Genomic DNA, 144179 nt, shown 5'->3' on the forward strand with positions numbered 1-144179 from the left:
GAATCCCGTCTCTCCATTTTCCCGCAAACTTTTTAAAAATGGAGGCAAGTAATTTTTAAATATTTTCAAAATTAAGGTCAAGTGAGACCTTTGCAAAAAGCGTTCCTCTCTCTTTCTTTCTTTTCTCATTCTCTCTTCTTTTCTATCTTTTATTCCCCTTCAAAAATGGAATAGAGGTTAGGAAGGGAAAGAGGGAAAACAAGAAGAAAAAGTTTGCAATTATCAGACCAGATCGGGTCTGGAGAGTTGGATTGGGATCCAACTCTGCTTCTGAGCTCTAAACCTCTGGATGCTCTGCATCACTTCTTGAGAGGGGGTGATATCCCCTCTATATTCTCCTCTATAAGAGTAGAGTTCTACTAGGTGTAGAACTCTATACTCTTATCCATCTAGTTTTTTCTTAAAACTTATTTTAATTATTTTAATTATTTTAATTAATGTTCTTAAGGAATATTCAAGGGGGATGCCCCTTCTAGAAATTCGTCATGGATAGAGTTATATCCCACATAGAACTCTACCTCATCCTTATACTTATTTAAAAGTTGGTTAAATTTTAAACTTTAAATTCAAGTTAGTTTTAAAATTGCCCTGGATGGATTTCCAATCAAGATTGGATCCAAGATCTAAATCTATATCCAAATCTAATTTGATCCCAACGTAGACTAGATCCTAGTCAATATGGATTCTAGACTAGGTCCAGATCCATAATAACTTATATCAAATAGATTCGATCCAACTTACAAAAAAAATAAAAAATAGAGACCAATCATTTTTGAAAAATATATTTTTTGAGCTAACCATATTTCGATTTCGAGAAAACAAAAGTCCTACGAGATCTACGGTCAGAGGCGGATCTAACAGTGGTAATACCTAAATTTCGATGTTGAGCTTCGTTTGAATTTAACCTAAAATTTTAAGGTTAAAAATTTAAAATTTCTCAAATTATAATTAGCTCAAATAACTCTTGTCAGTAGGCTTTGGGCCACGCCGAGACCTAGCTGACATCACCTCCTATTTACATAATTTCTCATGATTTTATCAATTAAATACAAATATATAGTTTAAAATTAAATTTTCCAGGCTTAAAAAAATCATGGAAAAAATACAAGATATTTTCACCCCTTCCTTTTTTTTGTCTTCTTTGTTCTTTTTCTTCTTCTTCATTTTTCTTTGTATTTTTTAATTTCTATTATTTGATGTTTTTTCATTGATTAGGTTTTTTATTTTCATTAATTAGTGCTTTGAATAAAAAATCTTAAATTAGGGATTTTTGTAGTTAATTTGATTAGAATTTTTCATTGATTTTCTTTGATTAAAGCTTTGAAACAAATTTCTTAAATTAGGGATTTTTGTAGTGAAATTGATTAGTGTTTTTCCTTTGATTTTCATTTATTAGTGCTTTGAATCATCTTAAATTAAAGTTTTTGTAGTTAATTTGATTTTCTTTGGTTTGAAATTTGAATTAAAAATTAAAATTAGAGCTTTTTATAGTTAATTTGATTTGAGTTTTTTTTGAATTGATTAGAGTTTTTTCTTTGATTTTTTACAAATAGGGATTAAAATCATTTTTTTAAATTAAAGCCTTTTATAGTTAATTTGATTAGGATTTTTTTTTGTATTTGATTAGAAATATTTTTTTCTTTGGTTAGTGTTTGAATTAGGGATTTTTATTTAATTTGGTGTTTTTTATTATAGTTTAGATTTTTTAGTTGATTCAATATATTTTTTATTGTATTTTAAGGTTTTATAATTTGATTAGGGCTTTTCTTGTATTTGAATAAGAATATTTTATTTTCTTTGGTTAGGTCTTGAAATAGGAATTTTATATTTAATTGTATATTTTTTTATAGTTTAATGTTTTTTTTATTTATTTATGATATATTTTATTGCATTTTAAGACTTTATAATTTGATTAGGGTTTTTCATGTATTTGATTTAGGATTTTTTTTCTTTTTTTAGGGTTTGAATTAGACTTTTTTTTATTTAATTTTATGATTTTTTTATAGTCTAGGGTTTTTAGGTTTATTTATGATTTATTTTATTGCATTTTAAGGTTTTATGATTTAATAAGATTTGATAATTTGACTTTTTATAGTTAATTTCCTTTTAGGGTTTGATATTTTTACGATAAGCTTTGTGACATAACATTGATTAAATCATATATATAAAAAATATCGATTCTTATTTTTTCTCGAATGACTCAAATTCTAAGTTTTTTTAGTTTTGAGATCCAATCAACAAAAATTAAGTTACCCTACCCATTATCCATGTATTGTCATCACAAAGGGTAAAACAAACGTTGGATACAAGGAGCACAATCTATTATACAGTTTACAAAATAGACATAGCGTATGCACTATCCATTTTGTTCGTGCATTCCGTCCAATACTAGACAAGTCATCAAACAAACCCCTGAAGATCAATACATATTGGCCTTGGGTCTAGGCTAAGCCTGATCTCTCAAGAATTGGATTAGCTTGGGGAAGCACTAGGCACTACGCAGGCCAGACTTGGTTTCTGTAGATTTAGGGCATAAGCCCAAGTATTTTTGTTGTATTAAAATTTTTTAACTGACTGGACCTTACCTGTGTTCAAACTTGTTCTACGTTGAGCCAGATCTGGGTTCATTCCTTTCAGGGATGGGCCCAAGCCTTGACCCATCCCAGGGCTAGCACTGAGAAGCCCATTGGAGTACCTGTCTTGGTGTCCACACCTATTAATGTCCATCTGTAGAGTCCAGCGGCCAAACGGTGTTTGGTTGTACCCAGTTATCTGGAAAAAGTGGGACAGATATTCCACATTCACTACCAAGAGCAAAGGAATATCCCAACTTATCCCACCCCATTTCTGGGTAGGTGGTATATCCAGGACAACCGAGAACAACTGAGCGAACCGTTCGAACCGAACGGTCAAAGTTGGTGCGGTTTGTTAGGTGTGTAAGAGCGACGGTGAGTGACTCTGATCTCATTTACTGCGGAGGACGTGGGCGTCTTTTGCTCTCTCTCTCTCTCTCTCTTCCTTCTTTCTGGATGGATGGTGCGGTTCAGTGGTGCTTCTGATGACAACTCATGGTGTTTGCGGCGCTTTTCGAGAGGCCCGTGAACGTGTAGCACAGAGGATTTATCGATTGATCCCCTGCCTCGCCGATTCAGGTATCTCTTTCTTTATCTCTCGCTCCATGGTTCATCTGAATCAAATTCTTGGTGGGTTTCGGGTTTCAGATCGGAGAGCATCATGGGGGCTGAAGGCGGCATTGGTTATCATGCACTTGGTTTTTGTGGGGGTTCTGTTTTTGTTGGACAGAGATCTCATCGATACAACTCGACGCAATCCATGGTATTCTCCTAACGCTTCATGCTCTCTATATTTATTTCAGTTACCATCGTTAATCTGTTCTACTTTATTTAGTTTGGAGATATCGCGATATTGGCTAATGGCGCCGCAATTTCCCCTGCTTATCCCGCTTATCTAAATCAGTGGGTGTATCTAAATCAGTTCTTTTCCTACCACTATGTTTTCTAAAGTCTAAAATGCCCTACAAATGCCGGACATATAGGTTTAAGCCATGTTGATCGTGCTTTTCAGATGACCTATGAGATTGATCAAGCATATTGTAAAAGAAGCACATAGGTGGGCATGCTTCAACTGTGTCTCTGGGGCACGGTGGAATGTTTCTTTCATGAACACAAGGTGCAGGATACCAGTCCGGTTTGTGAAAAGCTAAGTGTTTCACGTCCTCCTACGTGATTGGGTGAAGTATATACCCATGAAAGCAGTTGGGTTGTGAAGATCGTGAAAATCATCCATAGTTGCTACTGAAGAGGTGGCCTAGGGGCTTGCATGCTTGCTTTCCCAAATTTATAAAAGTCTTGATATTATATAAAATGATTTTTGCTCTTTCCAAACTCATGGAAAGTTGGAATCAGGATGGGGAAAATTCATACTAGGAATTAAGAGAAGTTTCTATTGGTGGGAGCATGGAACTTGGAGAGCCATAGCCAAAAAATGTCGGGATTGTTTGTCTAATCAAATTGGAATACTAGTGTTGGAAATGTTAATGGATGACTAAAAAGGGTTTGAAAGCTCTAGAGAAAAGTTCCCCTCAGTTTTAGTCCGCACTCTGAAATTTGATATGTGATGTTGAGAATATCTTAAGTGCAACGACCCTAAACTGACCCTTGAAAATTTTGCGGATTTTTTTAACGAATAAATAATTTTAAAACATTCCAAAAAGATATCTCAAGGACCCGAGGCACATTACAGATTTAATATATACAACCCCACGTACATCCCACACATAAAATAAATCAAATCATGAATTTAAATTGAATTGAATTTAATTAAAAAGTCTCCATTTAGAATTCAATAAGTTTTCTCAAAACAATAAACTCCCAATTCTGTCAGAATTCGAGCCACCATATCATAACCCTCGGTCCCTCCGACAATCTGATCCCTTTATCATTGTGCTTCAATACTTGAAAAAGGTTTTTAAAAATAGGGTAAGAACTAAAATTCTTGTATGAGACCCTTTTGAAATTCGACAGTAAGGAAAATAACATAAATCAAATTAAACATAAGTTTAAGAGGGCTCAAACAAACATTACATATTCAGAACAAACTTTCAATATAAGCAGTTCAATTCAAACAACCAATAATCTCGTGTTAAATTAAACATTTAAGGGTGCATGAATCAATGCAACATGCATGAATAACTTTTTAAGTTCAATTATCAGTATTGCTTTTGCATGCATGTCCTTGCTTGTCCCTGCTTAATGCACACAATTAAATTTTCACTTATATAAAACTTGCGGATACTAAAAATGGGCCAAATTCTCGAGGTTAAAGGCGGTCTTCAGTAGTATCTTAACACACAATTTGTGTTTTATTAATTTGGTCCCACACATGTTCCTTGACCGACGTCAGAAATTAACACCATTAATCAAAACATTAGGAATCAACACGTAATGCTGGGACGAAAAGGAAATCAACATCTGTTGATGTCACTTTCTCGGTATACCAATAACTGTTGTTAAGTTTAGCAACTCTACCCCCAAGCAAAGTGGTGGGAGTTTCCTACAACCATGGCTTAGAACATGAATCACAGATCGAGTTCTTAGAGAAAATAATGCACACAACGTTTAGTATCTTTATGGTCCTTCCTGAACACCATCCAAGGTTCTCACATTTTCAAAGAGCCATCATAGAAGAACAATTATTATACCGTTTGATCTCTTTTACCATTCTTAATTAATTAAGAGTTGTTTACATGAAAACAATTATGCAAATCATCATGCATTAACTAATTTGGGCCATTGACTTGTCAATTTCAACAATGTAATTAATTCAAAAGCAATATAAAATAATTTTGCAATGCATTTAAAACTTGTTATTTCATGAGCAACATATGCACCTGGCCTAACCACTATACAATTTAATAAAATTTAAGTGACATTGCAAATTTCTGTGAACAACAATCACACGTAGACATACAAATTTGTGTTTAAGGTACAACATCATTACATGGTCATAAATGAATGGATATTGTAATACAAATCTTGTTTTTTTGAGGTCAGCCGAAGATCCAAACTTTCATAATCGACCCAAATCAGTTTCTATTACTTTCAGGTTTAATTAGATATCAAAACAATTCATCTTTAACAGTTTCTGATAAAAAAAATCAGATTTTATCATGTTCAATGGAAATTCAGACTGTAGGGACTTCAAGAAAATCAGATTTGTAATTTGATTTCCAAATCACTGTGATAGTTAACCAAACATGTCAAGTTTTAGAATGGATGTCCAACCCGATCCCTGCCAACCGAAACAGGGTTCACTGATTTCTAACAGAAATCAGATTGTAGGAAACAATCAGTTTTTTATAAATTAAATTTTGGCATAGGTTTGATAAAATATCAGATTTTGTTAATTCTGACATGGTTCCAGGTTTATCGAACATAAAAGCAATTTATGTTCCCAAATCGAGATCCCTGATTGTGTACCAAATGAACAGGATTTTTAAGTCAAGGTAAAAACTCAAACTTACAAAACAGAAATTCAGATTTACAGATTTAAATAGAGACCCATATTTGAAAGTTCAGGATTCAGCCTCATGGAATAGATCTAAATGCTTAAATGTGTAATCACAACTTATAAATCATATTTATAAATCTAGATTCGCAAAATCAGAAGTCAGATTTGAACACTTGCATAAATCAGAATCGAGCTTTTGTTGAAATCCGATTCAACACATGCAGAAAGAAAATCAGATTCGTAAGCATGAGATCAGATTCGAAACAAACACTTATACCTATTGTCCAAGAATCTGAAATAAGCAATCAATTAACTCACACTTATGAAACATTTATCATACCACGAATATGAGTATGATATAACCTTACATAATATTAAAATATCATCCAAGAAAAAGTCAGATCCTATCATGATACTACACACTAAAATCTGTACAAGAATCATGTATGAAAAGTAACCGTCAATGCACAGGAAACAAAACCAGAGTATGCGAAACTCTGAGCATGCGAAAAATCTGAATATGTGTGACCCTGGGCATGGAAAGACAACCTGTTCAAGATTATTAACAAAGTCAAATTGACTCATATTGATCAACACTAAGAATGCAGGAAACTTTTTTCTAGATTTGACGCTATGGTCTGAATCATGCTTAAGTTAGCTTGTAAAAAAGTCACAGCACAAGAAATCTGTACAGAGGTATACGACCTAACTAAAATCATACTCAAACCCATTTTAGATCACTGATCAAACCCCAAACAGTTGTAGATTCAGAAACCAGTTTTTTAATAGGTTCAAGAACCCATCATGCATTCAAATCAATGGAAGTCCCAGGTTAATAATGACTCAAATAAATCAATCCCATCACAAACAATTGCAGCAACCTAATTAGCATTAAAACTTTTATAGATTTGACTGTTCAGGCCCTTCTAAATCCTAATCAAGATCGGTATTTGGAATAGTCAAGGAAACAAAATTTGGAAAATCGAAAATCTGTGTATGGAAACACAGATTTGATCTCTCTTAAAACCATATGTGACCCGATTCATGCTCACTCCCTTGTCAATTGGAATAAGAGAAGAACCTTTACCTTTGCTGCAGATTCGCAAAAAGAAGAAGAAAAGAAGGAAGAAGGAGGTGTTGAAGACGATGAAGAGAACGAGGCTGCTGCCCTCTCACCGCTGCTCTCTCTCTCTCTCTCTATATATATATATCTTGGTACAACTCCCTGTACAACCCTCTCTCTCTCAAAACTGTGATTGAGAGAGAGGCTCACACCTGGTTTTATAAACTGAAAAGGGCTCGTCTTCTAAAGTGGACGTCCTTTTTAGAAAGATTTCTATTCCTTTAATGAAATCCTATCTAAACAAAACTCTAATAATATATATATATAATATCTCTCTATATATTGTCTATTAATATTATTATAATTTACTTGTAAAAGCCTATTTATCCACACACCAATGGAACGTGGATCTTGACCCAAAGGGTCCAAGATCCAAATCGGGATCCATTTAATGTCAGCCACTAATATATATATATATATATATATTATATATTGTATTACGAAAATATATTTATTTAATAAAAATTATATTTATTAAATTTATAATTAGGCAAAAAGTTGCGAGATATTACATTAAGTGTCTTAGTCCATGCATTGGAAGTCTGTTTTTTCATATTGATTCCCACTTAACATTGTTAACAATCATCAAACAAGAGTTGTGTTGACAAAGATTAATGATGCAATATGTACTTTAGGTTCAAATAGTTATCATTTTCTTTCTTTAGAATGCACAATTTATTTAATTAGTTAGGTTGATTACACTTCTAATAGTTCTGTGAGCCAGTTTTTGAATTTGGTTTTGTACAGACATCAATAGAATTTGTAGGAGGAATTAACTTGTATTGTAAAGGAGAAAAACGATAAAAGAGCCTGAAACAAGACTTCACATGCCATTTTTCTTGCCCATGGTGCTGCCTTTTGTGGCTCCCATGTGCATATATCCAGTTGATGCAATGCCATCATTGGAATGTTGATTAAAGTCTATGAATCATCTCATGCTCATTTGTAGTTCCTTTTTTTTACCATCTCCTTGGACATATGAGCACATAACCAGGTGGACTTGAAGATAAGGTCCATGGCGAACTATTTCTAAATGCAGATTGAACTTTGTTGTTATGAGAGTCTAAAATATGCACTCCTGTTGAAAAGAAGGATCACTACACGAGAGTGTTGATTTTTCCATTGGTCTTATTTTCATATCTTTAATAAGTTGTTATTTTATAAGAATCCTAATGTGTGATCATGAATATTCCAGGTGCATATAATGGCTAGAAGTCTGTGAAAGACAGTCCTCAGACATATGAGAAGATGGCTAATTACATAACTCTTGTGTAGCATATGTGATGCAACTGTTTAGACAACTCAGGCATAATATTGCAGAAGAAAGAATACTAGGCTTCCAGCATTGTGTCAAATGATTTTGTATTCTTGATGCTTGAGTTACATTTGTGATTTGTTGAAGTATCGGTAGCTTCTCTTGTCAAGGGAACATCAATAATTTCATGGGTGTTGCCTGTACTTTCAAGATTTTATAGTTATACAAAATGTAAAACTCTTCTTTGTATACAAGATGCAATCATGCATATGATTTTCTTCATCCATGCTGCTCTCACTCTTTGCGATAAATTTCAGGTATACGGCAATATACCTGTTGCTGTTTGTTGCAACCTTGGTTCAATATTTCTATACATCTTGCTCATCTCCAGGGTAATCATGACCTCCTTACAAAAGATGTATAATTTTATGGTCCATTTAAATTTAATCTAAAGAAATATTTGTTGGTTTATGAAAAACCGGAAAATGTAATTTTAGTAACTGCTGTTGGTGTTAGTTATGTGCTTGATGCAATGAGGGCCATGGATGAGATCCAAACAAAAGCATCAACAAATTTGAAGTAAGGACCCGTGCTTTCTTGCCTTTTTTTTATGTTCATAACCCATTGTCTTGTATTGAATAGTTGTTGGCATGCTAGCTCTTGGGAAATGGGTTTATCTCTGCACATGTTTTTGATAAAGTAGAGCAGCTTATTACTTATAATTCTGTTTTGATCATTAAGCAAAGACAGTCTGCTTCAAGCAAAACTGGAAGCTACAGTTATTCTGTTGATAGTCATCAATCGAGTTGGAACTATTCTGAAGCTAATGCCACAGCCTGGGTGAAGATGGTCATGGATATGTATCCATCTGGTTCATCAAGCAGGTAATATTCAGTGTAATATGTTGCCTAGTTCCTTTTCTTTTGAAAGTCAATATTGCACCTTTCTGTAAGCAAATCAAAGCTTCTTTTGTATTAGCTTGCGAATTATCGGTATTTGGTGACCTATCTAAGTTGTTCAAATTGTTTGTGACAGAAACTGGACTTGTTCATATTGCAACCTTCTGCAGGTAATGTTACATACCCACTTTGTTACTTTGTATCTTACCATGTTATAGTGTAGAGTCTACATGTTGGTTCTAAAGTTATATATAAATATAATCTCATGGGATGGAGACTTTGCACTTCCCTACATTTCTGTCAGTTACTATGTAAGCTGATTAACCAGAACAGTGATAGCTATTACCTTTTTTTTAGATCACTATACCTTCAGTCATTGCCTCTAACTACTTTGGTGGTGGTAACAAGTATTTTTAATAGTTGCTCTATCAATGCCTAGGAGATATGTAAGAAATTTGGAGAAAAGTAGAGTTTTACCAGAAGCATGTAGAAGTCTGCTTGGACAGCATTTTACTGGGCCATGGGTATTCCTGGTGCGTTTACTTCTTGGCTTGCTCGCCAATCTGTTGTATCCCATAAGACTTTATGATGGACTCAGAAGTTTGGAGGATAGTAAAATCCTGGATGATAGATGTGACATGGAACCTGACTGAACCTTAAGGCTTGGGCTAAGTTGGGATATTCTGATGCCATGCTAATCTGTGCATATGCAAGCAAAAAGTCTCTGAGCATAATTAATATGAACCTGTTATTCTAGTGGTTTTGAATCTTTTGATTCCCAAAAGCCTGCTATTCTAGTGGATTTTTTTGTTTGTTTAGAGAACATATTGGTAATAGGTGCACAATGAGTTGGGCCATTTGCAAACAACTTGGACTTGTCTAGTTACTAATTTCGAGTCTGAGCTTATCCAGGTTTTCAGAATCCTTGATTCACAAACTGAGCTTGAGTAGTACAAAATCAGCTTATAAGTTGCTTGTCTGATTTGTGTGCATGTGTGTTTGCATGTGCATGTATGTTCTCTTTCATGGAATTTAAAAATGTCATGATGGTTCCATATGTTAGTTGTCTCACCATAGGCATTTTAGTTATCATATATAGTAATTGACATTTATTAGCTGTACTCTGTAAATGCATGATTCTTTTACTTTTATAAAAGCGCTATAATGCCTATCATGAAAAAAAAATAATGCATGCAACCGCTATGTTCTTTTCAGATTCATTAGGAGTGTAAATTTATGGGGAACTTGTTAATGCCCGCAAAAGACTCTAAGTTAGCAACTCTAAGGTGTACTATGCACATTCATGTATGTACACACACATATACATATATATGGAGATCTACATATTTAGATGCAAAAGTACATACATACATGTGCACACCTATGTCACATGGGTGCGGGTGCGGGGATGCGGCATTTTAAAAAAAACTTGGGTGTGGGGGTGCGGGGGTGTGGAGGGCGAAAATATAAAAAATTATATATATATATATATATATATATATACAATTTTGAAGTTTTAACAATTAACAACAATAACACTAATAAAATAAAAAACAATTATCGTGAGTACATTTTAAAAAACAAAAATTATATATATGCTAAAATTCATCATTATAAGACTGTATTAACCAAGCTTAATCGAGTTTCAAAGCTTCATTAAGCTCTACTGGTCTGAGCCGAGTTTAATAGTTTAATCGAGCACTGCTGGATGCATATATGGTTTTAATTTTTTTGCTATTGAATCAAACAAATATCAGGATTTGATGGATATCTGATTACATGTAAAAGAACCAAATAAGGTATGAACACCGGTCCAAACGGGGCGAGACCCCATTTCCCCCCTGGCCAGGACATATATGCTTGGTTTTCCATCCAACTCTTTTAGTTATTCTCTCCTAATTCCGTAACTGAGCTACTTTTGAATGGTAACCAAGCTGGTCATCCCTGAAGAAAGGCTGTATTGTCCATGATCATTACATCCTGCCCCAAAATCTGGCAGCTCATTGGCTTGAGATATTTTGTATTAATTTTTGTAGTACGTAACCTCCAACCCAATGCATATCTCGGAAGGAAATCAAAATCTGATTTAATATTTATAGGCAGGTACAATGGACTGCAATCTGTACAGGCCAACATGGGCATCATTACCCTTTCGCCTTCCTGAACCCTCTATTTTCACAAAACCATCTGTGCTCTCTTCAATTTTCAGGGTACAGTATGGTTGTTCTCTGAGACCATCCAAATTTTCATGAAAAGTTAAGCTCTCATCAACTACGAGAGGTGTCAGATCTTCAGTAAAAGGTGAGAATGATGAAGAAAGCCATCAGATGTAGTATCAATGCATTGCCTGATTCACTCCCCATCAAAGTTGCGGTGAGGACCAACATCCTGTCCAAGAGATGGAGGTATCTCCCGATCGCAATCCCCTCCGCAGATTTCGATGAAGATCATTTCCCTTCGACCACGAAGCAACTCAAGAGACAGAAGAAGCTCAGCGAGTCGCACTCGCCGCTAGAAGGAACCGATCTCTTTACCGCTGTCAATCGATTCTTGTTGAACCAGACACCTTCGTAGGTTTAGCCTGCGCTTGACCCAGATAAATGATTCCGGGAAGAGACTCCTTGGTAGTTGGCTACGACATGTGGTTGCCATAAAGAAAGTTGAAGAGCTGTGTCTCGAAACTCGCCATGTTGACAAACCAGTTCCTAAGTTTTCTGGCTGTCATGCCCATTTCAGCGGGCCTCTTTTTTTTTCAGGTCCAAAAGTTGGACATAAATGACCTTGGGTGCGTTGACCGCACCCAGGGTTGGGTTGACCGCACGCGCACCCGCATCGCGTCACGTCGACGCGGGTGCGGCACCTGGTTGGCCAAATCCCTGTGACATAGGTGCACACACATATGTACATCTATGTCTGTATATATGTACGCATGTAGGCATAGTTGGAAAACTTTGCGAGTCAATTCGTGACTCGGCCGAGTTAACTCGTATCGGCACCAAGCTGAGTTAAAAAACTAAATTATCTCGGTTTAGACCTATGTCACACATGTACGTGTACGAGTGCGGGTACGACCCAACAAGTTTAAAAAATGGGTACAGGGGCACGACTATATATATGTATGTGTGTGTGTGTGGTGGGGGATGTTTGTTTCATTTAAAAATGTTTCAAAGGAGATGTTTATGTCTTTTCTTTTTTACAGGGGATAAAATGATTTTTTTTTAAAATAGGGGGGTGATTGAAATTGTCTTTATTTTTAAGGGAAGGGGGTACTTTGTAACCCCCATTCCCATTCCCACTGCCTCACATGCGTGCACACACACACACACACACACACTCTCTCTCTCTCTCTCTCGATGTGAAGAAGAAGAACGAGAAGGAGGAGCTGCTGCTGCTGCTCTCTCTTTTACTCGATCTCAATGTGAAGAAGAAGAACGAGAAGCTGTTGCTATTGCTCTCTCTCTCTCTCTCTCGATGCGATGAAGAAGAATTAGGAGGAGGAGGAGGACCCCGTACCCACTGCCCCTCTTTGTCTCTCTTTGTATATGAAGGATAACGCGCAAGAGAAGAAGAAAACGAAGAAGCAAGGAGGAGGTAGGTACCTCTCTCTCTCTCTCTCTTCTTTTGCTTATGCTCTTTTTCTTCCTCTTTCTCCTCCCCTCATTCTTCTCTCGCTAGCTAGGGTGGAGTCTTTCTCCTCCCCTCCTCCTCCTTCTCCGGTTGGCTATGGTGGAGACAGGAAAAAAATAGAAAAAGAAAAGAAAAGAAAAGAAAAGAGAGAGTTGGGTCTCAGTTGGACTCGACCCGCTCTAAGCCCAACACATACCCGTGCCATGCTCGGTATTGAAACCCGTGTCAACACAAGTACGTGGTGGGGCCTTTTACCGGGTCTATGTGACATATGTTTAGATCAAAGTCAACCGAGTCAATCAAAACTTGGCTGAGTCAACGAGTTTTACCATTGACTTGGCCGAGTCAGTTGAGTCGGAGCTAAAACTCAATAAAAAAAAACACTCAAATATGAAAACAAAAAAACATTTGCTTTTAAATGTGCAAAAAGGTAAATTAAAGGTATAGCCTTCAATGCTACTTTTAAAGCCCTTACCAAAAGTAGGACGTGTGTATTTGGGTGAGTGAAAGGCCTATTTATAATACATGCTAGATAAGCCTTCCACCCTTTCCCATCGATATGGGACTATTTTTCTGCCCATACATGATACTACACATGACAAGAGTACTAGCACCAAGAGATGAAACACTAGGCAAGGTTGCTAGGTTCTTCTAAGTAGAAAAAAATAATAAAAATCTTATATTAAAAATAACATAACAACGAAAAGCTCTCTTAACTAGGAAAACAATAGAATAGAACCCACCAACCCAAAAATATTATAAGATATTGAGATGATTAAATGTTTTCTTTATATTTAAGGATATAATAAAATATTTTGCTTATTTTTAAGAAAAAGAATAATATCTACACATGACAAGAGTACTATCACCAATAGACGAAACACTAGGCAAGGTTGCTAGGTTCTTCTAACTAGAAAAAAAATAAAATAAAAAACTTATATTAAAAATAACATAACAGCAAAAAGCTCTCTTAACTAGGAAAAAAATAGAATAGAACCCATCAACCCAAAAATATTATAAGATATTGAGATGATTAAATATTTTCTTTATATTTAAGGATATAATCAAATATTTTGCTTATTTTTAAGAAAAAAAAAAGAATATCTACACATGACAAGAGTACTATCACCAAGAGACGGAGCACTAGGCAAGGTTGCTAGGTTCTTCTAACTAGAAAAAAATAATAAAAAACTTATATTAAAAATAACATAGCAACAAAAAGGTCTCTTAACTAGGAAAAAATAGAATAGAACCCATCAACCCAAAAATATTATAAGATATTGAGATGATTAAATATTTTCTTTATATTTAAGGATATAATCAAATATTTTGCTTATTTTTAAGAAAAAAGAAGAATATCTACACATGACAAGAGTACTATCACCAAGAGATGGAACACTACACAAGGTTGCTAGGTTCTTCTAACTCGAAAAAAATAATAAAAAACTTATATTAAAAATAGCATAACAACGAAAATCTCTCTTAACTAGAAAAAAATAGAATAGAACCCATCAACTCAAAAATATTATAAGATATTGAGATGTTTAAATATTTTCTTTATATTTAAGGCGATAACCAAATATTTGCTTATTTTTAAGAAAAAGAAGAATATCTACAAGTCTTATGAAACACTAAAATATTTGGCTTTATATATATGTGTATATATATAAGTGTGTTAAATATATAATATATTTAATAATGTAATATTTGTATTTATATGAAAAATTCATATTTTAAATGGATATATTCTTTGAAAAAAGTTTTTTTTATATATAAAATATATGTTCATTAATTTTTGATAAATTAAATAAAAAATCTTGACTCACCCGAGTCACTGAGTTAGGTTTGGCCGATCTGATACCGAGTTCTGAGAATGCCAACCATGCATGTAGGTATACATGTACATTTACGCAGTTAGCTGATTAATAAACAGATAGGTTTACAGATGGATGCATGGACCATGGAGGGTCTACGTGACCAAATCCTTCTGGCAAAGCTAATTTTTGGGAAGTGGAAGTCCCGAGACTGTGAGAAATAGGATTTTGTTGCTCTTTGAAGGCAATTGAAAAAAAAAGTCTTCCTGTTCCTGACCAACACAATATTCAACTCCATCGCTAAAAATTTATGGAACCTCTTGATTTGACCATCTTTCATATTGCACAAGCTGCTTCTAATCCTTTGTTTATCAAGTTCATCAGCAAGGGGGGAAGATAACTATTGGCTGGAAAGAAAATAAGGCCGAGTAGTTTTTGTTTTCAAACCTAGCAAATGATAAACGTTGGGCAAGAGAGTCTTGTAAAGTTCTTTTGTCAGCGAATATTTGGAATATAGTCAGTGATGATCCAGAACTGTTCACATCTTTCTTCCCTGCTAATGTTTTTCTGTGAAGCAAACAGACCCTGGTTACTTGTCATTCCTACAATAGTTGGCTGTTTGGCATTATAGTAATCTGGAGATGGAAAACTATGTCTTTGTTGGTGGATGTTTGTAGCAGGGGCTGTAATATCACGTATTTTCATACTTAGCCGTTTTCAGGTTTTTCAAAAATTTCGCTAAATATAGAAGAAAAATCGTTTGAACCTCGATCTTAAATTGATGCTTTTGAGTCTGGGCTTGGCCCAGATCTCATCAGCTAAGTCGAGAGGAGCCAATCGAAACATGAGAATGAGTTTTATTTTCAACTTTTAAATTCAAGCGAAATTCAAGTTATTTTCGGCTGAAATTCGGAATTTGATATTCATGTAATATGTCGTTGGATGCGTCTCGACATGTTGAGCGCAACGGTATGTCACTTTTTCGAATTTGAGTTTTGGTTGGCCCGAAATTTGCATTTTTTCGAAAAAGGAGCAGTTTGTCGGTTTGGATCCGGAGTTCGATCAGATTGGATCCGATGGATTTGATCCAAATTAATATGGATTTGGACTCTATCGAAAACCCATATTAATCTTGATTTGGTCCAGTCCAAAATTTATTTGGATTTTTGAAAATGGATTTGGATGTTAGATCCAGATCCAAATCCATGCCCAACGTTTTTCTAGCTTTAAATGCAATAACAAGCTTTAATTTTGGGTTAACTAAGGTTGAGCCTAAGTTATTTTGGCTATTTTTGGAAACTTCTAAATAATTAGTAATTATTTAATAAATAAATAAATAAATAAATAATTAATTAATTAATTATAATTATTTTCGAATTTTATTTTTTATGGCTGGTTGAGACTTCTTAATAGAGTCCTTACTCATGCCTAAAAAGTACTCATGCCTAAAAAGGCTTGAAAGGTTCTAATAAGGGACTTTTGAAAAATTAGGAAACTTTGAAAAAAAGTCAAAACAAGAGAGTTGATTTTTTTTTACAAAGTTTGGGAGAAAGTCCTAGGGAGGAAACTCTCCTTCTCCAGCCCATTTAGAGAGGGCTGGAGAAGGGGGAGGGTATAACCCCCCATTTTCTTTATAAATAGCCTAAAAAAAAAGAAGGAAAGAGAAAGAGAGAAAAAAAGAGAGAAGGAAAGAAAAGAGAGGGAAGGAGAGGAGGAGGAGAGCTGCTCCAGCCCTCCACTCACGTTTTTCAACATTCACCCCTATTTTTCTTCACTTTTTTATTCAAGGTATGGGTTTTCTCTCTTGAATGAAGTGAGAAATTGATATAGATTGGATTTTCATGCAATAATTTGATGAAAATCTATAGAAAAGGTGTTTAAAACCATGTTTTTGTAAAAACACATAGAGGATGATTCGTGGATCTTCCTCCATGGATGTATTTTAGATTCTTTTCATCCTTTCAAAGAAATAAATTTATGTACATGGTATCTTTTTGCTAAAACAGATTTTTTACTTATGGTAGAGGTGTTTGTTTAGAGCTTCTTGATGAATATCGATTTTCATGGATGTGTTTTGGTTTTATTCGTCTTTTCACAAATAAAATTCTGTACATGCTTAGTTTTACGATAAAACAGAATTTTTATCATGATAAAAATGGTGTATTATGAGTTTGTTTCTTAATGGATTCGATTTTCATGCTTTATCTAATGTGTTAGAGTCATGGAGTGCACGTAGGCTTATGAAAGCATGCATATTTCAATACAAGTTTGCATAAGCATGATAAGGATCAATGCATCTTTGATATCATTTTTTTATATAAATGTATACCCATGGTAATGCTAGTGTGCCATAAAAAAGGTCATGAAAAATTGGCATAAACAAGTTTATGAATTCATGCAAATGCAAATGTACACATGTTCTTGAATGTGAATATGCCTATACATGTTTATTTGTATGTCTACTCGCCTAAGCATAGCTGACCGGAAAACTGCACTTGCTTGTATGGTAAACCTGGAATATGCATATATTTAAAAGTCCTGAAAAAAATTCTGTAGTGCATAACTGCTTTCTTTTCGTACTCTGGGCCGACCTGTCGCAGGCCCTGCTGGACCCGCCAGGCCTGCTGGGCAGCAAACTGTTAAAAAAAAACAGTTGACAAGAGAAAAAAAAAAGAGTATTTAAACTTTTTCAGTGGGCTGGCTGGCAGCCCAGCCGAACCTGTCTCGACTGGGCTGGTACAGGGACTTGGCCAGGTGACTGTGCACTTTAAAAAAAAAAAAGATCTATAAATTTTTATGCTGGGCAGTTGGCCAGATCAGCCCCCAGCCGACTGAGTTCGGCTGGACCAGATGTCTGAAAAAAAATAAAAATAAGACTGCATAAATTAATAGTATGGTGCCAGTGCACTTTCTGAGAATGAACCAATTATGGTTCAAATCGACTTGTAATAGGTACTTGTCTTCTTGGACCGTATACAGACTGAAAGCACTTAACGGCATGCCAGAATAATGCAGTCATAACTGCAGTTTTGAATTCTATGATAACATGTGCATGATACAAAAACAATGGTCATGTGCAATTGCAAGATACCTAAACTTTATAAAACAAATTGGGAGATAAAGCATAAACATGAGCAATTCTGCAACTTGAACTGTGTCTTTAAATTCTGTTTGATGTACCTATGTCCAGATTTGCCTACAATGAATGATTAGGGTTTACGCATGTCAAAAATCTAGCGTTCGCATGCTTATTATGGATTGATTATGCACGGTCAATATTTCTAATGTAATGTTACTTACATGTGCATGTTGTGGGCACGTGAAAATCCTGAAATTTATATTGTTATGGATATGCATATTTGCATGAATGTTCGCATATTGAGCATAAGATGAGTCATGGAAAGAAACATGTATTTTGTATAACCATGTGAACACATGCATGTAAAAGTTTATATTCATGTACATTCTTGTTTAGTATGTAAGAATGTGCATTTGAAAGTATGTGAAAGAAATGCATAAGGGCATGCTCATGATGGTTTTTGCATTATATGCATCAATGGTCAAAAGATGGATCATCGTAGGCCGTGTGGGCCTTGAGCAGGGGATGCTCTATGCTTATTTTTTTTTCTTATGCACCGCAAAAATCCACTTAATGTTTATTGAATTAATTACACTGTTTTTGTAATGAAATATGCGGAAAAGCAAAGAGTGCATTAAGCACTTACAACATCCACTAATGAACAAACAAAAGGGCTAACACCCAAACCCACAAGAGACAACACAACATAAAAATATAAATGTCTCTTATTGAAAAGAGAGAGAGCTCTCAAGAGTGAAAAGTACAAGAGGGGTTCACCCCTATTTATACACAAAAAGGAGATGAGTGGCCTTATGGCCTTAAAAGAAGAGCCACCTAGGGGCTCCCATGGAGTCGTTGGGAGCCCCCAACAGTCACAAATGTGACCGTTGGGGGCCCCATCGACTCCATGGTGGGCCCCCTTTTAGGTGGGCAAAAATATAAAAAATAAAAAGTAAAAAAAGAAAAAAGAATATACAAAAAATAAAGAAAAGAAACAAGTATCCCTATCGGGTACTTGTGAAATGACTAAAATACCCCTATCGTGTATTTTAGATAATATATATATATATATATGTATATAAACATATACATATATATGAATTACATATATTTTAACACCCTCCCTCAAGCTTTACGGGGATATAACCGAAAGCTTGTTAAGGAAAAACAAAAAACGAGGAGCAACAACGGTCTTAGTGAAGAAGTCCGCCAACTGGTACTCAGATATTCATTACGTAAGGTAGTGCTATGGTTCCTCTCAGGTATTCATTACGTACGTAATGGCAGTCCATCTCAATATGCTTAGTACGCTCATGGAAGGTGTGATTGCTTGCAATATAAATTGCACTTTTGTTGTCACAACACATCTTCGAAGGAGTAGAGATGACAATGCCCATATCACTGAGGAGACTTCTTAGCCATACAAGTTCTATGGTTGTAGTGGCCATAGCACGATATTCCGCTTCCGTTGAGGACAAGGATACTTTGTGCTGCTTCTTGCATCTCCAAGAAATCATAGTCACCTAAGAAAACACAAAATCCCGTAGTTGAGACTCAGTCATTGGGATTTCCTCCCTAATCAGCATCAGTATAAGCAATTAAATCAAGTGATGAGGAGGAAGAAAACAAAACTCCCTTAGCTATGGTGTTTTTGATATATCTGACGATCCTTAAGACTGCACTCATGTGCACGGTTGTAGGTGCATGTTGAAACTGACTGACAGAGTGGACAACATGAGCTATGTCTGGCCGAGTAATAGATAAGTAGGTTAGAGACCCAACAAGTTGCCGGTAGGGAGTAGGATCCTCGAGAGGTGTTTCATCTTCCAACCTTAACTTTGCATTGATGACTTCAGGGGTTTCTGTTTTCTTATCATCGGAGATACCAGATTTAGAACAAATGTCAGCAGCCAGTTTCATCTGAGAGAGAATATACCCTCGAGGAGAGTACGCCACTTCAATCCCTAAAAAGTATCTTAAGAAACCAAGATCAGACATGTCAAAATGTTCTTTTAAGACTTTCTTAATATCATAAATTCCTTGTTCATCACTTCCAGTGATGATCATATCATCAACATAAAGTAATAAAATAACTACTGAAGACCCTACACTTTTCACAAACAAAGCAGTGTCAGTATAACATGAACGAAAGTTCAAACTTGTCATTACATTACTAAATCTATCATGCCAAGCCTTTGGGGCTTGTTTTAAACCATATAATGCCTTTTTAAGTTTAAGAATTTTATTTTTACCAATACATACTCCTGGTGGGGGATCCATGTAAACTTCTTCATTTAATTCGCCATTTAGAAATGCATTCTTAACATCTAGTTGATAGATATGCCATTTTTTCACTGACGCATGGCAATAAGAGTCCTAACACTAGTCATTTTAGCAATAGGTGCGAAGGTTTCTTCATAATCTATACCATATTCTTGAGCATATCCTTTAGCTACTAACCGTGCTTTATAACGTTCTAATGAACCATCACTCTTAGTTTTAATTTTGAAGATCCATCTACATCCAATTGATTTCTTTCCAGTGGGTAACGAAGTTATTTCCCAAGTTTTTGCTTTTTCAAGGGCAGTAAGCTCTAAGTTCATGGCTTCAACCCATTGGGGAATGTTTTTGGCCTCATTATAGTGTGAAGGTTCATGAAATGAGTGCAACGCAATTAGACACGCTCTATATCTTGAAGTTAGGGACTCATAGGAAACAAACCTATTAGGAGGATTGGAGATCCGACTGGATCTCCTTAAAGAGGTTTCTTCTATGTTGGATCCTTGAGAGTATTTTTCTAAGGTGCTCATTTGAGTTTGTTGACCACGCCTAACATAGGTTTAGATTGGTCTATCACTTTCATCTATAACATTGTCAAGAAGAATATCCTCTAGGTCATTCAAAGACTCATTAGAGATTTCCTCTTCTTGAGGAGTCTCATCTTCTTGAGATAGAAGATCAAATAAAAAAGCATATTCACTTTTGTCAATATCTTTAGTTTTCACAAAACCATTTTCATTTTCCAAAAAGGTTACATCTTTGGATACATAGAGTTTGTTATTTTTTAAGTCAAAACATCTAAAACCCTTTTGATTTTCTCCATATCCCAAGAAAACACATTCAATAGCTTTAGGAGATAATTTGTCTCGTTTATGTGTAAGGACAAAACATTTACATCCAAAAATTCTTAATCTATTGAAATCGGGTGTTCTTTCAAATAGTTTTTCATATGGAGATGTATTTTGTAAGGATGAAGATATCATTCTATTTATTAAGTAAGTTGAGGTTAAGGCCGCTTCGGCCCAAAAACTCTTTGGAATTTCTTTGGAAATAAAGAGTGTCCTAGTGGTTTCCATGATGTGTCTATGCTTTCTTTCGGCCAAGCCGTTTTGTTGGGGAGTGACAAATTCCATTTACTTTTAAATAATTTTGAAATTCATTTGATAAATATTCTCCACCCGAATCGGATCTAAGAGTAGGGATATTACTTGAGAATTGATTTTTAACTATCATATGAAATTTTTTGAAGAAGTCAAAGACTTCGGATTTTAAATTGAGAAAGTAGATCCATACATACCTAGTGTAGTCATCAATGAAAGTAACGTAATAGGAGTACCCTCCTTTAGACATGACCGGGGAAGGACCCCAAACGTCCGAATGGACTAACTCAAAAGGTCTTTTGGACACAAAAGTTCGGTTTGGAAAATGAGTAGATTTCATTTTGCCAAAAATACAATTCTTACAAACAAAATGTTTCTCATTACAAAATTTCTTTCCAAATGGAAAGAAGTGCATTTTTGAGAAACTTGGATGTCCAAGTCTTTGATGCCAAATTTCAATATTTTTATCTTGGACATGGTTACAAAAAGAGTTAGTGGGGAGTTTCAAGTTGCTCATGTAATAGAGATATCCCCTCCTATGGCCTTGCCCAATCTGCTTCCCGGACCGGAGATCCTGTATAGAGCAATCCTTAGTTGAGAAGGAGATTTCACATCCATGATCACATATTTAAGCAACAGAGAGGAGATTTAAATTAAGTTGAGGTACAACTCTCACGTTTGGCACAAATAAATCTTTTGAAAAGTTTAAAGTTCCAAAACTTTTTACTTGTAAAGATGTACCATTGGCAGTTGAAACATAGGAGTTTTTATAATTATTACATAAATCGGAAAGTTCATTTTCAAGTGGGGTCATATGAAAGGAAGCTCCAGAGTCAAGGATCCAAGAAGACATACCTGGAGGAGAGGAAGAAGCTATGGCGGCACCCGAGGTTGATGGTATCTTGAGTGGAGTTTGTAGTGCTTCCGATAATTGAGCCAGAGAAAAAGATTCCTTCCCTTTGATGGTTTCCTCTTTCTTTTGAGTAGCTTTTTCAACGGAAGCAACCTTATTTTTAGGTGCTTCATTCAACTTAGGGCAATTAGGTCTTATATGACCCGACTCTTGACAATGATGGCAAATGACTTTTCTATAGTTGCCATTATAATTATTTTGCCTTCCAAAATGTGGAGGTTTGTAAGCTTTCATATGGTTGCCGGGTTTTGATACGACCAAGACATCATCTCCTCCTTTAATCATGCCAAGACGAGTTTTTTCTTGGCATATTTCGGCTATGGCATCTTCCAAGGGAAGAGGCTTCGATCTATGTAGGAGGGAAGATCTAACTTGTTCATATTCGGGCCTAAGCCAATGTAAAAATTAGAAAAAGTGCTCTTTTTCCATTTGTTCTCTCCTTAATTCCACATCCACACTAGAAACCTATTTTGGTTCTAGTAAAGATAGTTCATCCCATAGGGGACCAAGAGTGCTAAAGTAATCCCTTACACTCATTTCTCCTTGCTTGATAGTCCGGATTTTTTCTTGAAGAAAGAATTGACGAACAAGGTCTTTTTGAGTAAACATACCTTTCATAAAGAACCATGCTTCATTAGCCATCCGAAACTTGGCAATGTTGGCGCAAATCTTGAGCTCCACATTGTTCATGAACCAAGCAAGAATCTTGGCATGCTTACTTTCCCAATCTTCCACTTTAGATTGGTGATCTTGAATGGCCTTCATGCGGGCATTTCCTTCAAGAGCTTTTTCTTGATCACCATCCATCTTAGTTAGTTGGAGTCATTGAGCTTGAAGGAGAGATCAATCTTTTGTTCTCCTTCCATTTTAATCACTCACAAGAGGATAAATGAAGAGAGATACAACAAGAAAAAAATATAGCTACACAACTAGCTATATTAAGAAGAAGAGCATACACAAGGCTCTGATACCATGTAATGAAATATGCGGAAAAGCAAAGAGTGCATTAAGCACTTACAACATCCACTAATGAACAAACAAAAGGGCTAACACCCAAACCCACAAGAGACAACACAACATAAAAATATAAATGTCTCTTATTGAAAAGAGAGAGAGCTCTCAAGAGTGAAAAATACAAGAGGGGTTCACCCCTATTTATACACAAAAAGGAGAGGAGGAGTGGCCTTATGGCTTTAAAAGAAGAGCCACCTAGGGGCTCCCATGGAGTCGTTGGGAGCCCCCAAGGGTCACAAATGTGACCGTTGGGGGCTCCATCGATTCCATGGTGGGGCCCCTTTTAGGTGGGCAAAAATATAAAAAATAAAAAGTAAAAAAAGAAAAAAGAATATACAAAAAATAAAGAAAAGAAACAAGTACCCCTATCAGGTACTTGTGAAATGACTAAAATACCCCTATCGGGTATTTTAGATAATATATATATATGTATATAAACATATATATATATATATATATATATATATATATATATATATATATATATATATATATATATATATATGAATTACATATATTTTAACAGTTTCTTGTGCCACGGGCTGTGGTCCTGCGATGGGTTTCTGTAACGTCCCAAAATTTCAACTTGTAAATTTTGAAATCATTTAGAGAAAACCTTTCAAAGTTTAGGATTTTGATTTTTCAGGTCGTAAGTAGAAACAATTTTCTTTTAGAGAGAAAAACAAGTTGACAATTATGGGCACGTTAGCTTACAAACCAATCTTACTTACAAAGAATAGCCAAGATGCCAACAGAAAGAGGGTGATCTCGGGCCATGTTGCATCGTGCTATCAGCTGTCTGTAAGGTCCTACTCGTCACTTGCCCATAAAATGAGTCATTTTTATAACAAAATAGTAGGTGCACAAATAGATAATGCAGAATAAATAAAGTAAGACATTACAAGATAAGCAATTTATTCCATTGAAAGCAGTAATAACATTTGTAATTTGCGAAAAATTAAATCTGAGCATTAAAGACATTTAACATACATTAAGAAACAAATTATACATTCACCAACGTTTAACAGTTAAGGGAACAAGTAAATATGCATGATCTAATGCATAGCAGGAGTATGCATGATTTCAATGCACATGTATGAACACATTATTATCTTTAGTCAAGTCTTATTTTTCATATGCATGAACCTATTAAATGCACACAATTTAAGTTTCTCTTTTTAATTACCGTTGCCCGCGGATACACCAAACGAGTAAAATCCCCGAGGTCAAGTTAGGTTCCCAGGGTAACTTAGTATACAAGTTGTATTTTATTACTGGGTTCCAAACTTAGCCCTTGACCGATATCAGTAAACAACACCATCCATCGAAACATTGAAAATCAACATCCAATGTCGGGAACACCATGAAAATCAGCATCCACTGGCGCCACTTTCTTGGTATACCAAAACAACAACTGTGTCTACACACCACCCCCAGACAAAGTGACAGACTCTCCCTATAATCGTGGCCAGGAGAAGAACCTTAATATCATGTTCAGGGAAAACAACAACGCACACGGAGTTTTAGTATCCTCACGGTTCTCAAACCGCTAAGCCCAAGATTTCCTTTCCATAGAAGAAACATCAAGGGAACGTTAATTACACTTTTCTCTTTCTTATCTTATTGTTACTATTAATTCTATAAATTTACAAATCAACATGTAAACATAAGCTCGCAAATCAGCATGCGCAACCCTTTACAGTCTACCACTCGTGGCAATAATAAAACAGTTCAATTAAAACCACAATACCAAATATGACTTTTGCAATGGAAAAACAAGTAAAGCAAGGAGCACACCGACTCAAGGCATCCCACAGTTCATGATGAGCCATCTTGATCATCTATTCATTCATATGCAAAAATCTTAAGAAACATGCTAATGCATTATGTTCATATCACATGCCTTTCGATATACAATCATGAATGCCAATTTAGAGATGTGCATGAAATAATAATATTCATATACATGTATTCATTATTACAATGCATGCTTCCATATAATCATGCCAAATACACACTTCCATTCATGAACCAATTCAATTAAACATGTGAACCAATACATGATTTTATTTATGAATCGTACTACTGAACATGTGAACACTCATGCCACTGATTACATGCAAGACATGATAATTTCAGGTCTTTACATGTATAAGAAACAACTATTCCTTAATACCATGAACATGCATGTCATAAACAACTTAGACATTTGTACAATGTCATATTCTCTTGCATGCATAAAACCAAGTGTAATCCATTTAACATATGCAAACACTCATTTAATGCTCATTGCACACTTCCCTTCATTATGCATACTCATGTCAATTGCACACTTGCATTGCATATGCGTATCCATATTAAGGCGTAATTTCTTTAAGTGTTCATATACTTGCCAATGAATAAGTAAAGGAAATTAATGGCAAAAAACTAACTTCAGAACTAATCTATGCATGCAGAATATGGCAACTTCAGGAAGCATGCAATAAAAACAAGTAAAGAACATAAGTCATATGAGTATCATCTGTCATTATCTCAATTTCCTAAATCTTTATTTAATTTATCCAAAGTCCTCGTGCGACTTTCTCCTACCTCAGAATGTTGCGTCGTTGTGTGCGCCTACGAGTGTAGGTGATGTAGGACTCGGGTTGTGGGGCAGGAGCGGGATCCATCATGCAAACTGCAAAAGTATGAATACTTAAAATGCTAAAGCCATAGTAAGGACCAGAAAGGGCATGGGCTCAGTCCCTGCCGAAGAAGGAGAGTGGGTGGGGCTAGGCCCCCACCGGATAACCAAGTCGTGGTAGGGGCTCAGCCCCTGCCAGCGCAATCGAGCAAATGGCAGGAATTCGGCCCCTGTCGGAAAACCAGGCAGTGGCAGGGGCCCTACCCCTCCCAGAAGAATCATGCAAGTGGAAGGGGGAGCCTCCTCCCCTTCCCGAAGGACTATGCAGAGACAGGGGCCCGCTCCCCTGTTAAAATATGTGTATTATCGACATTTGTAATCTCGTATATATTTATATTCATATATATATATAGATATATATACATATATATATATATGTATATATATATCTATATATATATGAATATAAATATATATACTTTATTTCACCCAAAAGGGTATTTCTGTAAATTCCTGTTTTACGCATATTCCATTTTGGAATAATGCTTGTAATTTTTATTTTTATTTTTCTTTTTTATTTTTTCTTCTTGTTCCCTTTTTATTTTTTGGCTTTTGCGCCACATAGGGAGGCTCCCCAAAGAGTCGTTGGGGAGCCTCCAACGGTCACATATGTGACCGTTGGGGGCTCCCAACGACTCTCTTGGGAGCCCCCTTTGTGGCTCCTTCTTATGCTTATAAATAGGGGCTCTCCCCTTTGTATTTTTGTATTCTTGAGGGAGCTTATGCTCCATTGTAATGGGGTTTTTACCCCTTGTCCATTGTTTCTTCAATGATATGCAACTTATGACTTTATGTCATATTTTTCCCTTTTTATGGGTTTTATGGGTTAGCACATTATGTGCTTGTGTTGTTTCCCTTTAATGGGTATATTTGCACTTCACGTGCATAAGTATGGGTTCATTATTGAACCCAATGTATTCCAACTCACTTTCTAACATGGTATCAAAGCAAGGTTGAGATCGAGTTGCTCTTTGGTGCATCGGGAAGCGTGGTATTCAAGAATTTGTTAAAGAAAAATGGTGAAGTATTCGTTTCTCTCTATTGTCTTTCTTATAGTTATTCGGTATGCATTCTATTTCTTTGAGTATTGTATGAAGAATGTAATATGTTCTTTTCTTTATGTGTGCTTTTTGTCATTATGTCTTTTTTGAGTTACTTGCTACTCCATTGAATCGTTTTCGTATGTTTTTCTTTGAAAAACTTTAAATGATAACTTGTTTGGCGAAAAATTAGATATATGATTGCTCAAAACTTGCTTTAATGGGTCGATAAAAACTTTGAATTTACATTTTAAACCTAACCTTGTTTATGAAAATACCTTTATATGAATGTTTAGTCTTTAAAGAAAGGTATGTTAAGATTAAAATGCTTGTGAAATGTAGTTTTTTGAAAAATGTTTGGCATATATGAAAAATTCCATATTATGTGTCCGTTTTATATGAGCAACATTTAATTAAGAAAGTTTTTTTTATAATACCGGTTGAATTAAGTTTTAAAATGGTCTTATGGAATATGGTGATTTTCTTTCCATCTTTACACTCTTAAGGATGTTTTCAACATTTAGAGAGTTCTCTCTCTTTTCAATAAGAGACATTTATATTTTTATGTTGTGATTGTCTCTTGTGGGTTTTGGTGTTTTCCCTTTTGTTTGTTCATTAGTGAATGTTGTAAGTGCTTAATGCAGTCTTTTGCTTTTCCGCATATTTCATTACAAAAGTTATGGTCTTCACTAATGTTTATTGTGTACTTATTTCATTAGGAGTAGGTAATAATCTATTAAGTCATGTTTTTTGATAAAACTTAAGAGTGTTAAATTTTTCCTCAATAAATGTTTACTTTTTATTTAAGCCATAGTACAATCTTATTTATCATAAGGTTTTGTTAATGAATCTATTTTGTTGGGATTTCTTCCACTTTAATGGAGTTTTCTCCTTCTTTGGGAGTTGTATATGTTTTTTTGTTCCAACTCTCCTTAAGGAGCCTTTCGGTCCTTATAATCTTCTTGTGAGTATATACTCTTTTATGAAGATTTCATGATTGTTTATCATTTTTAAGTTGCAATAGTAGATTTCATAAGTTTTTCGAACTTCACCATCTTTAAGAATGCCTATATTGGCCTAAGTTTGTTATTTTTTCACCAACTTCACCGTTTAATTGCACCTTATGTCTTTCATAGTTAAGGCTTGTTTGTTCCAAATCGGTTCATACACATGATGTTGCTTAATATTTCATGTTATGTTGCATAGTAAGCCTTTTTTTTTTGGTGTACAAGACTTCTTTTGAAGATTAAGCATAATTCGTGTTTATGCAAAATTGTTTTGATGGATTATATTGGACCTTTGATTCAATTTGTTAATCGGTCCTCTTTGTAAAAACTTTTATTTGGAAAATGATTCCTTATGTGCTTATTGCCCTTTTGTGGCATTTATGTTTGTCCATCACATGTTATTTAATGCATCATTTATTTGGCCTTAGTATTGTTATATTAGAGATGTTTGTCGAGGTGAGTTATGGGCACCTCGTGTTGTATCATTTTTAGATTGTCCACCTTCCATATTATAGATGGTTGTTGAGGTGAGTTATGGGCACCTTGGGACTCTAAAATGATTTGTTATTTGATCTCTAATTATGAGTGTGACACTCATTTTTTCTCTTGTGCCATTGATATTATGGATGCTTCTTTGTAAATGTGATGGACATATGGTATTTGAAACCTTAAATGTTTTAAGGTACTTTTAAAATCAAGATGTTTTGGGATTATAGCCCAACCTTTTATTTGTTTATGAATTTTATGAGTGCATTTGCACATTTGTGATTTCGTATGTTGTGCTTGTTGTGCACATGTGTTCTTGTGTTTTTTCACAAGTGTTCTTGGTGTGTATGTTCACACATTTGTTCTAAAGAATATTATTTTATCGGTTGTAGTATCTTGTTGAAGATACGTTTTACTTGCATTTATTCCAAAATGTTATTATGAGTATTCTTTTTTAAAAGGAATATTGTTTCATTCGAGGTTTATTCTCATTACAAGTTTATTGCCTCAAAAGTCTTTTCCTTTTATGCCCATTATCTAAGTGTCATCATATGTAGACAAGAATTTTATTACACCTTCGTGTGTTTTTAGCCCTTTGTTGGCTTTTGCTCTTTTGGTCTAGTAGCTGAACACACTTGTCTTGAGTGTTTTTATATGTAGACAAGGCACGTTGATTCACACCATGGTGTGTGATTTTTAGCCTATGTTGGCATTTGTGTCCTTGTTCTAGTCGCTTTAGATGTATGCCCATGGTTGACTTATTTCACTCATTTCAAGTGCTGTCATATGTAGACAATAGATGTATTATGTTTTAGCCCATGGTTGGCTTATTACTCTTGTTCTAGTAGCTGAACATACTTGGTTTTAAGTGTATTTTTTACGTAGACAAGAGATACCTTTTAGTCCATGTTGACATGTATTCTCTTGTTCTTGTCGTAGATGCACTTATTTCAAGTATTATTATATGTAGACAAGAGGTTCTTTTACGCACCTTTGTGTGTGTCTTTGGCCTTTAATGGCTTTATATTCTTGATCTAGTAGCTTATACACTTGATTTATGAGTTTTGGAGGACTAATGAGGAAGATGTTTGTAATGGATAAACTATTGTTGAAATTTGCAAAATTTCATTCATGACTTGTGTTTTTCAAGCAAATCATATTTTTGATAAGCATATCAAGTTGATTTCTTAGCATTTAATCTATATATTAAGTGCTTATGGTTTTTGCCACCCTTATATGCAAAATGTGTATTAAGTATGTCTTTCATAAGTGATTTTAAAACCTTGTGAACTCTTGGGTTTATTTTGCCTAAAGTATGCTTGGAGACTTTGTTTCTCTTGTTTGGCACTTCATTACATGATTGAAGCATGTTCTTTAATGAGTTCTTTGAGTATTAATTCATTTCATGATAAGTATATGCATATGCTCTTTATGGCCTTTTTGGGCCCTCATTCAATAATGTTTATGTATATCATGCCTCTTCGTAGGCTTATTGTGGTGTCCCTTAGTGGACCATTTTGTTATTCCCCATTATGGGGTTATATTTGTCCAATATTGGACCTTATGAATGCATTATGCATTCTTGCAATTTATTTCTGCATAATTTGCTTCCGCTCACTTTGTTTTAACATGATGTATGATTTTGAAACTTTGGTGTTATTTCTGCATAATTTGCATAACTTCTAACATGTGTCATCCATAATTATGCTAGTTAGAAATGTTTCATTTGAGTAAAAGTGCAAAGATATGTTTTACTTGTTTCTTTGTTGTTTTTCTACAGGATCGCTAAGATGTGGAACGTTAGGTACATCATGGATTCGATCGATGGTGAATTGGATTTGAAGACCTAGCTCAACTGTCATGAAGATAGAGCTTTTTCCTTAAAGATTTTTTGAAGAATTGGACTTTGTTTCAAGACTTCCCTCTGTTTTGAAGAAATGTTTTTCCAAACTTTCGGGTTTTTCCCCGCAAAGTTTGAGGGGGGATGTTAAAATATGTGTATTATCGACATTTGTAATCTCGTATATATTTATATTCATATATATATATAGATATATATACATATATATATATATATGTATATATATATCTATATATATATGAATATAAATATATATACTTTATTTCACCCAAAAGGGTATTTCTGTAAATTTCTGTTTTACGCATATTCCATTTTGGAATAATGCTTGTAATTTTTATTTTTATTTTTCTTTTTTATTTTTTCTTCTTTTTCCCTTTTTATTTTTTGGCTTTTGCGCCACATAGGGAGGCTCCCCAAAGAGTCGTTGGGGAGCCTCCAACGGTCACATATGTGACCGTTGGGGGCTCCCAACGACTCTCTTGGGAGCCCCCTTTGTGGCTCCTTCTTATGCTTATAAATAGGGGCTCTCCCCTTTGTATTTTTGTATTCTTGAGGGAGCTTATGCTCCATTGTAATGGGGTTTTTACCCCTTGTCCATTGTTTCTTCAATGATATGCAACTTATGACTTTATGTCATATTTTTCCCTTTTTATGGGTTTTATGGGTTAGCACATTATGTGCTTGTGTTGTTTCCCTTTAATGGGTATATTTGCACTTCACGTGCATAAGTATGGGTTCATTATTGAACCCAATGTATTCCAACTCACTTTCTAACATCCCCTGCATGCCAAAAAACTAGGAAACAGGGGGCAAATCCCCCTGCTACTAGTAAAAAACACAGAGGCAGGGGGCTCTGGGCCCCTGTCTGTCGACATAAGAGACAGGGGGTGCCAACCCGATCCCCATTCGATGGAAAAAACAAAGGACAGGGGGCACCGACCCCCCTGTCCGATGTCCAAAACAAAGGGACAGGGGCGTCGGCCCCCTGTCAGGCGGAAGGAGCAAGGAACAGGGGGCGCCAGCCCCCCTGTCCGATGATCAAAACAAGGGCAGGGGGCGTCGGCCCCCTGTCGGATGATAGGAAAATAGAAGACAGAAGAAGAAGAAGATAAAGGGAGGAAGAAGAAGATAACGAGAAAGGAGAGGCACGACAGGGATCACCGGTCCCCTACTGATCTCCCGACAAACGCAGAGAGAGAAGGGGAGGACACGACAGGGAGCTGTCGGCCTCCTGCTGACCCTCCAACAACTAGAAGAAGAAGAAGAAGAAGAAGAAGAAGAAGAAGAAGAAGAAGAAGAAGAAGAAGTACCTGGAGAGAGAGGGCGCCGTCATCGATCAACGTCGCAAGTAGGGAGCGATGAACGAGAGAGAGAGGAGGCAACGTCGATGTCGGGCTCCCCTGTGGAGTTGCCAGCGACAGCCATGACAGGTCGTCAGAGAGGGAGAGGAAAACAGGGGAAGAAGGAGATAGAGAGGAGGGCGTACCTGCAGCACCTGCGGTGGTCGAGGTATGCTGAACAGGAGGGGACGATGATCGGGGCTTCCTCTGACGAATCAAAGAGGGAGAGGGAGGCGAGGGCGATCGAGAGGGAGAGAGGGTTGCGGGTGAGGCTTCCCCCTCCCCCCTGTGGGTGATTAAAGGCTCGGGGGGCATGAATCGGGAAACCCCAAAGTAAAAGACCTTTTTTTCTAATTGTGACTTGGTTTTCCTTCTTAAGAATGTGGAAGAAGCTTTGAAAGTGCTTCAATAGAAGGAGGTGATGATCAGTGAAATGGTCTTCAGAAGAATCAAACATGGGATATTGTTATTCTTTCTACTAGAAGAAAATAGTTGGATGCAAATGGGTGTATATGCTAAAATTTAAGCTTGATGGGTGCATAGGGCAATATAAGGCCAAACCAGTGGCAAAGGGGCATACTGAATCCTATCGAATAAACTACCAAGAGACATTTTTTATGCTGGCAAAATTGAATTCCCTTCATATTATCATTTCCCTTCTCGCTCATAGATCTTGATGATTGTACCAACTAGATGTCAAGAATGCCTTTCTGCATTGGGATCTTCAAGAGGAGATATATATGGCACTCTCACATAGATTTGTGCAAAGGACAAGTCAACATATGGTATGTAAACTAAAAAAAAGTATCTTTGGTTTAAAGAAATCACTTTGTACTTGGTTTGAGAGGTTTAGCAAAACCATTATGGAGTTTGGATATCAAGAGTGCATTTGATCATACTCTATTCATAAAGGTGATCTTGTTATTATCCTTAATGTTTATGTAGATGATATCGTGGTGAGCAGTGACGATGAGAAGGAAACCATAAGGTTGAAACTTGAAAATACTATTTGAACACACACACACACACACACACGCACACACACACACATATATATATATATATATATATATATATATATATATCAAGGCCTTGGGATTATTGAGATATTTTCTTGGGATAGAAGTATTGAGATAAAAAAAGGAGACAATGATCTTTCAAATAAAATATGTGATCGACTTATTGAAGGAAAGATGCATGTCAGGAGTGCAATTCAATCGTCACCCCCAGTGTTATTAAAAACGCGCCTCAAGGCGCAAAAAGCGCGCCCCGCCTCAAGGTGAGGGCCTTTGTGCCTTGAGGCGCAAGCTTGAAGCGTAAATGCATAGAGGCGTATGCCTCATAGGCCTTGAGGCGTACGCCTCGAGGCGAGGCGCGCCTCACGGTGAGGCGCGCACGCCTCGTGATTATGGTCAAATGAGGGTCAAAGCCCTCATTTGACCATAATTAAATTCTTTCCCCCGACCCTAACGAGGGTCGGGGGCCCTAATGTCTCGCAGCCCCTCTCTTTCTCGTCTCTCACAATCTCTCCCTCTCTCTCGCAGCCCCTCTCCCTCTCTCTTTTTCTCACAGCCCCTCTCCTTCTCTCTCACAGTCTCTCGCAGTCCCTCTCTAGCGTCTCTCCCTTATCGGCCTCCTCCTCGCCAGAAGCCGCTGCGACGCCGGAAGCTGCTGCGACACCGAAATCAGCTGCGACGCAGGAAGCAGCCATACCCCAGGTAACCCGACCCCCTTCATTATTTTTCCTTCGTGTTTGCCTCCCTCTCTTAAATCTTTGTAGCAGGCAGGGGCACGACCCCTGTCGTGCGACTTATTTCGACAGGCTTGATCCCCTTCGTAGACCTTGAGACCAAGGTTGGGAAGTTGGCTGTACCAATGTTTATAGAGAAGAGCAGTGGGTAAACGAACCAAACTGAAAGCCTTGTTCGGGCTCAGTTCGATTACTGCCTAGCTGAACATGAGCTTGCACAAGCTCGAGTTAGCCAAAACTGAGTTGGCTCGTTAAGCAGAAATATGATTTTTTTTACAAGAAGCCACAACAAAAATGAACCAGTGACCTCATTGTTTTTATCATATCTGCATAACCAGTTCATTTACTCTTATGTTTGTTGGCATATGATAAACCTAATCGTGCTCGTTTCACTAAAATTGCACGAACTGCTTTTTGCTTATTGCTCATCTCACTGAGCTCAAGTATGAATGAGCTTTGTGCGAGCCAACTGAGCCGAGCAGTGAGATGCTCTGTTCGTTTACAATCCCTAACAGTGGGGTGAATGAGATAGCTGGATGGTAAAGCTGCACTAATCTTTTTTTTCCATAGGAAATGTTGGGGAGCAAAAGTTTGGGGACGGTTTCTCTGCGTAAGAATACAAAAAGTAGCTTTTAATATATATTTTGAATTATTTCAATAGAAATGTATAAAAGATGCAGTAAAATATCACAAAATTATTCTTGTGTATTGATTAAAAAGTCAAAAAAATTGGTGTTCTCATGTGCTATGTTTCAAAAATTTTACAAACTCCCATCTCAAACTCTTTCGTTTGTGGGTACACCCTTATTGAGTTGGTGGTTCAGTGGCCACATTTTGAATGACCTTACTTCAGGCCCGTCAGTGGCGCTTTTCTACATGAAAGATATTAGAATTAAATACATTTGCATTAGTTACATTAATGTTACTTTTACATGTTAATCTCATATTTTTTCCGTATTTATTTGAGAATTTTTATTTCGTGTTGGTTGGTGCTTCATCAATAAAGCATTTCTTATTTATTTATAATTTTAGATAATTTTTATAGTTTTTTTAAGTTAAATTTTTTTTTTTGAGGCTTACGCTTTGCGCCTTGAGGCTTACGCCTCGCCTCAGATTTTGGTGGAGCGCCTCGCTACGCCTCAACGCTTTTCACAACACTGGTCACCCCTATAGGAGCAAAATCATAAACTTTGTCATGCTAATGGAGAACTGTATAAAGACAAGGGTAGATATCAAAGGCTTCTGGGAAAATTGATTTGTGTAACCATTACCTAGCTAAACGTTGCATATGCTATACGTATATTAAGCCAATACATGCACACTCTTGGCAACCTACACATGCAAGTGGTGTTTAGAGCGTTGAGGTATTTGTACAGTAATCCTGAGAAAGGGATTCTGTACGCCAACAACAATCATTGTGATGTGAAAAATATACTCTGATGCAGTTTGAGTTGGTTCTCTAGAGGATACGAGATCCACCATTAGGTATTGTGCTTTTGTGGGTGGAAATCTTGTCTCTTGGAGAAGCAAGAAACAAGATGTGGTGTGAAGGTCAAGCATAGAGTTAGAATATAGAATAATTGTTCTTGGTCATGTAAAGGGATATGGACAAGATCAAATCCTAAATGAGATCTGTATTAAGGTGACTACTTTTAAGCATACCCAACAGCCAACTCTCTTGGTAAGGTAAACTATCCACACCTTCCTTAAATATGTTGCTCTTCATGGGCCTACACTCTTTGATATTACCAAAATCATTAAAATTTTTATCTTCAACTAATAAGGAAGACAATAATTTCTAACCATAGAAGCACTCAGCCTATTTAAGAATAAAACTCCCATGACTCGGTCGATTCAGCTAAGACTGAGCTTATCACTATTTAAACTCGACCGAGTTAAGTCCTAACCGAGTCATACTGATTTTTTGACTCAGTTAGGGGTCAATACAAGGCAACTTGGCCGAGTCACGAGTTGACTCGCCGAGTTTGCCAACTATGCCTTTTTTCAATCTTTTCCAGAATAAAATGTCAATCTACACCAATATTCTTTGACCTGTCATGATGTACCAGATTAGTGGCAATATATATATATATATATATATATATATATATATATATTGGGAAATGGAGAGGTGGATCATTAAATACCTAGTCGAAGAAGACATGCATGCAGTCTAAAAAGTAAAGTCAGTAGACAGAATTTATGTGGATCATTAAATACATAATTAATGATAAAATGCTTAGTTGGATGTGAAAGATTGCATGGATTTTTCATTAATTAGAGGAGAAGGCTCCTTCCACACAACGTGAATTTACATGCAACCAAAAAAATAGTCAATCAATTAATCTTGAATTTACGTATTATTAAAAAAATTTATTGGCTAAAATGACAGTGCTCGGTCACTCTCTCTCTCTCTATATATATATACACACACACACACACTCGTATATTAAATTTTTTAAGTTTATATTTATTTTTAAAATTAAATAAAAAACCATGACTCGTCCGAGTCATCGAGTTGTCTCACCTGAGTCAGGTGTCCGATCCGATACTGATTTTTGAGAATGCCAACCATGAAAAAAAGGTTTACAAGATTCCTCTTGTAAGAACTTAAGAAAACTAGCTGACAACCTAACAAAGGTTGTCAACAAAATAAGTCATATGGAACTCCTTGGCAAGTTGAGGGCAATCAATGACTTCACTCCTAACTTGTGGGGGAGTGTCGAATGAATGGCATTTCTGTCACATACACAGTTGACCAGGTTTTAAGGATTTGATTTTTTCTTGTGATTATAAAGTCTAACTTGTAAAGGATAAAATTGTCCTTTTTGTGCTCTTTTAAAGTAAAGTAATAAAATGAAGGGGTTGAGCAAAAGGAGATCCATGATTGTGCTTCTATTCCTATTCTTCTTCCTCTTTTGTCTCTTCTTCTCCTTTCTCTTTTCTTTCTTTTTCTTTCCTCTATAACTTGCTGCAGGTATTCACAATGGTGAACAACGATGTAGAAGAAATAACTTTAGTTCGGCAATAACAACCATCACTATGCCACAAAATGTGGTGTGAAACACAGACAAACTAAACAACATACATTAAGAACATGGCATCAACTGATGGCATTAAATAGAAGAAAGCTAAACACAATGGAAACTACTCATTTCCCCTATCGTAATTGTAAAAAGATCATAAAAGGGCTCAACCATAGGCTCAACTAACATTATCTAGTTGCTGTAAAGTGCCATCTCAGTAGAAGGGCTGGTTGCGTAATCTTTATAGTGTGCATACCTCATCTGTATGTCATCATTTTGATCAAGCTGATTCCAATCTGTGTGGCATCTGTTTTGTGAACCTATTTCATAATTTAATTTCCAAAGCTGCATTTTAGTTTTATCCACATCTGTTCACATTGCTGCTCGTTGCTTCCTTCCGAACCTTAACATATTTTCCCCTATCCTAGAGCCTTCTACCTTTACCAATTTCCCCTTCGAGATGTGTAAGTCTTATATGACAAGATGAATGCACTTCAAGATTTGATGTGTGATTTTTCTTTTTATTTGTTTTGGATGATCCTTAAGCTCCCTGGAATATGTTGCTCTGAATTATGTATATAGATATTTGTTCTCATCCACTTCAGTTCTATCTTCTTGTTGCTTCATTATTACTGACACTCTGCACCATGTAATAGTTCATATCTTACTCAATGTTCCACCAAAATACCTCTGTCGTTAGAGATTTCCCATTTATCCTGTAATATACAACTGATTCTCTGATCCTGCAGCAGTCCTAATGGTGATATCCTTATCAAATCTACCTGTGTAGTAGAGCCTAACACTGAAAGTTGTCTGTAAGGGGCCATGAAGTCTCTTCTTCAACCGTAACCATAACCTCCTGTGAATACCCCATAAAACCATGTAGTCTCTTCTTCATATAATGAAACGAGAGATGTATAAATTTGTGTTATTTTGACAAAGATCGTATGTATTTACATGTAAATTTGGTCTATGTTGGTTGATATATTTACTTGATGCATTGTTCACACAAATATTTTTCTTTAACTTGAATTAATTGAGATTTCATTCTTTCCATATCATGTCTAAGAAACAATATTGATAATTCTAGTTATAGTGTTACTCATGTTTATTCCATTGTTGAATTGCAATAGGGAACTAAAATATTATTATGTAGACTATTCAATGACTAATACATGTCTTGTTTATATACATTCTTTGCAGCCACCACGTGCAAAGCACTGCCATGATTGTCATAGATGCGTTCTTCAGTTTGATCATCATTGTGTTTGGTTGGGGACATGCATAGGACAGTGTAACCATTGCCGGTTTTGGTGAGTAAATTCTTATTGAATGATGCCATATTTGATTGCTCTTTGCCTTTATTACTCACTCTCTTTTGTCTTGCCTCCATTATTAAGAGCCATGTTACTTGCACACTGACATGGGTCTCGATGTAGGACACAAGTACGAAGTGTCATACATGGCAGGTTTTGAAAAACTAACTAACTAACTAACTATATATATATATATATATATATATATAGAGAGAGAGAGAGAGAGAGAGAGAGAGAGAGAGGTCATAAAGTAAAAAATAAAAGAATTATTTCAAAAGAAAAATGAGACATCCTCGGTTCTCTTTTCCATGTATGTGGCACCACACAATTCATCAAAATTGTGAAAAAGGAAAGTTCTTAAATGGGACTGGCCGCTTGACTGTGGTGACAGCGAGAGAGTCCTTTTACCAACTACCTTGACTCTTTCATCAACTGAGAGAGACAGAGAGAGGCTGAGCCGTTTACTGTATAGTAAAGGGGCATGCCAACTCATTTTTGTGGAGTTAGAATCCAATAAAACATATAGGGAGAAAATAGGGTTTAAACAAAATGGACAGAAAGTGTCCAACATTGGACACTTCATGTCTAAGACACTCAAAAGTGCTGGACACAACACCAAGTGTCCATTTTTTTCTTGGACACTTCTATATTGAAAAATGAAGTGCCTACGAGTGTCAGTGTTGGTGTCCAAGTGTTGGACACTGACATGTTGGCCCTCCAGAAGTGTCAAGGTAACATAGGTTAACAGTGTTTCAGTCTTTTAGGGTGCGTTTGACGCCCAGGGGGAAGTTCTGCTGGGGGAACTTCCTTGTCATTTTCAGTAGGGAAATTAAACTTCCTTGCACGTTTTGAGGGAAGTTTCTCCCCAAACATAGGGGAGAAAATATCGCGAGGTACCCCTCACAACCTTTTCTCCCGGTGGAACTTCTCCTGGGTGTCAAAAGCGCCCTTATATATACATTCAGTAATTATTAGCATGCTGATAATCTAACCTGAATCCTTTAGTATAATGGTATAGAAAGTTGACAGCATTCAGATCATGCCTCCCCCCTCGCATTAACTACTATAAACAAATTCTGTGGCATTCTGGGTGACAGTTCACTGAATGTTGGAGCTTCTTGTGGCTAAGCGTTTGAGACTGTTTAGGAGATGAAAGCTAAGAGAGCAATCTTGGCTACACGATGGTGCTTGTGCTGTACAGAATCTTTATGATTTTCAAATAGGATCTCTTGTGGTCAATAGGACAAAGTAGCACAAACGGAGACACAAGTTCAGTAACTATTGTGCTGTTGCTCCTCAGGATGAAAGTAGCACTGCAACATAGTCACATTCAAAAGGGATGGAAATGGGTTATTTATTCACCTTGTGGCTGGAATAGAAAATATTTCAGCTTTTTTAATAGGGATTATGCAGTTGTTCTTCCATGTTATAACAACCATATGTTCTATAATGATTTCAGTTGAAAATGCACCCCTCATATGGTTCTTTTTTCAGCCTTGTAAGAATCGTGGATATATTATTAATACTTGTATAATCATTGACATAAAGAAGATTATATCCTATGATCCTATCTAATAGTCAAGTTGTGACTGTAGAAGCTTGTCCCCCGTTTGGTAGATAAGTAATTTGTCAAGCTGATTGTGAACTTTCAATCTAATAGTTCTAGAGGTCTTGAAGCACATTAGTTTGTTTACATAATTTGTGCCTATTTTGCTGATCTTTTATGTATCTTCTTGGGAAAAGACTGAAACAACCTTGTGTGATTTTGTTATGCTTCTTGAAATATTCAAGTTGCAATGGTTTGTTTAAACTTTAACCTGCTATTTTTGGCTTTCTTCATGAGGATTAGGCTGTATACTTATCCATCTTTTTCTGATTCCTTTAACATCTTATCTTCTGTTTTTTCTTTGTGTGACTTTTGCTTTCAAAGAGAGCAGTGAACTGACTTGGTATTTATTATAATATGGGAATGTAGGTGGTACATTTTTGGGGAGACCATACTATGCATCTGGACTGGTATACTGTATATCACATGTTTGAGGACCAGCCTTGCAGTGGAATGGTACACTATCCTAATCTTTTGTCTTTGAATGAAATAACAACTCATGCACATTGCTAAGTGATGGAAGTTCTGCAATGTGGGGATAGTGAACTATGATAAAGAAGTTTGTCATTATGCAGCCCTTTCATAAATATGGAATTGCTGAATCACTTTCCAACTCTTTCAGGTGGAAGGATGCAATCATGATATTATTGCTGGCTGTGCTATCTATTTGTCTTATATTCCTTCTGCTACTTCTCTTTTTTCATAGGTATCTATCTCTCTCTTTCATTATTAAAGGCTTATGTAGGCACATTTGTTGGATGCTCTTCATTTTTTACTATTCATAGGATGAAAAATTCATGTTTATGGGATTCATCAAAAGTCTATGATTTCTGTTTATCATGAAGGAAAACCCTTTTAGTAGCTATGAAAATCTTGGTGAGAAGTGTAGATATTAAAGGGAGAACATGATAAAGCTAGATTATTTTTTTTATAACTCGGCACATTAATGCACCTAGTTCTATGCTATGTCACACGGACTCGGCTAAGGAGGTGCCGCACCCGAGTCGACACGCCCCGACACGGGTGCGGCTTCGGACTCGGCCCGGACTCGGTCAACGCCGAGTCGGACTCGGTCAACGAGTCCAGGCCGAGTCCGTCCACATTTTGGACTCGGTCAACTTTGACCGAGTCCAAAAATGTCCCTAAAAAACTAATTTTTTATATTTTTTATTTAAAAATATATATATAAAAAAAGGCACAGTGCTGTGACAGTGCTGCAGTCACAGACACAGTCTGTGACTGTGCACTGTGCACAGTGCACAGACACACAGACTGTGCTGTCAGCTGTGGCATTTTAAAAATAAAATAAAATAAAATTATATATATATATATATATATATATATATATATATATATATATATATATATATATATATATATATATATATATATTTTTTTTTTTGCCGAGTCCCCGTGTCCAAAAATTTTAAAATTGTGCCGCACCCGTGTCGCACCCGCACCCATGTGACATAGGTTCTATGGGAGTAATTTCCTTGATTCACCATTTTCTAAGATTCTCTGCAGGATTTTGTTCCCTCTTTTCTGTAGAAATTGGGAAATGGTCAGATTTTTTTTCTTATTGCTGCAGATGTCTTTGGGAAAATTTCAATGAAGAGAAGGCCTATTTCTTGTTTCAGTTTGAGTCCTGCAAGTCTAATTATGGCTCTTAGGGGTCTAGTTAAATTCCAATCAGACATCGTGTTCTTGATGACTTTATCTCGTCTAACTAGGACTTATCCTGTTCTAGTTGGCCTAGTCTTAGATGTGGGTCTGAATCCAGGTCTGTCATGGTGTGGCCAGTTTGTGATCCATCCAGCCTGTCCTTGTATGGTTCTAGGTCTGGGTTCTATGAGGGTGGAGCCATTAGCTCATGTATTCTTTTACCCATGTGTTGTTATCTGGTCCCATTTTATATTATTGTCGCATTCATAAATTCATGATTGTAGTTTGGATATCTTTATTTCCCTTATGTATCTTATTTGTATCAGTGTCACTGATATCAGCAATATTTTGAAAATATCACGATAATATCAGCAAAATCAGGTAAGTCAGCAAAATATCACGATATTTTCAAAATATTGCCTGATATGAAAATATCACAATTTTGTTATGATATTTTTGAAAAAAGTCCTTATTTTATATATTTTAAGCCATTTTTTTGTAGTTTTTTGTTTCTTTTATATTTTAAATACTTTCCAAACTTATTTACTTATATTTTTGCAAGGAAAATTGATACAAAATTTGGATATCTTTATTTATTTCCCTTATGTATCTTATTTGTATCAATGTCACCGATATTGGCAATATTTTGAAAAGATCACGATAATATCGGCAAAATCAGGCAAGCAAGAAAAATATTGTGATATTTTCAAAATATCACCAGAATGAAAATATCACAATTTTATCACGATATTTTTGAAAAAAAATCCTTATTTTATATATTTTAAGCCATTTTTTGTAGTTTTCTGTTTCTTTTGTATTTTAAATACTTTAAAAAATCCAAACTTATTTCCTTATATTTTTGCAAGGAAAATTGATATAAAACATATTATTTTCTTATCTTTTTATTATTTTTATATATTTTTTTAATTTTTAAACTTCTGAGATTTTCCTGAGAAAAACCAGTTTTTGAAAATCTCCGAAAAAACCCTGACCGAGAAATTAACTTGAATGATATAGGTAACTGATTTTTACTGATATTCATCTTATGGATCATTCTTAATGCTATTGAGAATAGCTTCTTTTTGCTTCCATGCTCCTGTTGTTTATATGGTGTTAGAGTTGGAAGAGGTGATTGTTCACTCCCCTGTTGAGAGTTTGGCTTTCAGGGAGAGGTGCAACTCTATCTAAGAGAAAGGTTTCTGTTCGAAAGATATCAATCAAATACATCAGATTTAACCTTATTTTATTGTAGTTACTGTTGCAACCAGTGACTACGTCATCATTGTTGTGGATTTCACTTGGATGCATAGAAGCTACTTTGTGTCCTTTGAACTTGCTTCCCATGTCACATGAATATGGGTGAAGAAATGGAGCAGGATGCGGATACACATGTTAGGACATGGCAGTTCTAAAAAATTATGACACTGGAACACGAAACACACATGCGTATACACACACAAACATTAAAACATGAATATCATCTCAAATGCAAACTCTTGAACAAAAAATCCAAATTACTATAATTAAAAACATCAAATAATACAAATAAGTTGAAATTGAAATGTAATGTAATTGATGACAAATTTTAAAAGAAGATAATGCAAGTGAATGCAAAATTAGTAATCAAGAAATCGAAAAAGTTAATGACACAATGTTGATTGTGTCCATAAAGTGTTCTGGTGTGTCCGAGTGTCATATCGTATTGACACAGGATACACATACTAAGTGAAGCATGTGTGACTTAGGTTATTGATAAAGAGGGTGGCTCATTTGTTTTTTATATATTTTCTTTAAAATTTTGCTAGCTTCAATCTGTTTTTGGTTTTTTGTGAACACGCTTCATGTGCTTTTCAACCAATAATCAGTGACAATTGACCTCTTTAATGAAAGCTCCTTCCTGAGCTTATTAGAGCTAAGTTTGTCAGAGTCTAGTAGATTCTTGATTGCCTGGTAGCCTGTTGATCTAGAGATAATTTCTAGGACCAAAACTTCTACTGACTGATTTGCATATAGTTTACATTGCCTAGACTTTGTCTATGCCATTGTTGGGATATCAGCTTACATCTTAAAAGAAAAAAGAACTTCCGAAAGGTTTTTCTTTGGATTTATTCTTAGGAAGTCTTTGTATTTGTAATGTTTCTATTAGGATCAAGGGACAACCATGTATTATTCATGACTTCTCATCATCTGCAGCAAGATTATTTTGGTGCAACTTTGCAAAAAATTGCCTGGTTTAGGTGATCTCCTTTATGCAAGTTTTGGTTGTTCTTATTGCCACAAAGATAAGATTGCTTCTACTTTAATGTAATCCAGGCTTGATCATGCTCTTCTGTAATTCCCTTGTCATCCCCATCTCTGAACTCTCTTTGATTTGTGTTTAATTTTAGGCCAGTATCTAAATATCAATGCTGAGGGTTTCTCGGGCATGTCAAGTTTACGGGCTGTTTGTTAAGGTCACTGCCAAACCTTACAAATGCACAACTGTTGTTTGAAGTCTGCTGGCATTCTTAGATTTCTCTGGCTTAGGGAAGACTAAACTCTGCATGTAGCCAAGTTTCTGGGTACAACAGTGGTCATGTCTGGATAGTGGGAAGTTCCTGATCCTGGTCTGTGTCCTGCAAATGTATTTTGACTTCAAAAACACTATATTTTGTGGGTCTTATTGGTTGATAAGATAGTCAAACATAGTCACCTTTATCTATTAAGGTATTTTCTCAGTGAGGGTATTTCTTGGAAAGATTTTTAAAAGTTGAAAAATTTCTGGAGTTTTAAAAATACAAAAAATATGAAAATAATAAGAAATATAATAAAATAATAGCTATTCTTGGAAAAAGGACAAGTAAATAACTTTGAAAAGCTTTTAAAATGCAAAAAGAAACCAAAAAAATACAAAAATGGGGCTTAAAATATATGGAATAAGATTTTTAAAAAATATCACTATATTATCGCGATAATATCCCAATATTTTTTTCCTTGCAATATTTTGAAAATATCGTAATATTTTGCTGATATTATTGGCTGTCCTGGATTTGCCGATAATATCATGATATTTTCAAAGTATCGGCGATATTGCTGACACTGAGTCAAAACACTTGTGAAAAATTCTTGATTCTCGGCTATTACCCAATAAACATTCTTTAACTTTAAAAGTGCTATGCATTTGGAATTTCAGTTGATAACATGATCAATGCACGATTTTCATGCAATTGGATGCTATATATATATATATATATATATATATATATATATATATATATATATATATATGGGTTTATATTTCGTACAATTGATCGTACCTACAATCTAGTTTGAATCTCACGATGCGAGTTGTTTTGACACAATCTAACCTCATAGATGTGTTCAGGATGCTCAATTTAGTAGGAATCGACTCTTGGATCATGTTTTTTCTACAAAAAAACATGTTTTCATGAGTCAGGAAAAATTGATGCCTTAATAGCCGTTGATTTTTTTATCGCCGGAAACACCTGTGTACAAGTCAGATTCTAGCGATCCAAAAGCCAGTTCTCACTAAACAAAACATGTAGATCACATCTCTGTGTGAGAAAAAAAACCCAAGCAATATATATATATATATATATATATATATATATATATATATATATATATATATATATATATTGTATGGAGTGGGGAGTAAGTGCCGACCATGAGCGAACGTCGGTTTTCAGGTTATTTTTGCAAATCTGACTCTGAAGATGCATTCGACATAGTCAATTTGCTTTAAAATGACACTTTGGATCGTATTTTTTTCAATGAAAAACATGAATTTTTCAGCTTGAATATTTATATAAATTGTAGGCCATCAAATTTCAAACCTTATAAAAACCTACCCACGTGTTGGAATTGGACGATCCAAGAGCCCATTCCTATAAAATCAAGCATGTAGAACACATGTACAGTCAGATTTGAGAAAAAACATGAAAGAAAACCTTCAGAAACTTGGTAGGCTGGTGGTGGGCACAGATCTGAGTAGGCAGCTGCCCCTACTCTCTCTCTCTCTATATATATATGTATAATGTATATATAATGACATTACACTTTATTGTTTAAGTTTTTGTTCTCGTGTTTTAGAGGGCAGATCACTTATTTTATTATAGCCAACTAGTTCCTTGTTCTTTATTCTTCTTTTGAAAACTATTGCTTTTTGTGAAATTCTGATAAGCTCTTTGATCTTGCAGCTACCTGGTGCTAACCAATCAGACTACCTATGAACTTGTAAGAAGGCGGCGGATTACATACCTGAGGTAGTACCATTTGGTCATATGTTGAATTGACTGATGGAATTAAATGGGACAATAGTTACTTTACAACTATCTCAATGGTCACAGATATTTATTGATACTGCTAGAGAGAGAGAGATGCTTGCACACACACACAACACACATATATGTATGTATCTATGTTATTATTGTTCATGGATTTTGTGGACGTTAACCAGTTCACTACTTCTATGTATGGTGGTGTTAATGGTCATGGCTTTTTGTGGACGTTAACCAGTTTGCTACTTTCATTTTTTTGCCCACTCGTTAAAAATGCCCAGGTAGCTTTATACATTCAGTACCATGGGTAATTGAGCAATTTTGTAGAGAATTGAAGACATGCCCGTTCTTTTCTTTGGTGAAATATGATACTTAGAATTTTCCTTGTAAAATTATAAAATTACCCTTCTGGTGTCAATTTATGGATATAACCATCCATGGTAATTGGGAGAGGCTGATTGAGTATAGGTTGAGGAAGGTTGCCATGATATCGGAGAATCAATTTGGTTTTATGCCTGGAAGATCAACTATGAAAGCTATACATCTTCTTAGACAACTTATTGAGAGATATAGAGAGGGGAACAACGATTTGCTTATGGTTTTTATTGATTTGGAGAAGGCATACGATAGAGTACCTAGGGATGTTCTCTAGTGGACAATGATGAAGAAAGGTATCTCTCTCAAGTACATTAGTATAATTAAAGATATGTACGAAGGAGTAGTAACCAATGTCCGCACTTGTGGAGGGGTGACAAATAATTTTCCTATAACGGTTGGGTTACATCAAGGATCTGCATTAAGCCCTTTCTTTTTTGCTATAGCGATAGATGAACTTACGAGATCAATTCAAGAAAATGTGCTTTGGTGTATGTTGTTTGTTGATGATATTGTTTTGATTGATGAGTCTAGAGCTGGGGTTAATGCTAAGTTAGAATTATGGAGACAGACTTTGGAAGCAAGAGGTTTTACGTTGAGTAAGAGTAAGACAGAATATATGGAATGTCGGTTTAGTAAGCAATGAAGTAGTGATGAGAATGTAGTGACTCTTGGTGAGCAACAAATAGCGGTGGATGACTGTTTCAACTATTTGGGATCTATCATTCAAAAGAATGGAGAAATTGATGGAAATGTAAATCATAGGATTAAGGTTGGGTGGATGAAATGGAAAAGTGCAACTGGAGTGTTGTGCGATCGTAGAATGCCATTGCGGTTGAAGAGAAAGTTTTATAGGACGACAATTAGACCCACTTTACTATATGGTACGGAATGTTGGGCTGCCAAGAGACATCATTTTCAAAAAATGAGTGTAACTGAGATGCGTATGCTTCGATGGATGTGTGAAAATACACTAAAAGATAAGATTCGGAATGAGGAAATACGTAAGAAGGTAGGCGTTGCATCCATTGAAAATAAGATGAGTGAGAATCGTTTACGATGGTTTGGGCATATTCGGCGAAGGCCTAATGATGCTCCGGTTAGAAGGATGGAGAAATGGGAAAATCTATTAGCTAAAAGAGGTCAGGGTAGGCCTAAGAAGACTTGGATGGAGATGATAAGAAAGGATATGAATGCTTTGAACCTCACCGAGGACATGACATTGGATAAAAATGATTGGAGGAGAAGGATTCATGTGGAGGACCCAAAATGATTTTCTTTTTGGTTCATATCGCCGACCCCAATTGTTTGGGATGAAGGCGTTGTTGTTTGTTGGCAATTGCAGGTGTTTTTGCTTAAATCTTAATCTGTAGGTGTATTTGTCATTGTTTATTTACTAAAACCATCACGGTGGCTGGGTATGTTGTCAATATGATGCCTTGCCAATGAGCTTTTGTAATACATGGAGTTTCGAGCATGGTCACACTTTTCAGGCCTCATTTTCTAGCAAGAAATTGTGCCTCGTGTCAATGGGTAAAAAATTGGATGACAATGTTGTTTGTGCCAACTGATGTAACCGGTATCTGTCGCATCATAAAAAGGGTGCTATTATAAGATCTTAACCAATTTCAAACACCTCTTTGTGTGTGTGTGCTTGCATGTGTGCAAGTCCATGTCTCTGTCTACATGAGCACATGTTGATTTTAATCAGTGACCAAGTTAAGTTTGGTGGCAATAAGAAGTCACAGCATATTTTAGATTAGACAACCGTTAACTGGAGTATATACTCATGAGAGAGAGAGTGGGTTGATCTAAAAAGTCCTTATGTGGTTGGATTGAGACAACTCACATTGTTGACCTGGATGGTTTTCTGAATGTGCTTGAAAGATACATGGAGACTGCACGATGGAAAAGTAGATTGTTGATTCGAATAACTTACCATTGTTTGAAATGGCAGGGGCATACCAGACCGAGTTTATCCTTTTAGTAAGGGCATCTGCAGAAACCTGTTCAACTTCTGCTGCTCATGTAACGAAGGCTATACCCTGGAAGCAGTGCCCACACCTGAAGAAGTTGAAGCTCAAGCGAGGCCATATACATGCTGGGATGTCACAACTTGCCGCTGCTGCTGCTGATCCTATGTGGTTGTATCATAATCCTATCGCGAAAGGAACACAGTAGCATGCCTACTTGCATTGAAAAACCAGCTAAAGCTTTGCGGATTGTACTATTTTCTTTTTTTGTATGGTGGTAACCATTTTTATTTTTTTTTCCACTATTGGAAGACTTGAGTGTAGACTGTTTGGAGAATTTAGGCTCCTGAAAAATTGTTTCTTTGCTAATCTTCTGGTCCATGACAGGAAAATGTTCTCATTCTTTTTCTTTAATTTCATGCATAAAATCTACATAAAGTTCCCTTCCATCTTGCTAGTGTTTTTTTGTTCATTACACAGGAAAATTGACGTCTGGTTGGGAGGCCTGATGTGCTGAATGTTCTGCCAAGCTATGGTCACCCCACGTGGTGACGTAAAATCCTGTGATTGGCCCCCGAAACTAATAAAAAAGAACGGCCCCGGACAGATGGGCCCTACAAAAAATTCCAATGCCATTCACTTGCTGGATGAGCCACATTAATAGCAGAAAAATAGACCGCTGAAATTCGTTCAAAACATGAAGTTTTTTATGGGTTTCGCATGTCCGTTCATTTTGATGATGGCCGGCATTCAACATACCTTCAACCTGATCCCCGCTCTTCCACCTGGCCCCAGGAGCCTGAGTTATGGCATATGCACAGGAGGTGCCCACACAAAATAGTCTTTTCTTTTCACCTGGCTAGTTTTATTTTTTTACATGGATGACGGGAAACCACCATCGGGATCAGAGACCTAGTCGTGATGGCTGAGCCTGCCATAGGTGTAAACCCATGGTGCACCCTTTGCTCCTAGGAAATTGTTCGGCTTCGATTGAGCAAGGGTTTATCCCTTGCCCTCATTAATGCAAGAGGCTTGACACTTATGGGAATAGAATCCTGACCAACCCTTTAGTGGCCGAGGCCCCTTCCACTGCACCAAACCCTTGTAACTTTTCATCTTGCTAGTTGCAATTTAAAAATGAAACTGTCAAATCAATGTGCTCATGATGATGATGAGGATCAACATCATCATAGCAACCCTTCTTACATACTTTAACATGTACATTGGGTCGGCTTCGCAAGCGTATATAACAAACGGATTGGGTGGCAAAGGATTTCATGTTATTTGAGCAGTGACCCTCCTTGGTCAAATTGTCAAGAGTTGGGTCATTTAGTCCAACTTATACAACCCAATATTGTGTAGATGGTCCCCAAATCCATTGATTAAATAGAAAATGATTGCATTTTACATTAAAATGACATGTTTCTCAAAATTCCCTATAGTTTTTGAAATTTGCCCTATGTCCAACTTCGCAAATGTTTGACTTCTTTAGGACCATTTTACCCTTCACACAAGCAAACTTCTTGAAGTTCGTGCGATATATTAGTACACTCTTTGGGTACTGCAAATTCTCATTAAAAGGTAAATTCACACATTTTTTTGTATACCTTACGAGATCCACACAACCAAATATGTGAACTTTCTATAATTGAAATCTAGAAACTTAACAAATATATCACTAAATTTGCATATGTATTATGAAGTTCACATAACTAAATCTGTGAATTTCTTACAACTGAAATTTGTAAATATTCTACTAAATTTGCATATATTATACGAAGTTCGCATAACCATATTTATGAACTTCCTGTAATTGAAACCTATCAAAACTTTGCATATATAGTATGAAGTTCATATAACCAAATATGTTAACTTCCTGTAATTGAAATATGTCAAAACTTCACAAATATTTTACTAAATTCACATATATAGCATGAAGTTTGCATAACTGAATTTGCAAACTTCATGTAATTAAAATATGTCATAACTTCACAAATATTTCTCTAAATTCGTATGCATATAACAAAGTTCATATAACTGAAACTTGTCGTAACTTCACAAATATTTCACTAAATTTGTATTTATAAAATGAAGCTCACATAACTAAATTTGCAAACTTTTTGCAATTAAAAACTGTCGAAACTTCATAAATATTTTATTAAATTCGCATATACAGTACAAAGTTTGCATATAATCATGCATATCTTTTTTATAACTAATCCACAAGGAGATCCGCAAATATGGGGTGATCTGCTCAAATTTTTGTTGTGTGAATTTTCTTATATTTGCGTGCTTGCTGAATCATATATATATACATTTTGTTTCTTTTTCACATTTGTTTATAGAAAGGACCTTAACCCTTTTTTCTCTAGAATCCTCAACATTTTTTTTCTTCTCTTGCAGTGATTCCTGTGATTTTTTTTTTGTATTCCAATGAGGTTGCGGTACCATTCACATTGACTTCTCAAGGTCAAAAGGTGGGTCCTATACAAACAATATATAATTTTATTTTTTTCTAAACTTTTTTCTTTGTTTATAGATATGAGCATTTAATGGCTCCATGCAATTTGTGTTTGGTTGTTGTTGTGAATGTTTTTATATGTTTTTTGTGTTTTATTTAATATTTGTCACTGGATTTATCGTTTAGGTTTTTTTTTCATATATATATATATTTCTTTGTGTTGTGGTTGATTTATGTTTGTTTGTCCAATGCTTTATGTCTTCTATATGCATCTTAGGCCTTTCACGATATGACACCTAAAGAAAAACATTGTAGCAAGAAAGAAAAAAAGGTTGATGACAACCAATCACGTGGGCGGAGTCTGGCTGTAGAGCTGCTCGAGCATGATTTCTATATGGATACTTTATTGACCATCGATGAAAGTGTAAGGTTTGCATGTTTGTTTGTTACATTTGTATGTAGACTCATTTGAATTTAATATCAACGTATTATATATGACGATCGTGTAGCATCAATACAGATTCATAAAAAGAATTATTCATAAGCATAATCAGGACATAGTAGCATAAAATAAACAAATAATGACTATTTACCTTACCTTCTATTTTTTGGTGAGTCTCCAAAGTGATAGTCCTTCTGTTTTTTTACCTAATCAGAGAAACTAATTGCTTAACATTGGTCACAACAAATAGTCAAATGTCCCAATATGAAATAAGGGCCTCATACTTTCTTGAAAAACCAAAACGTGCCATATCTTTTTCAGGAATGTGACAAAGTATCCATTGAACATTATTACATACTTACATTTATATTTATATATAAATAAATACTTATATCTTGAACTTTATATATATTACATATCTTAACTTCTCTCAACTAGGACAATGAACACTGGGTTTTGTGGAAGATAGTTATGAAAGAAAAGGAGTCAAGGCTCTATAATTTTATGGGATACATATATAATAAATATACAGACATAAAAAATCTAGTACAAAGTCAAATACTATCTTTATTTTTCTCTTATATTAGGTATGATTAATGTTGGGTTAGGTTAATTTTTTTGAAGAGTACTTTAACTATGACACTTACTTATATTGGATGGCTTGTTCCATGGATGATATTATGAAATAAGAGAACGATTAATTACTTTGTACATATGCCTAAACTCAATACATATTTGTACATGTTGACTTTTTATATGATTGTTATAATAGAGATTGTGGTATATTTGTCTTAATGTACATGCTATACTTGGGCAAAATATGAGCCTCGATTTTATGCAATTATATATTTAAATTTATTGTTTTGAAATGTTCTTACGATGTAAGCTAATTAGTTGTTTGATAATAACTACTTTTTAAGGTTGATGCAACAAATTTCAGGAAGAGTATAGTCAATTACTACATAAATTGAGAAAGAAGAATGAAAAAGAGGCAGCTGAAAAGAATGCATCATAGGAGGCAACAAAGAAAAATGATCCAAAGGCCAAACAAAAAGATCCAGAGGAGTTGGCACTAGAGGACCTTGATGAGTAAGCAAACATAAAGAAAATGTGGGATTTCCTAAGTCATTGTTAACAACATTATAATCAGATGTTTTGTAAATTACTTTGATTACAAAGATGCACATTTACTATTTATCGTTACCTTTATGTCAAATTTACTTTGATTACAAAGTTATTTTTGTTTATTTTAAATAAATTGAATGAATATATACATATGAGCATGCTTATTTTTTAATTAATGGAATGAATATATGCATGAGCAAGTTCATTTTTGAATGAATGAATGAATGATTTCATGAGCATGTTTATTTTTTAATGAATAAAATGAATATATATATATATATATATATATGAACATGCTTATTTTTTAATGAATAGAATGAATGTGATGTATAAACAAGTTTATGAGCAGGTTTATTTTTTAATGAATGAATGAAATAGATTATTGTATGATTAAGTTTATTTTTGAATGAATGAAGTAAATATATGTATGAGCATATTTGTTTTTTAATGAATGAAATGAATGATTATATGAGAAGGTTCATTTTTTAATGAATGAAGTGAATTATAATATATGTATGACAAGGTTCAATTGGACTACATTTGTACATCAAAATTTGTTGACCTCAGGTCATTTGCAACTGAGAACAACCTTTAATTGGACAACATTCACATATCAGAGTGTTGACATTAACAAATACAATACAATATTGACAAATACAGTATGAACTTCATGAATATAACCTGTGAAACCTCTTTAAGCATATTCTCCTTGAGGAGGTCCGTAAATGTGTGCCGACATTCACAAATATAAGTTGTGAATGTCCTCATCATCACACACTCTAATGAGACGTCCGCAAACATAATACAACCATCATAAATATAGTACGAACTTTGTGAATATAACCAACAAACCTCCTTTAAGTAAATACTCCTTGAGGAGATATGTAAATACATGTTGATATCCATAAATACAATACAAACTTCATGAATATAACATGCAAACCCGCTTTAAGTAAATATTCCTCGAGGAAGTCTGCAAATATATGCTTACATTCTCAATTACCTAGTGTGAACATTACTGAGTTTCACATGCTAATGATAACTATGCAAATACAATACAACCTTCACAAATAAAGTATGAACTTTGCAAATATAACATGTGAATCTCTTTTAAGTAAATACACCTTGAGGAGGTCTGCAAATGTCTGTAGACATTTGCAAATGTCAGTGGTGAATGTCCTTGACTTTTGCACTCTAATAAGACCACTGCAAAGACAGTATGAACTTCACAAATAGAACATGGGGTCCTCCTTTAAGTAAATATTCCTTAAAAAGATCCATAAATATGTGCTGACATCTGCAAATACTGTACAAACTTCACAAATATAACTTGTGAACCTCCTTTAAGTAAATTCTCCTTGAGGAGATCCGCAAATATGTAATGACATTTGCAAATACAATATGAACTTCACAAATATAACCTGTAAATATCCTCTAAGTACAACATGAACTTGGTGAATATAACATTAGAATCTCCTTTAAGTATTTACCTGTTAATATATTTGTGAATATCGACACTTTGATGTGTGAATATCATCCAATTGAAGGTTGTCCTCACTTGTGAATTACTTGAGGTTTGCACATTCTGATGTGCAAATGTCCTCCAATTGAACCTTGTCATACATATATTATAATTCATTTCATTAATTCAAAAATGAATTTGCTCATACATATATTCATTTAAAAATAAACCTTTAATTATAATTATATATATATATTCTATTTATTAAAAATTAAACTTGCTCATGCATATATTCATTACATTCATTAAAAATGAATCTACTCATACAATTATCCATTCATTTATTCATTAGAAATGAACATTCTCAAACATATATTTATTTCATTCATTAAAAAATGAACTTTTCATACAATCATTCACTTATTAAAAATGAACTGCTTATACATATATTCATTAACATGCTCTTATGATCATTCATTTCATTCATTCAAAAAATGAACTTGCTTATACATTCATTCATTAATAAATGATTATACATATATATCCATTCAATTAATTAAAAATGAATATGCTTATACATATATTCATTTAAAAATAAATATGTTACAAAGATTCATAATATATATTCATATTACAAAAAATCATAGTATATATATATATATGTTACAAATAGTATATACAATCAAAAGAATATATCTATACAAATTACACAATATAAACAAATAGGAGCACCATGTTGTGGAGGCTGCAATTACTACCCACGTGCTCTTAGCTCCTCAAGCTCCTTATCCTTGCTAGAGATAATGTGGTTATTGCTAGATAGCAACACTGTTTTAGTTTGTGAAAGCGCTTATAGACCCAAAATAATGAGGTCTTTGCTAGACAAATCCCTATCTTTGGATTTAAGAAAATCCTGCATCCTATGGATTTCAGTGCTTGCAAGAGCTAAGTATGAACTCTATCGACTTGAAGTATTTCGTTGCTTCTATCTCATAACTGTTCAGGACAATAAATTTGTAATGAAACTAAATTTATAAATATAGTTAATATATGTATATGTACATTATTGTAACATCCAAAAATTTTAAACCCTTAGAAAATACGTGAAAAAACAAACTTTTCTTTTCTTATTAAAATCATCACCGAAAACCTTTTTTACTTGGGTTTAAAACCTCAGGTGAGTTACATTCCACTCAATAATGATTATATAGAATTAAGAATGCAGATAACATGACATATTTAAAATGCTTTCACTCTAAAGAATGGAGTATTACAAAATCAACAATAATATCATATATTCTAATTTAGTGTCCAAGAAAAGAAAATGATTAGCTCTCGACGGTGCCACAACATTTTGCATATGCTCCGCAACTATATCATATTCTTTACCTGGAATCATCTACCCGTGAAAAAGCTCAAACTTGTGAAAGCCTAGTAGGTAACCATATCAATTCCAGGTAAAATCATAATATTTAACATTTACAACACGGTGTTCACAAATGTAGAAGTCATAACTGTAATGGCCCGAACGAATTCAAACCCAAAATACCATATTTTTTTTGTAAGGTTGAATCTATTCTTTTCTTTTCTTTATTTTTTTTCCTTTCTTTTTGAAATGTAATAATGCAATTATCTCATCAACGGACTCATTCCAACCGTACCAAGTACTAGACAGCATGCCTGAGCACAAGCGTGAGCGTGTCTTAGCCTCATAGTACAAGATCTAGTACAGAACCATCCATTAACAAATCCGATTGGACCATTACATAAAAACATTATTAATATACCAAGTTTTTCATCATTAGTTTCACCTTAATCGAATAAAGCTTTAGGGAGTTAGCCTGCGCATGCACCAATGTTTAATAGCTCCGTAGAACAAGGTTCGAAGTTAAGGCATCCAAATGACAAAATCTTTATGTTATTATTAGGTGAGTAAACACAGTGAAAAAATATTGATTTTTGAAATTAATTTTATAAATTGGTTTCTTGGTTAAGTCTTCAAACATATTACATTAAGAGAACTGCTATCATCGCATATCCGAACAGACATTGACTAACCACAAAGTAATTGAAATTTAGAATTTAAATTAATAATCAAATGTCCAATTAAATAGTCCCTGTCATGCTCAGCCAGTCAGCTGGGCAAGGGTCAGGTCTGGAAACACCTGACCAGTGTTGATAGACTTTACCAGGCCTAGTCGATTGGCTGGGCATGTGTGTCCTTAAATAAATATATATATATATATATATATATATATATATACATATTCTGTTGTCATTCTTTTTCAAAAAAAAAATTAAAACAAATTTTTTTTAGGGTCCTAGACAACCCACTGTCGATTGGACTATTGGCTGGTTAGCCCCAATCGACTGCGTCGGTTGAGCTGGGGACTGACCCAACCAACTGCGTCAGTTGAGCTGGGGACTGACCTAACTGACTGGGTCAGTTGGGTGGGTTTGGTTGTGTGCCAGACCCAACCGACTGGGTCACATGTCTTCAATTTTTGTTTTCAATTTCTGATTGTTCAATGTGCTTAATGGAAACCGAAATATAAAGTGTATGTTACCACATGAATGTATGAATTTGCTTATGATATTAGCTATAGCTGTATTCATACAAAAGAATGAAATATTGCATGCTTGCACTTAGTATGTCATACTTAATCAAAGTGTTAATGCATAATTGTTTTCATGTGTATGTGCATACATGAAATCGATATGTTTTTGCATGTAATGATTGCATGGGTGTTCACATGTTTAATTAAAATGATTCTTGAATGAAAGCATGCATTTGACATGAATATGTGAACTGAATGAAAGCATGCACTTGGCATGATTGTGTGAACTCATGCACATGCATATGAATATTATTGTTTCATGCATATCTCTAAATTGGCATATATGAATATGCATTGAGAAACATTTGAAAGAAATGAATAGCGGCATGTTATTCATGATTTTTGCATGAGAATGCATTGATGATAAAAATGGATCATCATAGGCTATACGAGCCTTGAGCATATGTTGCTTTTGTTTGAGATGTTATGTATTGCAAAAATCAAAATTTGATATTATTGTTCTAATTGCACTGTTCTATGTTGTTACGAGCTGTGGTCCCGTGAAGAGCTCTACATGTTGAATTGTGAACCTGTGTTATTAATTTTGCATGTTGAATTATAAATTAAAGAAAATGAATTAATAACAAGATAAAAAAAATTAAAGAGTAGTGTAATCTGCGCTTCCTCGATGTCTCTTCTATAGTATGAGAATCTTGGACATTACGGTTTTGGAAAAACTGTGAGAATACTAAGACTTTGTATGCATTGTTGTGCCCCTGATCCCGATATGGAGGTTCTTCTTCTAGCCATGATTTTAGAGAAATTCTGTCACTTTGTCTAAGGGTGGTGTGTAAACACAACTATTATTTTGGTATACCAAGAAAGTGGCGTTAGTGAATGTGGATTTCTCTGGTGTTCTGACATTGGATGTGTATTTTCAATGTTCGAATGGATAGTGTGGATTACTGATATCGTTCGAGGGCTAAGTGCGGAACCTAGTAATTAAAATCTAACTTGTGTGTTATGCTACAACTGGAAACCTAACTTGACCTCAGAAATTTGTTTACCCATTTTGAGTATCTGTGGGCAACTGTAATAAAAAAAAACTTAAATTGTGTGCATTTAATAGGGACATGAATATAAAAAAAGAACTCTGATAAAAAATAATAATTTATTCATGCATATGCATTGAAATCATGCATATTTTTGCTATGCATTAGATCATGCATATTTACTTGTTCCCTTAGTTGTGAGACTAGTGAATGCATAATATTTGTTCTCTATTGTATGTTAAATGTCTTTATTGCTTAATTTATAGTCCCTGTTGTTTATTATTGGTTCTCTCATGCTTAATAATTATTCTCTACTGCATCAATGGTTAATTGAATTATGATAATTGTATCTCTCTAAAATATTGTATGAATCTTATCTATGTTCTTTTACTTATTTGTTTCATTAAAGGGACTTGTACACAAAATCTTTTGGTTCTTACATTCTTACTTTTGTGTTTTTTACAGCCTCAATGACTCAGTGAGGCGACTTGCTTTCGAGAGGAGTTATGAGGAGACCACACGACTGCTTGGCAGATTCCTTTGGACTGTGTGTCTCTTCTTTCTGCTTTATTTATATTTTATTTGCTTATGTCTCAGACTCTATGCACTTTAATAAACAAAGTTTGTGTTTAGTTTGGATGATGGGTATAAGATCCCTTTTGATGGTGGTTGTGGTTAAATTGTAAAAGCCCCGGGTTTCTGCGAATATTTTCGCACTTGTTAAAAAAATTATTTTGCTACTTTTTCATGGGTATGAGTTGGGGTCGCTACAATAACAAATTTAGATTATACATTTCAGATAATCGATAAATATTCAGGAATCAATGGAAAGAAACATGATTCAAGAACTTTAATACAATAAACATAAGTTCAGATATCAAATCATACTTTATCAACATGTATACATAGCAATTAGTGTGAGCAAGAAGGTTTTTGTTTCGATATTTAACCCCTAGTGTGGGGTACTCATAGGGGTAATTTTGAGTAGCAGCTGAGACCATACATGGGTTTAGTATGCTATGTATTTTAATACCCCGCACAACTAACTAATTATGTAACTCCACAGGGGACGGTATAGTGATCAAAAGAAAAATTCACCTGAGGCCAAAACTAAGGATGCACCCCAACCTTCTGCAAAAATCCTTAGAAACTACCAACTTAGGATATAATTACAATAGATCTTGTCCCCTACCTCCAATGACTAGGGACATCAAGTTATTGCCACTTAGAGATCCTATTTCATTAACAACAATGTTAATTAGAGTTGTACCACCTACCCTCTTAAAGGTGAGCATAGACCTAAATGGGAGACATGAAGTTTTCTTCCTTAGCAAGTGATTTATTATTATATATGCGTCTTGTGGAAATTCTAGGGCATCGATAGCCCGCATACCCCTTCTGGGTAGCCAATATTTTATGATATAATTATATGTTCCCTCTATTCAATATTGCTCTAGCTCTTTTGGCACTAATGAGCACATCACCTGTGAAGGCAGATCCCTTTGCTCGTACGATCACTTCACCTAAAAAGGTGGATACCTTTAAGTACGTGTATATGCATGCATTATTTTATCTTGCATTATTGCGCTGGTGCTTTTGGCCTTTACGAGCACTTCGCCTGAGCAGGTAGATCCTAATTATCATATTCATCATGCATACAACCAAAATATCATAAGGTTCATGCTTTTCAACGTAGATAACATGCCATACACTACACAATATTTAAATTGAATTACAGAGGTTCCTCGAACCTTGGCTCCATTTTGAGTTGTATTTTCTTTTACATGCTCATCAATAATGACCTTTATGTAATCACGTATATGCATCGTATGTAGGGTTTTACGAACCCTAGCAATATAATGAAAGTATTCATTTATTGCATGTAAATTATGATTTTCATTTAAATGATTGCATGCGAGCATAAAATAGTACATGTGAAGCTTGATCTTACGTAAACTATTACATGCGAGCATAAAATGATACATGTGAAGCTTGATCTTACATAAACTATTGCATGCGAGCACAAAATGATACATGCAAAACTTGATCTTACTTAAACTATTGCATGTAAATGCAAAATAATACATGTGAAGCTTGATCTTACGTAAACTATTGCATGCGAGCACAGAATAATACATGTGAAGCTTGATCTTACGTAAACTATTGCATGCAAGCATGAACAATACATGCAAACCATAATTTTATGTAAAGTAATGCATGTGAGCATGAAACAATACATGTGAAGCATAATTTTATGCAAGCTAATGCATGAAAACACATATGAAGTACAAATCATTGCATGCGAACACAAAATAGTACATGCGAACATATTTTCTCATAATATCACATATGCAGTTATATTTTATTCAAAGATAACTATTTCTTTATAAAATTTTCTTGTAAAATATTTGTAAAATATTTGTAAAACTTCTATTTCCTTGTAAACTATTTATTTCTCTCATAATACATTTATTTTATTATAAAATATTCATTTCTCTCATAAAATATTTATTTTATTGAAATTTTTTCATTTTCCTCATAAAATATTTATCCATTTTCTTCATAAAATATTTGTAAAAGATTTATTTTTTTATACAATATTCATACCAGTGCATTAATAAAATAATCGAGCATAAAGTCAAACATTATAATTTTATAAGTATTTGGTAGGAAGAGACCCTACCTCAAGATATATATTGAATTAAAGAGACAAAAAATTGCTCCAAACAATACGCAAGTGCGATGTGTCTAATGATGACCCAAATATGGCAATGACTTGAGCACTTCGGGTGAGGCAAAACTTGGTGAAGGGCTAGACCAAGTAGAGTGAAGGTGATCTTAGACGAACCTAGTTGAGGGACTCAACAAAACCAGACCGAGGTGACCTGGGCTTGGAGATGCGAGTAAGATGGGTCAAGAGGGTGCAATAGGCGCATAACCGACTAGCTAGAGGGCCAAGCTGAAGTGGAGATAGAGTTGGGTTAGGTAAGCATGGTGTGGTGGGAAGCAACTCAGTGAATCAAACCAAGTGGAGCTTGGGTTTAGCAAGTTCGGGTGGAGGGTTAGCTAAAAAACAGAACAGAACTGGGTATAGAGGGAGGGTGGTTGGGGTTAGCACCACCACCTGATGGTGGTGGCTAGGGCAAGGAAGAGGAAGGGGCTGTAGAGAAGGTGGTTGGGCTGGCGGTGGCAGCCATCAAAAGGGGAGGAGGGAGAACACAAAATGGAGAGAGAGAGGAAGGGAGAATGGGAGAGGAGAGCTGGTTGAGAGAGGCACTTAGGGAGAGAGATTTGAATGAATGGGTGAAGGGTGAGGGGAACGTTGGTATTTATAGGTTGAAAAGGGGCATGGGGTGTTGACACTTGGCAAAGGGGGAAATGCCATTTGAGGGAAATGAGAGAACAAGCTAAAGGAGAAAGAGTACTTGTTTTGCCTCTTGAAATCAAGGGGAAAATACAAGGGGCAGTTTGGGAGTGGCTGATATGGGTCTGAATTGGATCCTGGCCAAATCCAATTAAGATTCAGTCTAGATTTAGTTTGTTAGGTTTTAAGGCTGGTTTCACTAACTAGGTCTAGTTAGTGAAACTATGTCCTCTATATATTATGTATTTCCAAAAACAAGTCTTTCAAAAAGAAAAATTACAAAATAGGATTTGTAAAGATTAGAATTGTCATACATAAAAGGGTTGACTACTGGTCAACCCAAGGCTTGGATCCCCTAGGTTATATTTGTTCCTGAATTTCTTTAAAATTACTATTATACCTCAAGATTTGATGGAGCTCTTTGAACCCATTTTAACTCTGTTTTAAACAAATTCAAGACCGTTCATCTTAAATTTTTGATACAAATGCAACCACATGTTCAAAAATTATAAAATAGATTTTAAAAATTATGATTTTCCCCTTAGTATCGTTGGGCATGCTTTAAGCTTGTACGAACTCCGATTTTGTTGAAATCACTTTCATTCTCTTTAATTTTTTGATGTGAATGACATCGTACTTTTGAACAACATAAATTAGATCTTTAAAAATGTTCATAAAGTATGGTTTTACCATTACTTCAAATTGGGTTCGATCTAAATATAACTTTTTAATCTAGATCAGGTGGATCCGATCAAAAAATTGATATTTAGATCTCTAATTAAATAATAATTTAGTAGTTTTCTCTTGAAATTTCTTAGATAATAATAAAATAAACATTATTAACTATAACTACTATATATCCAAGGTTCAATGATCCAATAAATAGTGAAATATTATTGATAAATAATTTGATAACAACTAGTGATGATTATTTTTATTAATTATATTAAAATAATTTGTTTATAATCCCAAAAAATTTATGGGCATTACGATTATCATCTCCTTGAAGCTCCTCTTGATCATGAAATGGCTTGGCAACTATTAGGTGTGAGCAAGTTTGTTTTCATGAAAATAGAGTCTCATAGAATACAAGTCGATGTCATCGTCGTTGCTATGCCAGTTTTCCAGTTCAAAGGATAACAACACAGAGTAATCATTAGACCTATAGTTCAAACAAGTTGACACGCTTTTGCTAACAACGATAGAGTGATGGGGTTGTTGTTGAGCATATCCAAAGAGTTGAACAACTCTGTTGGCCATTTGATGTTCTACTTTATTTATGTTGTGCAACCAAATGTGTTTCCTCGCAAGGTCCATAGCTTGAACAACCACATCCTCGTTCACTACATCTTCTTTGTAGGATACGTTACTTATAAATAAAGTTTCATTTATGGTTAGTCCTATATTGCATTATTTATAAAAATATAACCATTTTTCAATATATACTTACATGTTCTTTAGTCAACACACAATTTTTTTTCCTCCTCATCTTTCTCTTCAACATGTGACCTAGTCTACATAACAATGTGTAAATTGAGGGACTGGGTCACGTCTAAGGAGGCTTCAAATGGATATGTGCTTCTATAATCAAACTTGCAAGGATCAGTACATGGATTAATACAAAAATTAATAAATAAAGATAACGAAATTGTGTTTTCATATCAATTAAAACAAATCAATATTTATACCTTCAACAATACCAACTTGTTGGTCATGTCTTTTTTTTCATGCTTCACTTGGCTCAATATTGCATATAAGTGTGCAAGTAAAACTGCTCCCCATGCAAATTCATCTATTTATTTATCAACATTGGTGAAAAGTCGATCCATGCATCATATGTGTAACTGCTGCAACACTTAGATCGTACCTAAGAAGTAGAGCAAGAATGCCTTTAACTCCCTCTTTATAATTGACATGACTTCCCTCAAACACATGGTATCTTCCCCTCCTAGCCTTATTGTTGTCATATGTCTTTCTTAACATGACAACTTCAACCTTTTACATTCAAATGCATCATTCGGTGCTCCCAATAAGACTTCACATATGTGCTTCAAATCTCCAAACGGAGGTGCATTCACTGGCTTCCCCTGGCAATTCAATTCAATGATGCCTTCCATATCTTCTAAGGTGATGGTTATCTCAATTTTGAGATCTTAAACTTGTTGGTTGCCAAGTTCCATAATTGCACCATGAAATCTATACAATTATACTGAATTTGCTATAGTATGATATCCAAGAATTTTCAAAAATGCATTTGATCCAGCCAATCCTCCACTTCTTTTGATAGTGTTAAGTACCATAAATGTGCTTGTAACCAGTAGAACCAATGTATAGGGGATGTTAGATCCTTCGACTCTTGAGCTTGACATTTATGCAATCATAATAAAATTTGCATGGAATCAGTCAAATATCATAATTTATAGAAAAACATAACTTAAGATTAAAATTTTGATATAATATTATATTTTAATTCCAACTCAAACTTTAGAGTCATAATTCAATTACAACTCAAACTTTAGACTCATAATGCAATTCCAACTCAAACTTCAAAAAACATTACAATACAAACTAGTTATCGTACACATTCAATTCATAGTGTAAAATTCATTCAAAATTCAAACTCAAACTCAAATTCACACCTAAATTAATTAATGATTTGCAAGAATCAAACTAGTTAGCTTAATGAATGTAAGTCTATACTAAGACTAGTTATCCTAAAAATATGCTTTACACATATATGACAAATTATTCAAAGAATTACTTATTCAAAATAGTGATCTTACATACATGCTCCCCACACACACATATAACATATTTTAAATATTAAATGTCAAGAATCAACATAATCACATATATGACAACTTAATCAATGATTAAATATAACATTGAAATTGATCGCAAACATCTTACAAATATATTGTATACAATAACTTTAAAGAAAGTACTTATCCACAATAATTGAGGATTCTTTGTCATTATGACCTTTTTCTTGGAGCATGCACTTGCTCCTCCAAGGGCTTATCTTCCATATTCTCAGACTCAACATCCTTTTGTGCACTCTCCACAACTAGGGCCTTGTTTTTTTGTTGAGGTACCTCCTTTGTAGAGGGACCCTCACTCTCCTTCTCCTTCAACTGAGGACCATAAACATCATTCACCATCTCAACATCTCTACCTCCTATCTTCTTGTGATCGTTGCAAAAAAAATTCATTTTTTTTTGGGAAAGAGAAAACTCTCGCAAGGTCTCACTTGACCTTTTGAAAAGATTTTAAAAATTTACTCACCTCTGTTTTAGAAAATGCGGGAAAATGGGCAGACGGGGCTCGCTCGTCGGTACGAGGTTCAACCGTTCCTGGCACCTTTACCAGAGGTAATTGAACCAAGGATCAAATTTATGCCTGTAACTTGCTCGAATTTGCCCCAAAAAATTCTTCTAAGTCCTAAAATACACATTGAATCATGCTTGTGCTATGATTTTGAACTTTGAAAATATGTATGCTTTTGGAAAGATTTAAAAAATCCAAGTGATTTTGAAATGGATTTGAAAATATCCTTTAGGAAATGGAAGAATTTGTACTTGAGTTGGAAAGTTGAAATTGAGTTCGAATTGAAAACTTGAAGTTGCATTTGATTTTGAATTGAAAACTTGAAGTTGAATTGAATTTGAGTTTGGAAATTGAATTTGATTTAGAAATGAAGTTTGAAATTGAATGTCAAAATGGAAATCAAAGTTTAAAATTTGTAAAATGAAATTGATTTTAAAATTAAGTTTTGAAATCTGAAATCTAAATTGATTGAAAATCAAAATTGGAATTGATTTTTAAATTTAGAATTGAATTTAGAAATCAAATCTAGAATTTTGAAATTATATTTGGAATTTTAGAATTGAAATTGAAAATCAGAATCAGATTTGAAATTGGAAATTGAATTTGAACTTTGATTTGAAATTAAAATCTGAAGTTGAAAATAAAATTGAGTTTGAAAGTTAAATTAAAAACTAAAATATTCGAAATTGAAATTTGGAAATGAAATTGGAATTTAGAATCAAGAATTCAAATGAAATTCAAAATTTAATTTGGAATCAAAATTGAGAATTGAAATTAAATTCAAATTTAAGAATTGGAAATTGAAAATTGAAAATTGAAAATGGAAAATGGAAAATGGAAAATTTAAAATTGATATTTGGATTTGAAATGCAAATAAAATTTGAAATTTAGAACAGGAAAGAAATAGAAAAATTGAAATTGATATTTGAAATAGAAATGAAATTCGAAGTTGAAATTTGAAATTCGAAAATGGATTTGGAAAATAAATTTAAATTTGAGAATAGAAATCGAAAATGACTTTTAATTTTGAAATAAAAATTGTCTTTGAAAATTATTTCAAAAATCACTTGAAAATTGGAAAATAACTTGAATAAAAAATGATACAATTCTATCTTAAATGATGGATATGCTATTTTTGTTAAAAATTATTTGAATTTTAAAGGAAATTTTATACTTTATAGAATTAAAATAAGATTAATTTCCATATATTCATGACTAGGGCCACAAATATACTTGAAATTAATCTTTATTTAAAATTTTAATAAAAAAAATTTGTGGCTTTATAGGATTAAAACAAAATTAATTTTTAATATATTCATGACTAGGGCCATAAATATATTTTGAATTAATCTTTATTTTAATTCAAATAAAAGAAGAAAACATAATTAATTTTGAAAGAAATGGTGATTTTCGAAAATGACCTAAAAGTGTAGGTCAAATTTTTATTTAATAAAGAATAATAACTCTAAGTATTATTTGTATTTTGATTAGAGCCATAAATACGAACTTTACTTAGTTTTATTTATTCTTTATTAAATGGTGCACGTGTCATTCATGTTTTTCATAGTGTATTTAAAATTAAAGAAAAATAAAATACAATAAATCAATTCTGAAATTAATCTATATGCTCATTCATTCTAAACTAAGCATAAAATAAAATTTTCATTAATGAAATTATTACAACCCTTAAATTAATTACAATAATTGAAAAGAAAGAAAAAGAAAGAAAATCCTCCAAAATGAGCAAACATGTTAGAAATGTAGGCATTTTTGGATTTTCTTTAATTATTGAAAAATTGAAGAAAATATCCAAATTAGCCTTTTTTGCCCAAAAAAATAAGAAAAAATCAAAATAAAATGCAAATGATTCATGGCCTTTGTAAAAGCATTTTGAAAATATGTTTTTGAAGCTTTAAATTTTTGAAATTAGGGCTTTAAACATGTAAATTCATTTTAAAACTTGAAGTTAAAATGAATTTATCTTTAAAATTAAGGTTTTAATGAAAATACATTAAAAATGATTGAAATAAAAAGCAAATAAACTCTAAAAATTAGTTTAAAATGAAGTTAGGGCATTATAAGTTGATAAAATATATTTTTAATTCATGAAATACACGAATTGGATTTGAAAATTTAATTTGAAAGTGTAAAAATGCCTAATTTAACTTCATTTTAACAAGACAATGCCTTTTACAAAATTGATTTTAAAAAATACAATGGATAAATGGGCCAATGATCATAGAAATTTATAAACTTTTATATGGATAAGATAAACTCAAAATGAAAGAAAACCCTTTTTACAGATTTTGAAAATGAGTTTTCATTAGAAAGAACTAATCAAAACAAGTTAAAATGAAATTTAAGTAATGCTTAATGAAGCTAAATGACAGGGTTTTGATTTTTTTTAGAATCAAACATGAAAAGTCTATAAATTTTTTTAAAAATTTACAGAGATAAACTAGACATGCAAAGGAGAAAGATCCAATTTACATATCTAGAAAATGATCTCCATTGGGGAGATCCAATCCAATTAAATTGATAAAAAATCTGTAAAAGTCTGTGAAAGAAAATTGATAGGGTTCTGGTTTTTTCTTCAAATGACATGAAAAGTTTATGAAAGTTTAAAAAAATTGACAAGCATAAACTAGACATTTTAAAAAATAAAAACATTTTTACAAATTTAAAAATAAATCTTCCATTGAGGAGATATGAATGCAACAAGTTGATCTTGGGTCTGAACAACGCCTGGGATTGCAAACAGATAAGGTCTCGACTTAAAATACAAAAGAAATAAAAGTACTCCATAGAAATGGATTAAAATTTTCAGAGATGAACTAGACATTCAGATGAAAAAAAGTCTTTTTACAGATCCAAAAAAGGATCTTTCATTAAAGAGATATGATTTTGACAAAATGGGCTAAAAATCGGACCACAAAAGTGATACAACATAACAAGGTTGCAGTTTTTAACCAAAATAGGGCATAAAAACACCATAAAATTTAATAAAAATTGGCATGGACAAACTAGATTCAATGCTTGAATCATCTCGTTTTAAAGATTTGAAAGCCCATCTTTGTTTAGGGAGAAATCACTGCAACAAGTTGATCCAATTTCAGGAAAAACCTGGATGACAAAAAATGATAGGGTCCGAATCCTGTTTTTTTTGAGGGACAAACCAACTTAGAATGATCTTATTTTTGGTGGAGATCCCAAAAACATATGTATAAAGATGCAGTAAAACAATCATATCAAAATGACATTTAATTACATGTGAATTAATGATGTTAAAATTGGACGAGAATTAAAAATATCATCTAAACATGATTGAGTAGAGTAGTATCCCATTAATGAATTGATCCAATGATCAAACATGAGATCTATCATTTCAAATCATGGATGATGATGAAAATGATGTAAAAACAGAATTAAATCATCTGAAAATGAAATTTAAAGCATTGAGGTATAAATTGAAATTGATTTAGCCTATTGAATATGAGATTTGATCTATTAAAGATCAAATCCCAATTCTAAATGGTTAGAATGAAAATGCACAAAGTAAATATCAAATTGAATGAATCAAAAGCATAAAATGAAAATTAATATGAAACTAAGATAGATTTATATTGCTATCTTTTGAAATTAGCAAGAACTTAAGAAAAAATATAATTTACAAAGATCAAAAATTGCAAAAGAAAAGAAAGCGAGAAAAAAATCAAGAAAGAAGAAGGAGGCCTACCTTAGGCTGAAGAGGGCTTGAAACTTCTCCAAAAGTGGCATCAACTTCAAGGAGGAAGGAAGGAGAGAGAGAGAGAGAGAGAGAGAGAGAGAGAGAGAGAGAGAGAAGAGGAGAAAGAGAGAATTCTTTTGATTCTCTCAATTTCTCAAATTTTTAACTTATGAAAGAAGAGACCCCAAGGGATCTATTTATAGCTTGAAATTGAAGCATTTTTGGCATCAAAATTTAAGATATTTTCTCAAGGTTGGTGCCAACCCCATGTGGGTATTTCTTCTTTTTGCAAATGGGCAAAAGGGTGATTTGGTCCAAAAATGCACGTGGCACCCCTTTTGCAAGTGGGTGCCCATGTGGGTCTTTTTGAAAATTCTCAAATGGGTAAAAGGGGAAGTTTGGCAAAACTTTGACACATGGCATCACCTTGCAAGTGATGCCCATGTGTGTTTTTAAAAGTAAAAGGATGTTTTTAAAAGTAGAGTTAAAAATAAATTTTATTTAACTTCAAGAATGCCATGTGGTGCCCCTTCTTTGAAAATTTATTTTTCTTTTTTATTTTAAAAATAAGATGAAAAGTGAAATAAAATATGAGAATTAAAAAGGAGAATTTGAAATTAATTGGATTTAAGAATCCACTTTTGATTTTCGAAAATCCAAATTGGGTTAAAATTGGATCCAAATTAAATTTTTAGAATTTTTGCAAAAAATATTGAATTTGGGTTTGAAATTCAAAGATTATTTTGAAATTGGGATAAAAATTGGGATTTTGATTTTGAATTTGAAATCCCCAAATTGATTTTGTATAAAAATTGGATTTTGATTTTGAATTTGAAATCCCCAAATTGATTTTGAATAAAAAATGGATTTTGAAACTGGATCTGGATCCATTTTGATATTTTAAAATTCAAATTGAATTATGAATTGGAAGGAGGGTATTTTTCAAAGGATTTTTGCAAAATGATGGATTTGAATTTGAAATTGAAGAATTTATTTTGAAATTAGAATAAAAATGAATTTTTGAAAAAGATCTGGATCTGAGGCTTTGAAAAAGATTGGATCTGGATCTTGATTAGAAGAAAATTCATTCGAAATGGGAATCAAACCCTGAATATGTATTTCTAAAGAATTGAAAAATGGAAAAACCCCAAATTCATAATAAAAATTGGGACTTTTAGATTTGGATCTTTGATCTAGCTCAAAGAATGAAATTGGATCTTGGATCTGAATTAGAATCCAAGAAGTAAAATTGAGTCTCAAATGTTAGATTAATCTGAATTCAAAAATTGATTCAATTAACCTTCTGAACGGATCAGAAGGTGGATCCAAACTAAAATGGATCCAAAATAATTGAATGGATCCTAGATATTTGATGAGATATTCCAAGTTAAAAGGGGAAATTGGACTCTGAATATGGATTATAGAATGAATCCGATAAAAAATCCAGGTTCGGGATGAAAATCGAACACCATATCCAACATTGGATCCACTATCTGATTTGAAATGGATCGGATCTCGGATATTGATGAAATATCAGATGAAGTAATTGATCCAAGTCTGAATTAGGGCTTATCCTAGTTGAAAAAATGGGTAGAAACAACATTCTGAAGAAATTTGTATGTTTTTTGGTTTTTGCCTTACAGGGGTAGAAACATAGTACTCGACTGTTCTGAACTAATTTGAAATGGACTGGATTAAGATGAATTGAATCTGAAGCCAGTTATACTTAGATGAATTAAATTCGAAGCTAGAACACTTGCTCAATCAATTGAGGTTAGCTCAATTTTGGACTGAATTGAGCTCAAATAAGCTAAAATGAGATGAAATAAGTTAAAACGAAGGTCCGAGTGTGTAAAAAGTGACTTTGAACTAGAATTAGACCATTCGAACTCTTGATATACTCATGTTAGACTTCTGGGGATAGGATCTGCTGTATTTGGTTGACTCAAAAACAATATGGCTAAAACTTGAGCTAAAATGAGCTTATTTCTTCTGAAACAAACTGAATTTAGCTCAAATGAACTGACACAACTCATCGTGAGCTCAAGGAGCTAGAAGTGAATGATATTCTAACTTTTCTGAATTTAGAATGAGCTTGGCTAAGTTTGACAGACGAAAGACTAAGGGTGACTCAGGGGTAAAATGATAATTTTATTGACAAAAATAGGGTAAACTGACCTCAGGCTGGGGTAAACCTAGGGGTGAGAATCAACATTTCCCTGCACGGGTTTGGCATCTGCGAAATGAGATGTTTAGAATGGACCTAAAAAATTTGAGGTTTTTACACTTCTCTAAAATCTTCTCCACCTTAGTCATGAAATCCTCTCTTTGTTGAGGTACCTTGCAGCCCTTTTCACCCTCACAATGTACACACTATTCCTCTCCATCTCACCACTATGAGTATAGGTGGCTATATCTCTTACTTATTCTAGCTGAGCATTGAGGTTAGCAACAACCTTAGATTCAATTAATGGCTCATTCAACTTCCTCAACACTAACTTCATAGAAGAATCTCCCTCTTTAAATGCTTCTGGGATGTGAGATGGTTTTGGCCATATACTTCTCAATGTAATGACCCAAAATTTTATCGAAAAATTTTGAGATTTTTTTAAATTTTGACTTATCTTTTTGCAAGCACAACAGAATAATTGATTTAAATCTTATTCAAACTTTGGGTGAGTTATAATAAACCCAAACATACACATAACTGGATTTAAAGAACTTAATTTAAGAGATTAATTAAAACCAATACTCAAATAAATTCAGAGTTTACAAGTCTTAACAAAAATCCAACTTAATATAAAAATATAAAAATATCAAAATAAATCTAGATCTTTTGGGAAAGAGAACGATGATGATCCGCCAAACACTGCCGAGCAACCTGCCATCACACCATCTCATGCATTATCTGTATAATTTTAAAGTAGGGGGCATTAAACCATAACCACAATTGGATACACTAAATGACATAAACATAAATAGAGGCTAATCACATGAGATATACACAGTCCATGTTCAGGTAAAAGTTCAAATCATGCAACATAATGCATAGGCATACACATTTCATAAATTCATAACCAAGTCATGACTACAAAAAAAATTTAAGTTGAGTATTCTACTATGCATAATTTCAGAAGCAAACAAACAATTCATAATGAACCTTGCATTCATGTACGAGTCGAATAAATGCCAGTGAGTATGTATTTTAGTGTTTTGTTTTTTTTCCTTGCTCCGAAGGGTATACACTCAATGATTATAATTTCAATTCAACCAAGTCAATGGGGTTTCTATTATGCCATCTAATTTATTATCTCCATTGATTAGAAGAACCTGCAAATTCTCCTCGAAGTTTCTCACTAGAGTGGTCCGTGATTGAGAAAACTTTCAGTGGTACATATGAAATTGATTCATACTCTATAGAGATTCAGAACACACTACCTAGGTCACACGATAGTTCAGTCCCTTACAATCAATGAGTGGGGACCAATGGAGACACCTAGCTCTCCAAAGCAACAAAGAGTCGAACGGTCGAGTGTGCCTCTACCTTCTCCAAGGTGGTTCTGGATTTGAATAAGTCATTAAGTGTTATTTAAATTTTGGCTCATAAATTAATTTCAAGTGCTCTTAGCACAAGGGTTCCTTAGCCTAAGCTCCACTCTGGGATGCTTCCATAACACAAGGCCGTTTATTAACCCATTCAAATAGCTCATAGTGCATACCTCACATGTGGGTAACTTTGAGCTCGACTCCTTGAGGTTGATGTGATTATTTGTATGTTTACTATATTTTCTTTTTCGCTTAGTGCTTAATAAGAACTCATGAGTTTTGTTGAACCTGGGCCCACTCACAAGCCATGCACATGCAACATACCACATATTTGATGCATAATGTTATAAAATCACAACTTGAGACAACAATATATAACAATGCATATCATATACCAATTTTAACTCATTGGGCTCACTGTTCATGCAAACCACATTACATTATCATCAAACATACACTGATTTACATACTTACATATTACAATGACATATTGACATAATACATTATGTCATTCACTACCATTCTTAATCATCATGGTGATATATGCATCCATCATATCTTAATATCCTGCTTAATGATACACAATACACATTCTCATAAAACATGACACATGGTTTCTTAGCATACATGGTTTAACATGATAAACATTCATTAAACATTCATAAAGCATCATACAATAGGCCTTACCCATCACAGATCATGATTAACAAGATGGCAAATTGATTAAGAATTACCATAAGGATTTAGGTAAATTCGGATCCCTTTTTACCTGATTTTGAAAAAATCACCAAAAATCCCCAAAAGTAGTTTTGGCCCTCAAAATTTAACTGAAGTTTCCCTAACATGTCATAAACAAATCTCCAAAATATCAACCCCAAATTCGTTATCAATAAATCCATGAAAATTCTCTAATAGACTCTTGTCGAGAAAAAACTACAGGACAAATTTTATAACTATAATTTTTTTTTCTGACTTGAAAAATTTCTTGAGATTTATTGTGAACTCTTTTACGAAAGTTCTTTTTATATAATCTTCTTCTATGTATTGGATTCTACTCATATTTTTTACAATTTATTTTGAGTCATTTTGAATAGGTTTCCATAAATTTCAAAATAATTGGTCAAAAAAGTCTTGCAAACAAGATATAAAAACTATTCTTTGTTGCAACAGTCATTTTGCCTTTTAATATTGACTCAAACGGGACCAAATTCGAATATAAAATCAAGCTCCAGATGTGTAAGATATTTTAGTATTTTAAAACTATTTTTCAGATCCATATTCTATGAGAAACAAATTATCTTCTGAAACTGGTCGAGTGAAAAATGGGCACAACATAACAATAAATTGCAAAATTCATGATCCATACAATAACTAAGATCATGAAAGCCATAAATACATGATCAACCTTAAACTTAGATGTTTTAACACCTATACAATGCATCATAATAATTATTAAAGCTTTATTATGCAAACAAAAATTGAAATAACCACATTTATCTTTCTTGATTTATACTTTTTTCATGTTTTTATTCCAAAACATAAACTTATCCAACAAGCAACTTAGAACTCAATCTAAGCATGATCATCTTAATTTTACAGAGATATTATCATGGTAATTGACATAACTAACATGAACTTAACTCACTAACATGTTAATAGCAATCTAATCTAATAATAAGGCATAAAACCCCATATCGATTTTGCCTAAATCCCTCGATAAAATATTTTTGCTTGATTTAAACATAGATATAAATCCAAATAAATTTTGCCTAAATCCCTTGATAAAACATTCATGGTTGCTATATATAAACTCAACATTCATACATTAAATATACTAAAAATAATTGAGATCTAACACTCAATCATAGATTTAATCTTCCCCAAAATTGATTTTTGCTTTAAGTTTTCAAATATTATTTTTTGTCAGACCGGTTTAAAAAATCAAATATGGTGACTTGATTCACCAAAACTGATTTGAAAGGCCAAAACCAAATTCATTTTTGAATGTTTCAAGGACTTATCTACCCCCGGTTCAGATCTTGGAATAACCCATACACATCCCATGCATTTAGATTGACCCATACCTACGCGTTTGATGCGCCCACCTTGTAAGTAGTTCCAAATTGGCGAGACCCTTCGTCTTCAAGCTTCAAATTCAAAAGTAACACCTCTAACCTTAGCTACAAGTCTAATGATTTCTCACAACCAAGGAAGAAGGAGAAGATGATAAAGATAAAGGGAAGGGAGAGAGACACAAGAGGGTAGGACACTCCCCTTTGTTTCATTTTTTTATTTTTCTCATGTGGGTCCAGCTAAGGCAAGGCCAACGGCTTGTCTTGACTGCCCACACACATATGGAAAGAAGGTGAGTCACCCTCTCTCTTTGATTGTCCTATTTTTTTTTCAAAAACTCACTAAAAAAGAACTTGCTATTTTATTTTTTTTCATATTCTTAAAGTGGCCAAGTAGGTCCAATTTGGACTCAAGGCTTTCTCAACAAAGCCTTCACACCAGTTAGCTAACTTTTGAAAATTCTTTTTCATTCTTTTCATCATGAGATTTAAAATGAGTTCAAAGTTTTGGAAAGAAATTTCCAGTCAAGAGGTATGGGCCCATTTAAGGGGGGCGTCTCACCCTCTTGGATTGACTTAATTAAATAATTAATTAAGTTTTATCAATTTATTAATTTTCCTAATTTTTATTTTGGACTAGATCAATTTTAAATCTCGAATTTCAAAAAAAATCCAAATCCAATTAGTTTTCAACCTAATTTAGGTCCAACTTCACATATTAAATCCAAATTCACTTGTAACTAAATCCAAATCCCATTTAAATTCTATTTCACACGAAATTAACCCTGAGTTAAATTTGAATTTCATTTTAACTTAAATTAAAATTTTAATTCAACTGATGTTAAATTTCAAGTTAATATACACAATCAATTTTAAACTCAATGCATATTTGAATACATAAAAATCCATAAATAAGACAAAAATCATCTTTACTTATTTAGATAATCATTGAAAAATTATGGGTATTACACTCAACTTTTTCTTTTGTAATCCTTTTGGCCACTAAAGGTGTTGGCTGCTTATTTGAGCCAGAGTTTCTGGGCTTCCTCCTACTCATGTTGCATTTATCGTGGTATATGTTGGCCACCCATATTTTTTATAATGAAGCCAGTTCCTTCTCTATCGATGTGTTAAGCTTCAACTGTACTTCGTAGTAGGACATATCTGTAAGTGGGAAAGGTATATGTTGCTCTATTCCATCAATAAGTGTTGTTGTAGGTGTTGTTGCCTCCATGATAACCTCTTTAATCATCATTTTATAATTATTAATTGAAAAATTTCCTAAAAAAACAAAATAAACAAATTAGTGATTGACACTTATTGTCTTTAGAACTTATTGTCCATGAATTACATTGAAGATCATAGCTCAAAAAAGAAGCCAATCTATGTATATAGGAAAAGAGGTGATGATTATGAATATAACTCCAAAAAGAAAATTCAATGTGCACACTTGCATATGTCAAACATCATATCAAACAAATAGAAATAAATGAGAAAAACTTTGTGCAACATGATCAAATTATAATACAAATTAAGAGGCATGTGAGAAGAGAAAGAACCTTTTATCATGCCCTTCATCCCGGCCTCCATCCCCGTTTCATGCCCTTCATCCCCGGTCCACTGCCATCCCTAGTTCTTGGGTGGTTTCTCCGTCTATATATATATATATATATAAAAACTTGTAACTACGGACTTAGCTCAGACCAGGAAACTAATTAGCTAACCCGATCTAAGCCTCTTCTCATGTCATTAGCATCGGTTAATAATAAGATGTACTAAACCCCATTACATAAAACATGTATATAATTAATAACCACTCCATTCAAAATACCATACCGGTTGGTCATCGGTGGCTTCTAGAGAGAGCGAGAGAGATCCCCCTGCCCATGGTTGCCGGAAGGTACCAAATCGGAAGAGGCAATTCCATGAACCATCTCTCTTCTGTTGCGTCACAAAATCATTGAAGGCGATCCCCCAATTGTTGATCTGAACAAGAAAAGGAAGATGGTGCCGATGTAAGACTTGGTACTTTCAGTCAAGAGGAGGAGAAAAATAGGAGCAGAGAGGGGACGGAAAGGGGAGGAGTAATAGAGAGAATTATGATTACCCGATCGAATTTAGCGGAACAATTGAGAGAGTATCAAATCCGTTCAAAGCATGATTGGGCATCGCTCTCGTTCTTATCATCCACAAACAACGCCACATCTCGGTAAGATTCGATTTAGGAGAGGGAAACAAAATTATTGTTGGGTTTTGTTTGTTTATTTCATTTCGCTGTTCCTTCGATCGAATTTCTTTTGGGTGGTGGGCAATGGTTTCGCATTATTTTATTGCGTTTTTTGGTTTCTGGTTTGGGTTCTGTGGGCTGAGGCTTTGTGTGGTAAAAAAACCTGCAACCTTTGCAAGAAAAGCTGAAGATGGTTGCATTCTTTTTCGAAATATGGGAGCAAACAACGATTGCCGACTAAGACGTAGTTATTTTTTTTGAAGAATTTCTCTTCAATCATAATAGAAAGGTGCCCGTTTTGATATGTTCAATCTTGTTATTTAGAGTTGGTTTCAGTAACTTTTTCCAAGAATGGTAGGCATAAAGATTGGCCAATTTCAAACATACTGATATCTTTCCTTTGACCTTTTTTTTTTCAAATTAAATATTTGAATTTTTATTGTTGGATCTTTTGCTAAACTTGGTCCACTAGTATTTATGTTAGGAATAACAACATGCCATCACTGTGAACAGTATTTCAAGCTTTTTGGTATTTGAATTTTTATTCTATTTTGGCATAATTCTGTGATCTATGCATTTTGGTGAAAATTGGATTAAGAGGGTAGTATTTTGTGTTACGCTAGATCGGTTATCCTGTTTCTCACTCTTCAAATGGAGATTTTTAAATTTCCGCTTGCTCATAATTGTCAAATTAATAAAATGATTAGTGTCTAGATGGACGAACATACTTATCGTGCTTTCTAAGAAAAAGATATGGTTTTTGTTATCCTTAATGTTGTTGATTTGAAGTTATGGTGCCTCATTGTTAATAACCAACATATGCAAAGGACGTTCACTGTGAACTGTGGTTGTTTCTCACTAACTGAATCCTGTATACAGTTGCACCCATCTTGACTCTTAAACTTGCATCTTGTTGGATTAGTTCTATGATCTATGTCAATTTACTAGAACCTTCTTTAGTTTGTTACATATACCAAAAATTTGATAGACCAAGACCTCATTATTAGTCAAAGAATGTGTATGCACGTGAACTTTTGCGTGTTTGGTGGTCTATCTGTAACGACCCCAAATTATACCATTTGAAAATGCAGAATAATTTTTTTTTTTCAATGCGGAAACCTTCCCAGAGATCCGGGGTCCTCACAGTTCCAATTTCCATTGGATAGCCCAAACACCACAAACGAACTTGCAACCATCATTCATAAGAACCAGAACAATTTCATTTATTCATGAATAAAAGTAAATTTCAGAGACAAGGTTTTATTCGACTGAAAATAAAGCAACAACTGAAAAAAAGCAAGAAGAACTGAAACAAAAGAAAGAGCCACTCTGTCCCCTGCTGAAGCTGACAAGCCTAAGTATGACTTTCATCCCTCCCCAGTAGCCAGTCCAACCTCACTGTTCACCATTTCCTGTGAAAAACCAACAAAGTAGGGCGTTAGAACCGAAATTCTGAGCACAACTACTTCTAAAGAAACCAGGTGAGACAAAAAACATGAATAAAATTTCATGTAATGATTTGAGTGAGTGCAGATATAACAATTTGCAGAATCTAAATAACCATTCATGCAACCAGTTACATATGTTAAGCAGGAAGAAACAGTAAGGCATGAGCATATACAAAAACTAAGTAATAAGATCTTTCATCATGCTCGAAAGGAAGTAAATAACATACACCCACCATTCTACCATGAATTTGAGGACAAGTCAATTATGCATGATCTAGTGTATAGCAGGAAAATGCATGATTATGTGCAATGCATGATTCCTTTTTGTTATCTTTCATTTAAGTTCCATCTTTCCATATGCATGCCCTATTAAATGCACACAACTTTAAGTTCCTCTTTTTAATTACCGTTGCCCACGGATATACCAAACGGGTACAATCCCTGAGGTCAAGTAGGTTCCCCGGGTAGCTTAACACACAATTTGTATTTTATTATTGGGTTCCAACTTAGCCCTCGACCGAATCACCTTCGGAACATTAGACCTCCACATTTAATATCGGGGACATAAGGGACACCCCACACCCACATGTGCCACTTCCTTGGTACCATAAACAACAGTTGTGTCAAACACACCACTCCCGGGTAAAGTGACGGACTCTCACTGAAATCGTGGCCAAGAGAAAGAACCTCAATATCGAGTTCAGGGGACAAAATTACAGCACACGGAGTTTTTGTATCCTCACAGACTCCCCAAGACCGTATCTCTAAGATTCCCATACTCCAGATGAAATATTTCAGAACGTATATTACACTGTTCTTATTATATTTTTATTAAAGTTAGTTCTTTAAGGTTGCAACACCATATACAAAAGTAAAGTGAAAACCCACATTCTCCCTTGCGGGGACCCTTACGGGATTCTGGCCCGTGAGACCAACTAGAACAGTGTAGTAGTGTGCCATACCAACTTATGTGGTTTAAGTGATACATTCAAATTATATGTGAAAAGAAAACAAACCCACGACTCTCCAGGCCGATGATGGTCCATTTAGGCCATCGATGCATCACATAATAAAACCAAGTTGTGTTTATTCATAACACTAGGCCAATAGTGCCAAAAGCATGTGCACTCATGCAAACATAACCCAACCATATGCATGTAATTACTCAATCATATACATTTTCACTATGTGTGGTAACTATATCTTATACGTGTATTAACCAATGCACATTTCCTTTGAGTGTGTGAGAGTACATGTCAAGTTTCATATATCCCTAAGGCATACATGCTCAAGAAGAAACATTAACTGAGTCATACTCACAATCAAGTGAAGTCAATTCCTACTGTTTCAAGAAAATCAGAGCTGTGAAAGCAATTCATAATGGTGCAATAAAAATCAATACGGTGAATGCAGGTCATACTGTTGCAATACAACTCAACTATGTCTAATCAGAGGATAGCTGGGTACGCTAGTATAATAGGGTATGATAATCAGAATATCACAGGGTATACAATTTCTATTAACTGTTCGACATATACCAAGGTATTCAATTGACACAAGCTGTTTAGCGAGGCATGCTATTCACATTAAAAGAATATTCAATTAACACTAATTGTTCAGAACATAATAGTGTAGTCAATTAACACTAACCAATATTCATTTTAGCAAGTATACTTCTAATGATTACTCAATTTTGAACCTAACACTATACATGATTAGGTCACAGATGGTCATTCCTTTGTATTAAGAGTTTACAAACCATTGAGTAATTGCATAAATAGGTAGTACAAAGTTCAAATGTGCAGATTCAATGTTTTTCATATTAAACCTATATTCGATATATATATATATATATATATATATATATATATATATATATATATATATATATATTAAAGCTCTTTGTGCTATAAAATGAAAACAAAATGTGAAACATACACCAAGCAACAAGGAACTTGTCGTTCATACTGTCTTGCACAAGCCTGGGGTATGGCCAAGATTCCCCTCTGACTATGTTTCACAAATGAAGAAGACAGTTGCAAGATAAAAATGTTTTCTGCAAACAATATGATATACTTGCCACTTTTCTGGAATGGGCAGTAAAATCCCAGACACATTTCATCTTGTGCACTTACTGACTCCTACAACTAGCACGCTCTATCGTTCATCTTGAATCCACAATGGGCCAATTCATGAAAATTTTGAAAAAGAAAGTCGTAGAGTATGCTTGCATGCAACAATCTCAAGAAATGACATTTCTTTCATAACTTTTCTTCAAGAGTGCAGGCAACGACTTTTGTCATTGAACTCAATAATGCAAACCTTTTCGGTCAATAGCGTAACAGAGAAACTTTTGGATACAGAATTTCCAAGAGATAGAGATTTTAGCATTACAACATGCTGAATGTACAAGTTACCTAGAAATCCTATAGCAACTAATGTAACAAGTAGATCTCGAGTTTGATTTATAGGGATCAATTTAACAGAAAGAACTCATGCCAAAAAACAAGCGCAAGTTGGTCTGACATAGGGTCTGGACCTTATACAGAATCACAATTTTTTTTTGTATAAGCGAAAATATAAAACTAACCACTATATATATGAGTGCACCATCACCGTTTGCTGATATGGTAAACAGGGAACCAACAAAGGCTTCCTGTGTATGCAACCCAAACTCAGAATCGTGATTCTGCGCTTTTGCACAACTTAAACCCACCCATAGGGGTCATGCTCAACGACTTCACCTATTTAAACAGATAGGCTACGAAATCCCCACAGTTCCTACATTAGAATCGAAAATCCCAAAAGGAATTTCGAACAACAACACAAGGCATACTTGAACAACACACTTTCATTCTGAAGGCAGATACTTATGCAAAAGCATAAACACCCTACTGTCAAAAGTTCACGGTTTGGGGCTTCCCAAGCACTTAAACCCCAAATCCTCCTCTCACTGTGGATTTCCAGCAACCACTCAGCCGGAATAAAAATAAAATAAAACTCCCAAAACAAAAATTTTGTTTTGCTACTCATGGTAACCCACACACACACGAAATCGAACCCCTATTCGATCCCTCACCCCATTTCCAAGAAGACCCGTACCTTATCCGGCGATTTTTCCGGCGATCGAAGGCCGGAGACGCGAAGGCAGGGCCGGCTGGTGTCGCTCCACTCACTGCCGCGACAGGGGGTTGCTTGAGGAGCCCTTGACAGTTGTGGATGGCCGGAGCTTCGCCGGTGACGATGGCTTTGGATCGACCGGCGGCCGCGGCTGATGCAAGGCAGGGAGCGCACGAGAGAGGGGAAAGAAGAGGGCCAAGTGAAGAGGGTGAAACCCTCTCCACCCCCGTGGCGGAGCCAGAAGTTTTTGGTTGGGTGGGCAGACTTTGGGTCTCGGGGACAATGCTATGGTCTTGAAGGACGATCCATTTATTCGGGCTAGTGGTGGAGCCAAAAATTTTTTGCCCACCCATCGTCAGAAGAAATTTTGGTAGAAATTTTGGTTGTGCGTGGTAGATCTGACATGCTCTTCTAGAAGCGGCCTCCCTGGCCGGAGAAGGCGATGGCCATCAAGTTGATGGTACCATCTGGTTTCATCATTCTGAAGGCCTTCATGGCATCGGCCTGCCCTTGGCTAGGCTATAACAACACACTTTCAATCCCTCTTTTCCTCCGTTTAGTGCAGCAAGCATAGTGTTTTGCATGGCACCCACATAACCACATTTAAGTTCCAGTCATCCATTTCACCATTCCTGTCATTAGGGCTTCATCGATGCAAGTTGTTTTCATTAAATTGGACCCTCTTGTATGTGATCTACATCATCCATTTAGTGAAGATCGACATTTGAATAGACATAATCCGACTGAAGTGGAGGACTTTTTGCTGATTCAAAAATCAATAACCATTAATAAAAAACATGGTTTTTTTTGTTAAAGAACACTGTCAAAATAAATTGAAAATCATGTTTTTTTCTTTTGTTAAAGAACACTATTAAAGGATTGATTTCTATTAAATCAACCGTGCTAAACCCATCGATAGGATTGATCAAAACAATTTAGTATCAATGAGATCCCAGAGGGAGTTATGACCAGAGAGGATGATATAGGGATGAGTGGAGCCGGGTTCCCCATAAACCTAGGTTACACGGTTTCACAAAGAACAAATGACAAAAGAAGAAGCTGGAGGATAAACACACAGATCTTCATTGAATATTCACAAAGAGAGAACTCCAACTCTCACGAACTAATAACATGTCTCTTCTGCGGTTTTTACACAATTCAATAAGGTGAAAAAAATTAAGGGAAAAGATTAGCACTACCATCGTCAGAAGAAAACACACATGGACGCATATTCTTTCTTGGTCAGAAAAAAAAAATCTGGTTTCTAATTCTTGGGTGGGCGACCGCCCACCCATGCCCACCCCTGGCTCCGCCAGTGCTCCACCCCCTCCTTATATCCCACCGAACCCCCACCCTTCTCCTCCGAGAAGCACGGGGTTCGGTTACGCCTGCTGTAATCGCCCCCTCCTCCCCCTTCGATAAAATGCAAGAATCGTGCCCTAGGCACGATTCTTGTTTCCCTTATTGTTTTATAAAACACGCACCGGGTCCTCCCTTATACAAAATGAACTCGGGTCCGGGTCTAAGCCCGCTACCCGCGACGCTGGATCCATTATTAAAATGGACCCGGTTTGCCTGTGGATGACGGATCCTCAGTTGGATCCATGTGGATCCGACCCTATGCACCAAAATTTATTTTATTGATTTTTTTTTGTTACACAGGGTGTGGCCCGGGTCCAGACCCGAAACCCGAAACCCGAAACCAACCCCAAGTTACGGTGCGCCTTACCACCATCAATATGGATCCGCAAGTTGGATCCAACTGTGGATCCTCGAGTTCGCTCTATATATATATGTATATTTCTCTTTTATTGCTAATATTAATATTATTTTAGTATAACGCAAATAATTATGCATAATTACCCCTTTATGGGTCCTAGATCCGAAATATAGATCTTAGGTCCAAATTGCATATTTCATAATATAAACAAAATTTATTAGCGAAAATTTTTGGTTTTTACACTATCAGTAAGTTCTACAGTTCTACTTAAGCTTTGAAATTGCTGAAGAGAACAAATGGCCCGTTGCTTTTGGTGGTATGTGCCCATGCTTTTGAGATGTAAGATGGGCATGTCCAGAGTTCAAGATTTGTCAGTTTGACCTAAAGATTCCATTATTTCCTGTATGAAGCTTAAAGTAGCAAAACTTCTACTACCACTTTGCAACTAAATCTCTTATGCCTTACTGGGCCCATCTTTCTACTAACATGCTTGATACATGAACTTTAGGGGAAAATGTGCAAATGTCTTGAGAATGAGCATGCACTGAGAAAAGAATTGCCAAGTCAGATGATCTCACACAACTCCTTAAAGGAAGAAGAAATTGTCAAATTGTGTCCAAGCCTACACTGACTGAGAATCTATACCTTGTTAAAATGAAAATTTAAAATCAAATATTCTGTTTGTAAACAAAATTTCAAAAACAAATTTTCTATTTGAAAGCCCTTTTATTATGGAACCTTAAGCATTTTATTAAATTTATACTGAGGTATGGTCTTAGAGTCAGGCAACCTATTTTAAGTTAATTAAATGGAGCTATACTGTCAAACCCCTAAAAGTCAACTTTGAAAAATGCTATCCGTCTATTCAGGTATCCAACTTTGACGTGTGTTAAATATTAAAGCTTAAGATATTAACAACCTCATCTTCTTTTTTTTGGGTTCTAATTGGGGTTAGAGAATTAACATTGTTTTTGATTTCTGATAATAGCATGAATTTTAGACTATGATGTTGGTTCAATTTATTTTCTAGTGAAATTGCAAAAATATCAAAAAAGTTGTGTTGGTGGACTTGAACATTAACCTTTGTGACGTGATCATAACCTTAAAGCTATGGTAACTATATTATTTTATGATTTGATGCAATTAGAATTAGATTTTGATGATGTAAGGATAAAGCCATCCTTTTTCTTTCTTTAAGCATACAAAATATTGGGAACATTTGTAGTTGTTAGAAACCTAATGTTCACTGTGCTCTTTGGTTCCCCGCATATGTAGAATTGCATGTCTAGTTCTCAGTTGATTGCAAGTTGTTCTTGATTCCCTCATTTGTTGCAAAAGCATCAAGAGTAGATGCACACTAATCTCCTGCCAGGCCATCTCAATCTTTGATAAGGATACCTAATCCCCTAGGGGCTAGAGAGTTTGGAATAAGGCTGTCCATATGGCCTAGCCTGAGCCCCTTTTTTGGGACTCAACTTGGCTCAGACTGGACTTAGGCCTACCTATTTAGAAACATAGACGTTCTGTCTCCGACCATGATTTGATGTTTGCAAAAGGGCAGAAGCCTGTTGGCTGCCTATGCTCCGACTTGTTGGGATGGGGTATTAGGGAGTGGCTGATAGCATCCTGACCCGAATAGAGTAGGTGTTTAGATTTGGATATCACTGTTAGTCAAATGGATCTGCTGATCCATGTGTGTAAGCGGGAATTGGAGTTAGGATAAGGGATAGTCCAGTCAACTGCAAATAAAATGGAAAATGAGGCAATGTAGATGTAACATCGCGTATTTTCATACTTAGTTAAATTTGATTTTTGTCGAAAATTTGGCTAAGTTTGGGAGAAAAATCGTTTGAGGCTCGATTTTTAGACTGATGTCTTTGAGTGTGGGCTTAACCCAGGTCTCATCGACAAGGTCAAGGTGAGCCAATCGAAACGAGATAAAAAGTTTTATTTTCTTCCTTTAAATTTAAGCAAAATTCGGGTTATTTTTGGGCGAAATTCAGAATTTTATATGCGTGTAATATATCGTTGGATGCGTCTCAGAATTCTAAGCGCAACAGTGTTTTACTTTTCTCAATTTGAGTTCTGGTTTGCCCGAAAATCGCGTTTTTCTAAAAATTGAGTAGTTTGTCGAAATGAATCCGGAGTTGGATTGGATTGGATCCAAGGCCTAGGATCTGATTTTTTATGGATTTGGGTTCTATTTAGGTCCTACTCAAATCTGGATTTGATCCAGGTCTTGCTCCAATTTTTGTTTGGATCTTGGATATGGATCCAAATTCAAGCTCAACATTTTTTCAGCTTTAAATTCAATATAAAGCCTTAATTTGAGGTTTATTAAGGTTAAGAAGCCTTTTGGGTTAATTTGGTTATTTGTGAAAGTTTTTAGATATTTTAATTAATTATTAATTAATAATTAACAATTAATTAAATAATTAAATAATATCAATTTCAAATTTTTATTTTTGGGCTGTGTGAGACTCTCTAAAAGAGTCTCTGTTCTTACCTAAGAGGGGTTAAGAGAGAGTTTTAGAAGGGTTGGAAGTTTTAAGAAAAGAAAAGTCAACAAAAGAAAGAGTTTCAAAAATGTTGGAAAATAGCAATAGGGAAGAGGGTTCCCTTTTTGGGAACTCTCTTAGAGTGGATTGGAGAAGGGGGAACGTCACCCCCTCTCCCTCACTTTATAAAAGAAAAAAAATGAGAAGAAAGAGAGGAAAGAAAGAAAAGAAGAACGAGGAAAGGAGAAGAAAGAGAGGAAGAAGGAGGAAGGGAAAAAGAAGAAGGCCATCTTCTTCTATCATCCAACGATTTTCCACTATTCAACCTTGTTCTTTTCTCAATCCACGCAAAGGTACGAGTCTCCTCTCTTGAATCGAGTGAGGTATTGATTATAGACAGTTTTTTCATGCATTGTTTGGGTGGAAATCCATGGAAGAAGAGTGAATCTAGGTATTCACTCTAAAAATCCATGGTTTGGGGTTTGTGAATCCTCGTTAATAGATGTAGTTTTGAGTTTATGTAATTTTTTCAAAGGGTAAATTTCTGTATATGTATCTTCCATGGTAAAACAGATTTGTTTATTTTTATCTACACAATAACATGTTTTTGATATTTTAATATATAAAAGTACATTCTGATTGAAAATATTATTAAAAACAGTGTTGTACATGTCATGGCAAGTCAGGTGGCAGTATGTCATGCCCCCTAGATACAGGGCCCTGAATGGCGTGTCCATGTGACATAGTGCTTGAAAAATGCTTTTATAAAGGTTTTTACCTTTTGCATCTTTAATCTTTTTTTCTGTTTTGTTTCTAGTTTTGTCAGGCATCTTAGTATGTTTTTCTGCTTAATAGCTTGACGATAAATTCAACTACCTAAACCATGGAATCAGGATGCATGTCTTCTAGTTTTTTTTGAAGTGATGATTCAAGGGTGCATATTTTTGGACATATGTTCTTGATGCCAAATATGTTCTAGTCATTTATGTCTTGTCTTGTATATGTATTTTTTTTCTTGTCTACTTTTTTATCTGGAATATCTGGGTGCACGGTGACAATAGAGATGGGTGCAGTTTACAAAATAATTATATGGCGCAACAGGCCTGGGCAGCAGGCCAGCCGAGCGTGCACACATGTGCCATTTTGGCTCTAGAATAGCCAATTCACCCCAAAATTTGGATAATTCATTATAGTATTCTCGTATAGTTTTTTCACCTTGGGTCATAGATCTAACCCTTTCTTGAAGATTGCACACATGTGCAATATCTTTTAGGGAATACATATTTTTGAGATATTCCCACGCCTTATCGGCATGCTCAAACTTGGCAAGACTAAAACATTTCTTTATGTCAACGCTATTGATTAACCATGACATAATTTTAGCATGCCCTATTCTCCATTCTTTCCAACTATTTTCATAGTTGGCTAAGGCTTTGCTTTTTCCCCTTCGGTCAAGGAAACTTCTTTATCACCTTCTATTTTGGTGAGAACAAGTTTAGGTTCCGAATCAGAACCATCTACTATGCCCCACAACCCTTTTCCCCATATGTGGTGCTTCATTATTGAAGCCTACATTACATAATTTGTGTCGGTTAGCCTCATGGGTATGATGGTGATTTTATCTTGATCATCCATCTTTTACAAAGGTAATATTTCATTTCATGGTATCAAAGCAAGGTTCATCCTATATCGTGAAGTTTTTTTGCCTTGTTTTCCGTGCCAAGCTTGTAAAGGTGTTTTTTCACCTTGGTTGGGGGTTTTAAAACCTCTTTTGAAGGAAGGAGAACAAAAAATAAAGAAAGAGATAAAGATAGTAAGAGAAAGAAAACACGATATTTTGATGCAACGAGCCTTTCTTTTCTCTCCTTCAAAAGAGGCTTTAAAACCCCCAACCAAGGTGATAAAACACCTTTGCAAGCTTGACACAGAAAACAAGGCAAGAAATCTTCCTGATGTAGGATGAACCTTGCTCTGATACCATGAAGTGAAATGAGGATCTTCCAAACACGAACTTAGATCCACACGAGAAAGTGTCTAAAAGGACACTAAAGCATAACCCTTAAAAAAAGTATAATGGAAAACAAAAGAAGAAATAAAATATTCTGTATTGATTTGAAAACATCAAATGCTTAAGAAGCATAGGAATGATAATACAAGAGGGGATGCACCCCTTCATATACAAGTGGGTGAGGAGAGCTCTTAAGGAGCTCTCCTTTGTAGCCGTTGGACTAGTCCAATGGTTATAAATGTAACCGTTGGACTAGTCCAACCGTTACATTTATTAGTTAAGTTCCACTTGGAACTTAACTAATGTAAGTCTAGTTCTATTAGAACTACTCTAAAAAAAAAACAGCAAAAAATACAGAAAAATTAAAATAAAATTACATTAATATATATAATAATAATATGAATATTATTATTATTATATATTTTACATTTTAACATGCACTTCTCTTGCTTTGGTCAATACATATATATAATTCTGAGTATGTACATGAACAGGACCAACAGTGGTAAATTTCCTGCATAGTTCATTTGATTTTATGAAATTGGTCATGCACATAAATCTGATTGGAATATGTATTCTTTTTGAGATGATACATAAATCTGATCCTAAATGGATTAGTTTGCAATTGTGCATATCATACGCATGAACCTAAAAATAATTTGATGTTTGCATAACTATGATCATATGCATGTTGGTTGATTATACACATGAAATTGATCATAAATGGTGAGATCTGTGAGCATTGCATTCACATGCGTATGTACTTGGCTTAATGTATATTCATATTTTGTGTTTTGAATATGCATTGTGAACATGTTTAAAAATCGTGTGTGTTGCATGTTCACTGAAATTTTGCAATTTTGCATAAATCACTTTTGAGATATGTTAGTGGTTAGATATGAACCATTGCAGGCCGTGTAGGCTAGGAGCATGTGTTGCTCAAATGTTGTTGATTTTATTTATGCATTGCAAAATTTATTTCTGAAAATTTTGGTTTTTCAAATTTAAGTACACAGCTAAATTATGAGGGTCAGGGCCCAAAATTGTTTGTTTTGCATGTGGATGTGCAAAACAGTTCTTGCATAAAGAACTTGAAATTTTTTTGAAACGGTAAAAGAGACCAAATAGTGTAATTAATCACTTCCTTGATGTCCCTTTCACGGTGTGAGAATCTTAGATGGAGGTCATAAGGGACCGTGAGGATACTAAAACTTCGTATGCAATTATGCTCTTGAACCCAATATGGTGGTTCACCTCCCGGTAACAGTTTTAGGGAGATTTAACCACTTTGCCTGGGGGTGTTGTTGTTGACTCAACTGTAGTTATTGGTATAGCAAGAAAGTGGCGTCAATGGTTGATGATTGTCATTGATGTCCCAACATTAGGTAAGGATTCTTAATATTCCGATGGAAGGTGATGATTCTTGATATCGGTCGAGGAACAAGTGTGAAACCCAGCAATAAAATAAAAATTGTGTTAAGCTACGAATGAGAACCTAATTTGAACTTAAGGAATTGTGCCCATTTTGAGTATCCGCGGGTTTAAGAAAAAGTAAAAATTAAACTTATATGCATTTAATAGGGACATGCATGCAAAAACAACTCTGATAAATAACTTAATAAGTTATTCATGCATATTTTATTGTTCAACATTAGTTCATGCATTTATGCATATTTGGTTTTGCATGATATTTGGTTGAATGCTTGAATGGTAAAATGTTTATGGTAAGTTGTTGCTTGTGATATTCTTCTAAAATTTATGCATGACTTTGTTTATGCCATTTCCTTTATTGTTTGGATTTATAGAGGCTTTCGTACGAGGACTTCGGTTTTTACTCGTTTTCTTAAAACTGTTTTATAGACACAAATGCTCAGTGATGTCTTGGACTTGCTGGCTGGAGACTGCGAGCCTTGTGACTGGTGTCTGAGTTCTGACAGGATGACTCGAATTGATATAGACGATTTCTATGTACTTAGACCCTTCGACTTTTGATGGATTAATAAAGTTTGATTTCTTACTTCAGTTGATTCAATGCATGGTACGGTTGTGGTTTGATATATTAAATCTGTGATGTGCCCCGGATCCTTGAGAAAGTTTCCGCAATTTAAATTTTTTTTTTCACTATTTTATGAGGATCAGTTGGGGTCGTTACATGTATGCCTCACAGTTATGAGTCAAATGGGGGCCAAAAAAGCCTCCATTTGACTCAATTTTGGGGCTAAATAGCCCCAATTTTTTTGGGCTATCTCCCTCCTTTTCTCTTGGTCTCGTCTCTCGGTCTCTCGGCGTCTCTGACAAAGAAGAAGAAGAAGAAGAAAAAGAAGAAGAAGGTATGTCAGCATCTCTCTCTCTCTCTCCCTGCGTCTCTCGGTCTATCCTTGCATCTCTCGGTCTATCCCTGCGTCTTTCTCTCTCCGTGCTCTCCTTGCGTCTCTCTACTCTCCCTGCATCTCTCTCTCTCTCTCCGTGCTCTCCCTGTTCTCCTTGCATCTCTCTGCTCTCCTTGCTCTCTGCGTTTTTTTGAAAGGCAAGCTGGGGTTAATCAGACCCCTACCAGTTATACAACTATACCATTGGGTTTTAACTTGTAACACCCCAACACAAGGTGACGTGCCCTAGCTACTCCTACCAGACAAGCCGAGCCCCTGTTGGTTTTTTTGGCTGCTTTCTAAATATATCTAATTCATTAGATTAGATAAAGCACTGACTCATTTTTTTTAGGAGTGCCATGTTACTGTTTGAGTTTTTATAAATTTCTGTTTTAATATATATTTTCTTATATGCATTTTTGCAGTTGAACAATGGGAAGAGTTATAGGATAGGATCATGGAGCTAAAGTTCCAAATCCCACTAAAGATCCCAAACTCATAGGACGTAATTTGCAATTACTTTCATAAAGAGACTACCAGAGGCATCTACAGGCTGAAACATCACTTAGCTAGCACAAAACATGGTGTAAGCTTGTGCGAAGCGTTTCCACCTGATGTGAAAAGGTTTTTTCAGAATCATCTAAGGGATCAGAAGCAAAGAAAACAAAAGGAGGAACAAAGCAAGTTTGAAATTGGGAGAAGTGTTTATTTTGGATCATCAACAGATGATAATGTGAACAAAGAAGCCAATGGATCATTTAGTGTTGCAAAAACAAACACAACTGGTCCTATGGACCTCTATGTGAACAAATAAGCATGACAAACCGTAATAAACACTTCTTTCAAAAGTGATGCGAGAAAAGCGTATGTTGTGCCATTGGTAGATTTTTTTTATACCAATGCACTATCATTTAATCTTTGCAACAATCTATATTTTGGTCCAATGGTAGAAGCTATTGTAAATTATGGGTGAATGTTCAAACCACCTTCTTACCACGAGATCAGAACGTGGATTTTGAAGGATGAGGTAGATTGTACTCATGAAATTTTAAAAGAGTTCAAAAAAGAATGACCAAAAGTTAGTTGCAACGTTATGACAGATGGCTGGACCGAGGAAGAAACTTAACTAATTTTTTTGTGAACAACTCATACGGGACAATATTTTTAAAGTCTGTTGACATCAACAATATGAAAAAACTGTTGAAAATTTGTGTAAGTTGTTTGAAGAAGTTATTAAAGAAGTTGGTGAAGGGAATATAGTGCAATTCATTACAAATAATGCACCAAATTATGTGGCAGCTGAGAATATATTAACAACAGAAAAAATATGTTTTTTAACACCATGAGCGATCATTTCTTGAATTTGATGTTAGAAGATATTGAAAAGATATCAATTTTTAAAGATATAATGGAAAAGAAAAAAAAATTACAAGATATATCTATAGTTATGTATGCGTATTAAATTTGATGAGAAAGTTCACAAAGAAAGAACTTCTACATTCAGCCGTCACTTGTTTTGCCACAACATATTTCACACTTCATAGTATTGGATGTTACAAGAAAGAGTTGAAGTCGATATTCTTGTCTTCAAATTTTAGATCATCTAATTACTATAAAAAATCTGATACTAAGAACATTTCTTATATTGTTTTTAATGATCATAGGTTTTGGGCTGCCATATCATATGCAATTAAAGTTACATTGCCTCTCGTGAAAGTGTTGCGATTAGTGGATGCAGATGAGCCTACTATGAGATTTTTATACGAGGTAATGGATAGAGCAAAGAAGAAAATTGCTTCAAACCTTTAAAATGTTAAAAGAAAATATAAACCTATTTGGGACATCATTGATAGACAATGAGACTTGCAACTTCATAAGCCTTTGCATGCAACTGCCTATTATTTAAATCCTCATTTTCATTATGCTGACAACTTCAAACTGGATGAAGAAGTTATGAGTGAATTTTATGATTGTGTAGAAAAATTGGTTTCTGATATAAATGTTCAATTGAAAATTACAAACACAAATCAATGCATTTAAAAAGGGAAATGAGTTGTTTGGTAGAGAGGCAACCGTTACAACAAGAAAATTAAAAAGTCCTGGTAAGTTTGCAATTATATTGTTATTTGTTAATATTTTGTTTATGTTTTATTATTTTTTTGTTAATTATGACATTTTTAATGTTTTTATTAATTTTTTATTGTTTTATTTAAATGCAATTGATTGATGGGGCACGAAAATCCTGAATTGATGAATTTTGCAATTCAAATTCAAAGTTTGACGTGTAGTGCATCGGGCTGTGAAAGGAATTGGAGTACTTTCTCATTGGTCTATGACTTTGTATTTTATTTTTGAAATACATTTATATAAGTTTAATTATTTTATAATTGATTATCAAAGATTTGAAATTATAGGTGCATACAAAATTGAGGAATAGACTTGAACAAGAGAAGATGAATGCATTGGTTTTTGTCATGTACAATATGAAATTAAGAGAGAGAAATATAAGGAGGGCTACCAAAGGCCCTATATGTCTAGATCATATACTCAGGCGATGAGTGGATTGTGGAGAAGAAAGATCCAGTGTTGCCTAGAGATCCCAATTGGTTGGAGAATTCATGGTTGAACCCGAACTTCGACATAAACACCATTGAGCATATGCCTATTGAAAAAGTTACTTCACCTCATGATTTACAAAGTAGTTCTAGGCAAGATAGGTCTTTAAGTGATCCAGGTAAAGCTATATTGTTTTTTACCTTGCTATGAATATAAATGTATTATTTTAATTAGATAAAATAAGTATTTAATATATGCTTTTTTATTGAAAGAAGAAGAAAAGCAAAAGAAGTGACCGAGGATGTGGAGGAAGAAAGTGTAGATGATGAAGAGTCAGAGAATAAGGATGAAGGAGAACCTATTTATATGAATTCTTCAGATGATGACATTGAAGACTTATATATTGATGATGATGAGACAAAAGAAGAGCCTAGAGCCTAATTCATATCATAGGGCTATGAGCATTTATATGTTTTTTTGGGTCTTTCATTTACACTTGTGAATGTTAACACTCTCATTTTGAAGAGTTTTGGATAAATATGTTAACATTTGATTGTTAATGCCAATATGCATTTTCTAATGACGACACGATGTTGTTAATGCTTATATGCATTTGGTTGTTAATGTTAATTTTTTATTGAATGAATGCTCATATTTTATTTCTTAGGTACTTATGTAGATCTAGTTGTTGCATTAATGTTACTTTTACATGTTAATTTCATATTTTTTCGGTATTTATTTGAGATTTTTTATTTTTTGCTAGTTGTTACTGTTGAAACCTGGATGTGAAAAGATTGAAAAGTCATATTCACGATTAGCCCTAATCACCCTTAAGTAATGATTAGGGTCAATAAGGAAAATTACACAAGAGACCAATGAAAAGTTAAAATATACACCAAACCACCTTATAACTTTTCTAATTTCCAATAACCCCCTCACGATAATAACTCTCAACACTCCCCCTCAAGCTGGAGCATAGATGTCAATCATGCTCAGCTTGTTACAACACTTTGAGAATTCTGCTATAGGAGGGGTTTGGTAAAAACATCTGCTACTTGATCTTCTGAAGAAACATGAATCGTTGATATATTTCCTGCTTGAACCATATCTCGAATATAATGACAATCTATCTCAATATGCTTAGTCCTCATGAAATACAGGATTATTAGCGATATACGTGGCTGCCTTGTTATCACATATCATCATCATAGGCAGAGAGACCTTTATGCCCAATCCGGTAAGCATAGATTTTATCCAAATTATTTCAGCAGCAGTTTGTGCCATGGCTCTATATTCTGACTCAACACTTGATCTTGCTACTACAACTTGTTTCTTGCTTCTCCAAGAAACTAAGTTGCCACTAACAAAGACACAAAACCCGGTAGTAGATTTCCTATCATCCACAGACCCTGCATAATCAGAATCAGTATATGCAACTACATCAAGATTTGCCCCCTTTTTAAACAACAGACCTTTTCCTGGAGATGTCTTCAGGTATTTAAGAACCATCATAGCTGCCTCCCAATGAACTTTTCTTGGTTTATCCATGAATTGACTCAACTTGCCAACAACAAATGATATGTTAGGCCTGGTTACAGTAACATAGAGAAGTTTACCAATGAGAGTCCTATAGGACTTACTATCAACTGCCTCAGATTGCTCGTCATACAAGAGTAGTTTAGGCAGAGCCGTACCTGTGTTTCATGGGGCCTGAGGCGGAGGGAAAAAATGGGCCCCCTATTAATAGTGAGTTCTGGGGCAGTGCCTCCGAATCAAAATAACAATAAAATTTGCATTCACGTTAAACAAATATAATATTTTAAATATTTATATTATATTAAATAAAAATATATAAAATATTTATATAAACTACCTAGACAATACTCATTCGTCTTAAAAATGGGCCCCTAAATTTTTTTTGGGCCAGGGGCCCTGAGGCCCAAGCCTCATTGGCCTCTTTACAGGTCCGACTCTGAGTTTAGGATTCATGGGAATAATGGCAGGTTTTGCACCAAGCATCCCTGTCTCCTGTAAAAGATCAAGTACATATTTTCTCTGAGAAAGGACCATACCTTCTCTATTTCTGGATACTTCAATTCCCAAGAAGTACCTGAGAGGACCCAGATCCTTTGTAATAAAGTATTTTTGCAGATATGCCTTGGTGCTGGAAATTTCCTGCTCATTATCTCCAGTTAAAATTATATCATCAACATAAACAACCATAATCACACAACCTTTAGAGCCATTCTTTATGAACAAAGAATGATCTGATGGTGACCTCTGGAAGCCAAATTTAGACATCACCTCGAACAATTTGTGAAACCATGCACGCGGGCTTTGCTTTAGCTTATATATTGCCTTTTTTAGTTTACACACTTTGCCACACTCCCCTTGTCGCTCAAAACCAGGTGGTTGTTGCATGTAGACATTCTCAGATAGATATTCTTCACATAAAGCTGGGTCATACTCCACCCATGATGAACAACCACAAAAATAACTAAGCGTATAGTACCCATTCTGGCTACGGGAGAGAAAGTCTCAAAGAAGTCCACCCCATATGTTTGGGTGTAGCCTTTGGCGACTAGACACGCTTTGTGTCTATCCAGAGTGCCATCAGAATGATATTTAATAGTGTACACCCACTTACACCCAACAATATCCGTATCAGAAGGAAGATCGACAAGCTCCCACATCCCTTGAGAAATCAAGGCATCCACTTCTTCTTGCATTGCTTGTTTCCACCGAGGATCTAATAAAGCCTGTTGATGATTAATAGGACTGGTGGTGGTAGATAAAGCAGATAGAAAGTTTTGCATGCTCTTTCCAATCCTGTCTGTGGACAAACTTTGAAATTGGGTGCAGAGTACACTGACAGGTGCCTTTCCTCAGGGCTATGGGCAGATCATTTTCAATCTCAGGATCTGCTTTACTATCATCAGGAGAAGCAATAGATTCATCAACATAATCTGGATCCCTGTCAGCAGGAAGAGAAGACGGAGAAGGCCCACGAGAGGAGGCTTGACGGCGAATACACACCAATGGAGGATCATGGAACCGAGTTGAAGAGGGATCAGAACATAATGAAGGTCCCATAGGTACCGACTCCAAAGGAATAAGAGGAATGGGTAATGGAAACAATTTAGACGTATCAGGATTCACACGAGACGCACAAGGCGAAAAGTAAGGAATAGTCTCAAAGAAAGTGACATTCGCACTGATATACTTTTTACGAGCAATGGGGTCAAAACATTTGTATCCCTTTTGGTTTTTTTGATACCCAAGGAAGACATACTTAACTGCCTGTGCAACTAGTTTGTCCCTAGTAGGTCCCAGTTTTTGCACAAAACAAACACAACCAAATACCTTAGGAGCAACTTTGAATAAAGAACAATCAGGATAAAGTTTCTGATAGGAATTTGGTCATTAAGAGCAGTAGATGGCATCCTGTTAATAAGGTAACAGGAAGTAAGAAGGGCATCTCCCCAAAAGGAAGCTGGCATGTTTGTTTGAATCATAAGGGTTCGAGTTACTTCCAAAAGGCGTCAGTGTTTTCTTTCAGCTACCCCATTTTGTTGGGACGTATGGGCACATGAAAATTGAGGACAAATCCCATTATCTCGATAAAATTGTAATAGTTTGCTAGATTTGAATTCAAGAGCATTGTCAGTACGAACAATTTTAACAATGGAACCAAATTGAGTCTTTATTTCAAGAATAAAAGATTGGAGAACACATAGGACTTCAGATCTCTCCTTTATTAAAAAGACCCAAGACACTCTAGAGTAGTCATCAACAATGACAATGTAATACTTAGACTGAAATCTATTAGGAACCCGACTAGGCCCCCAAACATCAACATGAATTAGATTGAAAGGACTCTGACTAGAACAACTCTGACTTAAAGAAAATGAACTACGATAATGCTTGCCCAACTGACACGCTTCACACTGAAAGGATGCTGTAGGAGAGACTTGTGGAATGACTCTTCGAAGTTTTGAAAGAGAAGGATGACCCAATCTGAGATGCCATTGATAGGAATTAGAACTCGATTCCTCACATGACGATGCTACTCCAACTGGTTGTGTAAGATAGTAAACACCTCCCTCCTCATGGCCTCCACCAATCTTCTTCCCAGACAGCAAATCCTGAAATACACAAGAACCATGGTCAAATATAACTCGACAATTGAGTTCTTTTATAAGTTGGCTTATGAATAATAAATTCTTAGGAAACTGTGGAGCATGGAGGACATGTTGAATCCGTAATGTAGGGGTATGATGCACATCTCCTCCCCCCCACCATTGGGGATAATCTACCATCTACCAATTTAACATGACGAGGGACAAATGTATGGACCAGTGTAGAGAAACTATGCGAATCTCCACAAAAGTGTCGAGATGATCTAGAGTCAATAATCCACATCTTACCCCATCATCCACCTGAGTACCCGCAGAGCATGCCCCATCGATCACTACACTAGAGGCAGACATTGAAGCAGAACTCTAAGAAAGAAGCTGATCATATTCTGCACGACTGAGAGTGATCGTATTGGTTGAAGAGGTAGGCACAGGTTCAGTGATGGAAGAAGCAATCTGAGCAGTTGCTTTGGGGAACGATGATGAGCTCTGTGGACGACTTTTAGGGTTCTTATCCAAACAACGATCCTCAAGGTGCCCCTGCTTGCCACAATAGGTACACTGAAGCTTGCTACGACCTCCACTGCCTCTTCCACGACCTCTACCTCTGAAAGAACTAGAAAAACCATGTCCTCGTCCACCAGTAACAATGAGAGCAGAAGTCTAAGAGTCCCCATGAGGTTGAGGAAGTGTAACAACAAGACGACTTAACCAGTTGTAGGCATCAGCTAGAGTAGGGATTTCAGAGCCAGTAAGCATTTGTACTTTGGCTACTGAGTAATCAAGTGATAATCCATATAGAAAACGAGCTACCATAGTTTGCTCTTGATGAGTCTTATGATTAGTGCAGTAGGGAGGACGAACAGAGTTGAGCCTTTCATAATTATTGTCATCCAGCTTTACGGACGACCCATAAGAGAATGGATTAGCAAAGGCTTTGTACTTTGCAGACACTTCAGACCTTAGATCACCATCACCAGACTTTATTTCAGCCATAGTATTCACGACTGATAGAAGCTATCCAATGAGCTGGATAAATATAACCAGAAGAAATCGCAAGCAATATGAGATAAAGCCCCTGCCTTGCAATATAAATATATATATCCCAAACACCACCAGCAAGATAATAAACAGGTCACCACTATACCACACTATATAAAAAGATTAAATTAAGATGCCAAGATAGATTTCAGATCTAAGCATAAAAAAAACATTATAATCAGATCTGATTAGATCTGATTCCAACGACAGCCAACACCACCTTATAACTTTAGATTTAATGCCTACCTCATCATCACGACTCTGATATGAGCCACAGACAGTCAACCACACCGTTCAGATCTGACCCAACATCAACTCTCCAGGCTACACGACACCCAGTTATTCCACGATCTCAGATCTGCTTCACCCAATCACAGAATGATCGCTGATCTGATGCAACACGATCATGATGTCAGATCTGATCCACGAACTCTCCACATAATGGTAGATCTGCTGCACCATGATCACCCAATCATAGAATCAAAAGGGGAACATACGATCTAGGGTGTCTGATCAGATCTGCATATTGTGCAGAACTAGTCAGACCCCAGGACAAGAGAAGAGACAAAAAAAAAACGGGTTCGATCAGAAGAAAGATCGAACAGATAGATATGGGCTAGGAGGAGAGAAAGAACAAATTGAACTATGATACAGAGGAAGAACAAACTTCAACCTAGGCGTCAGATTCTCCCAAGACCGAGAGGCTCTGATACCATGTTGAAACCTGGATGTGAAAAGATTGAAAAGTCATATTCACAATTAGCCCTAATCACCCTTAAGTAGTGATTAGGGTCAATAAAGAAAATTACACAAGAGACCAATGAGAAGTTAAAATATACACCAAACCACCTTATAACTTTTCTAATTTCCAATAACCCCCTCACGATAATAACTCTCAATAGTTACTTTATCAATAAAGCATTTTTTTTATTTATTTGTAATTTTAGATATTTTTTATAGTTTTTTCAAGTTTAAAAAAAATAAAAATTTGAGGCTTACGCTTTACGCCTCGAGGCCTACGCCTCGCCTCAGTTTTTGGTGGAGCGTCTCGCTATGCCTCAACGCTTTTCACATTGCTCATGAATAAATTAAAAAAATCTCTCTCTCTATTTGCTCTTGCCTCATGGCAATAACACTTCCTTCCCATTGAGGTTCAAGGAGAGCAAACTCATCCCATAAAGGAGAAAGAATAATATAATAGTCTCTAATACTCATATTCCCTTGCTTAGTTCCTCTTACTTTTTCTTGTAAAAAGAAATGCCTAGTAATATCCATTAGATCATACATACCTTTCACGAAGAACCATGCTTCATTTGCCTTCTTAAATTTGGCTAGATTAGCACAAATCGTCAGCTCTACATTATTCATGAACCATGCCAATATTTTGGCATGCTCACTTTCCCAATCTTCAACTTTGGATTGGTATTTTTCAATAGCTTTGGCTTTTTCTTCACCACCCAAAGCTTTTTCTTCATTCTCTTTCTTCTTGATGAGCTTTAATTGTGGTTCCGGAACGGTACCACATACATATCTCCAAAGTTCCTTGCCTTTGAGGTTGTTTTTCATAGCAGCCGACCATATTCTATAGTTGGTCCCATTCAATTTAAATGAGAGGTCAATCTTTGTATCTTTGTCGGTCATTGTAGAAGAGTTGAAGAAGAACAAGTGATGCAGAGCATCCAGATGAACCAGTGGAGCAGAGCACTGAAGTTGAGTTGGATCCAAATCCAACTCTCCAGACCCGATCCAGTCCATTACCCGAGGCAATCCACTCACTTGCAGGACGTCTCTGGTCCAAGTGGATCCTCAGCTTAACCTATGTCCGTCAATTCTTGCTTTTGGATGTGTTGATTCCATGATGACAAGCTTGAAATAATTTTGAAACATTTTTTCTTATTTTAGAAAATTGTTATTTTTATTTTTTTTAGGTACCGGATTTTACGAATCCAGATAGTTCTAGTTCCCTGTAGGATCTTTTTGTGGCACTAGAGGGTGTATGGGGTTTAAGGGTAGTTTTTCTTTTATTTTATGCATTTTAATTTTTTATGCATTTTGCTTGCGAGTTCAGATCATTAAACGTTGTTTGGATCTTGTCCAAGATCCAAACTCTTGTTGGACCCCCATGGGTGGCGCCACTTAGAGTGGACATCCATGGCCATTTTTCAAAACTCTAATTTGACTCAAAGTCAAATTAACTGTTGGATATGCTTTTAAGTCTCTCAAGCTATTTTTGGCTTAGTCAAGCCTTGGGAGAGCCATTGATTGGGAGAGGGGATTTCTCTCTTTAATGAGACCCCCTTTCCCATATGTATTAAAGAGGGGGGTCGACCATGGTAGAAGATGCTTGTTTCATTTTGAAAAATTTTGGTGAATTTTTTTTTTGAAGAGGTGATTCTTGTTTGTGAGGAAAAGCGAAATTCGAGTTTAGGTGAAGAACGAGTTGTGCAACGATCTGAGGTTCTATCCGGAGAGAATCCAAGTGTTGGTGTTGTTGGTTGCATTGGTTGAAGCTGCTGTCCATCATCTTCTTCAATCTTGTTGGCTGCAAACAAAATACATTGTTTATGAACTTGTTATCCTTGTTTGTGTTATTCACATTTTTTCTGTCTTCGTATGATAGATTGTTTGTTAACGTTTATGAGATTATTTCCAAAGTATTAGTGAAGTTGTTCTTGTGTGTGTGTTATTCCAAATTTCATTTTTGGTTGATGCATATTTGCGTTTTGATTGAATCTCGTTTCTGCAAAAGAAACTCGTTTCTGCACTCGGGTCTGTCTGACACAGTCCCAGTGTTCGGGCCGTTTCTCCCTAGATATTGGGCCAAATCATATGATCTTTGGCTTGTTGGAAAGCTAAGATCCTACCCGTCAACTTTGCTGTTTTCTTGAATCATCGTTGTTTGGCCGCAAAAGTTTCTGAAAAGTTTCTGAAAAGTTTCTGACGTCTAGACAAGACCTGTAACGACCCCAAATTATACCCTTTGAAAATGAGGAATATTTATTTATTTTCAATGCGGAAACCTTCTCAGAGATCTGGGGGCCTCACAATTACAATTTCCATTGGATAGCCCAAACACCACAAATGAACTTGCAACCATCATCCATAAGAACTAAAACAATTTCTTTATTTATGAATAAGAGTAAATTATAGAGACAATGTTTTTATTCGACTATAAATAAAACAACAATTGAAAAAACTAGAATAACTAAAACAAAAGAAAGAGCCACTATATCCCCTGCTGAAGCTGTCAAGCCCAAGTATGACTTTCATCCATCCACAGTAGCTAGTCCAACCTCACTGTTCACCATATCCTGTGAAAAACCAACAAATTAGGGTGTCAAAACCGAAATTCTGAGCACAACTACTTCTAATGAAACCAGGTGAGACAAAGAACATGGATAAGATTTCATGTAATGATTTGAGTGAGTGTAGATATAAGATTTGCAGAATCTAAATAACCATTCATGCAACCAGTTACATATGCTAAGCAGAAAGAAACAGTAAGGCATGAGCATATACAAGAACTAAGTAATAAGATCTTTCAGCATGCTTCTTAGGAAGTAAATAACATACACCCACCATTCTACCATGAATTAGAGAATAATTCAATTATACATGATCTAGTGCATAGCAGGAAAATGCGTGATTCCTTTTTGTTATCTTTCATTTAAGTTCCATCTTTCCATATGCATGCTCTATTAAATGCACGCAACTTTAAGTTCATCTTTTTTAATTACCGTTGCCCGCGGATACACCAAACAGGTACAATCCCCGAGGTCAAGTAGGTTTCCAGGGTAGCTTAACACACAATTTGTATTTTATTATTGGGTTCCAACTTAGCCCTCGACTGAATCACCTTCGGAACATTAGACATCCACATCTAATGTCGGGGACACAAGGGACACCCCACGCCCACATGTGTCACTTCCTTGGTACCATAAACAACAACTGTATCAAACACACCACTCTCGGGTAAAGTGGCGGACTCTCCCTAAAATCGTGGCCAAGAGAAAGAACCTCAATATCGAGTTCAGGGGACAAAATTACAACACACGGAGTTTTTGTATCCTCACAGACTCCCCAAGACCGGATCTCTAAGATTCCTATACTCCAGATGAAATATTTCAGAACATATATTACACTGTTCTTATTCATTATATTTTTATTTAAGTCAATTCTTTAGGTTTGCAACACCATATGCAAAAGTAAAGTGAAAAACCCGCATCCTCCCTTGCGGGACTCCAGCCCGTATAAACAACTAGAACAATGTAGTAGTGTGCCATACCCACTTATGTGGCTTAAGTGATGCAGTTAAAAATATATGTGAAATAAAACCAAACCCACGGCTCTCCAGGCCGATGATGGTCCAATTAGGCCATTGGTGCATCACATAATAAAACCAAGTAGTGTTTATTCATAACACTAGGCCAAAATGCCAAAAGCATGTGCACTCATGCAACCATAACCCAACCATATGCATGTCATTACTCAATCATATACATTTTCACTATGTGTGGTACCTACATCATATACGTGTATTAACCAATGCATATTTCTTTTGAGTGTGAGTGTACATGTAAAACTCCACATATTCATTAAGCATACATGCTCAAGAAGAAAATCAGTAACCGAGTCATGCTCGCATTCATGATTACACAAACAGTATCATGAAATGCAAAAAAAAATAACATTTACCAATTACCAGGCATAAGTGTAAGTTTCTGCATATGCTAGAAAAGATGGTAACCTAAGTTGGACTCCTTCCGTACATGTCCCCAACAATAAGATGTACAATATTAAAAGAAAATCCATCTTGCTAAGTTTTAAAAGCACAGAGAACTGTTTAAACCCATCGGCTTCATATTGTCAAATTCAAACTTCAGTTGCATAGTAAATTCAACCGTTAGAATGAATGTGATAGCCGAAAAGTAGTTGTTCCAAAACACCCCCAAGGAACCGTTACTCAATCTATGAAATATGAGAAGAAGATCTACTCAATATATGAAAAAGAATAATCTTGTGAAATACAGAAAATGCAATCTGATCTAATCAATAGGATGCATAAACCATATACTACAGCTGATGAAACTCGATCATGTCCATAGGACACAGCATACCTAAACCGAGATTTAAAATAAAATCAACCCCTGTGGATTTAACACACACACAACATATCTAAACCAAGATTTAAAATAAAATCAACCCCTGTTTTGTTTACATACTGCACACAGGGATATGCTTGTGCACCTAACACACCGGCCTTCATAGTTGACATATCATAGTATGAAACTTCAAAGTAATTAAAACATGGTTCTGAGTCTTGATAGTCCAGTCCAATCATGATCATCACATGACCCCTTTTTATCAACTTCCAGACATAGATATCCCCTTTGAGAATATGATATCCGAATGGAGACAGTGAACATAAAAATCTAAATTTTTTGGAATCATGTATTCGGTCATGAATACGATACCTAAATCTGGAAATAGCCATTTTCATGTAAGTCCAAAAAGAAAACCAAGATTTCAAACAACTAAAAAGAATCCGTTGGGTTTATTGGCTTGCACAGTGTTTTCCTTTCAAACAAAAGAAAAGAAAAGAAATATGGTGATTCAATCTTAATATCCACATTTATGCTCATTTTATAGCTATGACATTTACTAATAAAAATCTCAGAGGCAAGATGAATAAGAAGACTGTATATTGGCTTAACAAACTTTAGAAGAAGGGAATGTTGAACCAAATTGAAGCAACACCCCAGAACTTCGTAAATTACATGCTCAAGAACATTGCACAAACATATTAAAGCATGCAGTGGAACACAGTTCCCGAAAAAAAAGTTTCCATAGCCCTATCTTCAGCATGTCGGTTTAGCCAGCAAGAGAAAACAAGTTCTTTCACAAGACCTTGTTTAATCATATTGTACAAAACAGGAAAAAAAACATTTACGACTGATCCTTTTTTTTTTCTCTCTTATTTAAATCCCAGCCCAAAGATACCATCAAAGAAAAGGGGGATTTCTCAGGAACTCATCTCAAATCAAAGTACATAATTGAACCCCTGTTCGATTCCTCACCTAGGTTCGAAGAAAAACCGTAGCTTTTTTTTTTCGCTGGTTTTTCGGCGATCGGAAACTACAATCGTTGCGAGAGAAGTGTCGGCTGAGCCTCGTCAGCACTGCCGTGACAGGAGGTGCTCGAGGAGGGCTTCAACGGCAGCAGGTAGCCGGAGCTTTGCCGGCGACGATGGCTTTGGACCGATCAGCGGCCGCGGCTGATGCAAGGCAGGGAGCGCACGAGAGAGGGGAAAGAAGAGGGCCGAGTGAAGAGGGTGAAACCCTCTCCACCCCCTCCTTATATCCTACCGAACCCCCACCCTTCTCCTCCGAGAAGCACGAGGTTCAGTTACGCCTGCTGTAACCGCCCCTTCCTCCCCCTTCGATAAAATGCAAGAATCGTGCCCTAGGCACGATTCTTGTTTCCCTTATTGTTTTATAAAACACGCACCGGGTCCTCCCCTATACAAAATGAACTCGGGTCTGGGTCCAAGCCCGTGACCCACAACGCTAGGTCCATTTTTAAAATGGACCCGGTTTGCCTGTGAATGACGGATCCTCAGTTGGATCTGTTTGGATCCAACTGTGGGTCCGACCCTATGTACCAATTTTTTTTTTTATAAATACTATTAATTATTTATTTAATTAGAAATTAATATTATAAGTATAATTTAACACCCCATTGTGGGTTATTTACAGATTCTTTTATGGATCCGATAACAATAACGGATCCGAGGCCCAAATTGCATATTTCGTAATATTTCGTAATATAAACAAAATTTATTAGCGAATTTTTTGGTTTTTACAAGACCTAAGTTCTGTCCTGTGCCAAACAACTCTGCTACTGTTCCGTATTTTCAGCATATCTTTTTTTACTGCATGAAAATTTGCAAATCATATATTGTTGGAAAGATAACATCATAAGCTGTATCTTTCATGTTTATGATTTTTCCTGGATTGAATTTGTTGATCGCCTAAAATAGCCATCAAACTCTGCTTACCGATAGCTATTTTTTGAACTGGCCTGTCTGTTATTTACTTGAGAGCCTGTCGTATTTGTTGTGTATCGTCGTCTTCCATGTTTAGTTTTTTGAATCGAAACCTGATATGAAAAGATAGTTGTTTGCTTGAGAATATTTATGTTCTGAGTTTTTGTTGATTCAATTGTCTGATATATCAAAAAGTTGCTTGTTTGCTGCATGCTAAAAAATTTGTTCTGTATCTCGGTTAGTCTAAGATAAGAAATACAACAATTTGAATTTAGAATTCGTCCCAAAATATTATTCCGAAATTTACAAACTTTGATTTATTGGAAAGATAAAAGGATAATCTACAGATTTCCTGTTCGGAGTTTTCCCAGACTCCTTCGTCTGAGAGCTCGAAAACTCTCTCAAATACGACTGACTGTTTTCCAGTTAGCCTGTCGACAACCAGTCCCACTGGTTCAGAGATTCGTTCGTAAATCGAATTCACCATATCTGATTTCTGCGATTTTTCCTTCGTTGGAACCACGTGTCTGTCGTGCATATTTTTCGTGTTTATCATTTCTGACGAAACAAAGGTTTGCTACCTCAAATCACTCTTTGACTGAGTCCTGTTCGGACTCGACTGTCATCCTCTTAGCTTCCGCACGTGGAGATCATTTTGGATCTCGGATCGTGAATTGACTCATACATCGATTCTACACCAACAAGAGTGTGGAGCTTAATCACGCTCAAATACAAAAGAAAGAAGTTCCAAGAGTGTTCAAACACCTAGGGGCTATGATACCATGCAATGAAATACAAGTGCCAAAAACAATGTCACAAAGTGAGTACTGAAATGAAATGGGGATCTTCGAAACACGAGCTTTGATTAACAAGAGCAAGTGTCAAGAATGACACTAAAGCATAACCCTTAAAAAGGGTATAACTGGAAACAAAATAAAAATAAAAATGTATTCTTTATTGATATGAAAAACCAATTGCTTAAGAAGCATTGGAGTAAAATACAAGAGGGGCTGCACCCCTTTATATACACAGCTGAAAGAGGACTCAATAGAGCTGTTGGGCACAGTCCAACAGCTCTATTTAGAGCTGTTGGAATGTGTCAGTCCAACAGCTCTATTAAGAGCTGTTGGACTGTGTCAGTCCAACAGCTCTATTGCTAGTCAAGTCTGGACAGGACTTGACTAGCAACAGTCATTCTAGTTCAAACTGAACTAGATGACATAAAGACAAAAAATAAAAATAAAGGAAAAAAAATACAGAAAAGAAAGAAATTAAAAAATGTATTTATATATATATATATATAATATAATATTATTATATATACATATATGTACAGTTTTACATTTTAACACTCCCCCTCAAACTTACGGTACAATGAGCGAAAGTTTGTCTAAGAGAAAGTGAAATCGGGGAGCAGCGAGAGGCTTTGTAAAGAGGTCTGCTAACTGATATTCTGAAGTGACATATGGCAGATCAATTATCCCGTGTAGATATTCCTCTCTGACGTAGTGACAATCCATTTCGATGTGTTTGGTGCGTTCGTGGAATGTTCTGTTACTGGCAATGTAGATCGCACTTTTGTTGTCACAACACATTTGTGAAGCCTTTGTTGCTTCAACTCCCATGTCAGCAAGCAGTCGTCGGAGCCAAACTACTTCCATGGTCGTGGTTGCCATGGCTCTGTATTCAGCTTCGGTGGATGAGAGAGATACCTTCTGCTGCTTTTTACACCTCCACGAGATTAATGATTCCCCTAAAAAGACACAAAAGCCAGTGGTTGAGTGTCTGTTATTGGGATCACCTCCCCAATCAGCATCAGTATATGCAATTAAATCAAGAGAAAAGGAGGAAGATAAGAAAAGTCCTCGTGAAAGAGAGGACTTGATGTATCTGATAATACGCATGACTGCTCCCATATGAACAGAAGTAGGAGCATGTTGAAATTGACTTGCTGTATGAACAACATGTGCTATATCTGGTCTGGTAATGGATAGATAGGAAAGTGCCCCGACAAGCTGTCTGTAAGGAGTAGGGTCTGCAAGAAGTTCTCCATCATCAATCTTCATTTTAACATTAACAACTTCTGGAGTGTCAACTTTCTTATCATCAGTAATACCAGACCTGAAAACAATATCAAAAGCAAATTTAGTCTGAGATAATAAATATCCTCTAGGAGAATAAGCAACTTCAATGCCTAAAAAATATCTCAACAAGCCCAAATCAGTCATTTCAAAATGAGATTTAAGAAGTGTTTTGATTGTTTCAACTCCCTGTTTATCGCTTCCGGTGATGATCATATCATCCACATAGAGAAGAAGCACAATGATCCCTGCATCAGAATTCTTAATAAACAAAGCAGTGTCAGTTAAACAGAATTGAAAACCAATATCAATCATAACACGACTAAACCTATCATACCAAGCTTTTGGTGCTTGTTTAAGTCCATAAAGAGCTTTTTCTAAGCGAAGGACTTTACCCTTAGGAATACTTAGACCAGAAGGGGGTTCCATATATACTTCTTCAACTAGCTTTCCATTTAAAAAAGCATTTTTGACATCCATTTGAAAAATAAACCATTTTTTGATAGAAGCTAAGGCAATTAAGGTTCGGACAGTAGTCATACGAGCCACCGGAGCAAAGGTTTCTTCATAATCAATCCCATATTCTTGGGCATAACCTTTGGCTACTAAACGGGCTTTATATCTTTCAAGAGTACCATCACTTTTGGTTTTAATTTTATAAACCCATCGACATCCTATAGTTTTCTTCCCTGGAGGAAGATCTTGAATATTCCATGTAGAAGCCTTTTCAAGTGCATCTAATTCAACTTTCATGGCTTCTATCCATTTGATATCATTTTTTGCTTGAAAATATGTGGATGGTTCTTCATATGAGTGAATTAATGCAATAACTGCCCTATATGTGGGTGAGAAAGACTCGTATGATACAAACTTTTCTGGAGGCCTCGAGATTCGGGATGATTGTCTAGTTGGAATGTTAGAATATTTCTCAAGTGCACATGGAGTATTAGACTCTTGTCGCCTGGAATATTGAATACTAGTATCTCTATGAACTTCTTCATTTTCAACATTAAGATCAATAATTCTTGGATCATCATCAAAGTTACAATCAAGGTCATATTCATCAGATGTTGATGTTAGATCTAGCAAAAATGAGTACTCAGTGACGTCTTTTAATTTTCTAAAATCAAAGAAGCTCTCCTTTTCAAGAAAGGAAACATTTCTAGACACATATAGTTTATTATTTTTGAAGTCAAAACATCTATAACCTTTCTGGTTTTCAGCATATCCTAAAAAGGCACAGGGAATCACACGAGGGGAAAGTTTATCATTTTTGTCAGTAAATATGAAACATTTGCACCCAAATATTCTTAATCTAGAGTAGTCTGGAGAAATGTTCATAAGTTTTTCAATGGGAGTGATATTTTGTAACGAAGAAGATGGCATCCTATTAATGAGATAGGTGGCAGTTAAGGCAGCTTCTGCCCAAAAGTCTTTAGGGACTTGATTTGCTATTAATAAAGTTCTAGTGGTTTCTATAATATGGCGATGTTTTCGTTCTGCCAGTCCATTTTGTTGAGGTGTATAAGGACAAGATCTTTGATGTGTGATGCCATGCAATTTAAGATAATTTTGAAAATCTGTGGATAAAAACTCTCCCCCTGAATCTGTGCGAAAAATAGTAATATCATTTTGAAATTTGTTTTTAACCATATTATGAAAAGTTTGAAAGTATGAAAATACTTCAGACTTATGTTTGAGAAAGTACATCCACGTATGTCGGGAGAAATCATCGACAAAAATAACATAGTAAACAAATCCTCCTTTAGAAATTACTGGTGCAGGACCCCAAACATCCGAGTATATTAATTCAAGTGGTCTTGAAGAGAAAAAGGTTCTGTTCTGAAATGGTAATCTTTTCATTTTGCCGAGAATACAATCTTTACAATCAAATGATTCAGAGTTACAAAATTTCCCTAGATTTGGAAAATGTTGGATTTTGGCTATATGTGGGTGACCAAGTCTCTTATGCCACAGTTCCAACTCTATTTTTTGAATATTATAACAAAAAGCTTTCTTCGGCATTTCCAAAAAATCCATGTAATAGAGTCCTCCTTCTCTATGGCCTTCCCCAATCAGCTTGCCTGACTGGCGATCCTGTACCCAACAACCATGAGAAGAAAAAGAAATATTACACCCATAATCAGAAATTTGAGATACAGATAAAAGATTTAAATTTAATTTGGGAACATGTCTAATTTCTGGAATAAATTTTTTTTTTTGTTTTATAAATTTTTTCAAAATCTCCTATTCCTTCTATTTCAAGAGAAGTCCCATCAGCAGTAAAGACCTTTGACACACTTGTTTTATTTTTAACACATTTGGATAGACTTTGATTATTTGGGGTCATATGAAAAGATGCACCAGAGTCAAGAAGCCAAGAAATTTTACCTAAATCAGAAAAAGATGAGGCTGCTGCGCCGGTTGAAGCTTCAGATGAGGAAGAGGCACCTTTGATGAGAGGCTGAAGGATCTCCATTAGTTGAGCCAGGGAAACTGGTGCATCCTGATCTTTAGGCTCCGATCCAGCAATTGCAGCTCTTTTTTCTCTCAGCTCCTTAAGTTTGGGACATTGTGGCCTGTAGTGTCCCGGTTCATGACAGTGATGACAAATAACTTTCTTCTTATCATAGTCACCATTTTGTCGGTTAAAGTGAGGAGGCCTATATGATCGAACATGATTCCCTGGTCTAGACACGGCTAAAACGGAATCATCTTCAATTTTTGAAGAACCTTTCCGGAGACGATTTTCTTCCATTGTTAACTCTTCAATAGTTTCAACAATAGAAGGAATTTTCCCCCGGTGAAGTAGGGCCGATTTAGTGGTTTCAAATTCCGGCCTTAATCCAGTGATAAACTGGTAAAAATGTTCAACATCGAGTTGTTTCTGACGAAGCTCGATGTCTTCGGCACAATGCCACTTTGGTTCTAAAAGGGAAAGTTCTTCCCAAAGTTCGGACAACCCATTGTAATATTCACGAATAGTTTTGTCTCCTTGTGTCATCATTCGAACTTTTTCTTGGAGGTTGCACACGTGTGCAATATCTTTAAGGGAATACATATTCTTAAGGTATTCCCATGCCTTATCGGCATGATCAAATTTGGCAAGACTTGAGCATTTTTTAATGTCAACGCTATTGATAAGCCATGACATTATCTTCGCATGAGATATTCTCCATTCTTTCCATTTCTTCTCGTATGAGGCAATAGCCTTGATTTTCTCTTCTTCCGATAGAGGGACGTCTTTATCTCCCTCCTTTTTAGTAAGAGATAGCTTAGGTTCCGAATCGGAACCATCCACAATCCCCCATAAGCCTTTTCCCCATATATGGTGCTTCATGATTGAAGCCCATGTTACATAGTTCGTATCGCTTAGTTTCATAGGCATGATGGTGACTTTATCATTGTCATCCATCGATTACAAGGAGAGAAAGAATAGGGATAGAAGAGAAACAAGAAGGAAAATGAGAAAGAAAGAAAAAAAAAACAATACAACAAGATGTGAAATCTTTTCCAATGAAGTGATAAAACACTTCTCTTCAAGTGGCGAACACTTTTGCAAACGGGCACGGAAACCGAGGCAGCTTTTCCTCAAGATTTAGTACTTCCGCGGCTCTGATACCATGAAATGAAATGGGGATCTTCGAAACACGAGCTTTGATTAACAAGAGCAAGTGTCAAGAATGACACTAAAGCATAACCCTTAAAAAGGGTATAACTGGAAACAAAATAAAAATAAAAATGTATTCTTTATTGATATGAAAAACCAATTGCTTAAAAAGCATTGGAGTAAAATACAAGAGGGGCTGCACCCCTTTATATACACAGCTGAAAGAGGACTCAATAGAGCTGTTGGGCACAGTCCAACAGCTCTATTTAGAGCTGTTGGAATGTGTCAGTCCAACAGCTCTATTGCTAGTCAAGTCTGGACAGGACTTGACTAGCAACAGTCATTCTAGTTCAAACTGAACTAGATGACATAAAGACAAAAAATAAAAATAAAGGAAAAAAATACAGAAAAGAAAGAAATTAAAAAATGTATTTATATATATATATATAATAATATAATATTATTATATATACATATATGTACAGTTTTACATTTTAACAAGTACAAGAAGACACAATCACTTAAGCACAATGTCTCTAATGGACAAGATACAATATGCCACAAAGGGAAAACACCAAACACACAAAGAGGAGGAGAGCTTAAAATAAATGAAAGATGGGGCAAAGCCCCATATTTATACACAAAATGGGACCCAGGGGGGCTCCCATAGTCATTGTGAGCCCCCCAACGGTCACATTCAATGTTGTGAAAAGCGTTGAGGCGTAGCAAGGCGCTCCACCAAAATATGAGGCGAGGCGTAAAGCGTAAGCCTCAATTTAAAAAAAAAACTATAAAAAAGATCTAAAATTATAAATAAATAAAAAATCCTTTATTGATGAAGCAACAACCAACAAGAAATAAAATATCTCAAATAAATACTGAAAAAACATACTTGAACTTTGCCACTAAGTAATGAATGATCAAAACATACTTGAACTTTGCCATTGGGTTCTCCACCAAAGCATAGTAGTCCCTAACAAATGCTGGCATGTGTGTGAGGTATACTTACATTGAGTATTGAATGGATTCAAAGGCAGTGGACGCTGGCAGAAAGCCATTCACATAAACCTTTTTGTTCTTGTTCTTCTTTTCTAAAATTCAGTCAAGGAAGCGAACTTGTTTTCAAGATCATCATGACTGTAAAGCGAGTACTTGCTAATTTACCATGAACTTTGTCAGTGTAGTGTAGTTTCTGTCAACTCGATAATATGACTGTTGTCATTGGATTCAACAGGAAGGCCTCAAAATTATGAGGAAAATGTTTCCTCTAATTTGTGAAACATGGGGGTGTATGGTACACTTGAACTCATTCCATAGGCATTCATATGTTAATAAAGTAACACTGCCTCAAATGACGCTTTGTTCATTTTGTTCAAACTACACTGCCAATTTAGCATGAACTCAGGTATGTTTCACTCAAATATCTCATCATGCCTGTCAAGAAAACAATAGTTTTTGCACCCCTCGAAAGGCAAAATATCATGTCATATGTAAAGGGTTCAATCATGGATAATCTCTAACAAGCTGAATCGACTAATCTCTTGCAAGCAAAACATACAGACTTCAGACATAAACTACACAGGAATATGTGAAAGAATAAATTTCCTTTGAATGTAAACTTCAGAATTTATATATGAAAAAATAACACACTGCATCTCAGTTAGTAAAATAAAAATTGGGTCGCCCTTTACCCTTCCGAGTCGCATTCAGCCTGATCAGCCTCATACTGAGTTAGGAAGCATCCACCGAGGGCTTAAAATCTTTTTTTTTTGAAAGGCAAGCTGAGGTTAGTCCGACCCCTAACAGTTATACAATCTAGAGGAATAAAGAGAAGGAGAAGAGATAAGAAGAAGAAGAGAACGAGAGAGAAAGAGAAAAAACCAGAGATGAGAGAGAGCGTACCTATTTTGAGGCTCCACCATGAGAGAGTATGCTGTGAGAGCCAAGAGGGAGAAACTGCTGTGAGAAAAAAAGCAGAGAGAGAGAGGGGTGAGAAAAAAACCAAAATCACAACATAAAGGGTCGGGGGTGCTTTGTTTAAGCCCTATTTTTTGGTCAAATGAGGGTTTTGACCCTCATTTGACCAAATGCTTCGAGGCGTGTACGCCTCATCCTGAGGCGCGCCTCAAGGCCTATGAGGCGCACGCCTTGAGGCTTTTGCGCTTTACACGTGCGCCTCAAGGGTGCGCTTTTTGCGCCTTGAGGCGCGCTTTTAATAACGCTGGTCACATTTGAATGGCTCTAATGAGGGCCCTTTACATCATTTAATGAAATAGTAAAAAACAAAAATAAGAAAAAAAAACTAAAAAGATAACCCTAATGGACATGCATGTCTTACATTGAAAAGAAAAGACTAAATTGCCCCTAGTGGGTATTACAAAGGATAAAAGATTTTTTTATATATATATATATATATATATATATATGATGTACATATATTTTAACATAGCACACATAGGCTAATAAGATACATATGAATTTCACCAAGAAATACTAGACTTAAAGAGCATGAATCACGAAACCATAAACCAAGACACTAGGTCAAATAAGAATTTTCTCCAAAGGGAAAAGCATCCCAACCCAATATAAGAAAAGCAATCGGCCAAGTCAAGAAAAGTGTGTATATAACAAATTTGAAATCCACGAAAAAAGACAATCTCCAAGTTGAAATCAAAATAAACACCAAGTGGACATTTATAAAAGACAATACTAACAATCTCATACACATGAACTCACCAAAAGAAGGGCAAAAAAATAAAAAAGATTTTAAAAAATATCCTAAAATAACTATGAGATACATACCTCGATCAATGACACCTCACCAAGCACGTACTCCACCAAGAGGGTCCCGAGTTTATTGCTACAAACACTAAGGTGATCTTCCCCTGGCTCTGAAACCATGTCATAAAGTGTTAAGAAACCTGAGACAACAAAATCAAAAAGCAAAAGGGGGATTAAATGCATAATTAATTTAGTGAAAAATAATGAACGACATATTTGAATAGCCATAGGAATACAAAGAAATAAAATGAAATACATGATTTTATTAATAACAAAAAGTATACAAAATTTACAATACATCCTCACTACAAAACACTCAAAGCACACGGTCATATTTACACCCAAACTCTCTCAACTATACAACAAAAGAGTGAGCAATATACAGAGGAAGACATAATGGCTAGTTTGACTAGTCAAACTAGCCGTTAGAGAAATCTCAACGTCTAGCTTAGTCAACCAAGTTTAACAAAAAGCAATAAAAAGTACAAATACAAAACTAGTCATTTAAATAATGACAAAAATAAAAAATAAAAATGCTTATTCTACCATCAAAAGTATACACTAAGTATACTTAGTATACCAAAGATATACCTTGAATACAAAAAGAAATACAAACATAATAAAAGAAAAAGGGTATACAAAAGTACAAAAGGTATACCAAGTACACCCAAGTATACTTTGGTATACATACCTGACAATACATATATCTTAACAACTCAAGCCTTTTGCTATCTGTCCCTTGTTATAGCCTTTAAGGCTCAATCTTCTGAAGTCTAGATTTGCTACAATGCCCACACCTATATGGCTTGTCACAGCTGACACTTGTGTACCTATGAAGCTGTACGATCATCGTCTCTTTTTTTGCTTTGAATTGTTGATGCAGATTGTTGTAGCTCCAAGGACCATGACAGGTGACTTAGAAGAGAACCATGGCTTATGCTTGAATTTATCGAGCACTTGGTGTGCTTCTAGCTCTTCATGGTCATCAAGTTGGCCAAGTGTTTCACCGAGTGTTTGGGTCATCCACCTGATTTCGTGGTTCATCTTCATTTTGAAGATGTACTCTAACACCTGCCTTGCTTTTGAGATAGTGTCTTGCAATAGACCCTACCATCACAAAAACCAACTACCATCTTTTGGTTGAGGGTTCATTATTGGAGAGTGAGAGAGAATCTGAATCATCTTTATAGGGGGTGAGCATCCATTAACATTTCACAAGTATAATTCATTACAAAAGAGAAGCTTATTTAAAGACTCGACCTTAACACTATGGACCTGGATCACTTAATACCCGATCTTTCATTCTACTTGGATTCACAACCCAGTTTCCCATTACATTTGGTCTTTACTACAATCCTAGCCTTGCTTTCTAATCGTGGGGTCATAACTAAGATAAATGCATCCTTGTAGGGTAATCAGGTGGTTATGGCTAAGGGGTTTTCTCTATCCTTTCGAGTGTACTAGGCCCTTCTACATCTTTATGAAACCTATCTTAGCCTTGGTAAAGAACTTTTGTGGGCTAGATCTTGCAGGCATTATAGTCTTTTCTTTTAAATCATGGTTCTGTATCCACATCTCTGCATAATGCATTATTGGCAAATTACAGTGCTCATGAGATATGCCAAATTTGGTTAGGTAATAATGAGATACCAAACTGCCTATCATCTCTTCATTTGGTCATGGATCTTCTAAAATCTTAGCTATTTCTTTTGTCCGCTCTTCACATTGACAGATGCATCAATCGGCTTTGCTTCTAATCATACAAGCTATGCAAGTAAGTCTAAGGCAACTTTTCTGCAAGATTAGTGTTCCTTGATCATCTCTTGTTACTCCAATTCCCAAGAAGTATTGAAATTATGTAGGGATTTTTTTTTTTGAAAGATTCTTGGAGCTTCATGCTGTGTCAATCTTAGTAACAATAACATCATCAGCACGAATAAGCATATCTGGTAATCCCTTTTGGAGAATCACTACAAAAAATGCAACTATTTGCTTCCAGAAAGTAACTTATGTGTGAGGCAGAATTATCTGACCTTGTCAAATTTCTGCCTGCTTCAGCCCATAATGGTTTCTTAAGCTTGCATACTTATCTTAGCTTATCTGAATCTGTGAATCCGTTTAATGATGGACACATGCACTGTTATCTTATAGATATATTTAACAATGGAGGAAACAAGAAGGTTCTCATCCAAATCATAGCCTATCCTGTCAACATTTTAACCCCATATGCTGTTTTTCATCTCTGGAAAGCCATGTAACAGAAATATTTTTTGCCTTCTTGTCCACCCCTTTCATGTCTAATGGTGAATCTTTGCTTCAGTATATTTCTTCTCAAAGAAGCCCTTTCTGTATGCCTAATAGGAAGCCTATCCTAGGTCTAAAGTCTAGCAAGAAATTCTGATTTGAGGCCCATGCTTGGAGTCTCTACAACTCATTCTTATTCCATCCTCCCCTTAACATTAGAAATCTGATCCCTATCAGTGCTTATTCCATTTATCTCTTAATTTAACGGTTACTGGTTGATCTTTGAGGGGCTTGAATGGCCTTTTGAGTGTGTTTTAAAATTGCTTGATATTCAATCACTTTCAAACTGGAAGCTGCCTCTTTGTTTAGCCTCATTTGATCTGAACTAAATATTCTAATAAAGAATTCCAGAAGTGCTTATAAGTAATTCAACTGGTTTATATCTCTTGTAGACAATCTGAGATAGCATAGTTGGAAAAGCAATGGCCTAAACATTGAGAATTTTTGTGTTCTATGGCCTTTGTTAATCACCTTCTTGATAACTGGAGCCTGCATATAGACATTCTCTGGAGAAGCAGAGGAAGCCTTTGCTGTCACCCTTCATATGGAAATGGGAGGTTTGGGGATTTGTTGTTTACAGATTCTGAAATACGCATTTTTGTCCAGGTGGTGGTGGTGCCTCTGTATGGTGGAGAAGCCATGGACAGGGTTCATGAGGAGCAAATATCATTTCCATGATGGACCTTGAAGATGTCTTGCACCAGTAGTTGGAAACATGGTACTGAGTTATGGGCATGTTGCACTGGGATCCTTGAAGGATTCAAGAACTGCACTCATCCTCGACTTGGGCAGGGAGATGTGTTGAAATTTTGGACTGATAGGTGGGTTCTTCCCTAACTTATCTAGGCTGGTCCAAATTCCCTCACTGTTGGGTCAAAGAGTGTTGGCAGTAAGTGGTTTGCCCATCTTGTTAGAAGGAATTTCAGAGAGAATGAGTTAGAAGAATGATTCCATCAAATGCAAAACTTAGCTGATGTCACATTAACAGATACACTGGGGCCATTTAATGTTGCATTCGAAGTGGTGCTTTCTTAGTGGCGTCAATGTACTGGTCACGAATAGAGCCAAGTGTTCATCTGTGCAATACAGAGGCCTAGCCCTTCATCTAGAAGTAGGACCTTTGCTTGGATGGTCTCTTTGGATAAGGTTCATACACAGTTAATCTTAGAGGAAGGGTTTTTTTGGCCTCAGTAGATGAATTCTTTGTCTTAAAGAGGAAGAATTGATTACTTATCTTTTCTGGATTTGAGTACTTGCAGAGATTAAAGGTAATCTAAAGTTTTACATGTGAAAGACTCAGTTACTTGGGATCTCCTCCTTGGACTAAAATGAAAAGTAAACATTGGAAATTCATATGGAAGTGCTGGCTCCTTGCTAACCATATGTAGAGAAAGAAATAACAAAACCTTTAAGAATTGTTCCTCGAGTGGAGTTCATTCACAAACTCATCTTGTCTAGCATTTTCACATGTGCGGTCGAGATATGGGAAAGGGGTCAAATTGATGTAGTTGAAACCCCTATTTGGCTCTTATTATAATATTATAGTGGCCTGATGGGGTGACTTCTGGTCAACCTTTGGGACACATCCTTTGTACTCAATGTTTTATAATAATAATTTTTTCTGTTTCCTCAAAATAAAAATTGAGCATTATAGAATTTCAAAGTGATCTGATTTAGTGGATCTGAGAAGAAATCTGGGATATGTGAAGCAGATCTATCAGTAATATATTTCTAAATCCATTTAACTGGCTGACATTTACTAGATTTGACATGGCTGGAAAATAGCCAGCATGATACTTTATCTACATGCAGAAAAGGCGTAGTTTTACATGTAATGGCAATTTCTAGTTCTTTGTCTTGCTGTTGGAGAGCTTCACTGGCATATTTGGCCAAGATGCTTGACATGGTAGTGAAGTATTGTTGGGCACAGTTTCTTTAGTTCTGGTGGGAACAGACTCATAAGTGAACTGAAGCAGTGCAAAAAGCAAAAACCTGTTTCTCTTAATTCTCTTGGTCATCTCATCTCTAACCATAGTGGGAGGATCTGGCCCATTTTGCAAATTAGCATGCTTTTTGTAATTTATATCAGTAAGCCCTTTTATCCTTCATTGAAGATGAACTGTTTTGGGGAATTCATGTGGTAGGCTAATTAAAATAAGCTGAATCTTGCACTTGAGAAATATTCATTCTTTTGCAGCAATTTATGTGCAACCTTGTTCGTTTATCTTATATAAATGATGTCTCTGAAGTTAAATTCATTCAGACTGAGGTAAAGGGATGATTAACGACTGATTAATCTTGTTTTGGAGTATGTTGCTAGCTTTTATTCCTTTTGTGTGTTCTGTAGGCCTCCTCCTACCCTTTTGTAGTTTGAAGGTTGATTGTTCTATGGTTTTTGGTGTTTGAATGTTGCATGAACAGTTTGTTTTATACAAAAATGTGAATTTGTTGCTGTAATATAAATTATAATATCATTATTATGTTAATTTGAATCATTTTGAACCTCATGTTTAAGGGCTAATAGAGTTCGATGATTTTAGCACCTTCATATGAATGAATGATCTGTGACATGATTCAGTATGACATTTCATCTTTGGGTTCTTGTCATTCTGCATCATTGTAATAGCTGAACCACATGCATTTGGGTCCCAACAAACATTTTTCTTTTATGCGTTTTCTTTTTGTCAGTATGGCCTCTTGATTTGTATGAAAACTATTGTCTCCTCTAGAGTGCAACTGTTTGATGATAACCTGTTTACATTTTTCCAAATGCAGGGTTGATGTTGTGATCTCGGTGATCTGGGAACTCTTTATACTTGCATTTCTAGTCTTCTCAGCAGTTTCCTTGTATTTTCGGTACATGCGACTTGCATTTTGCTTCATATGCATCACAACTCTTCTACTTGTATCCCTCAAAATAATGAAAAAAGTAAAGCAAGCTCGGAAAAGGAAGCGAAGAATGCTTCTACCTCTATCTATGTAGAAAAGTGGACAAGTGGATCTTTAGAAATGGTCTGATCATTTTTTGGGTGAAAACAAAGGAATTTTCAAATCCAGCTCCTTTCAAAGTTGTTATATTTGGTTCAGTGAAACCAGCTAACTACAAAGGATGACTGGATAATTTCTGAAGTAGCCCAAAGTCAGCATGCATTTTGTATGCACATCTATGTTGCATGGTGGTAAAGCTCTGCGGCTTTCACCTGAGCTTCTCACGCGGGAACTGCATGCTCCTGGGTTACTTGCCACCAAGTTCTGATTACAGTTAACTAGTTTTTTCTTGACAGATACTTGCAATGAAATTTTGTTAAAGGAATATGGATATTCTGTCGACTTACCATTTTCTGCATTATTATTTAACATTATTTTTACCTTTAGATAATTTTTAGCCATGATGAATGGATTGCCTTTTCAGGTTGTTGGTCCACTATATGATGTAACCACTTAATAAAAGCAATCTGGTTTAGTGAAGGATGAAATGAACAATGCCCTTGCTTTGCAGGGGTCAAGATCTGCTTAAACTTCTGGATTTTGATGATACGACAGAGAGGTTCAGCTCTCATGGTTCATTCTCGTGAAAAAGTTTTTTTCGTCACTGGATCAAGCTTCTCTTTTAGACAGTTTGTCGTATAATTTTGCAATGCATATGATCTGTATGATACACAGGTTTTATTTGCTACTTCCATAATGTTTGAAAGGGATTCCTCCAAATGAATAGCCCGGAGCATCAATTCAACCAACCACCAAAGCCTCCAACCAAAAAGCCATCTCTATAACGAAAACAAAAGCCCTGTCTAAAGGTTCAACTCAAGTTATCATGCAAGTGCTTGGCTGGGGCTTCATTCTTGTCTTTATGACCTTAAACTTTCCTAGGATCCGGGCTGTGTTTGTGGGCTGGTATTTGGCAAGGAAATGTCAAACCCTGGAATTGCCAAAATTCAGCTGTGGAGTTTCGATGAATGTGGCTACTCCACATTTTGTCTCAAAACTCCTTAAGGCTCTGCTTGGCAGCTAGAAGTCAGGAGATCTATGGTGGTTTCTCATCCTCTGCTGTTTGGGAGCCATGTTGCCAAAACACCACTTTGGAAATGCCCCAAACACCACATTTCAACAATATTCACAAGAGGATGTTTTTGGCAGACACCACATTTTGGCAACACATGAAAATGGTGTTTCCATCTCAATGCAAGGCTCTCAAAAAGCTCCTACAGGTCTCTGGCTGGGATCAGCATCTCTTTGCCAACAACTAGCACCCAAACATAGTTTGTTTTCAAAGAACATAAAAATATTTATTGTTAATATCAGAAGAATTACATCATTCATTACAGTGGGTGATGAGGTTTCACACTCCTAGATGAAGTATTACATAATCTTGCTGCCCAAAAAAATTACTAAAGAAGGCCTACTTAAGACTATTTCTAAAAACCACCTATAATTTTCTAAAAAGTACCAAAAAAGTACTCTGCACCACTTTCAAGGAGGATATTTTTGATATATTCCAATTTGGGCCTTTGGGGCTAGGTTTAATTAGAATATGGATCAGATTTGAAGATCCATTATCATGGTTTTGAATCGGGTCTGGATCCAATTCGCATCGGTACAGATTTGATTTCTTAGAAAATGCTTCAATTTTCTCGTTTTAACTTAGTTTTTGAAGAAATTCAAACCGAATCTCCTTCGTACATAATACAACATAAACACAAGTACTTAAGCTATAAAAACTATTGTAAATGCATGAATTTATGATAATATGACATGCATTTCATGCATTATTAGGTAACAAAATAATTTTCATCCGTGTAACATTGAAAAAAAGGCTTGCAAATATTCATATGCACGCTCTCTAATTTTTCATTACTGTGTTTGATATCTTTCTTATATGTGTTAGACTGTATAGCCTTTATGTAGTCAATACATGGTTCTGTATCCGTAAAATAAAGGGATTCAAGAATCCTTTCTTTCACAAGTCTATCAACTCTATCTTTCGAGATGTGTCCTAACCTTCAATGCTAAAGAAAATATCATTGATTATCTTTTAGACTTTATTTATTGTCAATCATTATATTCTCAATAGAGTGAGATTCTTGGATTTGAAATTTGGTTTTCAAATGATACAAACTATCACACACACACACACACACACACACACACATATATATATATGTAAAACCAGCAAAAATAAATTTTTTAACAATTATAAGCTTAGAGTTTTAAAAATTAAATGCAAACCCAAACTTATTAAGTTTTGAAATGAAAATGAGGTTTCGACTACAGGATGAAACATAAAAAGTATCAACTAAATATAAAATAAATCCAAACTCCAACACAACTCTGCAGGTGCCAATGTTCTTGACATGCGAATACATATTGTTTTTCGAGAAGATGTTTCTTTCATGCTCTATTGGTTTTCTTTTGTTTATAAATGCATGCAAAGAGTTGACAATGTGCACCGTAATACTAGAATCAATTCACCAACTATGTAATGAAACATGAATTAAATTATACTAATAAGAAATAAATGACTCATTTTTTTTCAAGCCATTTCTTATACTTCAGGAAGTCCATTTCTTTATGTCCTTTCTTCTTTCAGAAGAAGCACTTTATATAAGAACCTTCTGCTTGGGATTTAATATTCGCCTAAGAGTTAAAACCTTTCCCAGAGGTCTTCTAAATCTTCTTCTTGAAAGAACTCTTCTTTGCCCTTGACATATACTTTCTCTAATGACATGTCATATGTGCACTCGACACCTTCTCACATTTCAATCTTTCTTTCTCTTCAACACACTTGGTTAATAGGTCATTGAAGGATCATTCATAATTATGTGTCGTAAGAGATTTTGAAGGGTCTATATTCAGTAGGCAATGAGGTCAAAATCAGATAGACTAAAAAAGATTATGAAATGATGAACTTCATGTCATTCGACTAAGATGCAACATTTTTCATTTTCAAAATGTGTTGTCGAATGTAACTGTCATTATAATATTTTATAGACACCAACTTGAACATCTAGATACAGACCTTAGCCTTATTAGAACTGACAAATTGAGCTTCAATGACTCTAAGGAATTCCTTCACTGTCTTGTAGTGAGAGATGATGCCTCAAATGTTTTTATCAATTCATGATTGCAAAATCAACATGCTAAGTCTATTAGAGAGCTCCTACTTTTCATGGGCAACCTTCTAATTAGTTGTGCTTTGCTCTGTAAGAGCGGGAGGTTCATTAGTTCTAAGAGCCAAATCTAAGTCTATGTAACCCGGAGTGAATAACACTATTTTTTTCAAATTCAAAAAATTAGATCCGTCTAAGATGAAGATATTATTAGAACTGTCAATGATTAATGAACCTGGTACTGCAAGAACGAAATAAAAAAATCATTTAAAGGCTCAAACCGAGACTCGTGTAAAAAATATAAAATTGAGACTTTTTATTATTCACATTTTCTAAGACAAGCATAAAAAGGTCACTATCGTTCTACTTTTGTGGAAACGATAATACTCAAAGTTATTTCGCCTCCTCAATTCTAAAGAAATTGACTTTAATTAGTGAAACTATCTAATCATGTAACTAGAGGCATTCAACACATTACCTTTGGGTACAAACATGCTTTATGAGATGATATACATACCTACTATTACACCCTTTGTGAATTTAGAACGCATTGACCTTTGGGTAAAATCATTGTTTCATAAAGTCACACACTATCACAATACTGAATCTTAACATGGTCCAAAGAATCCTCAATCAACAAAACTCAAATTACTTTGGTGATTACACAACTCAGATAATCAAGATCTTTTACATCAAATATATTTGTATTATAGTGCATACCCATGCACTCATGATAATGCATGTATATTCATGACAAACTATGTATAATAACATCAAAAACACAAATTCATGCTTTATCTTATATGTACAAATAAATTTTTGATGAAACACATCACATATGTCATGAATTTAGTTATAATTCATCCTTAAATATCATGAATAACTGAAAACAACATAAAATGCATGCAAGAGTCATGCAAAAGTCAAGCATCCATGATAATAAATACATATAAAGCTTAAAAAAATGACAAAGACATACTGTTACAGGTAATACCTGGGGTCCCAGTATTGGAACCAACAAAAAAGTACTCCAAACCGATCTGAAATGACCCCAAACCGGTGAAGAAAGTCCCTGAACCGGTCCAAGAACTGACAAACCGGTTTGAAGCATGTACTAAAGTCTATAAACCCCTAAAACAAAATGAGAAAACCTTTTTCGTAGATACAAGAAAAAAGGATCTCCTCATGCAGGAACCGATGAAAAATTGATTGAAACCGGTTAGAAAAGGCTTTGAACTGCTCCCAGAAAGCACTGAATCAGTTTCGGTCTTGATCCAACCCAATTTGGATCCAGATCCAAACTCAGTGGAGCCTAATTTGGATCCCATGGATCCAGACCTAGTTCGAATCCAAGCCCAGTCCAAACTGAATCTCGGATTGGATCTCACAATATGGACCTGATCCGTATCCAGACCCAATCCAATTGGGTCTTGGATCATGGATCGGGCCAAAAGGGTCGGTCACAAATCCGGTCCGTCTGAAACCTATGGATGGGTCCGAACCCTGTACCAAATCCAAACGGATCAGGTTCAGACGACCTAGACCCAGAACCCCCAATGGGTTTGGGTCCAGAATCGCCCCCCCTAGGAAAAGCCCCTAGGAAAAGCGTAGACTCGATCCACCCGGAACCCAAGATCAGGTCCGGGTTTGGATCGGGCCCCACCCCGGTTGGGATCCATTGTAGTTGCTACCATGGAATCCCGATTGCCACTCACAACCACCCGTTAAAAAAATTTGTAGAGGGTTTAGGCCCTATTCCCAACAACCTCCGTCGGCTGCAGCCGCCATCGGCGGCGGGCCTCTACTGCCGATGGCTGCAGCGGCGGAAAGAGCCCGGTAGGGAACATGGAGCAATCCCTGTTCCCTCAACATACACTCGCCACCACCAGTGGCCAGCTACACGCACCATCGGCGATGACCGACATTAGGTGGCCAGCAGCCATCGACGATGACCTTCCGCCGGTGGTGATAGTCTGGATGTGTCTGGTGGCCCTGAAAACTAAAATTTCTTTGGTTTCTCAGGGTACCACCCTCTTCCTCATTTGTCGATAGACTACGACCTCCATCTACAGTCGGCTACCACTGCCAACGGTGACAGTCAGGAACTGACGGTATGTTATGGTCGTCCACGATGACCCAACTCTGGCAGTGACATCATGACGCTGCCAAGCCGCCGATAGGTTCACCAAGCCTGCAGCGATGAGAGAGAGATCACCTTGGTTGTCCACATCAAGCAACCATGCATCTCTTTATACAGGGGAGAAGAGTGAGGGTTACATGCCATGTGAACGTCTCACGTTCTCAGATTGAATGTGAGCTTCGTAACAACCCTCCCCGCTCTCATTCTTTGTCTTTTGGTGTGCCCCCAGGTCACATCCGGTTGAACCAATCCAAAAAGTCCAACAAGGCAGGGACTGATTTGAAAAAAAACCTCAAAAATCTAAGAACCAAATCTGATCCGTTTAAATCCCTACTTAACGAAAAACTAGTAAATCATTCTACTTTTGAAGGCTTATTTGCATAAAAGGCATGCATAGTGCTCTGCCACGCTGAATTTGTCATATAGTTTTTTGGGATGTACTTTCGACATATTTTCTGGTTGGAAGATCGAATGTAATTCTTACTCGGATTAATGAATGAAAGGGGGCCTACACCCTTTCATTAAAAAGGCGAAAAGGCATGCATTTTTGTCTGATATTTAGTATTAAAACATGGGTATGATCCCTTAGGTTGGCTTAAAAGACTACTAGAATTTAAAACTTAAACTACATTTCAAATAATAAAATTTCTACTTTTGTTTTTATTTTCACCAATTCAAAATAGTGCCACGAATGGGGCTGATACTGAATTATGCTTGACCTTTCCAACTTGACAGATGCGGTGATGTGCAAACCTTCAAAGTAGTTCATACGTACGATTAAAATATTTCACCGTTCAATGTATGCTACCAAGCTGTTATACCACCGGGATTTGTGAGAAGCACATTGGTTTAAATAGAGTTCAATTTAATTTTGACTCTGCATATTCCCATGACGTCTCAATCACCAATTTAATTGTGAGCAAAGTTATTCATTCTTTAATTGATTAGGCCTTGACTGGCCTCAAGTATAGGGCATGGTATGAAAGATCCAAGTCAAAGTTTCTATTGGATTTAGTGGTCAAATGTTAAACCAATTCTGGATCCAAGCTATTCATAATTTTCAAGAATTCAGGTTAAATTCTGCATTAATGTTACAGTGGTTTCCTTTCTGGAGTATTCATAAAACACAAACTTGAGATTAATTCATTTCTTGGCAAGATACTTTTGGCAGTAAATATTTATGATCTTGCTCCCTAAATGTGTTCTGCTTCATATTTAAACTTGCCAACATGGTACATTGGAGTCCAGATAACACTATAACACAAGCTTGATGCTACTATACAGCATAAACACGATTTATGCAAATCAATGTGTTTCTGAATATGCAGATAAATATACACATCATGCTACCATGCGCAGCAGATTGTCAATGGCAATCTCAAAAGCATCCTTAAACCTCAAAAGTTTCGAATCAGAATTCGCATAAACGATTCGAGGCAATAGCTCAAAGATTATGTATCTTCTCATCTGCTTTCTTTCTTCAACTGATATCCCACTAAGAGTATTCAAGACATTCACTTTCCCCTGCTTCACTTGTTCTTCATCTATATAGACCGAGTATCGCCTACAGTCCTCTGGCAAGTGCCATGGGTACTGGTAGTATGCTGTGAAGGGATTAAATACAACTGGGATGCAACCATAAACAAGAGAATCAAAAAATGATTTCCTAGTTGGGCTATCTCCAGGTGGTTGTAGGCAGAACTCTGAGTCCATCATAAGTCTGATCACTGTTCCTGGGTTTACACAGTCAACCGATTTGCAGTCAAGGTATGTACACAAACTTGAGTTTTTCATGCATTCTTCGATTAAGATCGATCGAACATTCGCCTTCATGTGCGGTCTTCCACCGCCTGCGAAACTAATGTGAGTTTTCCTCTTGGAGCTATAGAGTTTGGTTTGGAGCTTGATGATGTCCTCATCAGAAGTAGGGTGAAAATTTGTGGGATAAGGAACCCCTACATCATTTGTGTGCCAAGGTTGGCGCTCTATGATTAGTTTAATTGGGTTTTGCATCTCCTCTAGCTCTAGGAAGTTTGTACCCCATCCAACGGCACTCTTTCTTCTAAGATCCCAAGAAAGAGTGCCCACTGCCAAGAAATGATCCCTACCTTGGTTTCGGACCCATGAACTCTTGGTCTTGATCCATTCTACTAGCTCCAAACCAAGGTGATCCTTTTCATTGGCAGTGGTATTATGGTTATTTGCCTTTAGCGCATTTAATCCTCCATAAAATGGCACATAGAACAGTGAGGCTTTCTCTTCTTGGTGAACCCGGCAAGGGTGGTTCTTGATCCGCGAGTGGAAGATCGGTTCGAGCGAGAATTGGTTTGTTCCGTACCAATTCGGACCCAGTTCATGGACCGGTTTCCCCATGCCCTGGTTAGTGAAGTACCCACAAAAATTCATCCATGGGAGGATATCAGCACATCCATCCAGCACCTCTTTGTTGAACTTTGGGGGCAAATCATAGACAAAGATACCTTTCCCTTGGCATGTGATATTGCATGTGCCTTGACATGTACTGTTTTGGTGTAGGTGTCTTAGCTTGTGAATTTGCTCCTCTATCATACCAATTGCATAATCTACATCTTTGCTTTGATTTCTTCGGGTACAGCCCTGCCAGCCGTTGGATGCCTTTTCACCGGCATGAACTCTTCCCGATGCGCCTTCGCCGTTCGGTGATACATACTTTGTGTGGTTCCCCCCTGTGCTCACGATACTTGGATTCTTATGGCTCTCTTTGACAATATATGTATGTGAATCATTCGCTATAGACTTTGACTGAAGATTGTGTGCATGGGCTTGCATGGGATTGAAGCCAGAACTAAGGCAGTAGACCTTAAGCCTTCGTGAACTAGAAGAAACACATACATGGAAGGAGGATACTGATACAAGAGTAGTGAAGGATAGTAGCAAAGGAACAGTTAAGAAGATAAGCGGACATACAATGAGAAACCAGCAAACAGGAGTGCACCTTTGTTTTGCCATTCTTGTCACCTCAGATGCATTTCCTATATCTCCAGAATATATAGGACGTCATATGGACTGAATTAAAGGATTTGTCATTTTAAAATTAAGATTCGCACTTGTTCATATACCCATACCTCTCTCTCTCTCTCTCTCTCTCTCTGTACGCTAGGAGTCCCCTTCTCTGCGTTCTAATGAGCAAATTCCGAATATGATGACTAACAAATATTAGCCAGATTTTATGATAATATATTGACTAAGTTATTAAGAAGGCGTGTGTGATAAGAAAATTTTGTGGACCGTTGATTTTCAAATTTGACTTTTCTTTTTTTTGAAGAGCAACCATGATTTTCAACATTGGTAGCTTAATTAGATACATAGGAACCCACATAGCTAAAAATTCTTAAGTGGACTTTTGTGAGTCTTAATGAGACAACCCATAAGCCATCCTTTGAGAAGATGATTAATTAATTTTTAATCTCCAAATATTGTTCTTATACTCATGGAAAAAATATTGTTCTTATAGTCTCTTTCTCTGTTTATTTTAATTTTATGAAGTCTTGACCACTAGTTAGCAAAATGGGAAATGATAAAAATCAAATTTTAATTTAATAATGAATACATCAGTTCAAAAAAAGAATACATGATTTAAAATGTTTTGCATTAAAAAGTCTGCTAAAAAAATGTCATAAATTAAAATTCTAGTTACAAAAGAATAGTAAAATAATATACGAAGCTTAATTCAGGCTTCACGTATATATGATACTTTTCTTTGAAAATCAAATCAAGGTATGGAAACTAGAGGATTTGGATAGCTAAGGCTGGGTATGATTCCTCAAACCCAAGATCTCATAAATTTGGATTCATATCAGAGTCTATTTGAAAATTTCTTTTTCAAAATATATTTTTTTAAAAACTTTTCTCTCAAAAGAATGAGATTTTTTTATCGACATTATGAGAAACAGGCAATTCTTCTGGTTTGTCAAAGTTCCGTGTTATAAATGAAATACTGTTTGCAAACTATGGGCTTGGCATCAATTGGTACAAAGTAGCTATCCTTGACAATGAACAAGGAGCCAGTAAAACACTTGAGAAAAAATGTATTATTAGGGGAGGCTTCATAAACTATGGATCACCATGGAGCCGTGCTATTCAAGTCATGTATTAAAAATAAAAAAGTAGGTTCCTTCACAATAGTTTCAAAATCACATACAAGTGGATTTTGTTCATCTTTTACACAGTTTTTTTTTTTTAAATTTACAATATCCACTCAACTTTTGAGGTATTGACAAAAATATGTTCACCTTTTGAGAAGTTATGAAAGGGCCCTCATGTTTATAAATTAATTCTCAAGCACCAGCTTGATCTTACCCTAGGGTCGTAGCTTTAGTCAAAAACTGTTTGCATGATGTCAAATCAATTTCACATTAGAGAAACCCACGTCAGAAAAATCAATTTTCACACAAACCCATCATTGAAAAAGATCATTCAATTGGACAAATCAACCATTTACAGAAACCCCAAAAGGAAACACACATTGCCAACCCTAAAAACAACCATGGCACCAAGTGAGAGAGAGCAAGAGAGCTTGGGAAGGGAGATGTTGGGTTGGTAAAATACCCATTATTTTCCCTCTTAAGATGAAGAGGAAGGCGAGAGGCATGTATTTTTCAGGATCTAAGGACATATGTGTCTTTTGACATTGGTTAGCCAGTGTTTGACCAAAGTTACGACCCAAGGGTAAGACCAGGCAGGTGTTTGAGAATTAATTTCTAAACCTAAGCACCCATTCGTAATTTTTCAGAAGTTGAGAGCGTCTCTTTGTATACTTCATAAGTTGAGCGGGTAATTTTGTAATTTTTTCTTTTTTTTTTGTTAAACCGCCATTATGGTTCAGACGTCCTATTATGAGTTATGAGCCACTAGGTTCCACGTTGAGTGTGACCCTCTTTCTATGTCTATAGCATAGTTGCTAAACTCCTCGCTTCCCTAAAAGAAGGGAAAGCTTTGGAAAACTTGCTTTCAAAACATGAGAATCTCGATTCTCTTTAGTAGAAAACCTGCTTTTTCTTTTTTCCAAAATCGATTCTCTTTCTCTTCCTTAACATTTTCTCTCACTTCTTGTTGCTTCTCACTCACTTTTTCTTTGCTTCTTACATTTTTATATTAAAAAATTAATAATTTTTTTATAACAAGGTTGGGTGTTGGTTTTATACTTGTGTTTGTGTCATTTCTTATTTGCTTCTGCTTGTCCTTTATAATGTTTTCTATGTGTTTTCATTACATTTTTGTGCACTTGCATAATCTCTTCATAGTTGTATTTCTCTTTCTGCTTTATACTACTTTTTAACACTCTCCCCCTTCCGCTTCATGCATCGCTTCTCATAACCATTTCGTTTCCTGATAACTATGGTCTATAGTGTAAAATTTCATGAGTATTTTCTCTGCTCATCGAGGATAGTTTTCCGTTGGTTTCAATCTTCCGATGAGGGACACATACCCTAGGTATGGAACTCAAAGTATAGCTTGAGCCCTGAAGCCAGGCATGTCAAGACCTTATGGATCGTCTTTTGTTCATAGTTACAAACATGGTTAGAGAAACTACTTCAAATAGAGGACACCGAAATACTTGGAAATTTCAAATTGCTCATGCAAGGTTACATATTTCTATATCTTGGGTGGAACTAGTTTAGAATTGCATGAAACATTTAAGGGTGTACATGAACGCATGGGTTCTCTATTGAAAACTGAGGATTTGAGATTCATGAACCTCTATCAGAAAATGAATCTCTGATCATCAAAAAAATGAGGGTTTACCTTGTGGGGAGGCAGGCTATTGGAAATTTACTTTTGTAAAATGTGTAGATCATGTAATTGTGTTTGTTATGCATTAGGCATGTAAATCCAGATCATTTGTGATTCTAGAGGAAAGATCTGGCTAAAATGAAAGAGATGAGTTGAGTTTGGGTAACTATCAAGAAGGAAGGTAGGATTGGAAAACTAGTTGGTTTGAGGAACTAATTGGATTGGGAAACTACCTTAGATGTTTTTCTTGTCTTTGTATAAATCATATAAAATATCATTAATGAAGTTAAGTCATTTTCATTGCTCAATTGCCTCTGTTATTTGAGTTACCAATTTTTATGTGGTATCAGAGCATTGAGGTTAGAGATCCCCATTCATGGCTTATGGGAACAACAATGATGATACCTTCACCTTCAACGACTCAACACCCAGCTCTGAGTCGATGACAAATCCATATTTTCTCCACCACTCAGATAATCCGAGAGCCTCTCTTTTATCCCAACCACTCACCAAAGAAAGTTGCTCTATGTGGCGTTGAGCGATGCTCATGGTATTGAGTGCCAAAAACAAGTTAGGCTTTGTCGATAGGATGATTCCAAAGCCTGCATCTCTTGCATCAAATATCGTTGCATGGGAACAATGCAACAATGTGGTTCTGTCATGGATTCTCAACTCCCTTCACAAGGATCTTATAGAGTATAATGTATGCACAATCAGCTGCCAAAGTTTGGACAATACTCCAAGAATGTTTTTCTCAATTGAATGCGCCTAGGATCTATCAGTTCTTAATGGGCCTAAATGACAACAATACTATTCGAAGCCATCTGCTCCTTATGATCCCTTTGTCGAATGTGTCCAAGGCATATGCACTGTCAAGAAGAAAGGCAACATGATCTCCGCATTGCCCCAATACATGAACCTATTCCGAGCATATCCAAGGTTGCACACGAACAAAATACAATGATTATGGTAGTCTCGGTCATGTGAAAGCCAAATGTTATTATCTTTATGATTTTCTCAATCGGTCAAAGAATCCTCTCAACGCTCATTCCAACAACCAAGCTAATGCCAATAATGCTACGTTTGATCAAGAAAAGACAAAGTCCTCTCCTTCTATACCTCATCTCACTCAAGAACAATATGATAAAATCATGGCCATCACCAACCTAGGTATTCAAAATCCAACACCTACGACAAATCTTGTAGGTAATATTTTCAAACCTTCTGTTTGTCTTTCAATGCATCAAGTTTAGATCATAGATGCAGGTGCTATAGAACATATGACTAATTCTTTATCCAATATCATTTTCTCGATACTTGCTTAATGTTTCCCCATTGACCTATCAAAAGGATTGTTTGCCCATGTTTCTTATGTTGAAAACATTGTCTTATCCTCAAAGATAACCTTATCCAACATGTTGTGTTCTCCATTTCCAGTTTAATCTTATTTCTATTAGTAAGCTTATTCATGAATTGAAATATGCCATTATATTTAAACACTATCATTGCTTCTTCCAGGACCCTCACTCGAAGACGAAGATTGGAGAGGGTAGGCTAAAGAGTGGTCTCTATGTTCTTGAGATTGATGATAAAGATGCTTTAAATGCCTCTTCTTCTTTTCTTTGGCATTATAGACTTAAACATTTGTTAAATTTCAAACTTCATATTCTCATTAATTCTAATAAAGTAAATGAATATGACTCATGATCAATTCTCTATTTGTCATATGGCCAAACACACCAGGGAACCATTTTTTAATAGTTCAATTTCTTCCTCCAAACCTTTCCAACTTATCTATTGTGACATATGGGGTGGATATCAAACTTCATCGATGTCAGGAACACAATACTTCTTGACCATAGTTGATGATTTTAGATATATGTTGGTGTATTTCATGCCATATAAGTCTCTAAAAAACTTTGTTAATATTGTGCAAAATCAATTTAGTACCAATGTCTTAGATCTTAAATCTTAGATCGTACAAAAATTTTCTCTAATGATATGAAAATATATCTTAGGAAAAAAGGAATCAGTTGCCAACACAGTTGCATTGTGACCCATAGCAAAATAGGGTCATTAAATGCAAATATAGGGACTTATTAAATGTGGCTCGTGTGCTTCATTTTCAAGCTATCCAACCCTTCGAGTTTTTGGGGATAATGCATTCTTACCGTGGTTATAATCTGTCTCTCCTTAAAACCATTGATGGGAAAGATGCCATACAAATTAAGTGCTTTATAACAAAGCACCCAAATATGACCATCTCAATGTTTTTTGGTGTCTTTGTTATGATTTCAATATTCATTACACTCACAAATTTGACAATCATGCTCAAAAAAGTGTTTTCGTTGGATATCCCTATGGTTACGTCGGTTATGAAGTTTGTGATCTTGAAACACATAAGGTTTTGTTAGTAGAGATGTTAAATTTTATGAAAATGAATTTCTGTTTCAAGGTCAAAGTGCTTCTGGCAACAATGATGGTAAGATCCTACCTATACCAATTTTTGAGCCCCAAGAAAATAACTTGCAAAAATCAATCCAAGAAAACAACCAGCGTCCCATGATTCTCGACTGTGATACCCCTATCCAAGATCCGGACCCTCAACCCAATCCTTCCTCTCATGATGTTATCGAACATTCATCTTTCAATACCGAACATCGTACCCAAGAAGATCTCCAAGTTAGGGATCTGATATAGTTCATCAACCACCATCGTATCTCAAGGACTACAAGTGATATTTTGCAGCTCACATACTTCAATTAAACAATTAACATGAACTGGTCCAAAGCACCCGTTACCCACTTAGTGATTATCTTGGTTATACCAAATGCAATGAGTCCTATACTTGCTATCACCCACAACTCTAAGCCAAAAAACATTTACCCAAGCTATGAAGTATCAACATTGGCATGATACTATGGTCGCTTAAATCTGAGCAATTGAAACTACCTTAGACGTTTGGGAAACTAATCAGATTGGGAAACTACCTTAGACGTTTTTCTTGTCTTTGTATAAATCATGTAAAATATCATTAATGAAGTTAAGTGGTTTTTCATTCCTCAATTGCCTCTGTTATCAGAGTTACCAATTTTTACACAGGCCCTTAAGTGATCCAATTCTTAGAGAGGGTTCCTTGTCGTAAAAAAGATGTAGCATTTGAATAAACTTGAATTTGGTGTGGGCATCCGATCTCAAACGCAAGGTTGTTAAATGCGATGAGGCGAAGCGAGGCGTTGAGCCTGCGCTTCGCCTCTGAGGCGTACGCCTCAGGTACTGAGGTGTATGCCTCTCACAACTGGAATGGAAGTGAAGCGGTGGGAGGGGAGGCAGTAAGAGAAGGACCACCCGCCCAGCTGGTACGGAAGCGAGGGATATGCCGGTCGTCCGGTGGTCGGAGAAGACTGAGCAGCAGCTGCAGCACAGCAACTCCGGTGGTCGGTGATCACAACTGGTCGGAGGTTGATGAGGGGCGCATCACAGCAACGCCTCAGTACCTTGAGCGTGCGCCTCGCCTCTGAGGCGTAGGCTTCAGGTACTGAGGCGTACGCCTCTCACAACACTGCTCAAACGTATCCTAAGAAATTTATGTATAAGCTTGCACATCCTTTTAATACTTCCAATTAACAAAAGGAAAACAACCTCTTTTATGTATCCATTCTAATCCATTAGCGAAAAAAATCAAACTCTTTTTTTGACAACTTCATTAAGCTTTTGAATGGTGAATTTTGTTTCATAAAAAAAAAAGATACAAGAGATTGTGGCTGGGATCATATCTCATTATTCTTGCTAGACGGTAACATTTTCCTCTTCCAATTGAGTAGAATGGATAGATCCAGATCCAATTAGGCCCACTTTAGCTATATATTATCCCATCCAATTAAGCCTGTGCTAAGGGCTATCCCCTTAGCTTGTCCATCAAAAAGTAAAATAACCATAAATCAGTAAAATGATCTTATTAAGAATAGTTGCTTTACTTTCAGATGTGGGCCACGTAAGGCAGGGTGGTTGTGGGGTCCCACCCGAGGTTTTCCTCACTTGGGCGAGGGTTCCTCATCATAAAAAAAAAGAACGGATGCTTTCATGAGCAAAGCGATATAAATTATCGCGGCCCACATTTTAGAAAGGTAAATGACTAGGGGGTGTCAACAGGACGAGTTTGGTTCAGACCCAGGTGGAACCAGACCTGGCCCCGATTTTTGGGTATGGTATCGGGTCTGGAGCAGAATCTAATTGGAGCCACTATAAGATAAACCATACCCAGACCCGATAAGAACTACATGAACGAGACACGGGCCATACCCCGTAAAATAATAATTTTTTTTTATCATTTTTACATTAAAAAATTGTGGGTCTTAATCGAAACTCGGGTCAGGCCCAGGTCTGGTATACAATTTCACAAACTATACCAGGATCCAAGGTATTAATAGGACCTTCAGGTCCCGACTGGGGTATTTATCACCATACCCGGATCCTATAGGGTTTGGTACGGGTCAGGTCCGGGTAAACCCGATCCGTTGACACCCCTACAGATGGCCCACAAAATTGGTGGTCTTCACAGACATGCACAAGAGTGGGTCTGATCATCCTACATATGATGACATCCATCCTACATTTAATCCTCATCTGGATTAGTCAACCAACGGGTAGGAGTACTCAACATTCTCACCTGGATGTGAACTAATCCTAGCTATCCAGCTGCGTGGCTTGGACGGCTAGGATCAAAATATGTCCTCTGACATCATACGTCAGAGGATAGGATCCTTTTTTTCGATTAATGTTAAAAATGGCAGGGGCATTTGTAGGATATCTGATGTATTCAACTATATATCTTTACCTTACACGACATGCCCTACCAGGTCCAATTAGATAAATGGTCTGATCAGTAAGATGCTTTGCAAATTATAAAACCTGAAAAAAATCCAAAGACATTCCACGTAGGTCAAAGATACCCATTAATCCAATCACTTTATATATAAGTTAGATTCATGTGAGCACAGGAAGCCCAATGAATCCAGATCCAAGTTTGAGTCAAGATCCAATTATGCTGGATCCAACTTGATGGACTTGGTCAAAAATTAAAGTTGGCAAGACAAACTCTTCTTGTGTCAAAATTAAAGCAGTATTTTCGTAGATTTTCAATTTTCCTACTCTCCACAAGTACCTAGAAAATGCAGGCGTATTTGTGTGTTTAAAATTAAAGCAAACATGGGGTGCTTACCAAAGATTAATTGTACGTAGTACCACATCAACTTCTTGTGATCCTACTCCTTTTGCAATTCAAAATCCGTGTGTACATCAACTTTCCTGTCATACAAAAAATTGATTTCACGTAGTTTCAAGTCCAACATAAAACAGGTATCAAAGAAACCAACCACCTAAAATTGAAGAAGCCCCACAACAGCTGAATGAGGGCCCCACATAAATCCATGGGTTATGAAATTGCCAACTTTGAATCCCAGTTCAAGCAGATGGTAGGAGACTCTATGAAAGGCGTATTACTGTGTGGGTGGCCCCCGGCCCATAAATCAATGGATTACCCAGGAAGGCGTGCATGGAGCATGCATATCACCTTCAGAATACTGCATAAATCACACGCAACTAGACTTTTCATTCATAGTTACAAGGTACAACAAACTCGGTGGCATGCAATCAACTAGGGAAAAAGACTGGAAAGAGACTAAATACTTAAGATATATATATATATATATATATATATATATATATATATATTTATAATTTAAAAGGCTTATACAAAGTTGACATATATCTATATCTTATAAGCTGCTGATAATTGAGAGTAGTACTTCAAAGAAATTTTGCCCAAGAAGAAAAAGTCAGAGAAATCAAATGGCTTATGGCAAGAGAAAGCTCTTTGCCATGGATAAATCTGCATAACCTTTTATTGCTTTCAATTAACAAAAAGAGTGGTTGTTTTCAGTAGAACAGATATAAATCGTCGACACAGATAACCACAATATTTTTGGAAATACCATGCACTTTTATTCAAAATATTTCATATTTCAAAAATGTCATTATTATTATCAGTGGCATTAACAGCCCCGCAAGAGCAGTGAGCCAATAGAATCAAAATCTAGTACGGTCCTCTGATTTTGAGTCCGGATACAATTATTCTGGATCCAACTTGATGGACTTGTTTGTACCTATACTGAAACATAATTCCACAAGTTTGCACCCACAATTCTCTATCAGATCTACAAAGTAAGACGGCCAAAAATCAAAATCCCATCTTCATTGTTATAATTTAACCAAAATAGCGATTATAAAAAAAAAATTGAACCCCATTTCGCTCCACACCTTATCCATATCCATTCTTTGCAACAAAAAATTACTTTTTTGTGCCATATTTGTTGCAAGCTAACTTAAAAATGATAAACATCTCGGACAGTCTCATCAGGAAGCGAATTAATCATCGAAAACAAGGAATTGCTGAGAGTTTGAAGAGATGAATCAATCAATTCATAGGATCCCAGGATGATATGGGTCTGAGGGGGCTGGAACACATAGCTTCCACCTTGTTAGGGAGGTGCTCTGACCGATTGAACTACAATTCCAGTAAAATGAGGTGCATGACATACATAAGTAAGCAGGTCTTATTGTATCGGCCAAAAACCTCACTAGTTGATCTTTACAGTACTTGTGTCAATTAGTTCTTTTAACCGAGAATTTCGATTATTCAGGAATACGTATTATCATCAATCCCTGGTTTCATACAAATAACAGACTTCACATAGTCCTAAATCCAACGTAAATCAGGGATTGATGAAATGCACTCTATTTCTTGGTTAAATTTTTTATATTTCAATTTTGACTGTGACCTCAAACTTGAGTTCTTTCCAAACGCCGTTTTGTCTAGATTAGTTCTCCGTTACAACATAAAAAAAAATTAAGATTAAAGCAAAATTACCTGTCTGGAAAGATTCTTATACTGTCCAATTGAACTTATCAAGCTTTGCTACACTCGGTATCTCTACGAGTACTACAGTGTCCACTATATGTAAAAAAATGCATCTCTGATTCCTTCATCTGACAAATGTAGATTGTGCAGAAATTTGATCTCATGCTATCTTGTTTAGGAGAATGTCATCAGAAATTGTGAAAGCATCTTGAAACTTGTGTAGCTTCAAATTCAAGTTGGCATAAATGATCCGAGGCATAAGCTCAAAGATTATATGAAAAATGACTGTACTGTAGAAAATGCCTCACAATTTGCTAAAATCCTCTTCATGCCCAAAATGAAGATTCCCAACTTTTTTAGAACATAGTGATTCTTGGTGCAGCGTGTTTCATGAGGAATAAATACCTGCATAGCAAGAGTTTCTGGGGTTCTAACCCGGTTGTGGGATCCGGAGTCTGGAAAGGGATTTATTGAGGGGTGGAAAATTTTGAGTTTTTCATATCTTGTAAGGTCATCTACTCGGTTCTGGACAGACCTCTGGTGTGGACCGCCATTTATCTCCCTTATTTCTGTTAGAGAGATATCTGATTTAACCAATGTTAAGAAGTTGCTTATGAAGGATGGAGTGCAGATTTATAGCTCTAGGCAGCGTACCTCTTTCCGGGTTTGGAGGCTTCATGGCCGGCAATTTCATCCTTCCAGACATCTCCTGGTAAGGATCTGTTATGGTGGAAGGGCACACACAATGCAGCTGATCTCTCTATAGGTGAGCTGTGAGATTCAATTTGCCAAGAAGGTGCATCATATCATTGGCACAAGCTGGTTTGGTCAAAGAAAGCACCACCCAGGGCCTATTGGGTGGTATATTTAGCATGCCACAGGAGACTTCTAACTCAGGATAGAGTGCATGGTTTTGGGGGTCTCATTTCCGAATAGATGCACCTTATGCTTCAAGCATGAGGAAACCCTGCTATACATCTATTGTTCTTGTGCCCGATTGCAGTGGATATTTGGAAGTTTATTTGCATGTTATTTGGTAAACGTAGGATCCAGCCTTCTGATTTCATAGTTGAGTTAAAGTGGTGGTCGAATGCTAGCTTTGAGAGTCCCTAGGTTAAGGCATGCTGGGAAAATGATATTTCACATTGTTTGTTGGAGAATCTGGATGCTTAGGAATATGTCATATCACGAAGGAGAACTCCCAGGCAGGCAGGCTATTCCAAAAACTATTTGGTCAGTGTGTTCGGACCAAATCACCTCGGTTGAGTGGGCCTCTGATTATCGAAATCAGGTACACTTGTTTGCGAAATGAGGTATAGTTGCTGATCAGTTTTGATGAACGACAATAGTGTATTGGTTGTGCGTTTTGCTTGGGTTCAGTTTAGAGAATATGCGTTGGGTTCTTATGCGGTTTATGACAGATATATGTTTCGCATCATTGGGGTCTGAAAAGCAAAAAAAAAATTCTTCTGATTGAAAGTTATTGTTGCGGAGCTCTCTATCAGATCCAGCCGAGAAGTGCAGTGTTTATATCTAATAATGATTGCTGGTGCAGACTTGTTAAGAATGCTACATCTATCGCACATCATTTTCAGGTGGATTCTGTTCTTCGTAAGGCGTCGTTATTCGCCATGGGCCAAATCCTCTTTATGTTGCGTTCTTGTAATAATTTATTTTGGAAGGACAAGCCACCGGATTGGCTACCCTCATCGGGAAATCGAATGTAATTTTTTTATTTAGTTTATCTAATAGAATATCGAGCTAACCTCCAGTGTCTTTCTTTCAGAAAAATATACTGATTATTTAACGATTTTTTGCAGTTTCACCTGTTGCTATGACTTGGAAATGAGTGCTATATGTAAAAATGCTCGGATACTAATTAGATTTAGATACGGATCTAGTTATAACCCCAAAAAATCTGAATCTGATTCGTAATCGGATGCTGCTATCTTCAGATACTAATTGGATTTAGAGCACAAATCTAGTTGTAAAACTCTCAACAAAATCTGAATCTGATTAGCAATCAGCTGCTGCTCTGCCTACTAAATGGAATTGCACTTAATTAGATATTTGACTCATATGCAATTTGTCAGTATTTGTGATATAGTTTGGTGGCATTCACAATCACACGCCAAGGCACTAGCTAAATAAGATAAATAGGCACCCATTAAAATATCATTGGTTGTAATCTATAACAAACTTATGAGCATTGATCTCTTCTGGATCTCAAGTAATCGTTACTTTTCCGATTCTTAACTTGGCAGGATGGGGAGGAGCATTATCATGGACCATAAGCATTTGTTGATTCTTTGAGTGTAAAACATGTCAAGTTTAACTGCCATGCAAATTCCACTTCAAATCCAGATTTGCTTGCAGATATCTAGGGCACACCCCCCACTCTTGCATTAGACCATTGATTTCAGCAACAAAACTCACATGGCCCAAAGTGAGCATTAGAAAATCCTGACCGAGAACCAACAGTCCACATTCTACAATGGTTTCTTACTTCAGCAACCTCCCTAATATAGAACTTCCTATTGCCTGTACATGTTATTTTTGCAATTATATGTTTGTAGTGCCTTTACTAATTATGTATCTTAGAAAGGAAACAACTTCTATCTCTATGAACTGTTCATGTTACATAAAGATAGGGGAAAGATGCCATGGCTATCGTAAAAAGAGGAGTGTTAGAGATAATAAAAGAGGGAGGCTCTTTCAAGCATAGATTTCTCATATTGTTTCTCATTGTCCTCTTCTTAGCCCATCTCCTCTTGTTATCATCAACTCTTGTATCAGTGTATATCCTCCTTTCATGTCTATTTTTCTTCTCTAAGGTTCAACATGTACGGTCTTAATGCTAGCACAAGGCCTCTTCAAGATGACAAATACATTCTTCATGGAGTGCTTGACAAGACCTCTGAATCATCATAAGTCATGAATTACAATATTCAAACTGCTTATTTTATAAAGATGCTTCATATATACTCACATATCATAATTTAATCATTTAATATAACATTAAAATTGATTGCAAACATCTTACAAACATGTTTCACTATTGCATACACTACAAGAAAAATGTTAATTAGCGACAAAAATTGGCGATGAATTATTTTCGTGATAAAGTTGTGACAGATTAGCGAGAGAAAAGTAGTCGTCACTAAAATTAAAATTTGCTGCGAAATTAGCGACGAAAATATTCTGTCTCAAACTCAGTCGCTAATTAGCGACAAAAAGTTTCGTATCAAACTCCATCGCAACTTAGCGATGGATTAGCGACAGAATTTTTCTGTCGTTACTTAGCGACGAATTTTGATATGAACTTTTCATCGCTAATCCATCGCTATTTTTTGATATAAGCCCGTCTAAGGCACAAAATTCTCTCTCTCTCTCTCTCTCTGATTACCCCCAAATCGGGTTCTCAGTCAGAGAACCTTAACCCTCCGTCAGCCCCCCTGCAATCGGCTATCTGTCGTCGACAATCCTTACTGAATCCACCTCGTCGCTGCTCTCTTCCCTGAGCCCCGATCCTTGCCTCACCGGAGGCCACCCGATGCCAGAACCCCCGTGCGCCATCTGCCGCTAGCAACACCCTCCGCCTCCCCCCCCCCTCTCTCTCTCTTCGTCTCCTATTTTTTGGTCGATAGGCAGAGGTTGTCTGTCCTTTTTTTTTTTTTTTTCAACCGACAGGCAGAGGCTGCACCCCAGCGTGTCTCCCTTTTTCAATCGGCAAGCAGGGGCACCCCTACCAGTTTTTCTGACAAGTCGGCAGGGGAGACACCCCCTGCCATCTATGACAAAGAATGAGGCAGGAACTTTGGGCCCCTCCCTCGTTCCTTCCGGGCGACAGGGGCTTTGCCCCTACTGTCTGGATGTTTCCGGCATGCGGGAGCAAGGCCCTTGCCCCACTCGTTCCTTCTTTTTTGCTAGGGAGGGGTCGAGTTCCCTCCCTGTCTTCTTTTTCTTGGGTTTTGAGGGAGGGTCTCAACCCCCTCCCATTTCTCCTTCTTCATAAGGGAGGGGCCGATACCCCCTCTCTGTTGCTTGGGTTAGGAGGGAGGGGTTCGTCCCCGACTGTGCCTCTCCTCTCACTGCTGCCCTCGTCCCTTTTCACCGTATATAAATATGCATTGCAATATATAAATATGCATTGCATGTACGTAGCTAAGTTAACTGTGCGATGCTTAGTGCTAAACATTGTATGTGACTAAAAATGCAATGCAAAAAGAAATAAAAAAAATGCAAAGGCAAAAGTAATGCAAATTGGGTAAATACCCATGGTGAGTAAGTGATGCGAGCACATCACATGTTATTTACTTTCTTGGATGCAACACTTTCCTATTCACACTCACTTAGTTGTGGATATCTAAAACTCATTTGCTGGAGTTCAGAGATCATGCTGAGCATGATTTGAATGTATAAAAACAGAAGTGCTCTTATTTTTGTAATTCGGAGTCAATGCTAGTCATGGTAGTAGTTAGAAGAATATTGGAGTGTGTTTGTTGTAGGTACATGTTTGACATTATTGTGATATGAATGATTGAATGTATTGCAATGTTTGACGTGATTGTATTCATGTTTGCATGAAGTTATTTTCAAATTAATTATGCCCTACATATGAAATTGTATTATGAAAACATGTTTAAATTGAATGTATCGTATTTATGAATTTGATTTCATCTTTCTAAATATCTTTGTGATATATATATATATATATATATATATATATATATATATATATATCTGTGTGTGTGTCGTGTATCCATGCTTGCATGAAGTTATTTTCGAATTAATTATGCCCTTCATGTGAAATTATATTATGAAAACATGCTTAAATTAAATATATCGTGTTTATGAATGTGATTTCATCTTTCTAAATATCTTTGTGATATATATATCCAACAATGCATGATAAATTAGATATTTTCTTCATCGATGCATTAATATGATTCTGTTTTAACTGGAGAAGATAATATATGTAACATTATAGGATAAAATGATTGCAAACCGTGAATGAATATACCGTAGGATAGTTGATAATAAGGTGTCGCTTGAATATATGAATGGTGTTGACAATTTTATTAAATTTGCAATGACAAGTGTCAGTATAGTGGATCTCATCGGTCAGATCAGGTGCCTTTACACGATATATAAGAACAATCAATTTGTAGAACCTCATGACGTTAGACATCACCTATACAGAAAGGGTTTTGTGAGTAGTTATCAGAATTAGACGCTTCATGGTGAAGAATTTTAGAACAATTTTGATGTACGGGTGGATGTGGTGCATGATAATCCATATGTGGATTTGATATTTAATGTCGTAGGACCAGAACTGGGTTTTGTTATGGGTCCTACTGATGTACTAACTAGGGTAGAGGAAGAATCACCAAATGATGCAACTAGTAGATTTTATGACTTACTTAGAGATGTTGATGAGCCACTGTGGAATGGTTGCGAGAGTCACACTATCTTGTTTGCAGATCTTCAACTACTGAATTTGAAGTCATAGTATAATTTGAGTTAATCATATTTTGACCGTCTGTGCTCTATTATGAAGAGTATGTTGCCCAAAGATGAGAAATTGCTAAAAAATCTCTATCGTGCGAAGGTTATGGTCAATGCTCTAGGTATGGGGTATCAAGAGATAACTGCATGTTCAAATCACTGCATGTTGTATTTCAAAGATCCAGAAAATAGCAGATCATGTCCATCATGTGGACATCCTGGGTTCAAACCAAAGACAATGAGAAATGGTAGCACGAGGTCAAAAGAAGTGTCATACAAGTCACTCCGCTACTTTTCTCTCACCCCTATATTACAACGACTGTATATGTCTTTGATGACAACTAAACAAATGATATGAAATGCAAATAAAGTTCAACATGATGAAAATAAGATCATACATCCTGTTGATGCGAAAGCTTGGAGACACTTTGATCGTACTCATCAGAACTTTACAATGAAAGTGAGAAATGTTAGGCTAGGTTTATGTACAAATGAATTTAATCCATTTGGGGGTAGATCAACCCCATACTCGTGTTGGCCGATATTTGTCACCCCATACAACCTTTCTCCAAGCTTGTATATGAAGCGTCAAAATCTTTTCTTGTCTCTATTGATCCCTGGTCCGACCTCTCTGAGCCAAAATCTTGATGTATATTTAAGGTCATTGATTGATAAGCTAAAAATACTATGGGATGACGGTGTTCTCACGTATGATGCCAAAAAAAAATAAATCTTCAATATGTACGCATGGTGCCCCATGGCACCGATGTGGCTGGTAAGGTTGCCAGTCTATTTGGGACAGCTCCAGCCCAACAGTTGGGATTTTCCTCCTTTGTGCCGCACTTTAAGCTTTGTAGCGGTCCTCCGAGCTGCAGCCTATGGGGCTGCATGTGTGCTTATGGCGCGGGTTCCAAATGACCCGACAATTTCATAATGGTCGACTTATCATGACGTAGACGAAAACCACACAATTGTCCAAAGCAAATATAGATATGTACATGGTTATATATGCATAAAGATATGGTAAAACCCATCGATGCAATGTAGGTGGTTTCACATTGTTGTGCATGTGCCCGCCTTTGCATAGAATGTAAAATGCTCGCAAGTGATACTTTCCTAAATGCTTTTAAATAAATAATGTTCTTACGTAATTAAGAGACTTGTGGCGCATGTCAAGCGAAATAATTCAATTATGGAACTTCACTTGTCGTACACGGCATGAAACAAATATGTATTTATTTAAGTGAATCATCACATGTTAAGTGTTACAAAATATTGTAACAAAGTGCGTAATAAATGATAAACCCATCAATATGGGTAATGTGGATGCATATTTTTGTGCATGTGTCGCTTTTGCATAGAACGCAAAGTACTTGTAAGTGATGCCTTATCGAATGCCTTCAAAATGAGGTTTTTGTGTAATTAAGAAGCCTACGGTGTATGTCATCAAATGAATGCAATCATCTTGCTCATATCTGTCACATTGGGATGTACGAATCACTTTGGCAACTAAGTGTATTTTCCTAAGTGTGAAGGGAGCTTGAGGCACACATATGGAAATTATGGTCTTACGAAACTTATATGAGCTTTGAAACTCCTTGGTGAGTTTCGGTGTGGGTGATGACCCCACCTCGCGAGACGAGCTCGCTTGTGTTAGAGATACATGGGTTTTATGCTTTTGCACATCTCTTGATTCGTTCTAGAGATGCTTTCCATGACAAAATGTTTCTAATTGTCTCATCGTAATGCTCGATGTTTTGTGTTGTCACACTGCTAGATTCACGTACTTGTTGCACGATGCACATACATGTCCACTTATATTTATGCACAGTTCATGATAACTTAGTTGTTCTGCATAACACATTTCTCTATGTTGATACATTTGTTGATTATGTTCCTTGATGCATACTATGCGATAAATGCTATGAATTGTGAAATGAATAGTCGTAGTTATATTCTCATGTGTTGCCTAATTGCATCGACTTACGTTTCTAAAAGCATGCTAATGATAGTAGTTATCGCTTTTTGCTCCATGCATAGCTTTGTCACCCTTGTATGCTTGCTTATGTTATACATGTTCAATTATGTGAATGAATGAACGTATGAGAAATGATAAGATTTCTCTCATTTTCCACATATTGGTATATGGTGTTTTGGTTTGTCTCACCAACTCGAAAGAGTATTGACCCCGTTTTTGGGGATACAGGTGTTGCTTCTAGGCGTGCGATAGAGCTCGATGTGCGGCAGAGGACCTGAACCCACTCGTCTAAAACATCAAGGATCTTGGCAGAGATTTTGTAAAAAGAGAATGATTTGTACTATTTTGTAAAATGTATTAAATAAAAGTTGTTTCATAATGTTGTTGATTCACTCATGTGACCCGCCCAAAGTTTTCAGCTTGTTTCCCTTTTTGGTACTTTCGCAGTTGCACAATTGTTTTAAAAAAAAAGTTTACCCCTAAATCCAAAGGATTTTCAAAGTCGGGAATTTTGGGGCGTCGCAATGAAGACTATTGTTTTATGGACAATTAGTGACTTCTTTGTGTATGGTATGTTATCTGATTGGAGCACACATGGGAGGTTGGCATGTTCGTACTGCATGGAGAATACAAAATCTTTTAGATTGATGCATGAAAGGAAGCTGTGTTAGTTTGATTGTCACCATCGATTTCTACCCAGCGACCATTCGTTCCGACGATAAAAGAATGTGTTTCGAACATACACAACTGAAATAGAAGGTTCACCTACACGGTTATCTGGCATAGAGATTTTAAGATGATTGCGATACTTTTCATATGGACTGATAGATGGCCATAGTGTGACACCCTTCCTTAGATTTGGAAAGGATCATAATTGGATAAATAAATCTATATTTTGGGAACTACCATATTGGCTGACCTTATTAATACGACATAATTTGGATGTGATGCATGTGGAGAAAAATGTGTTTGATAATGTGTTCAATATGGTAATAAATGTCAAAGAAAAAATGAAGGATAATCCAAAGTCCCGTATGGATTTAAAAGTAATATGTAAAAGATCAAAATTGGAACTCCAAGAGTACAATGGCAAAATACTGAAACCAAAGGCAAGATACATGTTTGAACCAAATCAAGTAAAGCAGGTATGTCAGTGGTTGAGACTATTGAGATTTCCAGATGGATACGTCTCTAACATTGCTCGGGCTGTGAAGATAAATGAGGGACAACTATATGAGTTAAAGAGCCATGATTGTCATGTCATTATGTAACAGTTGATTCTTCTAGCATTCCATGATATAGGGGGTATTATCCGAGTTGAGTAGATTTTTTCGAACATTGTGTACATTGGAAGTTATAATAACTGAGGTAAAGAATCTTGAGGATTTTGTCATCACTACTATTTGTCAGCTAGAGAAGATATTTCTGCCAACATTTTTTGATGTTATGGAACATGTGATCATATATTTGCCATATGAACTTAGGGTTGGTGATCCTGTGCAATATTGGTGGATGTACCCATTTGAAAAATATATATTTATTTATACTTTTCTCTCTAATGCTATTGAGAATTTATTGTATTACGAGATATATATTATTGACAGATGCATGTTTGACCTAAAAAAAAAGGTTTGGAATAAAGCAAAAGTTGAGTGTTCAATTTGTGAGGCATACACTTTAGAAGAGATTTCAAATTTCTCATCTATGTACTTTGAACCTCACATTCCAACACGTTACACTTGCCCACCTCGTAATGATGATAAAAAACAATTTATTGTGGCTGACAAACTATCGATATTTCAACCACTTGGGCATGCCTTTGGTAGTTGCCGGTCAAGACTCTTGGAAGATCGAGAGCAAGACACAACACAGATCTATATCCTTTTTAATTGCTCAACGATCGACTCCTACATCGAGTAAATATACTTAATATGTAACACTAAGTTTTATACATGCATGGTTCAGTAATATAAATATTTGTTAAGTGCAGACAATTTGATCTGGAGTTGCGAAGAAAACTTTCACATCTCACTGATTCAGAAGTACAAAAAGAACGTGAAAATAAGTTTGGGGCATGGTTGAAAGAGTTGTAAAAGACAATGACATATATTCTTTTCATGCAAACAACAATATGTT

At 35.8% G+C, this 144179-nt stretch overlaps 3 protein-coding genes across 3 annotated transcripts; 2 read left to right on the forward strand and 1 right to left on the reverse strand.

Annotated features, from left to right (window-relative positions):
- The first annotated feature begins 2987 nt into the window (after positions 1-2987).
- Positions 2988-47986, forward strand: LOC149835965 (DHHC-type zinc finger family protein). The gene is made up of 11 exons (XM_090010732.1): positions 2988-3152; positions 3222-3336; positions 8726-8800; positions 8925-8987; positions 9155-9292; positions 9444-9477; positions 37531-37640; positions 39619-39705; positions 39872-39955; positions 45111-45176; positions 47524-47986. The coding sequence occupies exons 1-11, from the start codon at positions 3059-3061 to the stop codon at positions 47699-47701; spliced, it is 1044 nt and encodes a 347-aa protein (XP_089866858.1). The 5' UTR covers positions 2988-3058; the 3' UTR covers positions 47702-47986.
- A 26644-nt stretch (positions 47987-74630) lies between these two features.
- Positions 74631-117046, forward strand: LOC149835966 (uncharacterized). Its single transcript, XM_090010733.1, has 2 exons — positions 74631-74884; positions 116395-117046. Exons 1-2 carry the CDS (start codon positions 74775-74777, stop codon positions 116600-116602), a joined length of 318 nt encoding a protein of 105 aa, XP_089866859.1. The 5' UTR covers positions 74631-74774; the 3' UTR covers positions 116603-117046.
- A 6161-nt stretch (positions 117047-123207) lies between these two features.
- Positions 123208-124239, reverse strand: LOC149835967 (putative xyloglucan galactosyltransferase GT20). Its single transcript, XM_090009683.1, has one exon. The coding sequence runs from the start codon at positions 124237-124239 to the stop codon at positions 123208-123210; it is 1032 nt and encodes a 343-aa protein (XP_089865809.1).
- Between the last annotated feature and the right edge of the window lie 19940 nt (positions 124240-144179).

Source organism: Nuphar pumila, chromosome 6 (genome assembly GCF_984573655.1).
Source record: "Nuphar pumila chromosome 6, dmNupPumi1.hap1.1, whole genome shotgun sequence".
NCBI classification, from domain to species: Eukaryota; Viridiplantae; Streptophyta; class Magnoliopsida; order Nymphaeales; family Nymphaeaceae; genus Nuphar; species Nuphar pumila.

Bases quoted from the DNA above. Each gene is read 5' to 3' on its own strand.
- LOC149835965 (XM_090010732.1), top strand. From the start codon at position 3,059: ATGACAACTCATGGTGTTTGCGGCGCTTTTCGAGAGGCCCGTGAACGT. The intron at 3,337-8,725 runs GTATTCTCCTAA...GATAAATTTCAG, and splicing joins ACAACTCGACGCAATCCATG to GTATACGGCAATATACCTGT. The intron at 37,641-39,618 runs GTGAGTAAATTC...ATGGGAATGTAG, and splicing joins TGTAACCATTGCCGGTTTTG to GTGGTACATTTTTGGGGAGA.
- LOC149835966 (XM_090010733.1), top strand. From the start codon at position 74,775: ATGATTACCCGATCGAATTTAGCGGAACAATTGAGAGAGTATCAAATC. The intron at 74,885-116,394 runs GTAAGATTCGAT...TTCCAAATGCAG, and splicing joins ACAAACAACGCCACATCTCG to GGTTGATGTTGTGATCTCGG.
- LOC149835967 (XM_090009683.1), bottom strand. From the start codon at position 124,239: ATGGGGAAACCGGTCCATGAACTGGGTCCGAATTGGTACGGAACAAAC.